The sequence below is a fragment of the Hypanus sabinus genome, unplaced genomic scaffold (assembly GCF_030144855.1).
Source record: "Hypanus sabinus isolate sHypSab1 unplaced genomic scaffold, sHypSab1.hap1 scaffold_526, whole genome shotgun sequence".
NCBI lineage: Eukaryota > Metazoa > Chordata > Chondrichthyes > Myliobatiformes > Dasyatidae > Hypanus > Hypanus sabinus.
The window spans coordinates 77907-222085 of NW_026781388.1; the positions used below are offsets into that span (position 1 = coordinate 77907).

At 53.8% G+C, this 144179-nt stretch overlaps 1 protein-coding gene across 1 annotated transcript; it reads left to right on the forward strand.

Moving 5' to 3' along the window:
• Positions 1-4754: 4754 nt before the first annotated feature.
• On the forward strand, positions 4755-119701 carry LOC132389288 (myeloid cell surface antigen CD33-like). The gene is made up of 7 exons (XM_059961790.1): positions 4755-4816; positions 22639-22732; positions 26338-26694; positions 35083-35247; positions 40494-40590; positions 41631-41703; positions 117492-119701. The coding sequence occupies exons 1-7, from the start codon at positions 4808-4810 to the stop codon at positions 117669-117671; spliced, it is 975 nt and encodes a 324-aa protein (XP_059817773.1). The 5' UTR covers positions 4755-4807; the 3' UTR covers positions 117672-119701.
• The last annotated feature ends 24478 nt before the right edge of the window (positions 119702-144179 follow it).

Below are 144179 nucleotides of genomic sequence, written 5' to 3' on the forward strand. Positions count from 1 at the left end.
ATCTAAGAGCCCACTCGTAGCAGGCCACGGCCTCAGTTCAGTGCAGAGGCAAGGCAACCTCGCCAGATAGTGAGTGGAACACCAGCTCGTCCCTCTCTCCTGCCCCCAATACCCTGACCTTTTCAATCTGGCTCGGTGCTTTAATTGGCCAAACATCAGGTCATGCCTTTCTCTCTTGCTCTGCTGTTTTGATAAACTCTGGGGCCTGGGACCCACCACCTTGATTTGGCCCATACCAACCTTATCAACTTGGCCAAGTTACTTTAATCTGTCAAACCGGCTTATTCCTCACCCTCGTGCCTGGGTCCCACCGCCTGGATTCAGCCCGTATGCTACAACGGTCTTGCACCTTTGAGAATTTAGTTTAACATAGGGAAAGTTGAAAGATCAGTACAACATCATGGACTGAAGGGCCTGTACTGTGTTCTGTGTTCGAGATTTAAGTTATACATTACATCACATCTTTGGATGATAAGGACCACCTTGATAATACTAATAATAATGCCAACATTAATTTTGAATTAGAAGAACATGCTCCTATGACTAACAAGATCCCACGGCAATGACGAAGCTCTGCTTGGACAGTTGAGCAGCCTTCAACGGTTCTGGATGCTGAGGCCACTGTATGAGGATGTACAAAGCCCCTACATGGGGAACCAATGCACAGCTTAATTCCCTCATCAAATGTCCAGCAGACATACCAGCTTATCAATTCTGTCAGCTTACCCAAGTTCTGTTCTTGTGCTGGTGTTCCACCGCGGGCAGCTGTCTGGTCATGGCTAATCCCATCCTTCCATGCTACGCTAAAGGTTATAAATCCAGTTACAGACTGATTTACTTATCATGTGTACATTGAAATGGACAATAAAATGTTTCATTTGCATTTTCAACAACATACACAAGGATGTGACAGGGCAGCCCACGTGCAACACCACACATTCCAGAGCCAACATAGCATGTTCTCAGCATTCAGCAAAACAACACAAGCAAAAACGACAGCAAAACAAACTCCATTCACACCCTCGCACACACACACACACATACTCTCTCACACACACCCACTCACACACAACCCCATTTGCACACACACACTCTCATACACACACACTCATACACACAAACACACACTCAACTCACACACACACAAGCACACACTCACCCACTCACACACTCTCCCGCACACACACATACAAACAGAAACACACACACAAACAAAAACAGACACACCATCTCACACACAGACAGATACACACACAAACATGCCTTCATAGAAACATAGAAAACCTACAGCACAATACAGGCCACAAAGTTGTGCCGAACATGTCCCTACCTTAGAAAGTACTAGGCTTACCTATAGTCCTCTATTTTTCTAAGCTCCGTGCACCTATCTAAAAGTCTCTTAAAAGACCCTATCGTATCTGCTTCCACCACCGTTGCCAGCAGCCCATTCCACACACTCACCATACCCTGAGTAAAAAACTTACCCCTGACATCTCCTCTGTACCTGCTCCCCAGCAACTGAAAGCTGCGTCCTCTTGTGGAAACCGTTTCAGCCCTGGGAAAAAGCCTCTGATTATCTACATGATCAATGCCTCTCAACATCTTATACACCTCAATCAGGTCACTTCTCATCCTCTGCACTAAATAAAACATCCGTAAATAAACTTGTGCTCGGAGTCCATGGTCTTCAGTCAACGATCCCCCGGAAGTCAAGTTGGCAGATGCTGAAGAGAACAGCGATCCCCAGGCCAGCTGGTCTCAGGTGCCCTGGTCAGGGATGGCAGGTCGTATGGGGTGGGAGTCACGAGGAATCAGACGTCTGTGTGAGGCCAGAAGCCCTTGATTGGAGGGAGAATCCTGGGGTTAATAATTCAAGTTCAATTTCAAGTTTATTATCATTCGTCAGGCCAAACAAGATAATGTTCCTCCAGACCAAGGTGCACAACACAGAACACAAAGCGTAGTACTACCACAAAGAAATTAACAAAGAGTAATGTGCATTTAGAATGTATAACTGGTCACTGGTAGTGGCAGGGAGTTCAGTGGTCTCACGGTCTGGGGGAAGAGACTGTTCCCTACCCTAACGGTCCTGGTTCGAATGCTACAGTACCACCTGTCTGATGGGCCGAAGAGGTCACAGGGATCAGGGACGATATGTGCAGTGCATATTTCTAATGGGGGGAAGAGACTGCTGAGGTCGGGAGGGAAGGGCCGAGTTCAGAGTTCAGTGAGTCTGGATTTAGCCGGTCGAAGACGGAAGCCCAAGGCTTGCGAGTCTGGTCCAGGGGCTGGACATTGGAGGCCTGATTTTTATGGGTCTGAGAGACTGGTGGTGAAGAGCAAGAGGATAAGATGTGAGAGAATAGGACCAATCAAGTGTGACAGTGGGCAAGTGTGTATGGAACCGGAGAAGATAGCAGAGGTACTTAATGAATACTTTACTTCATTGTTCACTGTGGAAAAGGATCTTGGTGATTGTAGTGCAGACTTGCAGCAGACTGAAAAGCTTGATCACATAGATATCAAGGAAAAGGATGTGCTGGAGCTTTCGGAAAGCATCAAGTTGGATAAGTCGCCGAGACCGGATGAGATGTACCCCAGGCTACTGTGGGAGGTGAGGGAGGAGATTGCTGAGCCTCTGGCAATGATCTTTGCATCATCGATGGGGACAGGAGAATTTCCGGAGGATTGGAGGGTTGCGGATGTTGTTCCTTTATTCAAGAAAGGGAGTAGAGATAGCCCAGGAAATTATAGACCAGTGAGTTTTACTTCAGTGGTTGGTAAGTTGATGGAGAAGATCCTGAGAGGCAGGATTTATGAATATTTGGAGAGGCATAATATGATTAGGAATAGTCAGCATGGCTTTGTCAAAGGCAGGTCGTGCATTACGAGCCTGATTGAATTTTTTGAGGATGTGACTAAACAAGTTGATGAAGGAAAAGTAGCAGATGTAATGTATATAGATTTCAGCAAGGCATTTGATAAGTGACCTGACTGAGGTGTATAAGATGATCAGAGGCATTGATCGTGTGGATAGGCAGAGGCTTTTTCCCAGGGCTGAAATGTTTGCCGCAAGAGGACACAGGTTTCAGGTGCTGGGAAGTAGCTACAGAGGAGATGTCAGGGGTAAGTTTTTTACTCAGGGTATGGTGAGTGTGTGGAATGGGCTGCTGGCAACGGTGGTGGAAGCAGATACGATAGGGCCTTTTAAGAGACTTTTAGATAGGTGCATGGAGCTTAGAAAAATAGAGGACTATGGGGAAGCCTAGTACTTTCTAAGGTAGGGACGTGTTTGGCACAACTTTGTGGGCTGAAGGGCCTGTATTGTGCTGTAATTTTTCTATGTTTCTAGTGCCCTTGTCCTCTAACTCTCTGTCCTCCCTGTCCCTAAACCCTGAAGCCTAACTTGATTGCTAACAGCCCACGCTGTCCCAAAAGGCATCACAATGAAAGTAAAAGTAACCAACTGAAGCTGAGCCATGACCAGGCCAGGCTCCACATGCACTGGTAAACTCCACACTGCCATTACTGTTTATCACAGAGCAACACAAAGTCAGTTTGCCCCATCAACTCATTTGTGTTTTCAGCTTTAACAAGCTGATAGTGGTAGGGACAAACCCATCGCTGTCTGATCTCCCACACAGATCTTACTCAAAGGCCAGAATGGAAGTTAGTCATTTAAATTTCAGCATTTCACAGACAAGCTGCCTATAAAGAAAGGATAAATATTGAGTTAAGACATCTGTTTCCATTTCCCCTACTCTACCTTCACATGTAGTGTAACCCACTCTGTTACGTTCCGTTCTTCAGCGGCCAACCTGATTTGGCCTCATTGATGCTCTCTTCTCAAGAGTCACAGATTCCTTCTGCAATGGGAGAGACAGAGAAGGACACACACACACACACACACACACACAGAGGCAAAGAGAGAGAGACACACACACGGGGATAGAGAAAGGCAATGAGACAGTATATATATATATGGGGGGGGGGGACAGAGACACATAGAGAGACAGAGAGAAGGTGAGAAGTAGAGACAGAGAGAGATTGAAGAGTTAACTAGATGAAAAGGAAAGATGGAGACCTGTTGAGGATAAGGTGAAGTGAGGACACGCTGACATTGTCACATCTGGTTTGTGTCAGTGTGAGGGAGGAGCCGGGCTCCGTCTGAACTGGAGTAGCTGGCCAGCCCTGAAGACTTTCCTGAGGAAAACAGATAAAGATGATCTGACGTGCACAAACATTTCCGGATACGTGTACCGGTAACTTAAACCGTGATAAGCATGACAGGGAGAAGCCGAGGAGGAGATGGATTGACCCCCGAATCAAAGCCGCGTGTGGAAGGGAGCAAGGGGCCTCCCTCCCGGGATGACTGACAGCTGCAGAACAGACCAGATCTTTCAGCTGAAGAAGTCAGCACGTCGCGTTCATCTCTGTGGGTAACAAGTGGCCGGATTTGGAGTAAAGAGTTGTGTAACTAAGTAAGTTAATGAGCCCTGTTTGAACCACGTAGTTGGTGAATAAAGTACAGTTAAGGAGGCAGACTTGTGGTTTCCCTGTGTGTTCATTTAATTGGCAGCGCTCCCAGATTCCCAAAAACCACCCCCAGATTCTGCCCCGAACCATGTATGGAGGGGGAGACACACCCTCGGCTGGGCAGTAACTGAATCGGCATAGGATTGAAAGGGTTAACGGTTTGATGGCAAAACGGACAAAGTGACGCTTCGTTATTCCATTTCCCTTTCCTCATTGACTCTCCGTGGCCCGGGGCAGTGTACAGAAACAGCTGCCGGGACACAGGGCGGACATGTCCCAGGTAAGCGGCGCCTTGCTGCGCGGGTGGGTCCACTCGGTGACCCAGTCAAAAGGACATTACGGTGCTACTTTATGTAAACCTGGCTACATTCCTTCAGCAAGTGGCGGGGAGGGGCGGTGAGCAGGGTGGGTCAAGATTAGGGGTAATCTGGACGGAGGAGAAGATTGGACACGAGTATGAGAAATGTAAACTGGAGATGTGCGAGCCAGTGTTGCTGACAGGCCTCCGGGTTTGTGGAGATGGACACGAGGATTGATGAATGCTGATGGGACAGGGAGAAACCCACAGCTAAGAAAGGACGTGTTTTATAATCTCATGAAATATAGAAACGTGTCGTTTGCATTGGCGATCTTCACAGCCCCAGGATAACAACAGGTATGGTGTGTGTGTGTGTGGGGGAGTCAGGGCGGCCAGGTCTGTGATACTGAGTCTGGCTCGGTGACTCTGAAAGAGCAGAGGCGAGCTGTGGTGACAGGGAATTCGTTAGTTAGGTGAACAGAAAGGAGGTTATGTGGACAAGGACGAGATTCCCGGATGGCGTGGTGCCTCCCAGGTGCCAGGGTCCAGCGCACCCAGGATGGAGTCCTCAGCTTTCTGAAGTGGGAGGGTGAACAGCCAGAAGCGGTGGTCCATACAAGTAACATGACGTAGGTAGGAAGAATAACCAGGTTTTGCAAGGTAAGTTGAGGGATAAGTTAAAGGACAGGGCTAATGAGGCCAGAAGTACAAAGATTGTGCAGTTTAACAAGTGGCTAAGGAGTTGGTATACGGGGGGGGGGGGGGGGGGGGGCGTCAGGCTCTCTTCCAGGGAAGGTGGAACCTGTATGGAAGGGGCGGTTTGAACCTGGGCGGGTGGGGGCTAATGTCCCAGCCGGAAGGCTTGCTAGTGCTGCTGGCGGTGGGGTGGGGTGGGGGCAGTTTAAACTAGAGCTGCAGGGGGATGGGAACCAGAGTGCAGGAGCAAATCGTGGAGAGATGTTGTTAAGACCTGAGACAAAGTCAGGGGTCAAAGGTTGAACACGGTGGAACTGATGTTCTGAGCTGCATTTTTCAACGCATGAAGTATCGCGGGACAGGCAGACGAGCTCGGGGTGCGGAATCATGATATTGTCGCCATTAGTGAGACTTGGCTGCGGGGGGGGGCAGGACTGGCAGCTCGGTGTTCTGGGTTCTGTTAACTTAGACATGACAGGGCAGGAGGGTTTAAAGGGGGAGGGGTGGTGTTATGAGTCAGGGAAAATGTCAAAGGAGTGCTGAGTCAGGACAGACTGGAGAACTCGTTCAGTGAGGCTTTATGGGTGGAGATGAGGAATAAGAAAGGTATGACCACATTAATGGGGCTATGTTACAGACCATCCATGCCATTTGGAGCAACAAACTTGTACGCAGATGGCTGGTTGTTGCAAGAAACATGAGGTTGTTATAGAGGGTGATTTTAACATTCCCCCTATTGACTGGGACTCCCATACTAGATGGGATAGATTCTGTCAAATGCCTTCCTTAATCCATGCCAGTGATGTCCAGTGTTATTTTCAATTAGTGAATGAGACCGGGTAGCTGGCAGGATTTTGTGTCGGTGAACTCTTTGCACTTAGTGATCATAAAGTAAATATGGAAAAAGACAGGTCTGGTCCACAGATTAAGAATCTAAATTGGAGAAAGGTCAATTTTGATGGTATCAGAAACTGATCTGGCAAGTGAGGATTGGGACAGGCTGTTTTCTGGCAAAGGTGTATGTAGTGGGAGGCCTTCAAAAGTGAAACTTTGAGAGTCCAGAGCTTGTCAGAATAAACGGTAAAGATAACAGATGTAGGGAACCATGAGTTTTGAGCGATAGTGAGGACTTGGTTAAGAAAGAAAAAGAGGTGCACAGAACTTATGGAGTATATGAAATGCCAGAGAACATTTAAGAAAGAAATCCGGAGGGCTAAAAGAAGGCAGGAGGTTGCCCCAGCAGACAAGATGAAGGAGAATCCCAAGGGATTCTACAGATATTTTAAGAACAAAAGGATCGCAAGGGATAAGATCAGACTGGTAATCTATGCATCTTTACATCTGTTTTCAGTCAGGAGACAGACAGAGAGTCGGTAGAAGTGAGGCAAAGCAGCAGCGAGGTCATGGACACTTTGCTGATCACAGAGGAGGAGGTGTCTGCAAGTTAGAGTGGATCAATCTTTAGGGCCTGACAAGTTGTTCCCTCAGACCGGTGGGAGGCAGATGCTGAAATTGCAGGAGCCCCGGCAGAGATAGTTAAATCATCTTTAGCAACAGGTGAGGTACCGGAGGATTGGAGGAGAGCTAGTGTGAGAAAGACTCTAAAAATGAACTTGGAGATTATAGGCCAGTGAGCCTGACATCAGTAGGTGAGAAGTTATTGGAAAGTATTTTAAGGGAATGAAGATATAAGTATTTGGATAGACATGGACTGATTAAGGACAGTCAATATTGCTTTGTGCATGGTAGGTATTGTCTACTTAATCTCATAGTTTTTTTTAAAAGAAGTTACCAGGAAAATGGATAAAGGCAAGGTATTGAACGTTGTCTACATGGACTTTAGCAAGGAATTTGACAAGATCTCCCATGGGAGTTTGGTCAAGAAAGTTCAGTTATTTGGCATTCAAGGTGAGGTAGTAAATTGGATTAGATATTGGAAAAGCCAGGGAGTGGTAGTAGATGGTTGCCTCTCTGACTGTAGGCCTGTGACTAGTGGTGCTCCGCAGGGATCAGTGCTGGGCTCATTAGTGTATGTCATTGATATCAATGATTGGGATGATAATGTGGTTGAGGATTAGCAAATTTGTGGATGACACCAAGATTGTGGGTGTAGTTGACAGCAAGAGAAACTATTAGAGCCTGCAGTGGCATCTGCACCAGCTGGAAAAGTAGGCTGAAATATGGCAGATGGAATTTAATGTGGACAAGTGCAACTTTGGTAGGACCAAACAGGTTTGGTAGGTCTTGCGTTGAATGGGAGAGATGTGTGGTAGAACAAGGAGATCTGGGAATACAGGTCCATAATTCATCGAAAGTGGTAAAACAAGTAGATAGGGTCATAAAGAGGCATATTGGCCTTCATAAATCAAATTATTGAGTACAGGAGATGGGATATTGTGTTGAACTTGTACAAGATATTGGTGAGGCCTAATTGGGAGTATTGTGAGCAGTTCTGGTCACCTACCTACAGGAAAAATGTAAATAAGATTGAAAGAGTATAGAGAAGATTTACAAGGATGTTGCCAGGACCGGAGGACATGAGTTACAAGGAAAAGATCGAATGGGTTAGGACTTCATTCCTTGGAACATAGAAGATTGAAGGGAGATTTGATGGGGGCATACACAACTATGAGGCATAAATGCAAGCAGGCTTTTTCCACTGAGGTTGGGTGGTACTACAATCAGACGTCAGGCGTTAAGATGGAAAGATTAAAAAATTTAGGGGGACCATGAGGGGAAACCTCTTTAGTTGGAGGGTCATGAGAGTGTGTGACGAGCTGCCAGAGCAATCGTGCGTGCAAACTCCATTTCAATGTCTTACACAAGTTTGGATGGATATATGGGTGGCAGAGTATGGAGGGCTGAGCTCTGGGTGCAGGTCAATGGGTGTATGCAGCTTAAATGGTTTGGCATGGTTGAGATGGGCCAAAGGGCCTGTTGCTTTGCTGCACTTTTCCATGACTCCAGGAAGTGCTGGGGCAATGTGTAAGTGTAGCCACGTTTCTGGTGCTAACGTAGCATGCCCACAGCTTACTGACCCCAGCCCACAGGTTTTTGGAATGAGAGAGGAAACCAGAGGGGACCAGCATGGTCATGGGAAGGATATATTAACTCCTTACAGATGGCGTTGGGAAAGGAACCCCGATCTTCTGATTACTGGTGCTGTGAAGCATAATGCTAACTGCTTCACTACCATATTGCTCTCTCTCACGATTGTGCACACTGCCTACACTAGTGGCAATTTACAACTGTGACTTTGCCTCCTGACCTGGGATGCAAGTGCCCAGGGGAAGCCCACACAGCCAGCTCCAGCTGACAGCGTCCGAACCGTTTCACTGGAACTGCGTGGCAGCTGTGCAATTGGGTACTGTTGCTGTCCTCTTCAAGTGATGCACCATTCCAGCCCATCACAGCCCAGTCTAAACCAGGCCCACAACCTTCCCCACACAATCAACGGGACGGTTCGCCACCAACTCCTTAGAGGAAGGTGATAAATGTTGATCGGTCTCGAAATGAAACACTTACTGAGGTTGTGAAACCCATTAAAACCACCATTTCCTTCTTCATCTAATCCATCTCTGAGTCTTTCGTGTTCTGGTTGGTTAGGGGAATTTGGCTGCCCAGATTAAGGAATTAAAAGCAGGGGCAAGCTTATAACATTATAAGAGATACAGACAATCAGTTCTGATGAAGGGTCTCAGACCGAAACATCAACTGTTTATCCTCTCCGTAGATGCGCTGAGTCCCTCCAGCGTGTTGGGTTTATAGCTCCAGATAATCAGTGTCCCACTCTCTAGGTGGAATTGTCAAATACAAGGGGGCAGAGGTTTAAGGTGAGAATGGGGAAGTTTAAAGGAGATTTATAAGACAAGTCATAAGCACAAAAGATTCTGCGGGTGCTGGAAATGCAATGCAACACACACAAACTGCTGGAGCTGAATTTTTGGGCCAAGAACCCAGTCCCAATGGAAGATCTTGGCCTGAAATGTTGCCTCTTTATTCCATCCATAGATGCTGTCTGATTGGCTGAGTGCTTCCAGCAGTTTCTATGTGTTTTATGCAAGGAAAATTTGCTTTTTTACACAGATTTGTAGGGGACTGGAACATGCTGCTGGAGAAGTAGTGAAATCAGCTTAGGTGACATTTAAGAGGCATTTAGACACATAAACAGGCTGAGAAAGAAGGGAACACGAGTGAATCCGCAGGTGCTGGAAATAAATAAAAAACACAAAATGCTGGCAGAACTCAGCAGGCCAGACAGCATCTATGGGAGGAGGTAGTGATGACGTTTCATCAGGAGAGAGAAGAGATATGGTTCATGAGCAGATGGTCAGCACAGGCAATGTGGGCTGAAGGGCCTGTTACTGTGTTGTATTAGAACACAGAACAGTACAGCACAGGAGCAGACCCTTCAGCCCACAATGTCTCTGCCAGTCCAAACTACTCCCATCTCCCTGCAGTATGTTCTTGCTTCAGCTGTGATCGGGCAGAGGCAGGGCCCTGATCGGCAAGGGAGACGGGGGATGTGGGTGATGACAGTGGTCATTGTAACCAAATGGGACCAATGCATGAGGTGCAATCTGTTAAGTCATAAGGGAGAGCGCAGGGAGTGAGTGAACAGGGGGGAAAGGTATTAGATGTCTGGTAGTACATGAAGAGTGTGAGCAGGGCTTTGAGTCCAAGTTCCGCAGTCGAATATGAGTGATCCAGGAGACTGGGTCAGCAGGTGCTGAGGTCCCCAGGTCAGTGAGTCTCAGGTCGGTGAGCTGTGGGTACGGTCGGGAGTCAGGACGGCTAGTGACACTCACTACCTCAGGCCCCTGAGGGACAGAGGTCCTTGTGAGTCCAGAAGTCAGGGTCTGAATGTCAAACCCATGATGGGGTCACTACCCAAACATTGGTGAAGTTCGGAGGGCAAAGTTTAGAGTGCCTGAAGGTCAAAGATATGGGGAAAGGCCCAAAGGAGTCACGAGGGCCTGGGTCAAAAAGATTGGAGGCCACGTGTCCAAAAGTCAAGGCCCGAAGGACAAATCTGTATTAGCAAGTTACGGGGTCGATACACAGGGGCTGGCAAAGTCTGGAGGGCAGTTCAAAGTCCAGAGGTTGATAACTGGAGGTCGAAGACTCTGGGTCACCTTGTCTGGAGATCAGAGGCCCAAAGTCTGTGAGTCTGCAGGTCTGAGCCAGGGACTGGGTGTTAATGCTCAAACAGCAAAGACAAGTTTTTCTTTCATTTAAGCAACTTTACTTTCAATGTCTCTGTTCAATACGTGACAGCCGCTACCTTTTATCCCCACAATCCTCCGGAGTGCATGCACGTAACAGGGAAAGTCTGTAAGCCCACTAAATACTTACTTAGAACTCAACAATCTCCCATCCTTTTTTATGAGTATATTTTAAAAAAAATAAAAAATTTAGAGCTAATTCAACTGTCCATTAGGATATGAGAATTAGCGCTCAGAAAGGATCTGCTGAAACTGCAGAGGGTTGAAAGGAGGTTCACAAAAATACTTGTATGAGAACCTGCACTAATCCTAGCCATGCCCTCAAAGCTCTCCCGGTTTCACTTACTACCCAGTGATTCCCTCTCCCCTACCCCCAGCTGTTAAATCTATTCATCAGCCATTTTTCTCCAGTCCTGCTGGTGTTTCGGCCTGAAACATTGCCTATACTTTTTTGCATCGATGCTACCTGACCTGTTGAGTTCCTCCAGCATTTGTGTGCGTTGCTTGGATTTCCAGCATCTGCAGATTTTCTCTTGTTTGATGGCTCTGGGCCTGTATTCACTAGAATTCAGAAGAACGTGCAGTGACCATGGTGACCAATCAAATGGTGAAAGGCCTTGATAGAGTGGTCGCGGAGAGGATGTTTCCTATGGTGGAAGAGTCTAACACCGGAGGGCACAGCCTCAGAATAGAGGGGTATCCTTTTAGAACTGAGATGAGGAGGAATTTCTTTATCCAGAGGGTGATGAATCTGAAATTCTTTGCCACAGGTGCCTGTGGAGGCCAAGTATTTCTGTATATTTAAGGCAGGGATTGATAAATTCTTGATTGGTCAGGGCATGAAGGGATGCAGGAAGAAGCCAGGAGATTGGGGCTGAGAGGAGAAATGATGAGCCAAGGTGAAAGAGCAGAGCAGACTCAATGGGCCAATTGGCCTAATGCTGCTTCTATATCTTATGGTCTAAACTTTGCTGTTCGTAAGGTACCAAATGCCTTCATTAAGGGCCTTTAGCAGCACGAGAGCTGGAGCTCCCTTCCTTGTGAGACAGTCAGCTCGTTGTTCCTTCGCAGTCCAGCACAGCATGTGATGAATTTCCTGTCCCTGGATGCTGCTCATTTCCAGACGAAGCCCCTTCTCTGTATCTCACTTGGTGGATTTGGTGGCACCAACCAGAGAGGAGTTGTCTGTGGCACAAGTTATCTGTAAACTGTCCATCTTTAGGTCACCATGGAAAAACTGGGAATAGAAAGTAGCCAGAAAAAACAGCATTGTCAATACCTTCAGACATTGCAAGGGTTTCTCCCGTCTGTGTACTCTGTACATCTCTTCTTGATTGCCAATAGAGAGGTGAAAATCTGACCTCTTCTCCCATCAGTGCAATAAAGTGTCCCCATTGAACACATCCATCAGGAAGATTTCCAAGAGAGGCATTGCTGAAGACAATGAGCTATCTTTTCCAAGCTGTTGAATCTTCAAGATTACTTTTTTCAGTTGAATCCTGTGCATTATCTTGTTTGCCTCATGTGAGGTTTGTTCTTTGGCATGTTTTTGTGCTGGGTGCCAAGTTGTAGGTGTCAAACATGATTTCAGGTCTGCTCTGCCTTGCCACCCATAGAATCTGACCCTAGCAACACACACAAAATGCTAGAGGAACTTGCCAAGCAGCATCTATGGAAAAGAGTACAGTTGATGTTTTGGGCCAAGACCACTCAACACGTCTGGAAAAAAGATGAGAAGTCAGAGGAAGAAAGTGAGGGAGGAGATAAAGAACCAGGCGGTGATAGGTGAAACCAGGGTAAAGAGCTGGGAAGTTGATGGTGAAAGAGATACAGGGCTGGAGAAGGGGGGAGTCTGATAGGAGAGGACAGAGGGCCATGGACGAAAGAAAAGGGGGAGGAGCACCACAAGGAACTGATAGGTAGGTAAGAGAGGGAAATGGGAATAGGGGATGGTAAGGGAGGGTTGGGTTCGAGAAATCGATGTTCATGCCATCAGGTTGGAGGCTACCCAGACGGAATATAAGGTGTTGATCCTCCAACCTGAGTGTGGCTTCATCGTGGCAATAGAGGAGGCTGTGGACTGTCATATCAGAATGGGAAGTGGAAATAAAATGGGTGGCCATTGGGAGATCCCACTTTTTCTGGTGGATGGACCATAGGTTCTCAGCAAAGTGATCTCCCAATCAGCGTCTGATCTCAGGAGGCCACACCAGGAGCACCGGACACAGTAGATGACCCCAACAGACTCGCAGGTGAAGTGTCACCTCACCCGGAAGGCCTGTTTGGAGCCCTGAATGGTAGTGAGGGAGCAGGTGTAGGGGCAAGTGTAGGAGCTGTTCCGCTTGCAAGGGTAAGTGCCAGGAGGGAGATCAGTGGGGAGGGACGAATGGACAAGGGAGTTACGTGGAGAGCAATCCCTGCGGAAGGTTAGGGGGAGGGAAGCATGTGGTTGGTGGTGGGGTCCCACTGGAGGTGGGGGAAGTTACAGACAATTATGTGCTGGATGTGGAGGCTGATGGGGTGGTGGATGAGGAGAAGAGGCACTCTAGCCCTGGTGGGGTGGCAGGAGGATGAGGTGAGGGCAAATGTGCATGAAATGGAAGAGATGTAGTTAAGGACTACGTTGATGGTGGAGGAAGGGAAGCCCCTTTCTCTTAAGGAGAACATCGCCTTCGTTCTGGAATGAAAAGCCTCATCCTGAGAGCAGACGCAGCGGAGCTGGAGGGATTGAGAGAAAAGGGTGGTGCTTTTACAAGTAACAGGGTGGGACGAGGTATAGTCCATGTTGTCTTTGCACGTGATGATTTCTGTTCAGACAAGTCTATTGAGTCCCCACTGCACTGTCTCTGCCACTGCTGAGCAACTCTCTGGGGCCCTTAGCTGCTTTTACCTCATCCCTGTCTGTGCATGTGACTGTGTACCGGTCAGTGCTTTTCACTTTTGTATCAATCACTATGGAGTTCTGATGGTCCTCAGCTGTGCTGTACAGAGTCTGGAATGATGCACCCTCACATCTGCCTCATGAATACCACAACTCCATCTTGACCAATGGCAACTCCAGGATCTTTCCATCTGTACAATCTGCTCCTTGTTCCCTCTAACATATTTGTCATCTGTAGGACGGACCTGTGCCCTCAGTGCTCTTCGAATTCTCTCCGAACACTCTGCCTCAGTGAGAGGCTTCCTTGATGGATGCAATCTGAAATACGTTTCCCATCCCAGTCACTCCTTGTAGTGCCCGCTAGAGCCGGTGGTCTGTCAACCAGTGCAGAGGGAAGGGTTGGATTCTGGACAAACCCCAACTGTAGGTGTGTACATTGTGCTTGCTATACTTCACCATAGGAACCCAGTCCAGGGCTGGTCCAACCACAGCCATTGCTTTTCTTTACCTTCAGCATTATTTCAGTAAGCATTTGATTGCGCTGATCCAGAAGTCCATGACTTCAAGGACTATATGCCACTGTTGTCTTTGTTTCGATGCTAAAGTTCTCTGCTTTATCTCTGAATTCATCATAGAAACATAGAAAATTTATTGTATCTGCCCCCACCACAGTTGCCAGCAGCCCATTCCACACACTCACCACTCTGCGTAAAAACAATAATTAAATTCACCATCATTGTCACTGAATACTTTCCTGTAAGTGTTGTGCACCCACATGAAGGTGGGGGTTTGGGGGAATCGATCAGTGGCTCACAATGTGTGAAGGTGCGACCGGTGGGGAAGTTCCATTTTGTATTTACACACGTGACTGTACTTCTGTTCAAAATCAATCATGTCAGCCACAGTTTTAGAATTGCCTCTAAGTTTTGTCAATGTCTGAATATGCCTCATAAGTCAGATCTTTTTCTTCCTACAAAAAGAGTCAAGTGTATTTATTGGGGTATTCTACCATCATCTTTGTTAAAGTTTACAACTGAAATTCCCATCCCGGTCTCTCTTGGTCTTCTCAAAAGCAGCAGCACAACTGTGAGAGTTTACACGTTCTTTTTGAGCACTGTAACATGAGTCCATGTTCCAATTCTATTTTTCCAGCTTTCGTGAGACTTGCTCTCCTCCAGTGCTGGCGGGATCTTATAACCAAATAACAATTACAGCACAGAAACAGGCCAACTCGGCCCTTCTAGTCCGTGCTGAACACTTACTCTCACCTAATCCCACAGACCTGCACTCAGCCCATAACCCTCCATTCCTTTCCTGTCCATATACCTATCCAATTTTATTTTAAATGACAATACCGAACCTGCCTCTACCACTTCTACTGGAAGCTCATTCCACACAGTTACCACTCTCTGAGTAAAGAAATTCCCCCTCATGTTACCCTTAAACTTTTGCCCCCAACTCTCAACTCATGTCCTCTTGTTTGAATCTCCCCTACTCTCAATGGAAAAAGCCTATCCACGTCAACTCTGTCTATCCCCCTCATAATTTTAAATACCTCTATCAAGTCCCCCCTCAACCTTCTACCCTCCAAAGAATAAAGACCTAACTTGTTCAATCTTTCCCTGTAACTTAGGTGCTGAAACCCAGGTAACATTCTAGTAAATCTCCTCTGTACTCTCTCTATTTTGTTCACATCTTTCCTTTAATTCGGTGAGCAGAACTGTACACAATATTCCAAATTCGGCCTTACCAATGCCTTGTACAACTTTAACATTACATCCCAACTCCTATACTCAATGCTCTGATTTATAAAGGCCAGCATACCAAAAGCTTTCTTCACCACCCTATCCACATGAGATTCCACCTTCAGGGAACTATGCACCATTATTCCTTGATCACTCTGTTCTACTGCATTCTTCAATGCCCTACCATTTACCATGTATGTCCTATTTGGATTATTCCTACCAAAATGTAGCACCTCTCATTTATCAGCATTAAACTCCATCTGCCATCGCTCTGCCCACTCTTCTGTCTGGCCTAAATCTCTCTGCAAACTTTGAAAACCTAATTCATTATCCACAACACTACTTACCTTAGTATCATCTGCATACTTACTAATCCAATTTACCACCCCATCATCCAGATCATTAATGTATATGACAAACAACATTGGACCCAGTACAGATCCCTGAGGCACACCACTAGTCACTGGCCTCCAACCTGACAAACAGTTATCCACTACTTCTCTCTGGCATCTCCCATCCAGACATTGTTGAATCCATTTTAATACTTCAATATTAATACCTAACTATTGAACCTTCCTAACTAACATTCCATGTGGAACCTTTTCAATGGCCTTACTGAAGTCCATATAGACAACATCCACTGCTTTACCCTCATCAACTTTCCTTGGAACCTCTTCAAAAAATTCAATAAGATTTGTCAAACATGACCTTCCACGCACAAATCCATGTTGACTGCTCCTAATCAGACCCTGTCTATCCAGATAATTATATAAACCATCTCTAAGAATAATTTACACACCACTGATGTCAAACTGACAGGCCTATAATTGCTAGGTTTACTCTTAGAACCCTTTTTAAACAATGGAACCACATGAGCAATACGCCAATCCTCCGGCACCATCCCCGTTTCTAATGACATTTGAAGTATTTCTGTCAGAGCCACTGCTATTTCCACACTAACCTCCCTCAAGGTCCTCGGGAATATCCTGTCAGGACCTGGAGATTTATCCACTTTTATATTCCTTAACAGCACCAGTACTTCCTCCTCTTTAATCGTCATAGTTTCCATAACTTCCCTACTTGTTTCCCTTACCTTACACAATTCAATATCCTTCTCCTTAGTGAATACTGAAGGAAAGAAATTGTCCATAATCTCCCCCATCTCTTTCGGCTCCACACATAGCTGTCCACTCTGATTCTCTAAGGGACCAATTTTATCCCTCACTATCCTTTTGCTATTAATATAACTGTAGAAACCCTTTGGATTTATTTTCACCTTACTTGCCGAAGCAACCTTGTATCTTCTTTTAGCTTTTCAAATTTCTAAAGATACTTTTTACATTCTTTATATTCCTCGAGCACCTCATTTACTCCATGCTGCCTATATTTATCGTAGATCTCTCTCTTTTTCCTAACCAAGTTTCCAATATCCCTTGAAAACCATGGCTCTCTCAAACTTTTAACCTTTCCTTTCAACCTAACAGAAACATAAAGGTTCTGTACCCTCAAAATTTCAAGTTCAAATGACCGCCATTTCTCTATTACATCCTTCCCATACAACAAATTGTCCCAATACACTCCTTTTGAATCCTTTCGCATCTCCTCAAAGTTAGCCTTTCTCCAATCAAAAATCTCATCCCTGGGTCCAGTCCTATCCTTCTCCATAATTATATTGAAACTAATGGCATTGTGATCACTGGACCCGAAGTGCTCCCCAACACATACCTCTGTCACCCGACCTATTTCATTCCCTAACAGGAGATCCAGCACGGCCCCTTCTAATTGGTACCTCTATGTATTGCTGCAAAAAACTATCCTGCACACATTTTACAAACTCCAAACCATTCATCCCTTTTACAGAATGGGCTTCCCAGTCTATGTGTGGAAAATTAAAATCTCCCACAATCACAACCCTGTGCTTACTACAGATATCTGCTATCTCCTTGCAAATTTGCTCCTCCAATTCTCGCTCCCCATTAGGTAGTCTAGAATACACCCCGATAAGTGTTACTACACCTTTCCCATTCCTCAATTCCACCCAAATAGTCTCCCTAGACGAGCCCTGTAATCTATCCTGCCAGAGCACCGCTGTAATATTTTCTCTGACAAGCAATGCAACACCTCCCCCTCTTGTCCCTCTGATTCTATCACACCTGAAGCAACGACATCCAGGAATATTTAGTTGCCAATCACACCCCTCCTGCAACCATGTTTCACTAATAGCTACAACATCATATTTCCAGGTATCAGTCCATGCTCTAAGCTCATCCACCTTTCTTACAATGCTCCTAGCATTAAAATAAATGCATTTAAGACATTCTTCACCTCTTCCTCTGTGTTTATCTCTAACAGTACAAAGAACTTTACTGTCTTCTTTTTCTTCCTTCTCCCATACATCAGTTCCTACACTCTGGTTCCCTTCCCCCCTCATATGTAGTTTAAATCCACTGGAGCCTCTCTAGCAAACCTATTTGCAAGAATATTTGTCCCCCTCCAGTTCAGATGTAAACCTTCCCACCGGAACAGGTCCCCCCTTCCCTGGAGAACTGCCAAATTATCTATAAATCTGAAGCCCTCCCTCCTGCACCATGTCTTCAGCCACGTGTTGATCTGCACTATCTTACTATTTCTATACCCACCTGCATGTGGCACTGGTAGCAATCCTGAGATTGCTATCCTGGAGGTCCTGTCCTTTAACTTGCTACCTAGCTCCCTAAACTCACCTTTCAGGACCTCCTCACTCTTCCTACCCATGTCATTGGTCCCTACATGGACCACGACATCCGGATGCTCACCCTCCCTCTTGAGAACCATCTCGAACCATCCACTGTTAACACTCAGACAATAAAGACAAGATTTCCTTTCATTTAAACAACTTTACTTTCAATGTCTCCATTCAATACAAGAGGGCTGCCATCTTTTCATCTCACAAACACTTTTTCCTCATGCGTGTAACAGGGAAGGTGCTCTTGCCTAGTAGATACTGTTGATTGAGTTGTCATCGACTCATGGCAGGTCTATGGAGAGTCCACAGGGTTATCGAGGCAAGATATGGAAGCTGATTGTCGGGCCTTTCTTCTGCACAGATACTGCTGCTGCCCAGGTTGGGACCTGACCAGAGGTGGCCTGTCCTGGACTTGGAGCCTGTCAGTCTGTGTTGTAGGGTAACATAATTGGGAGAAATGTACATAATTCAGAACTGCCAACATTGAGTTGGGGTCTCACTTTAAGAGGCTGGTCTGATGTGACGATGTTATTACATAAAGATTTTTAGTGCACTTATGTATTTGGGGTTTTGGAGTTCAATAAAATGCGTTATGAGCTTCATTAAACATAAAATGCCTCACTTTGCTTTATATCTGGAAACTTAAGTAGGTGACCCCGATACTCTCGGGCAATTCCAGAGTTATCGAACATGTCGGTTAATTCAGTCACTCTGAAATTGCCAGAGTTTTGGGAGCAAAATGCCGTTGCTTGGTTTGTGTGAGCTGAGGCCCAGTTTGCTTTGTCAGAAATTTCTACCAACGACACCAAATATGTGGTAGTGTCACTCAGCAATTCGAGTCTGCTCGAACAAGCCGCCTGAACACAGTAAATACTGATCACTGAAAACTCGCCTTTTACAGACTTTTGGACTTTAAGAGCCTGAGCGCACCAAACAGTTTCTCTTCTTACCCAGTCTCAGTGATGCTATGCCTTCAGAACTGGATCACACGCTGTTTTCACTGGAAAATCACCATCTTTGCTTTATTTCTGAAGAATTCTTTGTGCAGCAAATGCCTGATCCAGTTCGCATAGTCCTCGCTAATGCGTTTGTGCTGGACTATAGGGAGCTCGCTAAAACGGTTGATAGTCTACAGCAGTGCATCATTCCTCCTCCTTCCTCTGCGCCAGTAAGCTCTCAATATAAGCACCCCTGCAGCTGTGAAACCGATGATGTGGCACCTGTGTTTTTACCACACTTACTTTGGTACGAATGCCAGGAAGTGCCAACTGGCTTGAAGCTTTGACGGTGTCAAGGCATCGGGTCATCAGAGGTCTGTGAACACCAAGGCCATCCACTGTTCATTATTGATACACTCTCAGGGTGATGCTTCCTGGGCGTCAATAGCACTGTCTACTGATGAGAAGGCAAAGAGCGATGAAACCTCGCTGGAGGCCGCCAACTGCAACAGGATCCAGACTTACGGGACACGATGGGTAACGCTCTGCTTCAGCGGGCAACGTTACACATCCTGGCTGAAGTGGCCAGACCTCTGCTTGGTCCAGACTTCCTGTGTGCCCAAGGACTTGTCAATCTTCCGACTTGTGGATGTCAAGGACTTTGAGTCGCTACCCTGCTTCCCCAGTAAGCTCCCCACAACAGCTCTGTCAGGTACATGCTCCACTGCGTGTGTGGTTATTCGGCTGCTGGGTGAATTCCCAAACCTCTCCAAGCCCACATTCTCCACCACAGTCACAAAACACGGGGCTGGGCACCACGTTTCCGCAACGGACCCTCCAGTCCATGCCCACGTGTGTAGACAAGCTGGCAACCGCGAAGGCTGAGTTTGCCACAGGGAAAGACTTGGCACTGTCCGCAGTGATATAGCTTCACCCCTCCATATGGTCCCTAAGTGGTTGCCAGCAATAGAGTGATTACCAACGCCTTTACAACTACTATAAAACCATAGGAGTAGAATTAGGCCATTCAACCCATTGTGTCTGCTCTGCCATTCCATCATGGGTGATCCCAGATCCCACCCAACCCCATACACCTGCCTTCTCACCATATCCTGACCAATCAGGAAACGATCAGCTATATCCACAGACTTGGCCTCCACCACCGTCTGTGGCAGAGCATTCCACATATTCACCACTCTCTGGCTAAAAAAAAATCCTCCTTACCTCTGTTCTAAAGGGTCGCCCCACCATGTGCCCTCTAGTTCTGGATGCCCTTACCATAGGCTGAATATGGAGAGGATGTTTCTTTTTTGTCCCGCTGCGATTGCATTGCTTCCTCCACCTATCTTCATATCATCCACAAACTTTGCCAGAAAGCCATCAATTCCATTATCTAAGCCACTGACAAACACTGTGAAAATCAGCGGTCCCAACACTGACCCCTAAGAAACACCGCTAGTCACTGGCAGCCAACCAGAAAAGACCACCAGCCCTGATCGTTACCTGGTCCACACATCCAAGACTTCTCCGCTTGTTGAGCCGGAAAGATAATTTTTTCCAAAGTCGATCTAGTTAGTGTGCTCTGAGGACATTCCCAAAACAGCTGTGATAATCCTGCTTGGCCTTTTTGAGTTTCTGCTCATGCTACTTGGACTGAAAAATGCTGCACAGACTTTCCAACAGCTGATGGACTCTGTAATGAAAGGCTGAGATTTTCCTTCTGTTTTGATGGATGACGTACTTGTCACCAGTGAGTCAAACTCTGAACACCTATCTCATCTCCGCACACTTTTCCAGCGCTTAAGCCAACACAAGTTGACTCTTAACACTACAAGATGCTGTTTGGGTTGTCAGCTCCCTCAGCCATTGCATCTGGTCTGATGGGATGACGTGGTTACATAAGCATTTTTAGCACACTTTTTGGTTTGGGTTGTAGAGTTCAATGAAGTGTGTTACAGGTTTCATTAAACATAAAAGGCCTCACTTCATTTTATTCATGGAAACTTACAGTGTGAGTGGATGGGTGTGTGGGTGAGAAAGGGACTTTTTTTGCTTTTGAAGAACAGAGGGCTATGTGGGAGGGAAGTTGATCATAGAGTTGGACAACAAGATTGGCACAACCTGGTGGGCTGAAGGGCCTGTACTGTACCGTTCTATGTTATACTGAAAATTGTCAGTATAACATAGAACCAGCTGAGTGTGATATCCACTTCCAGCCACCACACTTTTGAAAGGATGTTTACATTCTGAAGAGAGTGGAACTTCCTGGAATAGTTCCAGGGCTAAGGAATTTCAACTCCAGTGGGATCATTCTTCTTGGGAGGAATGGAGTTGGAGACAAGATGATCAAAGTAGAAGACCATGGCTGTTTGAAATTGGGCGCTGGAAGGGAAGTGTTCCGATCAGTGGATGCTTCACGCGTTAATGTTGAGCACCTTTGCTCCATCTGCAACAGAACGCGGCTTTTCCAGTGATTACCCATATTAACTCTGCTTCCTATTCCCATTTCCACATCTGTCCATGGCCTCTTCCACTGCTGTGATGAAGCCACTTTCAGGATGGAAGAACAACACCTCAAATTCCGTTAGGGAGGTCTCCAACCTGATGGCATGAATATTGATTTCTCTAACTGCTGGTAATTTCTCTCCCTACCCCTTTCCCTTCTTTCCTTTCTTATTCTGCATTCTGGCTTCCCTCTTACCCACTTTCCTTCTCACCTGCACATCACCTCCCTCTGGTGCCCCCTCTTCCTTCCCTCTCCTCCATGGTCTACTCTCCTCTCCAATCAGATTCCTCCTTCTTTAGCCCTTTACGTCTTCCACCTATCACCTCCCAGCTTCTTACTTCATTCCTCACCTCACCTGGTCTCACCTATAACTTTTAGCTGGACCCCTCCACCTCTCCCTACCTTCATGTTCTGCCTCCTACCTCCATCCTTTCCAGTCCCGATGGAGAGTCTTGGCCTGAAATGTCAACTGTTTCTTCCTTTCCATAGATGTTGCCTGACCTGCTGAGTTCCTCCAGCATTTTGTTTATGTTGATAAGGGACACAAGTATCAACTGCTGGGCAGAAGAGACAAGAGAATGTGAGAGAGACTTTACTAGGCACAGTAGTGATGGTGTGTGACTGTCTGTCTGGAGGGAGAGGAGGAGAGAACAGATTAGTCCGAGCCTTTATACACCATTTGCACAGACAGCTAGGAGAGAGTACAAAACAGAGGAATGGAGAGAATTGCTATGCTTGGAATGGCCAGGATTTGAGGGAGCTTTAGCAGCATAACAATTCTAATATAATAACCATTTCCAAAAATACTTGGAATTACATTTCCAGTTCTATGAATGCCAGAGAGATTCACAGAATGACTGTGGGAAGGGCGTCAGCAGCTGTCAAAGCCGTTCTGTGAATGCAGTAAGACTCTGAACTGTGGGAGAGGCCCCGGGCTGGGATCATACACAGGTCCACTCCGGAAGGGAGAGAAGTACTCCAATGCAGCTGCGACAGCGAGGGATCAGCCTCACTGCCGAATAGCAGTTTGAGCCTCTGAGGAATTGCTGGGCAGGCAGGGAGGTCTGATTATCGATTCTCTCTTTCAGACTCCGAGAGTGCGAAACTGCCAGGCGATCTTGGATTGGATGATGATCAGGGAATTATACTTCCTCCTGTCACTCCTCCAAGATACATCAGCAGGTCAGACATGTTAACAGCTGAGAGTCGGTGTGCAAAAGCGTTTTCTCTCAGCTGTGATGGGTCTGTGATTTGATCAGAGGCCAAGTGAACTACCAGCACCCCTTCTCTATATAGATCTGTAACACCTCTGTGTTAGTAACATTACAATTGTCATCTGGGGTTTCAAATTTTTCACACTCTGCCCCCCCCAAAAAAACTCAGTGACCCCTACACCCTTCCCGTCTCAGATCCCCAAGCCCTGCACCCCTCCTGTGTACAGTGTCCCCAGCCCCTACACCCTTCTCGTCTCAGTGACCCCCCCAAGACCCTGCAACCCTCCTGTGTACAGTGTGTACCCAGCCCCTACACCCCGTCTCATTGACCCCCCCCAGACCGTGCACCCCTTCTGTGTACAGTATACCCAGCCCCTACACCCTTCCATTCTCAGTGACCCCCCCCACAGACCCTGCACCCCTCCTGTGTACAGTATCCCCAGCCCCTACACCCTTCCCGTCTCAGTGACCCCCCCAGACCCTGCACCCCTCCTGTGTACAGTATCCCCAGCCCCTACCCCCCTCCTGTCTCAGTGACCCCCCCCAGACCCTGCACCCCTCCTGTGTACAGTGTACCCAGCCCCTACACCCTTCCCATCTCATTGACCCCCCCCAGACCCTGCACCCCTCCTGTGTACAGTATCCCCAGCCCCTACACCCTTCCCGTCTCAGTGACCCCCCCCAGACCCTGCACCCCTCCTGTGTACAGTATCCCCAGCCCCTACACCCTTCCCGTCTCAGTGACACCCCCCCCAGACCCTGCACCCCTCCTGTGTACAGTGTATACCCAGCCCCTACACCCTTCCCTTCTCAGTGACCCCCCCCCACAGACCCTGCACCCCTCCTGTGTACAGTATCCCCAGCCCCTACCCCCCTCCTGTCTCAGTGACCCCCCAGACCCTGCACCCCTCCTGTGTACAGTGTATACCCAGCCCCTACACCCTTCCCGTCTCAGTGACCCCCCCAGACCCTGCACCCCTCCTGTGTACAGTGTATACCCAGACCCTACACCCTTCCCGTCTCAGTGACCCCCCCAGACCCTGCACCCCTCCTGTGTACAGTATCCCCAGCCCCTACCCCCCTCCTGTCTCAGTGACCCCCCAGACCCTGCACCCCTCCTGTGTACAGTGTATACCCAGCCCCTACCCCCCTCCTCTCAGTGACCCCCCCCAGACCCTGCACCCCTCCTGTGTACAGTATCCCCAGCCCCTACCCCCCTCCTGTCTCAGTGACCCCCCAGACCCTGCACCCCTCCTGTGTACAGTGTATCCCCAGCCCCTACACCCCTCCCGTCTCAGTGACCCCCCCCAGACCCTGCACCCCTCCTGTGTACAGTGTATCCCCAGCCCCTACACCCTTCCCGTCTCAGTGACCCGCCCAGACCCTGCACCCCTCCTGTGTACAGTATCCCCAGCCCCTAAACCCTTCCCGTCTCAGTGACCCCCCCAGACCCTGCACCCCTCCTGTGTACAGTATCCCCAGCCCCTACCCCCCTCCTGTCTCAGTGACCCCCCAGACCCTGCACCCCTCCTGTGTACAGTGTATACCCAGACCCTACACCCTTCCCGTCTCAGTGACCCCCCCAGACCCTGCACCCCTCCTGTGTACAGTATCCCCAGCCCCTACCCCCTTCCCGTCTCAGTGACCCCCCAGACCCTGCACCCCTCCTGTGTACAGTATCCCCAGCCCCTACACCCTTCCCGTCTCAGTGACCCCCCCAGACCCTGCACCCCTCCTGTGTACAGTGTATACCCAGACCCTACACCCTTCCCGTCTCAGTGACCCCCCCCCAGACCCTGCACCCCTCCTGTGTACAGTGTATACCCAGCCCCTACACCCTTCCCGTCTCATTGACCCCCCCAGACCCTGCACCCCTCCTGTGCACAGTGAGTATACCCAGCACTTACCCCCTTTCCGTCTCAGTAACCCTCGCCCCACAGACCCTGCACCGCTCCTGTGCACAGTGACTCCCCCAATCCTGTACACCCCTTCCCATCGCTTCCCCCCTCCAGATTTCTGTCTGATAGCCTCATAATTCCCCTTACTCCAATTAAACACTTTTCTAACTTGTCTGTTTCTATCTCTCTCCAATGCTATTGTAAAGGAGATAGAATTATGATCACTCTCTCCAAAATGCTCTCCCCCTGAGAGATCTGACACCCGATCAGGTTCATTTCCCAATACCAAATCGTACTGTCTCTCCTCTTGTAGAATTACCTGCATGTTGTGTCAGAAACCTTCCTGAACACACCTAACAGACTCCACTCTATTTAAACCTCTTGCTCCAGGGAGATGCCAATCGATATCTGGGAAATTAATGACCATGACAATTCTGTTATTACTACACCGTTCCAGGATCTGTTTCCCTATCGGCTCCTCAATATCCCTGTTACTATTGGGTGGCCTATAAAGAACACCCAGTAGAGTTATTGAACCCTTCCTGTTCCTAGCCTCCACCCACAGAGACTCCTTAGACAATCCCTCCGTGGCGTCCACCTTTTCTGCAGCCATGACGCTATCTCTGATCAACAGTGCCGCGCCCCCACCTCTTTTGCCTCCCTCCCTGTCCTTTCTGAAACATCTAAAACCCGGCACTCGAAGTAACCATTCCTGTCCCTGAGCCATCCAAGTCTCTGTAATGGCCACCACATCATATCTCCAAGTACTGATCCATGCTCTAAGCTCATCTGCTTTATTCATGATACTCCCTGCATTAAAATAGACACACTTCAAACCACAGGTCTGAGCTCATCCCTTCTCTATCATCTGCCTATCCTCCCTCTCGCACTGTTGACAAGCTTTCTCCATTTGTGAGCCAACCCCCTCTTCCCCAGTCTCTTCAGTTTGGTTCCCACCCCTCGACAATTCTAGTTTAAACTCTCCCCAATGGCCTTAGCAAACCTCCCACCAGGATATTTGTCCCCTGGGGATTCAAGTGTAACCCGTCCTTTTTGTACGGGTCACACTTGCCCCAAAAGAGGTCCCAATGATCCAGAAATCTGAATCCCTGCCCCCTGCTCCAATCCCTCAGCCACACATTTATTCTCCACCTCACTCTATTCCTGTTCTCACTGTCGCGTGGCACAGGCAGTAATCCCGAGATTACTATCTTTGAGGTCTTGCTTCTCAAATTCCTTCCTAACTCTCTGTAGTCTTTTTTACAGGGCCTCCTCCCTTTTCCTACCAAGGTCGTTGGTACCAATATGTACCACGACCTCTAGCTGTTCTCCCTCCCACTACAGGATATCATCGATGTGATCTGAAACATCCCGGACGCTGGCACCTGGGAGGCAAACTACCATCCGTTTTTCTTTCTGGCGTCCACAGAATCGCCTGTCTGACCCCCTGACGTTAGAGTCCCTTATCACTTCCTTTCCCTGCCCTTCTGAGCCACAGGGCCAGACTCTGTGCCAGAGGCACGGCCACTGTCACTTCCCCCAGGTAGGCTGTCCCCCCCCCAACAGTACTCAAACAGGAGTCAGTGCACGAGGCATGGTGGGTCTAATCCTACACAATGGGGTCTGTTGCATGAATGAGCCACCCAGTGACAAACGTTGCTCCTTCTCTCCTCAGCTGCAGAGATGCAAGAGTGGAAAGTCATCGTTCCACAGACTGTGACCGCGCAGAGGGGTTTATGTGCACAGATCCCATGCCACTATACCCATCCGTTACGTGAGGCTGGTTCAACATGGACTGGAATCTGGATTAATGATGAGAAGCCTCAGAGCATCGTCTTCCACTCCAAGCAGCCCAAAAAAACTGCGGCAAGGTTTCGCCAGCGGACACAGCTGTCTGGAGACCTCAAAAATGGCAACTGTTCCCTGATTATAGAAAACATCATGCAGGAAGATGAAGGTTCTTACTTCTTCAAAGTCGAATTCAACAGCAGGGATTACTACACCTCTCCTGAAACACGGCTTCATGTTTCTAGTGAGTTCTCCACATAATCACTCAATAACTGACGTTCACTAGTCTGTGGGAAATAACATTAAATGTGCTAGTTGTCCATTCACGTAGCTCACAACTTAATGCAGGCAAGTGAATGAAAACCAAAACAGACTCCCTGTTTGTGAAAATCATCCCCATAATATGATGCTGCCACCGTCTCACTGTACAGGCTGATGCTCGGTGATGCACCACCAACAACTCTCGGAGACGGGAGGCGAACGATAGGTTTTTATTAGCAGCAACACGGGGCACGGCATCTCGGAGACTGAGGGGGGAGCAGTGCCTCCAATCGCCTTTATACAGGGGTCTGTGGGAGGGGCCACAGGAGCAGTCAGCGGGGAGGGGGAGGCGTGTCCAGACAGGTATATATAGTTTACCACACTCAGTATTAGATTTATGCCACACATACTGCTTAGAGTTGAGACAAAAAAGTTCACTTTAGTCTCTTCTAACCACACAACCTTCTTCCAGGTTTTGACATTATCTTCCAGGTGACATTTTGCAGGCAAGGATTTGCTTTCTTTTTAAATCGGGGCTTTTTCCTTGCCACTTTTCCATAAATGCCTTTTTGCACATGGCCTTAGAGATTGTGGAGTCATAAACTTCATCTCCAGTTGCTGTTTTCTGGTGTGCACTCAGAGTGACTGCTGGTTTCACAGTAGCCTCTCTGGAGTCTACGTTTAGAGGGGCGGTGTGACCTAGGCCATGTGGATGTGATTTCATAATGGACTGTGCTAAGCTTGAGGTATGTTCAATCCCTTTGAGATGGTCTTGTACCCCCTTCCCCAGATTTATGCTACTCTATTATAATTTCCCAGACTTGCCTTGAATGCTGTTTTATCTTCATTTTGGTTTGGTCTGTTGAAAATCTACCGTACTGTTGGACCTTACAGAGAGAGGGGGTACTTATTCTTCTGAATTAATTGAAAACAGATGATCTTCAATTTTCTATTGGGTGAGTTGGTCAGGTAACACGGTATATTACACCTGAGGAAAGATAGTGTAGTAATTACAAAGGCGATGAATACTTTTCCAGCATCGCAATTTTGGTTTTTAATTTTTAGTAAGTTTTTGACAGGATTTGCAATTTTTCTTTTGATTTGACATGGTGCACGATGTTTTGTCGGTTAGTTCAGAAGATCCTACTTCAGTATATTTTAAATTTAGAAAACCAGACAATAAAATGTGAAAATAGTTGTGAGGATATGGAATACTTTTTCAAGGCACTGTAAAATTCCAACTCCCGTACTCAATACGTTGATTTCCAAAAGCCAATGAGTCAAAAACTTTCTCTGTGACCCTATCTCCTTGTGATGCCACTTTTAGGAAATCATGTATGTGTAGGAATCATGTATGTAGGAATCATGTATGTGTAGGAATCATGTATGTGTAGGAATCATGTAGTGTAGGAACCATGTATGTAGGAATCATGTATGTGTAGGAATCATGTAGTGTAGGCCCAGATCCTCAGTGCAGCACTGCTCACTGTGTAAGATCTACCCTGGTTGTCCTGCAGAAGTGCAGCACCTCTCGCTGAGCACAAACTCCTACAATCTGGAATATGCCAGACTGCAGCGTTACCTGAATATATCAGGTTTTGCTGTTCTACAGCACTCCTAGAACCCAACAATTTATTGAGCAAGTCCTGCTCTGGTTTAACTCAGCAAAGAACCAGATCAGATCAGAGGCAACACGAGTGAATCTGCAGATGCTGGAAATAAATAAGAACACAAAATGCTGGCAGAACTCAGGAGGCCAGACAGCATCTATGGGAGGAGGTAGTGACGACGTTTCGGGCCGAAACCCTTCATCAGGAGTGAAGTAACATGGGGTGGTCGAGGGGGGATAAGAAGTGGGGGGAGGGATGAAGTAGAGAGCTGGGAAGTGATAGGCTGGAGGGAAATGGGCCGGGGGAAGGTGGAGAATTATGGGAAATAAAAGAGAAAGAAAGGTAGGGCTGGGGGGAGATTATAGTGAGGGGGGGGGGAAAGAGAGAGAAAGAGAACCAGACTAAAATAATAGATAGGGATGGGGGTAAGGGTGGAGGGCAGGGGTATCAACAGAGGTCAGTGAGTTGGATGTTCACGCTGGCATGTAGGAGGCTACCTCGGTGGGAGATAAGGTATTGCTCCATCGACCTGCGTGTGGCCTCATCTTGACGGTAGAGGAGGCCATGGACAGACATGTCGGAGTGGGAGGGGTCTGTGGAGTTGAAGTGTGTGGCCACAGGGAGATCCTGCCACTGCAGGAGGACTGAGTGCCGGTGTTCGGCGAAACGGTCTCCCAGTCTGCGGCGAGGGGATCAAATCAGATCAAGTTTAATTATCATTCAAACCATACATGGATACAGCTGAATGAGACAGTGTTCCTCTGGGGGCAAGGTGCAAAACATACTTTCAAGATAGCGAGCGAGAGAGAGAAGACGCAATTACATTTAAAAAAACTCATGTATAGTCCGGTCCCTGAGCGACATGCAAGCTGATGGTTCAGCTCCAGCCGGTCATTTAGCCAGTTGAACACTGGAGGGCAGCACTGATGGGAGAGGCCAGCTTAGCTTCACTCACCTCAACTCTGAACTCATTCCACAAGCTACAGACTCACTTTCAAAGGCTCTTCAACTCATGTTCTCAGTATGATTTACCTTCTTAACACTTGCACAGTCGTGCGTGTGTGTTGAATTTCTGATAATTTCTCGAACTTCTAGTAATTGACCCCTCTCCTTTACCACTCCCTATTCCCATTTCCCTCTGTCGCCTTATCTCCACCACTACCTCTCGGGTGCCTCTCCCCCACCCCTTTCTTCCATGGCCTTCTGAGCTCTCCTATCAGATTCCCCCCTTCTCTTTCAGCAACCAACTTCCCCCCACCACCGTTTCGCCTATCACCTACTACCTTGTACTTCTCCCTCCACTCACTTACTCTGACTTCTCATCTTTTTTCTCCAGTCCTGATGAAGCGTCTCGGCCTGAAACATTGACGTTGTGCTGGAGGCACAACTGTGCAGGAGTTTAAAAGGAGGACAGCTTTACGGAGCGGGCGTCAGTGTGCAGGTAGTCAGAGTAGGTGGGGTTTGGCTCAACGGGCTTCGGCGATAATGGGTCCAGGCAAAGTAAGTTCCTTGTGAGGAATAGAAACAGGAAGAATGTCTGTGAGGCCTGTGTTCTGAACTGGGTGTCGGATGTGGGATGTCCGGGAGACTCCCAGCCTCCCAGACGGCCACATCTGCGCCAGGAGCATCGAGCTGCAGCTCCTTGGGGACCGTGTTAGGGAACTGGAGCTGCAGCTCGATGACCTTCGTCTGGTCAGGGAGAGTGAGGAGTTACAGGCAGGTGGTCACACCAGGGCCTCGGGAGACAGATAAGTGGGTAACAGTCAGGAGAGGGAAGGGCAAGAGGCAGAGATTAGAAAGTACCCCTCTAGCTGTCCCTCTTAACAATAAGTACTCCTGTTTGAGTACTGATGGGGGAGACGGCATAACTGGGGGAAGCAACAGTGGCTGCGCCTCTGGCACAGAAGGGTAGGGAAAGGAAGAGGAAGGCAGTAGTGATAGGGGACTCTATAGTTAGGGGTCACACAGACGATTCTGTGGACGCAGGAAAGGAAAACGGATGGTAGTTTGCCTCCCAGGTGCCAGGGTCCGGGATGTTTCAGATCACGTCCACGATATCCTGCGGTGGGAGGGAGAACAGCCAGAGGTCGTGGTAATGACATAGGCAGGAAAGGGGAGAAGGTCCGGAAATCAGACTACAGGGAGTTAGGAAGGAAGTTGAGAAGCAGGATCTCAAAGGTAGTAATCTCAGGATTACTGTCAATGCAACACAACAGTGAGAGCAGGAATGGAATGAGGTGGAGGATAAATGCATGGCTGAGGGATTGGTGCAGGGGGCAGGGATTCAGATTTCTGGATCATTGGCACCTCTTTTGGGGCAGGCGTGACCTGTACGAAAAGGACAGGTAGCACCTGAATCCAAGGGGGACCAATATCCTGGTAGGGAGATTTGCTAAGGCTATTGGGGAGAGTTTAAACTATAATCCCTGGGGGGTGGGAACCGAACTGAAGAGACGGAGGAAAGGGCAGTTGGCTCACAAATAGAGAAAGCTTGGAGACAGTGCGAGAGGGAGGATAGGCAGGTGATAGAGAAGGGATGAGCTCAGACCGGTGGTTTGAGTTGTGTCTATTTTAATGCGAGGAGTATCATGAACAATGCATTTAGGGATGAGCTTAGAGCGTGGATCAGTACTTGGAGCTACGATGTTGTGGCCATTACAGAGACTTGAATGGCTCAGGGACAGGAATGGCTACTTCGAGTGCCAGGCTTTAGATGTTTCTGAAAGGACAGGGAGGAAGGCAAAAAAGGTGGGGGTGTGGCACTGCTGATCAGAGATAGTGTCACGGCTGCAGAGAAGAAGGAAGTTATGGAGGGATTGTCTACGGAGTCTCTGTGGGTGGAAGTTAGAAACAGGAAGGGGTCAATAACTCTACTGGGTGTTTTTTATAGACCACCCAATAGTAACAGGGACTTCGAGGAGCAGATAGGAAGACAGGTTCTAGAAAGGTGTAATAATAACAGGGTTGTCGAGGTGGGATGGTTTAATTTTCCAAATATCGATTGGCATCTCCCTAGATCAAGGGGTTTAGGTGATGTGGAGTTTGTTAGGTGTGTTCAGGAAGGGAAAGAGTGGTTGTAGATGGGTCATATTCTGCATGGAGGTTGGTCACCAGTGGAGTACCTCAGAGATCTGTTCTGAGACCTTTCGTGATTTTTATGAATGACCTGGACGAGGAAGTGGAGGGATGGGTTAGTAAGTTTGCTGATGACATAAAGGTTGGGGGTGTTGTGGATAGTGTGGAGGGATGTCAGAGGTTGATAGGATGCAAAACTGGGCAGAGAAGTGACAGATGGAGTTCAACCCAGATAAATGTGAAGTGGTTTATTTTGGTAGGTCAAATATGATGGCAGAATATAGTATTAATGGTAAGACTCTTGGCAGTGTGGAGGATCAGAGGGATCTTGGGGTCCGAGTCCATAGGACACTCAAAGCAGCTGCACAGGTTGACTCGGTGGTTAAGGAGTATGGTGCATTGACCTTCATCAATCGTAGGGTTGAGCTTAGGAGCCGAGAGGTAATGTTACAGCTATATAGGACCCTGGTCAGACCCCACTTGGAGTACTTGTGCTCAGTTCTGGTCACCTCACTACAGGAAGGATGTGGAAACCATAGAAAGGGTGGAGAGGAGATTTACAAGGATGTTGCCTGGATTGGGGAGCATGCCTTATGAGAATAGGTTGAGTGAATTCGGCCTTTTCTCCTTGGAGCGAAGGAAGATGAGAGGTGACCTGATAGAGGTGTACAAGATGATGGAGGCATTGATCATGTAGATAGTCGGAAGCTTTTTCCCAGGGCTGAAATGGTTGCCACAAGAGGGCACAGGTTTAAGGTACTGGGGAATAAGTACAGAGGAGATGTCAGGGGTAAGATTTTTACTCAGAGAGTGGTGAGTGTGTGGAATGGGCTGCCGACAACGGTGGTGGAGGCGGATACGATAGGGTCTTTTAGGAGACTTTTAGATAGGTACATGGAGTTTAGTAAAATAGAGGACTATGGGTGAGCCTTGTAACTTTTAAGGTAGGGACAGGTTCGGCATTCTTCGTGGGCCGAAGGGCCTGTAATGTGCTGTCGGTTTTCTATGTTTCTGTGTTTAAGCCTATAAGAGGAGAGGCTGGACTTGATCTGGTATTGGGAAATGAACCTGGTCAGGTGTCAGATCTCTCAGTGGGAGAGCATTTTGGAGATAGTGGTCACAATTCTATCTCTTTTACCATAGCATTGGAGAGGGATCAGAACAGACGTTAGAAAAGTGTTTAATTGGAGTAAGGGGAAATATGAAGCTATCAGACAGGGACTTGAAACATAAATTGGGAACAGATGTTCTCAGGGAAATGTACGGCTGAAATGGCTAGCAGGAGAGGGCACAGTTTTAAGGTGCTGGGGAGCAGGTACAGAGGAGATGTCAGGAGTAAGTTTTTTACACAGAGACTGGTGAGTGCGTGGAATGGGCTGCCAGCAACAGTGGAAGCGGATATGATAGGGTCTTTTAAGAGATTCCTGCATAGGTACATGGAGGTTAGAAAAATAGAGGGCTATGGGTAACCCTAGGTAATTTGTAAGGTAAGGACGTTTGGCATAGCATTGTGGGCTGAAGTGCCTGTATTGTGCTGTAGTTTTCCTATATTTTTGTATGTTTCTAACAGTTTACTCTTTTCCAAAGATGCTGTCTGGCCTGCTGAGTTCCTTCAGCATTTTGTGTGTGTGTGTCTGATGATGATGGCTGGGCAAAGATTTATTCAATCTAGTCTAGCAAAGGTGTGAAAGGTGTCAGGGTGGGCCATTTCTAATTTGTTAATCTTGGCATTAGGTACATTGAATGTTACGTTGACATCTCCTTTTGGTGGTATGTAAACTGCAGTCGGGAGTTTGCTTTCAAAAAATTGATGCCATCTCTGTCCTTTTCTGATGCCACCCTGATCTCTGCAGCATTTTCTCCTCTAGCTTCCCGCAATGACCGAGGACACACTCAATCAGGCCTTGTGGATTTATCTTTGATTATCTGCCTGGTTACCTTTTTGCTCTTAATACACTTGCTCAGATTCAGATTTATTCAGCACATACACAGTGAAACGTGCATTTTTTTTGGCAAATCACATCTGGGGACGTGCTGGGGGAAGCCTGCAAGCACGGCCACACGTTCCAGCAAGCGGACAATTTCCAGTCAGACCAAAGAGAGTCTTTCAGCAGGATGATGATCTTCCAGCGACGGTTGATGTCCACTTCAGTCTTGGTTCTTACAAACAGTTGATGGATTGGAGAGTCCTGTGCAGAAAGCAAGATCAGGGAATATACATCATAGATGTGAGACCACAGCTTGAATAGTTTGTGCAGTTCAGGTCACCACTTTATAAAAGATGTGACGATACACTCAGTGGCCACTTCATTAGGGACCTCCTGTACATGATAACCAAGTGGCCACTGAGTGTACGTTTGTGGTCTATATCCAGTTTAAGGTTTGATGTGCTGTGCATTCTGAGATGCTCTTCTGCAGACATGCTGTTGTAACGTGCGGTTGTTTGAGTTGCCGATGCCTTCCTGTCAGCTTCGGCCAGCCTGCCCATTCTCCCCCATGACAAGACCATTTTGCCCACAGAGCTGCAGCTCACTGGATGAATTTTGTTTCTCTCACCAGTCACTGTAAACTCTGGAGACTGTTATGTGTGGATGTCCCTGGGGATCATCGGTCTCTGAGATGCTCAAACATCCTGTCCGGCACCGACAGTCATTCCATAGTCAAAGTCGCCGAACAGCAGCCGAGCCTCTTCAGCACGTCGGCAAACTTGGAGCTTCTGCTGTGTGATTTGATGTGCATTTGTGAGCAGGGGTGTCCAGTACACTGCCACTGAGAGAGTGCAGGGCTTCACGAGGATGTTGTTCGGTGGGGAGCTGTGAGGAATGATTTGCAAAGCTTATTTTCTTTACAGTGGATGTGCTGAAATGATGTGCATTAGGAGAGGCTGAGACAGAGTAAACAGGAAGAACCGTTTATCTTTGTAGAGGAGTCAAAGCCAAAGGCTATGGATTGGTAGTGGGATTAGAGGACAGAAGTTTGGAACTCACTGCTCGACGGCCAGGTACTCTCACCCATTGAAAAGTGCATGGGCTGCTATTTGATAGCGGTGTCCTGCGGGTCTATGGGGAGCACGCTGAACGGTGGCAGCCAGTACAACACAAATGGCCTGCTGCAATGTAGTTCTGCTGACTGGATGACTCGAGGACTCGGGCTGAACTGTTCAGCCTATCAGAGCGTTAAAGCACAGTGACCGTCTCCACCAAACACAAAAGTGCCTGAAAGAGAGAAGCCAGCCATTCGGCTTCTCGATTCCATGCCTGTGTTCCTGCCCCATACGAGACTTTTCCTTCCCCTTTCCATTGCCACCAGCCCCCCCCACCACCTCCCATACCCACGTCCTTCCACTCATCTGCTCTTCCCATAAACTGGTCCTGTGTGCTCCCTCATGAATCTGGCAAATCCCTCCCTCCCTCTGCACCCCTGGAAAATAAATTCTCCTGAAATCCCTATCAGATTATCAAGGATTGTCTGAGGTTGGCAGACTAGGACTTTGCCAGAAACATCAATCCCAAGTTTCAGCTCTCCCTTTCCGAGCAATCAGTCTGTACAAGCTTCCGTGACCATCATACGCTCCATCATTGAGGGAACATCCCGAAATATCCTTTCTCTTGAATGACTGGAATTTCTATCTGGAATGATGCATTTGGTGACACTGACCTAAAAGGATGCATTTCTCTGTGCATTAGATTTCACAGATAAACCCTCGATACTCGCTGCTGAAATGGTTCCAGGAAAGCCTATGAAAATAAAGTGCACCTTCAACACCATGTGTAAAGGAACAACACCTACCTTAACCTGGATCACACCTGCAGAAGTACCAACGTCAAACAGGAGCAGCGTAACCCAAAAGGGTAACACTCTGATATATAACTCATTCCTGACTCTGACCCCGGAGCTCAAACACCTCGGGCAGAAAATCACATGCAGAGTCAGCTACCCATCGGTTTCCTCGGAACAGACCCTCACACTAACCGTACGGAGTAAGTATGGAGGTGATTCATTCTACACAACAAGGTCCCACAGACAACACTCGGACGTCCCACTGTGCAAGGCTCAGCCGGTTTTGTAAAGCCAACAGATCAGTGTGTCATCAGTGCTGCCCTCCGCATGCCACACCCCCACGCCGTTGTTTCTCCACTGATGCTCCACAGTCCTGTCTCACCGGTAACACTTTGCTCTGACAGTCCAGTCCTGTCTCACCGGTAACACTTTGCTCTGACAGTCCAGTCCAGACCTGTCTCACCGGTAACACTTTGCTCTGACAGTCCAGTCCAGTCCTGTCTCACCGGTAACACTTTGCTCTGACAGTCCAGTCCTGTCTCACCGGTAACACTTTGCTCTGACAGTCCAGTCCAGTCCTGTCTCACCGGTAACACTTTGCTCTGACAGTCCAGTCCAGTCCTGTCTCACCGGTAACACTTCGCTCTGACAGTCCAGTCCAGTCCTGTCTCACCGGTAACACTTTGCTCTGACAGTCCAGTCCTGTCTCACCGGTAACACTTTGCTCTGACAGTCCAGTCCAGTCCTGTCTCACCGTTAACACTTTGCTCTGACCGTCCAGTCCAGTCCTGCCTCACCGGTAACACTTTGCTCTGACAGTCCAGTCCAGTCCTGCCTCACTGGTAACACTTTGCTCTGACAGTCCAGTCCTGCCTCACCGGTAACACTTTGCTCTGACAGTCCAGTCCTGTCTCACCGGTAACACTTTGCTCTGACAGTCCAGTCCAGTCCTGCCTCACCGGTAACACTTTGCTCTGACAGTCCAGTCCTGTCTCACCGGTAACACTTTGCTCTGACAGTCCAGTCCAGTCCTGTCTCACCGGTAACACTTTGCTCTGACAGTCCAGTCCTGTCTCACCGGTAACACTTTGCTCTGACAGTCCAGTCCTGTCCTGTCTCACCGGTAACACTTTGCTCTGACAGTCCAGTCCAGTCCTGTCTCACCGGTAACACTTTGCTCTGACAGTCCAGTCCTGTCCTGTCTCACCAGTAACACTTTGCTCTGACAGTCCAGTCCAGTCCTGTCTCACCGGTAACACTTTGCTCTGACAGTCCAGTCCTGTCCTGTCTCACCAGTAACACTTTGCTCTGGCAGTCCAGTCCTGTCCTGTCTCACCAGTAACACTTTGCTCTGACAGTCCAGTCCAGTCCTGTCTCACCGGTAACACTTTGCTCTGACAGTCCAGTCCAGTCCTGTCTCACCGGTAACACTTTGCTCTGACAGTCCAGTCCTGTCTCACCGGTAACACTTTGCTCTGACAGTCCAGTCCTGTCTCACCGGTAACACTTTGCTCTGACAGTCCAGTCCTGTCCTGTCTCACCGGTAACACTTTGCTCTGACAGTCCAGTCCAGTCCTGTCTCACCGGTAACACTTTGCTCTGACAGTCCAGTCCTGTCCTGTCTCACCAGTAACACTTTGCTCTGACAGTCCAGTCCAGTCCTGTCTCACCGGTAACACTTTGCTCTGACAGTCCAGTCCTGTCCTGTCTCACCAGTAACACTTTGCTCTGGCAGTCCAGTCCTGTCCTGTCTCACCAGTAACACTTTGCTCTGACAGTCCAGTCCAGTCCTGTCTCACCGGTAACACTTTGCTCTGACAGTCCAGTCCAGTCCTGTCTCACCGGTAACACTTTGCTCTGACAGTCCAGTCCTGTCTCACCGGTAACACTTTGCTCTGACAGTCCAGTCCTGTCTCACCGGTAACACTTTGCTCTGACAGTCCAGTCCTGTCCTGTCTCACCGGTAACACTTTGCTCTGACAGTCCAGTCCTGTCTCACCGGTGACACTTTGCTCTGACAGTCCAGTCCTGTAATTACTCCATGCTGAGTGCTGGGCACAGATGGTGAACACCCCCCCCCCCCCGCCCAAGACAATGTGACACCCGCACCTTGCAGCTTTCACTTAGTATCCTCCCCAGCCATTAATGAATGTATTTATCGAGATGCCTGGGAGAGTCGGCACCTCTGGCCCTCAATCTGTGCTGCCCAGCATCCCCTGATTTAACCCTCGGCCAACCACAATTACCAATTAACCCACCAACCGTTGGATATAGCTTTGGACTGTAGGAGGGAACTGATGGACCTCGTGGCCCTGGGGAGGGTGTACAAACTCCTTACAGGGAATTGAACCCTGGTCACTGGAACTGTAAAGCATTGAGATACCGTACTGCCCCTAATAATGTTCTGCATTTACTTATTGTCATTTCTGGTATCTGTTTCATAATTTCATTACAAGTCCCCTGAACATACAGTACATTCTCATTACAAATCATTCTCTTGTGCATGTTACCTTCATTCCATTTGGGAGAGCAAATTACCTTCATTACAGGCCATCCTTGTGTGTAGTCCTATTTCATTATAGGGTATCCTAGTGTGTCGTCCTCCTTCATTACAGACCATCCTCATGTGTAGTCCTTCATTACAAGCCAGCTTAGTGTGTAGTCCTTCATCATGGCCAACTTAGTCCTCATTCATTATAGGCCACCCTGGTGTCCGGTTTTAGTCCTCCATTACAGACCATCCTTGTGTGCAGTCTTTCTTTTCTAGCTATCTTAGTATGTAGTACCCCTTCATTATAGACTATCCTATTGTGCAGTCTTTCATTACAGGCCAACCGAGTGTGCAGTACTTCATTACAACCATCCTAGTGTGTAGTCCTCCATTACAACACAGCCTAGAGTATAATACTCCTTCATTGCAGTCCATTCTACTGTGTAGTCCTCCATCATTACAGGCCTTTGTCACATGTAGTCCCTCATTACAAGTTCGCCTTGTGTGTAGTCCTTAATTACATGCCAACCTAGTGAGTATTCCTTTATTACAGGCCATCCTAGTGTGTAGTCCTCCTTCATTACAGGCCATTGTAATATGTTGTCCTTCATTTCAAGCCATCCTAGTGTGCAGTCCTCTATTATGGGCCAACCTAGTTTGTAGTCCTTCATTACAGACCAACCTTGTATGTAGTCCTTCATTACAGTCTGTACTACTGTGTAGTTGTCTATTAGAGGACAGACTAGTGTATAGTATTGGTTCATTACAGGTCATCCTAGTCCTCCTTCATTATAGGACATTATCATGTGTAGTCCTTCATTACAGTCCATCTTCATGTGCAGACCTCCATTACAGATCATTCTGGTGCGTAGCATTGCTTCATTCAGGCCAGCCAGGTATGTAGTCCTCATTCATTACAGGCCATCTTAATATGTAGTGCTTCATTACAGACCAGCCTAGTGGGTAGTATTACTTCATTATAGGTCATCCTATTTTGTACTCCTCCTTCATTACAGGTCATCCTAGTGTGTAGAACTCCTTCATTACAGGCCATTATAGTGTGTAGTTCTTCATTACAGACTAGCCGAGCGTGTTGTCCACCTTCATTACAGGTTATCCTAGTTTGTAATGCACCTTCATTACAGGCCATCATAATATGTAGTCCTTCATTACAAGCCAGTCTAGTGTGCAGTCCTCCACTGCAGGCCATCCTTGTGGATAGACCTCCTTCATTACAGTCCATCCTAGTGCGTATTCCTCCAGTACAGGTCTATTCCTCCAGTACAGGCCATATTAGTGTGTAGTCCTCCATTACAGACTATCCTCATGTGTAGTCTTTCATTACAGGCCACCCTCTTGTCAATTATAAGTCCTTCTACTGTGTAGTATTCCTTCATTACAGGCCATCCAAGTATGTAGTCCTTCATAGAACATAGAATAGTACAGCACATTACAGGCCCTTCAGCCCACAATGTTGTGCTGACCCTCAAACCCTGCCTCCCATATAACCCCCACCTTAAATTCCTCCTGTCTAGTAGTCTCTTAAACTTCACTAGTGTATCTGCCTCCACCACTGACTCAGGCAGTGCATTCCACACACCAACCACTCTCTGAGTGAAAAACCTTCCTCTAATATCCCCCTTGAACTTCCCTCCCCTTACCTTAAAGCCATGTCCTCTTGTACTGAGCAGTGGTGCCCTGGGGAAGAGGCGCTGGCTGTCCACTCTATCTATTCCTCTTAATATCTTGTACACCTCTATCATGTCTCCTCTCATCCTCCTTCTCTCCAAAGAGTAAAGCCCTAGCTCCTTTAATCTCTGATCATAATCCATACTCTCTAAACCAGGCAGCATCCTGGTAAATCTCCTCTGTACCCTTTCCAATGCTTCCACATCCTTCCTATAGTGAGGCAACCAGAACTGGACACAGTACTCCAAGTGTGGCCTAACCAGAGTTTTATAGAGCTGCATCATTACATCGCGTCTCTTAAACTCTATCCCTCGACTTATGAAAGCTAACACCCCATAAGCTTTCTTAATTACCCTATCTACCTGTGAGGTGACTTTGATGGATCTGTGGACATGTACCCCCAGATCATCCTCATGTATAATCCTCCATTGCAGGTCATCCTAGTGTGTAGTCTTCCTTCATTACAGGCATTCCTAATGTGTGGTCCTCCATTACAGGACACCCTAGTGTGTAGTAATCCTTCAGTACAGGCTATCCTAGGGTGGTCCAGCCTAGTGTGTATTCCTCTTTCACTACAGACCATCCTGGTGTGTAATCCATTACAGGACAGCCAAGTGGGTAGTATTGCTTCATTACTGGCCATCCTCGTGTGTAGTCTTTCATTACAGGCTATACAAGTATGTAGTCCTCTCTGATTACAGGTCAGCCCGTTGTGTAGTCCTCCATTACAGCCCACCTTAGTGGGCAGTCCTTCATTACTGGCCATCCAGTGTGTAGTCCTCCTTCATTACAGGCCATCCTAGTGTGTAGTACTTCATTACAGGCCATTCTAGTTTGAGGTGGTACCACACAAAGGGTGGGTGATGGCATGGCATGGTTAACCGTGGCTAAGAGTTTGTAAGTGACACTGATATGCCATCAGGAAAGTTGGCTTGCTGGTCTTGCCCAGTCTGGCCAACAAGTGATCTCAACCTCACTCCAACATTGTTTGTTCTTCATTGCTCTGTGAAATAGCCACTCAGCTTGAGAAATGGTGATGTCCTTGTTACCCCATGTTGGTAGACATTGACCCTTGGTTTGTTCTGGGGGATGCTCAGCGACACCACACTGAAGCTGGTCTGCTGGCTGTTTTTACAGATGAGAGTGCTACTATCTGGAAAAAAGTGTTGATCACAACAGGGATCGTTTTCTGCATTGCACTGGCTGGATTTTTCATCTACAGGTACATCCAAAAGTGAGTGTGAATCAACTTATTTAAAATAATCCTTATTCACAACTGCTTCTACTGAGCCAGCTCCTGTTCAGTATTCCCACTAAGTAGCGTAAAGCCTCCATTGCTCACGTTGAGGTGAAAGATGCGGGTAAGCCAGAGTTTCAACTCGGATGCTGCCTGGAATGTTGAACACGGAAAGGCTCAATGAGTTCGGGCTTTCTTCTTTGGAGTGAAGGAGGGTGGGAGGTAACTTGATAGAGGTGTAAAGAATGATAAAGGGTGTAAATAGAGAGGACAAGATGGACTTGGCTAATATGAGGGTCCATAATTTTAAGGTGATTGGAGAAAAGTGTAAGGGGATGTCACAGGGAGTGTGGGTGCATGGAAAGCACTGCTAGGGATGGTAGGAGAGGCAGATACCTTGAGAAACTTTCAGGTACATGAATGAAAAATTGGAGGGCTAAGTGGGAGGAAAGGATTAGATTGATCTTGGAGTAGGTTAAAAGGTTGGCACAACATTGAGGATGAAAGAATTTGAACTATGTCCTAAGCTGGCACTCACTGGTGACCCTGTGATTTCACACCCGCTGCCTGGATAAGCAGGTCTTCACTGCAGATGTCAGAAAGTAACCAGACATCTTTCTCTTTGACTTAACTTCACAACATTGATACTGGGAATGAGAAGCTACAGTTTTCAGGACAATTCGGGCTGGTTCCCATTCTCTCGGTAACTAGACTGAGGATTTCAAGACGATGAAGGATTTGACGCGAAGATGTTTTGCTGTGGGGAAACTAGAACCAGGGGCCTCTGAGGCATTGGGGGGAAACATCACCACTCACAGCAGCAGGGAAGTTGTTGAGGAAAAGAAAAACAAAGAGAAGCTGAATAACCACACAAGGAAGAAGAAAGGGGAGAGAGGGACAGAAGGCTCATACTGTGCCATGTGGACAGAAGACGTGAGCAGGCAATCTGGCAATCATGATCTTAGGCTTGAGTCTGTGTATGGGCAGTCCCAATGCTCTGATGTGTACTAAACTCAGTGTGATCTCTGTTATTCCAGGAGAAAAGAAAAGAGGGCGCCAGAGATCAAGGAGTCCACAGTCATCTATAGTCCTCCCTTTGAGATCCATCAGGTACCGGAACTCTCCTACTTAACCGGGAGCATTCCTCTGTATACTTTGTATTCCCAGATGGAAACCCACCTACCCGCAGCATGGCATTTCCACCTTTCACTTCTTTATGACCTGGGAGACCATTCAGTCCATTGAATCGGTGACAGCTCACTCCATCCCATCCCCTTACTAATTCTCCTTGCAACCTCTTCTCCATGGTTTTCCATCAACTCCCTCCAGATTATACTACTCACCCACAAGCTAGGGGCAGATTAACTCACTGACCCTCACATCATGGGGATGTGGAAGGAAACCGGACACCTAGGGGGGCGGGCAGGGAGAATGTCAACAGCAAATTGTACGGATATGGCCAGAGGTTTGGCACTGTCCTCGCAGCACCACTGTGCCTTGACCTGCAGTTTCATGGATTTTCCTCTCTGTCTCCCATAGCAAGAGAGAGGAATGTGCCATTGTTACCATTTGCTGACATTCCCATCCCTATTGCATGGGAGTACTGCACCTCAGGAGGGAAGGGATGGAGGGGGTTGCCCACGTTGAACCAGCAAATCCTCTGCCCTGTCAAGGAGGAGCAGGGACCTTCTCTGCAGAGTCCTGAGTCTAAAATTTGTCCCTCACAATCATTCCTGAAATTATAGAAGTCACCATTACCATGCTGCCTGGGAACATTGGCAGTGTCAAAGCTGGCTGCTGTGAGGAATCCTCAGCACATAAACAGCCTGATTTGCAGAGTGCGGCTGGAACCCACAAACCACAGTATCAGAGACGGGGTGGGGAGAGAGAAAGGAAGCAAGCACTAAGAGGGGTGTGGGATGAGGGGAGAAGCAGTGAGTGAAAGAGTAACTGGTGACAGGTAGAAATCTATATAGTCCTCAAAGAAAGAGAGAAAAGAGATGGAATGAGACAAAGTGAGATTGATGCACCATCAATAACTCACTCTGAGACGTGAAGGCGAGATATCGGCTTTTATTGACTGGAAGAAGGAACAAGCAGTGAGTGACCACTATACTACATCCTGGAGACTGAGAGGCCGGGCTCAGGCCTCGATCACCTTTATACAGGGGTCTGTGGGAGGAGCCACAGGAGCAGTCAGCGGGGGGGGGTGGGGGGAGGGAATGTCCAGACAGGCACACGTCATTCACCACAGTCACCAGGGGGGTGTCCAGACAGGCACACGTCGTTCACCACAGTCAGCAGGGGGGTGTCCAGACAGGCACACGTCGTTCACCACAGTCAGCAGGGGGGTGTCCAGACAGGCACACGTCGTTCACCACAGTCAGCAGAGGGCTTGTCCAGACAGGCACACGTCGTTCACCACAGTCAGCAGGGGGGTGTCCAGACAGGCACACGTCGTTCACCACAGTCAGCAGGGGGGTGTCCAGTCAGGCACACGTCGTTCACCACAGTCAGCAGGGGGGTGTCCAGACAGGCACACGTCGTTCACCACAGTCAGCAGGGGGGTGTCCAGACAGGCGCACGTCGTTCACCACAGTCAGCAGGGGGTGTGTCCAGACAGGTACACGTCGTTCACCACAGTCAGCAGGGGGGTGTCCAGACAGGCACAGGTCGTTCACCACAGTCAGCAGGGGGGTGTCCAGACAGGCACACGTCGTTCACCACAGTCAGCAGGGGGGTGTCCAGACAGGCACAGGTCGTTCACCACAGTCAGCAGGGGGGTGTCCAGTCAGGCACACGTCGTTCACCACAGTCAGCAGGGGGGTGTCCAGACAGGCACACGTCGTTCACCAAAGTCAGCAGGGGGTGTGTCCAGACAGGTACACGTCGTTCACCACAGTCAGCAGAGGGGGTGTGTCCAGACAGGAACACGTCGTTCACCACAGTCAGCAAGGGGGTGTCCAGACAGGAACACGTCGTTCACCACAGTCAGCAGGGGTGTGTCCAGACAGGAACACGTCGTTCACCACAGTCAGCAGAGGGGGTGTGTCCAGACAGGAACACGTCGTTCACCACAGTCAGCAAGGGGGTGTCCAGACAGGAACACGTCGTTCACCACAGTCAGCAGGGGTGTGTCCAGACAGGAACACGTCGTTCACCACAGTCAGCAGGGGTGTGTCCAGACAGGAACACGTCGTTCACCACAGTCAGCGGGGGGGGGGGGTGTCTAGACAGGTACACGTCGTTCACCACAGTCAGCAGAGGGGTGTCCAGACAGGCACACGTCGTTCAACACAGTCAGCAGGGGGGGGGGGGTGTCTAGACAGGTACACGTCGTTCACCACAGTCAGCAGGGGGGTGTCCAGACAGGCACACGTCGTTCAACACAGTCAGCAGGGGGGTGTCCAGACAGGCACACGTCGTTCAACACAGTCAGCAGGGGTGTGTCCAAACAGGCACACGTCGTTCACCATAGTCAGCAGAGGGGGGTGTCCAGACAGGCACACGTCGTTCACCACAGGCAGCAGAGGTGTGTCCAGACAGGCACACGTCGTTCACCACAGTCAGCAGGGGGTGTGTCCAGACAGGCACACGTCGTTCACCACAGTCAGCAGGGGGGTGTCCAGACAGGTACACGTCGTTCACCACAGTCAGCAGAGGGGTGTGTCCAGACAGGTACACGTCGTTCACCACAGTCAGCAGGGGGGTGTCCAGACAGGCACACGTCGTTCACCACAGTCAGCAGAGGGGTGTGTCCAGACAGGCACACGTCGTTCACCACAGTCAGCGGGGGGTGTCCAGACAGGCACACGTCGTTCACCACAGTCAGCAGGGGGGTGTCCAGACAGGCACACGTCGTTCACCACAGTCAGCAGGGGGGTGTCCAGACAGGCACACGTCGTTCACCACAGTCAGCAGGGTGTGTGTCCAGACAGGCACACGTCGCTCACCACAGTCAGCAGGGTGTGTGTCCAGACAGGCACACGTCGTTCACCACAGTCAGCAGGGGGGTGTCCAGACAGGCACACGTCGTTCACCACAGTCAGCAGGGGGCCTGTCCAGACAGGCACACGTCGTTCACCACAGTCAGCAGGGGGGTGTCCAGACAGGCACACGTCGTTCACCACAGTCAGCAGGAGGTGTGTCCAGACAGGCACACGTCGTTCACCACAGTCAGCAGGGTGTGTGTCCAGACAGGCACACGTCGTTCACCACAGTCAGCAGGGTGTGTGTCCAGACAGGCACACGTCGTTCACCACAGTCAGCAGGGTGTGTGTCCAGACAGGCACACGTCGTTCACCACAGTCAGCAGGGGGGTGTCCAGACAGGCACACGTCGTTCACCACAGTCAGCAGGGGGCCTGTCCAGACAGGCACACGTCGTTCACCACAGTCAGCAGGGGGGTGTCCAGACAGGCACACGTCGTTCACCACAGTCAGCAGGAGGTGTGTCCAGACAGGCACACGTCGTTCACCACAGTCAGCAGAGGGGTGTCCAGCAGGCACACGTCGTTCACCACAGTCAGCAGGGGGGTGTCCAGACAGGCACACGTCGTTCAACACAGTCAGCAGAGGGGTGTCCAGACAGGCACACGTCGTTCACCACAGTCAGCAGGGGGGTGTCCAGACAGGCACACGTCGTTCACCACAGTCAGCAGGGGGGTGTCCAGACAGGCACACGTCGTTCACCACAGTCAGCAGGGGGGTGTCCAGACAGGCACACGTCGTTCACCACAGTCAGCAGGAGGTGTGTCCAGACAGGCACACGTCGTTCACCACAGTCAGCAGGGTGGTGTCCAGACAGGCACACGTCGTTCACCACAGTCAGCAGAGGGGTGTCCAGACAGGCACACGTCGTTCACCACAGTCAGCAGAGGGCGTGTCCAGACAGGCACACGTCGTTCACCACAGTCAGCAGGAGGGTGTCCACACAGGCACACGTCGTTCAACACAGTCAGCAAGGAGGTGTCCAGACAGGCACACGTCGTTCACCACAGTCAGCAGGGGGGTGTCCAGACAGGCACACGTCGTTCAACACAGTCAGCAGAGGGGTGTCCAGACAGGCACACGTCGTTCACCACAGTCAGCAGGGGGGTGTCCAGACAGGCACACGTCGTTCACCACAGTCAGCAGGGGGGTGTCCAGACAGGCACACGTCGTTCACCACAGTCAGCAAGGGGGTGTCCAGACAGGCACACGTCGTTCACCACAGTCAGCAGGGGGGTGTCCAGACAGGCACACGTCGTTCACCACAGTCAGCAGGAGGTGTGTCCAGACAGGCACACGTCGTTCACCACAGTCAGTAGGGGGGTGTCCAGACAGGCACACGTCGTTCACCACAGTCAGCGGGGGGCGTGTCCAGACAGGCACACGTCGTTCACCACAGTCAGCAGGAGGTGTGTCCAGACAGGCACACGTCGTTCACCACAGTCAGCAGGAGGTGTGTCCAGACAGGCACACGTCGTTCACCACAGTCAGCAGGAGGGTGTCCACACAGGCACACGTCGTTCAACACAGTCAGCAGGGGGGTGTCCAGACAGGCACACGTCGTTCACCACAGTCAGCAGGGGGGTGTCCAGACAGGCACACGTCGTTCAACACAGTCAGCAGAGGGGTGTCCAGACAGGCACACGTCGTTCACCACAGTCAGCAGGGGGGTGTCCAGACAGGCACACGTCGTTCACCACAGTCAGCAGGGGGGTGTCCAGACAGGCACACGTCGTTCACCACAGTCAGCAAGGGGGTGTCCAGACAGGCACACGTCGTTCACCACAGTCAGCAGGGGGGTGTCCAGACAGGCACACGTCGTTCACCACAGTCAGCAGGAGGTGTGTCCAGACAGGCACACGTCGTTCACCACAGTCAGCAGGGGGGTGTCCAGACAGGCACACGTCGTTCACCACAGTCAGCAGGGGGCGTGTCCAGACAGGCACACGTCGTTCACCACAGTCAGCAAGGGTGTGTCCAGTCAGGCACACGTCGTTCAACACAGTCAGCAGGGGGGTGTCCAGACAGGCACACGTCGTTCACCACAGTCAGCAGAGGGGTGTCCAGACAGGCACACGTCGTTCACCACAGTCAGCAGGGGGGTGTCCAGACAGGCACACGTCGTTCACCACAGTCAGCAGGAGGTGTGTCCAGACAGGCACACGTCGTTCACCACAGTCAGCAGGGGGGTGTCCAGACAGGCACACGTCGTTCACCACAGTCAGCACGGGGGTGTCCAGACAGGCACACGTCGTTCACCACAGTCAGCAGGGGGCGTGTCCAGACAGGCACACGTCGTTCAACACAGTCAGCAGGGGGGTGTCCAGACAGGCTCACGTTGTTCACCACAGTCAGCAGAGGGGTGTCCAGTCAGGCACACGTCGTTCACCACTGTCAGCAAGGGTGTGTCCAGTCAGGCACACGTCGTTCACCACAGTCAGCAGAGGGGTGTCCAGACAGGCACACGTCGTTCACCACAGTCAGCAGAGGGGTGTCCAGTCAGGCACACGTCGTTCACCACAGTCAGCAAGGGTGTGTCCAGACAGGCACACGTCGTTCACCACAGTCAGCAAGGGGGTGTCCATTCAGGCACAAGTCGTTCACCACAGTCAGCAAGGGGGTGTCCAGACAGGCACACGTCGTTCACCACAGTCAGCAGAGGGGGGTGTCCAGTCAGGCACACGTCGTTCAACACAGTCAGCAGAGGGGGGTGTCCAGACAGGCAGACGTCGTTCACCACTGTCAGCAGAGGGGTGTGTCCAGACAGGCACACGTCGTTCAACACAGTCAGCAGAGGGGGGTGTCCAGACAGGCAGACGTCGTTCACCACAGTCAGCAGAGGGGTGTCCAGACAGGCACACGTCGTTCACCACAGTAAGCGGGGGGTGTCCAGACAGGCACACGTCGTTCAACACAGTCAGCAGGGGGGTGTGTCCAGACAGGCACACGTCGTTCAACACAGTCAGCAGGGGGGTGTGTCCAGACAGGCACACGTCGTTCACCACAGTCAGCAGGGGGGTGTCCAGACAGGCACACGTCGTTCACCACAGTCAGCAGGAGGTGTGTCCAGACAGGCACACGTCGTTCACCACAGTCAGCAGGAGGTGTGTCCAGACAGGCACACGTCGTTCACCACAGTCAGCAGGGGGGTGTCCAGTCAGGCACACGTCGTTCACCACAGTCAGCAGGGGGGTGTCCAGACAGGAACACGTCGTTCACCACAGTCAGCAGAGGGGGTGTGTCCAGACAGGAACACGTCGTTCACCACAGTCAGCAAGGGGGTGTCCAGACAGGCACACGTCGTTCACCACAGTCAGCAAGGGGGTGTCCATTCAGGCACACGTCGTTCACCACAGTCAGCAAGGGGGTGTCCAGACAGGCACACGTCGTTCACCACAGTCAGCAGAGGGGGGTGTCCAGTCAGGCACACGTCGTTCAACACAGTCAGCAGAGGGGGGTGTCCAGACAGGCAGACGTCGTTCACCACTGTCAGCAGAGGGGTGTGTCCAGACAGGCACACGTCGTTCAACACAGTCAGCAGAGGGGGGTGTCCAGACAGGCAGACGTCGTTCACCACAGTCAGCAGAGGGGTGTCCAGACAGGCACACGTCGTTCACCACAGTCAGCGGGGGGTGTCCAGACAGGCACACGTCGTTCAACACAGTCAGCAGGGGGGTGTGTCCAGACAGGCACACGTCGTTCAACAGAGTCAGCAGGGCTGTGTGTCCAGACAGGCACACGTCGTTCACCACAGTCAGCAGGGGGGTGTCCAGACAGGCACACGTCGTTCAACACAGTCAGAAGGGGGGTGTCCAGACAGGCACACGTCGTTCACCACAGTCAGCAGGGGGGTGTCCAGACAGGCACACGTCGTTCACCACAGTCACCAGGGGGGTGTCCAGACAGGCACACGTCGTTCACCACAGTCAGCAGGGGGGTGTCCAGACAGGCACACGTCGTTCACCACAGTCAGCAGGGGGGTGTCCAGACAGGTACACGTCGTTCACCACAGTCAGCAGGGGGGTGTCCAGACAGGCACACGTCGTTCAACACAGTCAGCAGGGGGGTGTCCAGACAGGTACACGTCGTTCACCACAGTCAACAGGGGGGTGTCCAGACAGGCACACGTCGTTCAACACAGTCAGCAGGGGGGTGTCCAGAGAGGCACACGTTGTTCACCACAGTCAGCAGGGGGGTGTGTCCAGACAGGCACACCTCGTTCACCACAGTCAGCAGGGGGGTGTGTCCAGACAGGCACACGTCGTTCACCACAGTCAGCAGGGGGGTGTGTCCAGACAGGCACACGTCGTTCACCACATTCAGCAGAGGGGTGTGTCCAGACAGGCACACGTCGTTCAACACAGTCAGCAGGGGTGTGTCCAGACAGGCACACGTCATTCACCACAGTCAGCAGGAGGGTGTCCAGACAGGCACACGTCGTTCACCACAGTCAGCAGGAGGGTGTCCAGACAGGCACACGTCGTTCACCATAGTCAGCAGAGGGGGGTGTCCAGACAGGCACACGTCGTTCACTACAGTCAGCAGAGGTGTGTCCAGACAGGCACACGTCGTTCACCACAGTCAGCAGGGGGTGTGTCCAGACAGGCACACGTCGTTCACCACAGTCAGCAGGGGGGTGTCCAGACAGGTACACGTCGTTCACCACAGTCAGCAGAGGGGTGTGTCCAAACAGGTACACGTCGTTCACCACAGTCAGCAGGGGGGTGTCCAGACAGGCGCACGTCGTTCACCACAGTCAGCAGAGGGGTGTGTCCAGACAGGCACACGTCGTTCACCACAGTCAGCAGGGGGGTGTCCAGACAGGCACACGTCGTTCACCACAGTCAGCAGGGGGGTGTCCAGACAGGCACACGTCGTTCACCACAGTCAGCAGGGGGGTGTCCAGACCGGCACACGTCGTTCACCACAGTCAGCAGGGTGTGTGTCCAGACAGGCACACGTCGTTCACCACAGTCAGCAGGGTGTGTGTCCAGACAGGCACACGTCGTTCACCACAGTCAGCAGGGGGGTGTCCAGACAGGCACGCGTCGTTCACCACAGTCAGCAGGGGGGTGTCCAGACAGGCACACGTCGTTCACCACAGTGAGCAGGAGGTGTGTCCAGACAGGCACACGTCGTTCACCACAGTCAGCAGGGTGTGTGTCCAGACAGGCACACGTCGTTCACCACAGTCAGCAGGGTGTGTGTCCAGACAGGCACACGTCGTTCAGCACAGTCAGCAGGGGGGTGTCCAGACAGGCACACGTCGTTCACCACAGTCAGCAAGGGGGTGTCCAGACAGGTACACGTCGTTCACCACAGTCAGCAGGGGGGTGTCCAGACAGGCACACGTCGTTCACCACAGTCAGCAGGAGGTGTGTCCAGACAGGCACACGTCGTTCACCACAGTCAGCAGGGGGGTGTCCAGACAGGCACACGTCGTTCACCACAGTCAGCAGGGGGGTGTCCAGACAGGCACACGTCGTTCACCACAGTCAGCAGGGGGGTGTCCAGACAGGCACACGTCGTTCACCACAGTCAGCAGGGGGGTGTCCAGACAGGCACACGTCGTTCACCACAGTCAGCAGGAGGGTGTCCAGACAGGCACACGTCGTTCACCATAGTCAGCAGAGGGGGGTGTCCAGACAGGCACACGTCGTTCACTACAGTCAGCAGAGGTGTGTCCAGACAGGCACACGTCGTTCACCACAGTCAGCAGGGGGTGTGTCCAGACAGGCACACGTCGTTCACCACAGTCAGCAGGGGGGTGTCCAGACAGGTACACGTCGTTCACCACAGTCAGCAGAGGGGTGTGTCCAAACAGGTACACGTCGTTCACCACAGTCAGCAGGGGGGTGTCCAGACAGGCGCACGTCGTTCACCACAGTCAGCAGAGGGGTGTGTCCAGACAGGCACACGTCGTTCACCACAGTCAGCAGGGGGGTGTCCAGACAGGCACACGTCGTTCACCACAGTCAGCAGGGGGGTGTCCAGACAGGCACACGTCGTTCACCACAGTCAGCAGGGGGGTGTCCAGACCGGCACACGTCGTTCACCACAGTCAGCAGGGTGTGTGTCCAGACAGGCACACGTCGTTCACCACAGTCAGCAGGGTGTGTGTCCAGACAGGCACACGTCGTTCACCACAGTCAGCAGGGGGGTGTCCAGACAGGCACGCGTCGTTCACCACAGTCAGCAGGGGGGTGTCCAGACAGGCACACGTCGTTCACCACAGTGAGCAGGAGGTGTGTCCAGACAGGCACACGTCGTTCACCACAGTCAGCAGGGTGTGTGTCCAGACAGGCACACGTCGTTCACCACAGTCAGCAGGGTGTGTGTCCAGACAGGCACACGTCGTTCAGCACAGTCAGCAGGGGGGTGTCCAGACAGGCACACGTCGTTCACCACAGTCAGCAAGGGGGTGTCCAGACAGGTACACGTCGTTCACCACAGTCAGCAGGGGGGTGTCCAGACAGGCACACGTCGTTCACCACAGTCAGCAGGAGGTGTGTCCAGACAGGCACACGTCGTTCACCACAGTCAGCAGGGGGGTGTCCAGACAGGCACACGTCGTTCACCACAGTCAGCAGGGGGGTGTCCAGACAGGCACACGTCGTTCACCACAGTCAGCAGGGGGGTGTCCAGACAGGCACACGTCGTTCACCACAGTCAGCAGGGGGGTGTCCAGACCGGCACACGTCGTTCACCACAGTCAGCAGGGTGTGTGTCCAGACAGGCACACGTCGTTCACCACAGTCAGCAGGGTGTGTGTCCAGACAGGCACACGTCGTTCACCACAGTCAGCAGGGGGGTGTCCAGACAGGCACACGTCGTTCACCACAGTCAGCAGGGGGCCTGTCCAGACAGGCACACGTCGTTCACCACAGTCAGCAGGGGGGTGTCCAGACAGGCACACGTCGTTCACCACAGTGAGCAGGAGGTGTGTCCAGACAGGCACACGTCGTTCACCACAGTCAGCAGGGTGTGTGTCCAGACAGGCACACGTCGTTCACCACAGTCAGCAGGGTGTGTGTCCAGACAGGCACACGTCGTTCACCACAGTCAGCAGGGTGTGTGTCCAGACAGGCACACGTCGTTCAGCACAGTCAGCAGGGGGGTGTCCAGACAGGCACACGTCGTTCACCACAGTCAGCAGGGGGCCTGTCCAGACAGGCACACGTCGTTCACCACAGTCAGCAGAGGGGTGTCCAGACAGGCACACGTCGTTCACCACAGTCAGCAGGGGGGGGTGTCCAGACAGGCACACGTTGTTCAACACAGTCAGCAGAGGGGTGTCCAGACAGGCACACGTCGTTCACCACAGTCAGCAGGGGGGTGTCCAGACAGGCACACGTCGTTCACCACAGTCAGCAGGGGGGTGTCCAGACAGGCACACGTCGTTCACCACAGTCAGCAAGGGGGTGTCCAGACAGGTACACGTCGTTCACCACAGTCAGCAGGGGGGTGTCCAGACAGGCACACGTCGTTCACCACAGTCAGCAGGAGGTGTGTCCAGACAGGCACACGTCGTTCACCACAGTCAGCAGGGGGGTGTCCAGACAGGCACACGTCGTTCACCACAGTCAGCAGGAGGTGTGTCCAGACAGGCACACGTCGTTCACCACAGTCAGCAGGGGGGTGTCCAGTCAGGCACACGTCGTTCAACTCAGTCAGCAGGGGTGTGTCCAGACAGGCACACGTCGTTCACCACAGTTAGCAAGGGGGTGTCCAGACAGGCACACGTCGTTCACCACAGTCAGCAAGGGGGTGTCCAGACAGGCACACGTCGTTCACCACAGTCAGCAAGGGTGTGTCCAGTCAGGCACACGTCGTTCACCACAGTCAGCAAGGGTGTGTCCAGACAGGCACACGTCGTTCACCACAGTCAGCAAGGGTGTGTCCAGACAGGCACACGTCTTTCACCACAGTCAGCAGAGGGGTGTCCAGTCAGGCACACGTCGTTTACCACAGTCAGCAAGGGTGTGTCCAGACAGGCACACGTCGTTCACCACAGTCAGCAATAGTGTGTCCAGACAGGCAGACGTCGTTCACCACAGTCAGCAAGGGTGTGTCCAGAGAGGCACACGTCGTTCACCACAGTCAGCAGAGGGGTGTCCAGTCAGGCACACGTCGTTCACCACAGTCAGCAAGGGTGTGTCCAGTCAGGCACACGTCGTTCACCACAGTCAGCAGAGGGGTGTCCAGACAGGCACACGTCGTTCACCACAGTCAGCAGAGGGGTGTCCAGTCAGGCACACGTCGTTCACCACAGTCAGCAAGGGTGTGTCTAGACAGGCACACGTCGTTCACCACAGTCAGCAAGGGGGTGTCCATTCAGGCACACGTCGTTCACCACAGTCAGCAAGAGGGTGTCCAGACAGGCACACGTCGTTCACCACAGTCAGCAGAGGGGGGTGTCCAGTCAGGCACACGTCGTTCAACACAGTCAGAAGAGGGGGGTGTCCAGACAGGCAGACGTCGTTCACCACTGTCAGCAGAGGGGTGTGTCCAGACAGGCACACGTCGTTCAACACAGTCAGCAGAGGGGGGTGTCCAGACAGGCAGACGTCGTTCACCACAGTCAGCAGAGGGGTGTCCAGACAGGCACACGTCGTTCACCACAGTCAGCGGGGGGTGTCCAGACAGGCACACGTCGTTCAACACAGTCAGCAGGGGGGTGTGTCCAGACAGGCACACGTCGTTCACCACAGTCAGCAGGGGGGTGTCCAGACAGGCACACGTCGTTCACCACAGTCAGCAGGGGGGTGTCCAGACAGGCAGACGTCGTTCACCACAGTCAGCAGAGGGGTGTCCAGTCAGGCACACGTCGTTCACCACAGTCAGCAGAGGGGTGTCCAGACAGGCACACGTCGTTCAACACAGTCAGCAGGGGGGTGTCCAGTCAGACACACGTCGTTCACCACAGTCAGCAGAGGGGTGTCCAGTCAGGCACACGTCGTTCACCACAGTCAGCAGAGGGGTGTCCAGACAGGCACACGTCGTTCACCACAGTCAGCAGAGGGGTGTCCAGTCAGGCATACGTCGTTCACCACAGTCAGCAGGGGGGTGTGTCCAGACAGGCACACGTCGTTCACCACAGTCAGCAGGGGGGTGTCCAGACAGGCACACGTCGTTCACCACAGTCAGCAGGGGGGTGTCCAGACAGGCACACGTCGTTCACCACAGTCAGCAGGAGGTGTGTCCAGACAGGCACACGTCGTTCACCACAGTCAGCAGGGGGGTGTCCAGACAGGCACACGTCGTTCACCACAGTCAGCAGGAGGTGTGTCCAGACAGGCACACGTCGTTCACCACAGTCAGCAGAGGGGTGTCCAGACAGGCACACGTCGTTCACCACAGTCAGCAGGGGGGTGTCCAGACAGGCACACGTCGTTCAACACAGTCAGCAGAGGGGTGTCCAGACAGGCACACGTCGTTCACCACAGTCAGCAGGGGGGTGTCCAGCAGGCACACGTCGTTCACCACAGTCAGCAGAGGGGTGTCCAGACAGGCACACGTCGTTCACCACAGTCAGCAGAGGGGTGTCCAGTCAGGCACACGTCGTTCACCACAGTCAGCAAGGGTGTGTCCAGACAGGCACACGTCGTTCACCACAGTCAGCAAGGGGGTGTCCATTCAGGCACACGTCGTTCACCACAGTCAGCAAGGGGGTGTCCAGACAGGCACACGTCGTTCACCACAGTCAGCAGAGGGGGGTGTCCTGTCAGGCACACGTCGTTCAACACAGTCAGCAGAGGGGGGTGTCCAGACAGGCAGACGTCGTTCACCACTGTCAGCAGAGGGGTGTGTCCAGACAGGCACACGTCGTTCAACACAGTCAGCAGAGGGGGGTGTCCAGACAGGCAGACGTCGTTCACCACAGTCAGCAGAGGGGTGTCCAGACAGGCACACGTCGTTCACCACAGTCAGCGGGGGGTGTCCAGACAGGCACACGTCGTTCAACACAGTCAGCAGGGGGGTGTGTCCAGACAGGCACACGTCGTTCACCACAGTCAGCAGGGGGGTGTCCAGACAGGAACACGTCGTTCACCACAGTCAGCAGGGGGGTGTCCAGACAGGCACACGTCGTTCACCACAGTCAGCAAGGGGGTGTCCAGACAGGTACACGTCGTTCACCACAGTCAGCAGGGGGTGTCCAGACAGGCACACGTCGTTCACCACAGTCAGCAGGAGGTGTGTCCAGACAGGCACACGTCGTTCACCACAGTCAGCAGGGGGGTGTCCAGACAGGCACACGTCGTTCACCACAGTCAGCAGGGGGCGTGTCCAGACAGGCACACGTCGTTCACCACAGTCAGCAAGGGTTTGTCCAGTCAGGCACACGTCGTTCAACTCAGTCAGCAGGGGTGTGTCCAGACAGGCACACGTCGTTCACCACAGTCAGCAAGGGGGTGTCCAGACAGGCACACGTCGTTCACCACAGTCAGCAAGGGCGTGTCCAGACAGGCACACGTCGTTCACCACAGTCAGCAAGGGTGTGTCCAGTCAGGCACACGTCGTTCACCACAGTCAGCAAGGGTGTGTCCAGACAGGCACACGTCGTTCAACACAGTCAGCAAGGGTGTGTCCAGACAGGCACACGTCTTTCACCACAGTCAGCAGAGGGGTGTCCAGTCAGGCACACGTCGTTTACCACAGTCAGCAAGGGTGTGTCCAGACAGGCACACGTCGTTCACCACAGTCAGCAATAGTGTGTCCAGACAGGCAGACGTCGTTCACCACAGTCAGCAAGGGTGTGTCCAGACAGGCACACGTCGTTCACCACAGTCAGCAAGGGTGTGTCCAGTCAGGCACACGTCGTTCACCACAGTCAGCAGAGGGGTGTCCAGACAGGCACACGTCGTTCACCACAGTCAGCAGAGGGGTGTCCAGTCAGGCACACGTCGTTCACCACAGTCAGCAAGGGTGTGTCTAGACAGGCACACGTCGTTCACCACAGCCAGCAAGGGGGTGTCCATTCAGGCACACGTCGTTTACCACAGTCAGCAAGAGGGTGTCCAGACAGGCACACGTCGTTCACCACAGTCAGCAGAGGGGGGTGTCCAGTCAGGCACACGTCGTTCAACACAGTCAGAAGAGGGGGGTGTCCAGACAGGCAGACGTCGTTCACCACTGTCAGCAGAGGGGTGTGTCCAGACAGGCACACGTCGTTCAACACAGTCAGCAGAGGGGGGTGTCCAGACAGGCAGACGTCGTTCACCACAGTCAGCAGAGGGGTGTCCAGACAGGCACACGTCGTTCACCACAGTCAGCGGGGGGTGTCCAGACAGGCACACGTCGTTCAACACAGTCAGCAGCGGGGTGTGTCCAGACAGGCACACGTCGTTCACCACAGTCAGCAGGGGGGTGTCCAGACAGGCACACGTCGTTCACCACAGTCAGCAGGGGGGTGTCCAGACAGGCAGACGTCGTTCACCACAGTCAGCAGAGGGGTGTCCAGTCAGGCACACGTCGTTCACCACAGTCAGCAGAGGGGTGTCCAGACAGGCACACGTCGTTCAACACAGTCAGCAGGGGGGTGTCCAGTCAGGCACACGTCGTTCACCACAGTCAGCAGAGGGGTGTCCAGTCAGGCACACGTCGTTCACCACAGTCAGCAGAGGGGTGTCCAGACAGGCACACGTCGTTCACCACAGTCAGCAGAGGGGTGTCCAGTCAGGCACACGTCGTTCACCACAGTCAGCAGGGGGGTGTGTCCAGACAGGCACACGTCGTTCACCACAGTCAGCAAGGGGGTGTCCAGACAGGCACACGTCGTTCACCACAGTCAGCAGGGGGGTGTCCAGACAGGCACACGTCGTTCACCACAGTCAGCAGGAGGTGTGTCCAGACAGGCACATGTCGTTCACCACAGTCAGCAGGGGGGTGTCCAGACAGGCACACGTCGTTCACCACAGTCAGCAGGAGGTGTGTCCAGACAGGCACACGTCGTTCACCACAGTCAGCAGAGGGGTGTCCAGACAGGCACACGTCGTTCACCACAGTCAGCAGGGGGGTGTCCAGACAGGCACGCGTCGTTCACCACAGTCAGCAGGAGGGTGTCCAGACAGGCACACGTCGTTCAACACAGTCAGCAGAGGGGTGTCCAGACAGGCACACGTCGTTCACCACAGTCAGCAGGGGGGTGTCCAGCAGGCACACGTCGTTCACCACAGTCAGCAGAGGGGTGTCCAGACAGGCACACGTCGTTCACCACAGTCAGCAGAGGGGTGTCCAGTCAGGCACACGTCGTTCACCACAGTCAGCAAGGGTGTGTCCAGACAGGCACACGTCGTTCACCACAGTCAGCAAGGGGGTGTCCATTCAGGCACACGTCGTTCACCACAGTCAGCAAGGGGGTGTCCAGACAGGCACACGTCGTTCACCACAGTCAGCAGAGGGGGGTGTCCAGTCAGGCACACGTCGTTCAACACAGTCAGCAGAGGGGGGTGTCCAGACAGGCAGACGTCGTTCAACACAGTCAGCAGAGGGGGGTGTCCAGACAGGCAGACGTCGTTCACCACAGTCAGCAGAGGGGTGTCCAGACAGGCACACGTCGTTCACCACAGTCAGCGGGGGGTGTCCAGACAGGCACACGTCGTTCAACACAGTCAGCAGGGGGGTGTCCAGACAGGCACACGTCGTTCAACACAGTCAGCAAGGGTGTGTCCAGACAGGCACACGTCTTTCACCACAGTCAGCAGAGGGGTGTCCAGTCAGGCACACGTCGTTTACCACAGTCAGCAAGGGTGTGTCCAGACAGGCACACGTCGTTCACCACAGTCAGCAATAGTGTGTCCAGACAGGCAGACGTCGTTCACCACAGTCAGCAAGGGTGTGTCCAGACAGGCACACGTCGTTCACCACAGTCAGCAAGGGTGTGTCCAGTCAGGCACACGTCGTTCACCACAGTCAGCAGAGGGGTGTCCAGACAGGCACACGTCGTTCACCACAGTCAGCAGAGGGGTGTCCAGTCAGGCACACGTCGTTCACCACAGTCAGCAAGGGTGTGTCTAGACAGGCACACGTCGTTCACCACAGCCAGCAAGGGGGTGTCCATTCAGGCACACGTCGTTTACCACAGTCAGCAAGAGGGTGTCCAGACAGGCACACGTCGTTCACCACAGTCAGCAGAGGGGGGTGTCCAGTCAGGCACACGTCGTTCAACACAGTCAGAAGAGGGGGGTGTCCAGACAGGCAGACGTCGTTCACCACTGTCAGCAGAGGGGTGTGTCCAGACAGGCACACGTCGTTCAACACAGTCAGCAGAGGGGGGTGTCCAGACAGGCAGACGTCGTTCACCACAGTCAGCAGAGGGGTGTCCAGACAGGCACACGTCGTTCACCACAGTCAGCGGGGGGTGTCCAGACAGGCACACGTCGTTCAACACAGTCAGCAGCGGGGTGTGTCCAGACAGGCACACGTCGTTCACCACAGTCAGCAGGGGGGTGTCCAGACAGGCACACGTCGTTCACCACAGTCAGCAGGGGGGTGTCCAGACAGGCAGACGTCGTTCACCACAGTCAGCAGAGGGGTGTCCAGTCAGGCACACGTCGTTCACCACAGTCAGCAGAGGGGTGTCCAGACAGGCACACGTCGTTCAACACAGTCAGCAGGGGGGTGTCCAGTCAGGCACACGTCGTTCACCACAGTCAGCAGAGGGGTGTCCAGTCAGGCACACGTCGTTCACCACAGTCAGCAGAGGGGTGTCCAGACAGGCACACGTCGTTCACCACAGTCAGCAGAGGGGTGTCCAGTCAGGCACACGTCGTTCACCACAGTCAGCAGGGGGGTGTGTCCAGACAGGCACACGTCGTTCACCACAGTCAGCAAGGGGGTGTCCAGACAGGCACACGTCGTTCACCACAGTCAGCAGGGGGGTGTCCAGACAGGCACACGTCGTTCACCACAGTCAGCAGGAGGTGTGTCCAGACAGGCACATGTCGTTCACCACAGTCAGCAGGGGGGTGTCCAGACAGGCACACGTCGTTCACCACAGTCAGCAGGAGGTGTGTCCAGACAGGCACACGTCGTTCACCACAGTCAGCAGAGGGGTGTCCAGACAGGCACACGTCGTTCACCACAGTCAGCAGGGGGGTGTCCAGACAGGCACGCGTCGTTCACCACAGTCAGCAGGAGGGTGTCCAGACAGGCACACGTCGTTCAACACAGTCAGCAGAGGGGTGTCCAGACAGGCACACGTCGTTCACCACAGTCAGCAGGGGGGTGTCCAGCAGGCACACGTCGTTCACCACAGTCAGCAGAGGGGTGTCCAGACAGGCACACGTCGTTCACCACAGTCAGCAGAGGGGTGTCCAGTCAGGCACACGTCGTTCACCACAGTCAGCAAGGGTGTGTCCAGACAGGCACACGTCGTTCACCACAGTCAGCAAGGGGGTGTCCATTCAGGCACACGTCGTTCACCACAGTCAGCAAGGGGGTGTCCAGACAGGCACACGTCGTTCACCACAGTCAGCAGAGGGGGGTGTCCAGTCAGGCACACGTCGTTCAACACAGTCAGCAGAGGGGGGTGTCCAGACAGGCAGACGTCGTTCAACACAGTCAGCAGAGGGGGGTGTCCAGACAGGCAGACGTCGTTCACCACAGTCAGCAGAGGGGTGTCCAGACAGGCACACGTCGTTCACCACAGTCAGCGGGGGGTGTCCAGACAGGCACACGTCGTTCAACACAGTCAGCAGGGGGGTGTGTCCAGACAGGCACACGTCGTTCACCACAGTCAGCAGGGGGGTGTCCAGACAGGAACACGTCGTTCACCACAGTCAGCAGGGGGGTGTCCAGACAGGCAGACGTCGTTCACCACAGTCAGCAGAGGGGTGTCCAGTCAGGCACACGTCGTTCACCACAGTCAGCAGAGGGGTGTCCAGTCAGACACACATCGTTCACCACAGTCAGCAGAGGGGTGTCCAGACAGGCACACGTCGTTCACCACAGTCAGCAGAGGGGTGTCCAGACAGGCACACGTCGTTCACCACAGTCAGCAGAGGGGTGTCCAGACAGGCACACGTCGTTCAACACAGTCAGCAGGGGGGTGTGTCCAGACAGGCACACGTCGTTCACCACAGTCAGCAGGGGGGTGTCCAGACAGGCACACGTCGTTCACCACAGTCAGCAGGAGGTGTGCCCAGACAGGCACACGTCGTTCACCACAGTCAGCAGAGGGGTGTCCAGACAGGCACACGTCGTTCACCACAGTCAGCAGGGTGGTGTCCAGACAGGCACACGTCGTTCAACAAAGTCAGCAGAGGGGTGTCCAGACAGGCACACGTCGTTCACCACAGTCAGCAGGGGGGTGTCCAGACAGGCACACGTCGTTCACCACAGTCAGCAGGGGGGTGTCCAGACAGGCACACGTCGTTCACCACAGTCAGCAGGAGGTGTGTCCAGACAGGCACACGTCGTTCACCACAGTCAGCAGGAGGTGTGTCCAGACAGGCACACGTCGTTCACCACAGTCAGCAGGAGGGTGTCCACACAGGCACACGTCGTTCAACACAGTCAGCAGGGGGGTGTCCAGACAGGCACACGTCGTTCACCACAGTCAGCAGGGGGGTGTCCAGACAGGCACACGTCGTTCAACACAGTCAGCAGAGGGGTGTCCAGACAGGCACACGTCCTTCACCACAGTCAGCAGGGGGGTGTCCAGTCAGGCACACGTCGTTCACCACAGTCAGCAGGGGGGTGTCCAGACAGGCACACGTCGTTCACCACAGTCAGCAAGGGGGTGTCCAGACAGGCACACGTCGTTCACCACAGTCAGCAGGGGGGTGTCCAGACAGGCACACGTTGTTCACCACAGTCAGCAGAGGGGTGTCCAGTCAGGCACACGTCGTTCACCACTGTCAGCAAGGGTGTGTCCAGTCAGGCACACGTCGTTCACCACAGTCAGCAGAGGGGTGTCCAGACAGGCACACGTCATTCACCACAGTCAGCAGAGGGGTGTCCAGTCAGGCACACGTCGTTCACCACAGTCAGCAAGGGTGTGTCCAGACAGGCACACGTCGTTCACCACAGTCAGCAAGGGGGTGTCCATTCAGGCACAAGTCGTTCACCACAGTCAGCAAGGGGGTGTCCAGACAGGCACACGTCGTTCACCACAGTCAGCAGAGGGGGGTGTCCAGTCAGGCACACGTCGTTCAACACAGTCAGCAGAGGGGGGTGTCCAGACAGGCAGACGTCGTTCACCACTGTCAGCAGAGGGGTGTGTCCAGACAGGCACACGTCGTTCAACACAGTCAGCAGAGGGGGGTGTCCAGACAGGCAGACGTCGTTCACCACAGTCAGCAGAGGGGTGTCCAGACAGGCACACGTCGTTCACCACAGTCAGCAGGGGGTGTCCAGACAGGCACACGTCGTTCAACACAGTCAGCAGGGGGGTGTGTCCAGACAGGCACACGTCGTTCAACACAGTCAGCAGGGGGGTGTGTCCAGACAGGCACACGTCGTTCACCACAGTCAGCAGGGGGGTGTCCAGACAGGCACACGTCGTTCACCACAGTCAGCAGGGGGGTGTGTCCAGACAGGCACACGTCGTTCACCACAGTCAGCAGGGGGGTGTCCAGACAGGCACACGTCGTTCACCACAGTCAGCAAGGGTGTGTCCAGACAGGCACACGTCGTTCACCACAGTCAGCAGAGGGGTGTCCAGTCAGGCACACGTCGTTTACCACAGTCAGCAAGGGTGTGTCCAGACAGGCACACGTCGTTCACCACAGTCAGCAATAGTGTGTCCAGACAGGCAGACGTCGTTCACCACAGTCAGCAAGGGTGTGTCCAGACAGGCACACGTCGTTCACCACAGTCAGCAGAGGGGTGTCCAGTCAGGCACACGTCGTTCACCACAGTCAGCAAGGGTGTGTCCAGTCAGGCACACGTCGTTCACCACAGTCAGCAGAGGGGTGTCCAGACAGGCACACGTCGTTCACCACAGTCAGCAGAGGGGTGTCCAGTCAGGCACACGTCGTTCACCACAGTCAGCAAGGGTGTGTCCAGACAGGCACACGTCGTTCACCACAGTCAGCAAAGGGGTGTCCATTCAGGCACACGTCGTTCACCACAGTCAGCAAGGGGGTGTCCAGACAGGCACACGTCGTTCACCACAGTCAGCAGAGGGGGGTGTCCAGTCAGGCACACGTCGTTCAACACAGTCAGCAGAGGGGGGTGTCCAGACAGGCAGACGTCGTTCACCACTGTCAGCAGAGGGGTGTGTCCAGACAGGCACACGTCGTTCAACACAGTCAGCAGAGGGGGGTGTCCAGACAGGCAGACGTCGTTCACCACAGTCAGCAGAGGGGTGTCCAGACAGGCACACGTCGTTCACCACAGTCAGCGGGGGGTGTCCAGACAGGCACACGTCGTTCAACACAGTCAGCAGGGGGGTGTGTCCAGACAGGCACACGTCGTTCAACAGAGTCAGCAGGGCTGTGTGTCCAGACAGGCACACGTCGTTCACCACAGTCAGCAGGGGGGTGTCCAGACAGGCACACGTCGTTCAACACAGTCAGCAGGGGGGTGTCCAGACAGGCACACGTCGTTCACCACAGTCAGCAGGGGGGTGTCCAGACAGGCACACGTCGTTCACCACAGTCACCAGGGGGGTGTCCAGACAGGCACACGTCGTTCACCACAGTCAGCAGGGGGGTGTCCAGACAGGCACACGTCGTTCACCACAGTCAGCAGGTGGGTGTCCAGACAGGTACACGTCGTTCACCACAGTCAGCAGGGGGGTGTCCAGACAGGCACACGTCGTTCAACACAGTCAGCAGGGGGGTGTCCAGACAGGTACACGTCGTTCACCACAGTCAACAGGGGGGTGTCCAGACAGGCACACGTCGTTCAACACAGTCAGCAGGGGGGTGTCCAGAGAGGTACAGGTCGTTCACCACAGTCAGCAGGGGGGTGTCCAGTCAGGCACACGTCGTTCACCACAGTCAGCAGGGGGTGTGTCCAGACAGGTACACGTCGTTCACCACAGTCAGCAGGGGGGTGTCCAGACAGGTACACGTCGTTCACCACAGTCAGGAGGGGGGTGTCCAGACAGGCACACGTCGTTCAACACAGTCAGCAGGGGGGTGTCCAGAGAGGCACACGTTGTTCACCACAGTCGGCAGGGGGGTGTGTCCAGACAGGCACACCTCGTTCACCACAGTCAGCAGGGGGGTGTGTCCAGACAGGCACACGTCGTTCACCACAGTCAGCAGGGGGGTGTGTCCAGACAGGCACACGTCGTTCACCACATTCAGCAGAGGGGTGTGTCCAGACAGGCACACGTCGTTCAACACAGTCAGCAGGGGTGTGTCCAGACAGGCACACGTCATTCACCACAGTCAGCAGGAGGGTGTCCAGACAGGCACACGTCGTTCACCACAGTCAGCAGGAGGGTGTCCAGACAGGCACACGTCGTTCACCATAGTCAGCAGAGGGGGGTGTCCAGACAGGCACACGTCGTTCACAACAGTCAGCAGAGGTGTGTCCAGACAGGCACACGTCGTTCACCACAGTCAGCAGGGGGTGTGTCCAGACAGGCACACGTCGTTCACCACAGTCAGCAGGGGGGTGTCCAGACAGGTACACGTCGTTCACCACAGTCAGCAGAGGGGTGTGTCCAAACAGGTACACGTCGTTCACCACAGTCAGCAGGGGGGTGTCCAGACAGGCACACGTCGTTCACCACAGTCAGCAGAGGGGTGTGTCCAGACAGGCACACGTCGTTCACCACAGTCAGCAGGGGGGTGTCCAGACAGGCACACGTCGTTCACCACAGTCAGCAGGGGGGTGTCCAGACAGGCACACGTCGTTCACCACAGTCAGCAGGGGGGTGTCCAGACCGGCACACGTCGTTCACCACAGTCAGCAGGGTGTGTGTCCAGACAGGCACACGTCGTTCACCACAGTCAGCAGGGTGTGTGTCCAGACAGGCACACGTCGTTCACCACAGTCAGCAGGGGGGTGTCCAGACAGGCACACGTCGTTCACCACAGTCAGCAGGGGGCCTGTCCAGACAGGCACACGTCGTTCACCACAGTCAGCAGGGGGGTGTCCAGACAGGCACACGTCGTTCACCACAGTGAGCAGGAGGTGTGTCCAGACAGGCACACGTCGTTCACCACAGTCAGCAGGGGGCCTGTCCAGACAGGCACACGTCGTTCACCACAGTCAGCAGAGGGGTGTCCAGACAGGCACACGTCGTTCACCACAGTCAGCAGGGGGGGTGTCCAGACAGGCACACGCTGTTCAACACAGTCAGCAGAGGGGTGTCCAGACAGGCACACGTCGTTCACCACAGTCAGCAATAGTGTGTCCAGACAGGCAGACGTCGTTCACCACAGTCAGCAAGGGTGTGTCCAGACAGGCACACGTCGTTCACCACAGTCAGCAGAGGGGTGTCCAGTCAGGCACACGTCGTTCACCACAGTCAGCAAGGGTGTGTCCAGTCAGGCACACGTCGTTCACCACAGTCAGCAGAGGGGTGTCCAGACAGGCACACGTCGTTCACCACAGTCAGCAGAGGGGTGTCCAGTCAGGCACACGTCGTTCACCACAGTCAGCAAGGGTGTGTCCAGACAGGCACACGTCGTTCACCACAGTCAGCAAGGGGGTGTCCATTCAGGCACACGTCGTTCACCACAGTCAGCAAGGGGGTGTCCAGACAGGCACACGTCGTTCACCACAGTCAGCAGAGGGGGGTGTCCAGTCAGGCACACGTCGTTCAACACAGTCAGCAGAGGGGGGTGTCCAGACAGGCAGACGTCGTTCACCACTGTCAGCAGAGGGGTGTGTCCAGACAGGCACACGTCGTTCAACACAGTCAGCAGAGGGGGGTGTCCAGACAGGCACACGTCGTTCACCACAGTCAGCAGAGGGGTGTCCAGACAGGCACACGTCGTTCACCACAGTCAGCGGGGGGTGTCCAGACAGGCACACGTCGTTCAACACAGTCAGCAGGGGGGTGTGTCCAGACAGGCACACGTCGTTCAACAGAGTCAGCAGGGCTGTGTGTCCAGACAGGCACACGTCGTTCACCACAGTCAGCAGGGGGGTGTCCAGACAGGCACACGTCGTTCAACACAGTCAGCAGGGGGGTGTCCAGACAGGCACACGTCGTTCACCACAGTCAGCAGGGGGGTGTCCAGACAGGCACACGTCGTTCACCACAGTCACCAGGGGGGTGTCCAGACAGGCACACGTCGTTCACCACAGTCAGCAGGGGGGTGTCCAGACAGGCACACGTCGTTCACCACAGTCAGCAGGTGGGTGTCCAGACAGGTACACGTCGTTCACCACAGTCAGCAGGGGGGTGTCCAGACAGGCACATGTCGTTCAACACAGTCAGCAGGGGGGTGTCCAGACAGGTACACGTCGTTCACCACAGTCAACAGGGGGGTGTCCAGACAGGCACACGTCGTTCAACACAGTCAGCAGGGGGGTGTCCAGAGAGGTACACGTCGTTCACCACAGTCAGCAGGGGGGTGTCCAGTCAGGCACACGTCGTTCACCACAGTCAGCAGGGGGTGTGTCCAGACAGGTACACGTCGTTCACCACAGTCAGCAGGGGGGTGTCCAGACAGGTACACGTCGTTCACCACAGTCAGGAGGGGGGTGTCCAGACAGGCACACGTCGTTGAACACAGTCAGCAGGGGGGTGTCCAGAGAGGCACACGTTGTTCACCACAGTCAGCAGGGGGGTGTGTCCAGACAGGCACACCTCGTTCACCACAGTCAGCAGGGGGGTGTGTCCAGACAGGCACACGTCGTTCACCACAGTCAGCAGGGGGGTGTGTCCAGACAGGCACACGTCGTTCACCACATTCAGCAGAGGGGTGTGTCCAGACAGGCACACGTCGTTCAACACAGTCAGCAGGGGTGTGTCCAGACAGGCACACGTCATTCACCACAGTCAGCAGGAGGGTGTCCAGACAGGCACACGTCGTTCACCACAGTCAGCAGGAGGGTGTCCAGACAGGCACACGTCGTTCACCATAGTCAGCAGAGGGGGGTGTCCAGACAGGCACACGTCGTTCACCACAGTCAGCAGAGGTGTGTCCAGACAGGCACACGTCGTTCACCACAGTCAGCAGGGGGTGTGTCCAGACAGGCACACGTCGTTCACCACAGTCAGCAGGGGGGTGTCCAGACAGGTACACGTCGTTCACCACAGTCAGCAGAGGGGTGTGTCCAAACAGGTACACGTCGTTCACCACAGTCAGCAGGGGGGTGTCCAGACAGGCACACGTCGTTCACCACAGTCAGCAGAGGGGTGTGTCCAGACAGGCACACGTCGTTCACCACAGTCAGCAGGGGGGTGTCCAGACAGGCACACGTCGTTCACCACAGTCAGCAGGGGGGTGTCCAGACAGGCACACGTCGTTCACCACAGTCAGCAGGGGGGTGTCCAGACCGGCACACGTCGTTCACCACAGTCAGCAGGGTGTGTGTCCAGACAGGCACACGTCGTTCACCACAGTCAGCAGGGTGTGTGTCCAGACAGGCACACGTCGTTCACCACAGTCAGCAGGGGGGTGTCCAGACAGGCACACGTCGTTCACCACAGTCAGCAGGGGGCCTGTCCAGACAGGCACACGTCGTTCACCACAGTCAGCAGGGGGCCTGTCCAGACAGGCACACGTCGTTCACCACAGTCAGCAGGGGGGTGTCCAGACAGGCACACGTCGTTCACCACAGTCAGCAGAGGGGTGTGTCCAGACAGGCACACGTCGTTCACCACAGTCAGCAGGGGGGTGTCCAGACAGGCAGACGTCGTTCACCACAGTCAGCAAGGGTGTGTCCAGACAGGCACACGTCGTTCACCACAGTCAGCAGATGGGTGTCCAGTCAGGCACACGTCGTTTACCACAGTCAGCAAGGGTGTGTCCAGACAGGCACACGTCGTTCACCACAGTCAGCAATAGTGTGTCCAGACAGGCAGACGTCGTTCACCACAGTCAGCAAGGGTGTGTCCAGACAGGCACACGTCGTTCACCACAGTCAGCAGAGGGGTGTCCAGTCAGGCATACGTCGTTCACCACAGTCAGCAGAGGGGTGTCCAGACAGGCACACGTCGTTCACCACAGTCAGCAAGGGGGTGTCCATTCAGGCACACGTCGTTCACCACAGTCAGCAAGGGCGTGTCCAGACAGGCACACGTCGTTCACCAAAGTCAGCAGAGGGGGGTGTCCAGTCAGGCACACGTCGTTCAACACAGTCAGCAGAGGGGGGTGTCCAGACAGGCAGACGTCGTTCACCACTGTCAGCAGAGGGGTGTGTCCAGACAGGCACACGTCGTTCAACACAGTCAGCGGAGGGGGGTGTCCAGACAGGCAGACGTCGTTCACCACAGTCAGCAGAGGGGTGTCCAGACAGGCACACGTCGTTCACCACAGTCAGCGGGGGGTGTCCAGACAGGCACACGTCGTTCAACACAGTCAGCAGGGGGGTGTGTCCAGACAGGCACACGTCGTTCAACACAGTCAGCAGGGGGGTGTGTCCAGACAGGCACACGTCGTTCACCACAGTCAGCAGGGGGGTGTCCAGACAGGCACACGTCGTTCACCACAGTCAGCAGGGGGGTGTCCAGACAGGCACACGTCGTTCACCACAGTCAGCAGGGGGCGTGTCCAGACAGGCACACGTCGTTCACCACAGTCAGCAAGGGTGTGTCCAGTCAGGCACACGTCGTTCAACACAGTCAGCAGGGGGGTGTCCAGACAGGCACACGTCGTTCACCACAGTCAGCAGAGGGGTGTCCAGACAGGCACACGTCGTTCACCACAGTCAGCAGGGGGGTGTCCAGACAGGCACACGTCGTTCACCACAGTCAGCAGGGGTGTGTCCAGACAGGCACACGTCGTTCACCACAGTCAGCAAGGGTGTGTCCAGACAGGCACACGTCGTTCACCACAGTCAGCAGAGTGGTGTCCAGTCAGGCACACGTCGTTTACCACAGTCAGCAAGGGTGTGTCCAGAGAGGCGCACGTCGTTCACCACAGTCAGCAGGGGGGTGTCCAGACAGGCAGACGTCGTTCACCACAGTCAGCAAGGGTGTGTCCAGACATGCACACGTCATTCACCACAGTCAGCAGAGGGGTGTCCAGTCAGGCACACGTCGTTCACCACAGTCAGCAAGGGTGTGTCCAGTCAGGCACACGTCGTTCACCACAGTCAGCAGAGGGGTGTCCAGACAGGCACACGTCGTTCACCACAGTCAGCAGTGGGGTGTCCAGTCAGGCACACGTCGTTCACCACAGTCAGCAAGGGTGTGTCCAGACAGGCACACGTCGTTCACCACAGTCAGCAAGGGGGTGTCCATTCAGGCACACGTCTTTCACCACAGTCAGCAAGGGGGTGTCCAGACAGGCACACGTCGTTAACCACAGTCAGCAGAGGGGGGTGTCCAGTCAGGCACACGTCGTTCAACACAGTCAGCAGAGGGGGGTGTTCAGACAGGCAGACGTCGTTCACCACTGTCAGCAGAGGGGTGTGTCCAGACATGCACACGTCGTTCAACACAGTCAGCAGAGGGGGGTGTCCAGACAGGCAGACGTCGTTCACCACAGTCAGCTGAGGGGGGTGTCCAGACAGGCACACGTCGTTCACCACTGTCAGCAGAGGGGTGTCCAGTCAGGCACACGTCGTTCACCACAGTCAGCAAGGGTGTGTCCAGACAGGCACACGTCGTTCACCACAGTCAGCAAGGGGGTGTCCTTTCAGGCACACGTCGTTCACCACAGTCAGCAGAGGGGTGTCCAGACAGGCACACGTCGTTCACCACAGTCAGCGGGGGGTGTCCAGACAGGCACACGTCGTTCAACACAGTCAGCAGGGGGGGGTGTCCAGACAGGCAGACGTCGTTCACCACAGTCAGCAGAGGGGGGTGTCCAGACAGGCACACGTCGTTCACCACAGTCAGCAGAGGGGGGTGTCCAGACAGGCAGACGTCGTTCACCACAGTCAGCAGAGGGGGGTGTCCAGACCGGCAGACGTCGTTCACCACAGTCAGCAGAGGGGTGTCCAGACAGGCACACGTCGTTCACCACAGTCAGCGGGGGGTGTCCAGACAGGCACACGTCGTTCAACACAGTCAGCAGAGGGGGGTGTCCAGACAGGCAGACGTCGTTCACCACAGTCAGCAGAGGGGGGTGTCCAGACAGGCACAAGTCGTTCAACACAGTCAGCAGAGGGGGGTGTCCAGACAGGCAGACGTCGTTCACCACAGTCAGCAGAGGGGTGTCCAGACAGGCACACGTCGTTCACCACAGTCAGCGGGGGGTGTCCAGACAGGCACACGTCGTTCAACACAGTCAGCTGAGGGGGGTGTCCAGACAGGCACACGTCGTTCACCACTGTCAGCAGAGGGGTGTCCAGTCAGGCACACGTCGTTCACCACAGTCAGCAAGGGTGTGTCCAGACAGGCACACGTCGTTCACCACAGTCAGCAAGGGGGTGTCCATTCAGGCACACGTCGTTCACCACAGTCAGCAGAGGGGTGTCCAGACAGGCACACGTCGTTCACCACAGTCAGCGGGGGGTGTCCAGACAGGCACACGTCGTTCAACACAGTCAGCGGGGGGGGTGTCCAGACAGGCAGACGTCGTTCACCACAGTCAGCAGAGGGGGGTGTCCAGACAGGCACACGTCGTTCACCACAGTCAGCAGAGGGGGGTGTCCAGACAGGCAGACGTCGTTCACCACAGTCAGCAGAGGGGGGTGTCCAGACCGGCAGACGTCGTTCACCACAGTCAGCAGAGGGGTGTCCAGACAGGCACACGTCGTTCACCACAGTCAGCGGGGGGTGTCCAGACAGGCACACGTCGTTCAACACAGTCAGCAGAGGGGGGTGTCCAGACAGGCAGACGTCGTTCACCACAGTCAGCAGAGGGGGGTGTCCAGACAGGCACAAGTCGTTCAACACAGTCAGCAGAGGGGGGTGTCCAGACAGGCAGACGTCGTTCACCACAGTCAGCAGAGGGGTGTCCAGACAGGCACACGTCGTTCACCACAGTCAGCGGGGGGTGTCCAGACAGGCACACGTCGTTCAACACAGTCAGCAGGGGGGTGTGTCCAGACAGGCACACGTCGTTCAACACAGTCAGCAGGGGGGTGTGTCCAGACAGGCACACGTCGTTCACCACAGTCAGCAGGGGGGTGTCCAGACAGGCACACGTCGTTCACCACAGTCAGCAGGGGGGTGTCCAGACAGGCACACGTCGTTCACCACAGTCAGCAGGGGGGTGTCCAGACAGGCACACGTCGTTCACCACAGTCAGCAGGGGGGTGTCCAGACAGGCACACGTCTTTCACCACAGTCAGCAGAGGGGTGTGTCCAGACAGGCACACGTCGTTCACCACAGTCAGCAGGGGGGTGTCCAGACAGGCACACGTCGTTCACCACAGTCAGCAGAGGGGTGTGTCCAGACAGGCACACGTCGTTCACCACAGTCAGCAGGGGGGTGTCCAGACAGGCACACGTCGTTCACCACAGTCAGCAAGGGTGTGTCCAGACAGGCACACGTCGTTCACCACAGTCAGCAGATGGGTGTCCAGTCAGGCACACGTCGTTTACCACAGTCAGCAAGGGTGTGTCCAGACAGGCACACGTCGTTCACCACAGTCAGCAATAGTGTGTCCAGACAGGCAGACGTCGTTCACCACAGTCAGCAAGGTTGTGTCCAGACAGGCACACGTCGTTCACCACAGTCAGCAGAGGGGTGTCCAGTCAGGCATACGTCGTTCACCACAGTCAGCAGAGGGGTGTCCAGACAGGCACACGTCGTTCACCACAGTCAGCAAGGGGGTGTCCATTCAGGCACACGTCGTTCACCACAGTCAGCAAGGGCGTGTCCAGACAGGCACACGTCGTTCACCAAAGTCAGCAGAGGGGGGTGTCCAGTCAGGCACACGTCGTTCAACACAGTCAGCAGAGGGGGGTGTCCAGACAGGCAGACGTCGTTCACCACTGTCAGCAGAGGGGTGTGTCCAGACAGGCACACGTCGTTCAACACAGTCAGCGGAGGGGGGTGTCCAGACAGGCAGACGTCGTTCACCACAGTCAGCAGAGGGGTGTCCAGACAGGCACACGTCGTTCACCACAGTCAGCGGGGGGTGTCCAGACAGGCACACGTCGTTCAACACAGTCAGCAGGGGGGTGTGTCCAGACAGGCACACGTCGTTCAACACAGTCAGCAGGGGGGTGTGTCCAGACAGGCACACGTCGTTCACCACAGTCAGCAGGGGGGTGTCCAGACAGGCACACGTCGTTCACCACAGTCAGCAGGGGGGTGTCCAGACAGGCACACGTCGTTCACCACAGTCAGCAGGGGGCGTGTCCAGACAGGCACACGTCGTTCACCACAGTCAGCAAGGGTGTGTCCAGTCAGGCACACGTCGTTCAACACAGTCAGCAGGGGGGTGTCCAGACAGGCACACGTCGTTCACCACAGTCAGCAGAGGGGTGTCCAGACAGGCACACGTCGTTCACCACAGTCAGCAGGGGGGTGTCCAGACAGGCACACGTCGTTCACCACAGTCAGCAGGGGTGTGTCCAGACAGGCACACGTCGTTCACCACAGTCAGCAAGGGTGTGTCCAGACAGGCACACGTCGTTCACCACAGTCAGCAGAGGGGTGTCCAGTCAGGCACACGTCGTTTACCACAGTCAGCAAGGGTGTGTCCAGAGAGGCACACGTCGTTCACCACAGTCAGCAGGGGGGTGTCCAGACAGGCAGACGTCGTTCACCACAGTCAGCAAGGGTGTGTCCAGACATGCACACGTCATTCACCACAGTCAGCAGAGGGGTGTCCAGTCAGGCACACGTCGTTCACCACAGTCAGCAAGGGTGTGTCCAGTCAGGCACACGTCGTTCACCACAGTCAGCAGAGGGGTGTCCAGACAGGCACACGTCATTCACCACAGTCAGCAGTGGGGTGTCCAGTCAGGCACACGTCGTTCACCACAGTCAGCAAGGGTGTGTCCAGACAGGCACACGTCGTTCACCACAGTCAGCAAGGGGGTGTCCATTCAGGCACACGTCGTTCACCACAGTCAGCAAGGGGGTGTCCAGACAGGCACACGTCGTTCACCACAGTCAGCAGAGGGGGGTCTCCAGTCAGGCACACGTCGTTCAACACAGTCAGCAAGGGGGGTGTTCAGACAGGCAGACGTCGTTCACCACTGTCAGCAGAGGGGTGTGTCCAGACATGCACACGTCGTTCAACACAGTCAGCAGAGGGGGGTGTCCAGACAGGCAGACGTCGTTCACCACAGTCAGCTGAGGGGGGTGTCCAGACAGGCAGATGTCGTTCACCACAGTCAGCAGAGGGGTGTCCAGACAGGCACACGTCGTTCACCACAGTCAGCAGGGGGGTGTCCAGACAGGCACACGTCTTTCACCACAGTCAGCAGAGGGGTGTGTCCAGACAGGCACACGTCGTTCACCACAGTCAGCAGGGGGGTGTCCAGACAGGCACACGTCGTTCACCACAGTCAGCAGAGGGGTGTGTCCAGACAGGCACACGTCGTTCACCACAGTCAGCAGGGGGGTGTCCAGACAGGCACACGTCGTTCACCACAGTCAGCAAGGGTGTGTCCAGACAGGCACACGTCGTTCACCACAGTCAGCAGATGGGTGTCCAGTCAGGCACACGTCGTTTACCACAGTCAGCAAGGGTGTGTCCAGACAGGCACACGTCGTTCACCACAGTCAGCAATAGTGTGTCCAGACAGGCAGACGTCGTTCACCAAAGTCAGCAAGGGTGTGTCCAGACAGGCACACGTCGTTCACCATAGTCAGCAGAGGGGTGTCCAGTCAGGCATACGTCGTTCACCACAGTCAGCAGAGGGGTGTCCAGACAGGCACACGTCGTTCACCACAGTCAGCAAGGGGGTGTCCATTCAGGCACACGTCGTTCACCACAGTCAGCAAGGGCGTGTCCAGACAGGCACACGTCGTTCACCAAAGTCAGCAGAGGGGGGTGTCCAGTCAGGCACACGTCGTTCAACACAGTCAGCAGAGGGGGGTGTCCAGACAGGCAGACGTCGTTCACCAATGTCAGCAGAGGGGTGTGTACAGACAGGCACACGTCGTTCAAAACAGTCAGCGGAGGGGGGTGTCCAGACAGGCAGACGTCGTTCACCTCAGTCAGCAGAGGGGTGTCCAGACAGGCACACGTCGTTCACCACAGTCAGCGGGGGGTGTCCAGACAGGCACACGTCGTTCAACACAGTCAGCAGGGGGGTGTGTCCAGACAGGCACACGTCGTTAAACACAGTCAGCAGGGGGGTGTGTCCAGACAGGCACACGTCGTTCACCACAGTCAGCAGGGGGGTGTCCAGACAGGCACACGTCGTTCACCACAGTCAGCAGGGGGGTGTCCAGACAGGCACACGTCGTTCACCACAGTCAGCAGGGGGGTGTCCAGACAGGCACACGTCGTTCACCACAGTCAGCAGAGGGGTGTGTCCAGACAGGCACACGTCGTTCACCACAGTCAGCAGGGGGGTGTCCAGACAGGCACACGTCGTTCACCACAGTCAGCAGAGGGGTGTCCAGTCAGGCACACGTCGTTCACCACAGTCAGCAGAGGGGTGTCCAGACAGGCACACGTCGTTCACCACAGTCAGCGGGGGGTGGGGGGTGTGTGTCCAGACAGGCACACGTCGTTCACCACAGTCAGCAGGGGGGTGTGTCCAGACAGGCACACGTCGTTCACCACAGTCAGCAGGGGGGTGTCCAGACAGGCACACGTCGTTCACCACAGTCAGCAGGGGCGTGTCCAGTCAGGCACACGTCGTTCACCACAGTCAGCAGAGGGGTGTCCAGACAGGCACACGTCGTTCACCACAGTCAGCAGAGGGGTGTCCAGACAGGCACACGTCGTTCACCACAGTCAGCGGGGGGTGGGGGTGTGTGTCCACACAGGCACACGTCGTTCACCACAGTCAGCAGGGGGCGTGTCCAGACAGGCACACGTCGTTCACCACAGTCAGCAGGGGGGTGTCCAGACAGGCACACGTCGTTCAACACAGTCAGCAGGGGGGTGTCCAGACAGGCACACGTCGTTCAACACAGTCAACAGGGGTGTGTCCAGACAGGCACACGTCGTTCACCACAGTCAGCAGAGGGGTGTCCAGACAGGCACACGTCGTTCACCACAGTCAGCAGAGGGGCGTGTCCAGACAGGCACACGTCGTTCACCACAGTCAGCAGGGGGCGTGTCCAGACAGGCACACGTCGTTCACCACAGTCAGCAGGGGGGTGTCCAGACAGGCACACGTCGTTCAACACAGTCAGCAGGGGGGTGTCCAGACAGGCACACGTCGTTCAACACAGTCAGCAGGGGGGTGTCCAGACAGGCACACGTCGTTCACCACAGTCAGCAGGGGGTGTCCAGACAGGCACACGTCGTTCACCACAGTCAGCAGGGGGGTGTCCAGACAGGCACACGTCATTCACCACAGTCAGCAGAGGGGTGTGTCCAGACAGGCACACGTCGTTCACCACAGTCAGCAGAGGGGTGTGTCCAGACAGGCAGACGTCGTTCACCACAGTCAGCAGGGGGGTGTCCAGACAGGCACACGTCGTTCAACACAGTCAGCAGGGGGGTGTCCAGACAGGCACACGTCGTTCAACACAGTCAACAGGGGTGTGTCCAGACAGGCACACGTCGTTCACCACAGTCAGCAGAGGGGTGTCCAGACAGGCACACGTCGTTCACCACAGTCAGCAGAGGGGCGTGTCCAGACAGGCACACGTCGTTCACCACAGTCAGCAGGGGGCGTGTCCAGACAGGCACACGTCGTTCACCACAGTCAGCAGGGGGGTGTCCAGACAGGCACACGTCGTTCAACACAGTCAGCAGGGTGGTGTCCAGATAGGCACACGTCGTTCAACACAGTCAGCAGGGGGGTGTCCAGACAGGCACACGTCGTTCACCACAGTCAGCAGGGGGTGTCCAGACAGGCACACGTCGTTCACCACAGTCAGCAGGGGGGTGTCCAGACAGGCACACGTCATTCACCACAGTCAGCAGAGGGGTGTGTCCAGACAGGCACACGTCGTTCACCACAGTCAGCAGAGGGGTGTGTCCAGACAGGCAGACGTCGTTCACCACAGTCAGCAGGGGGGTGTCCAGAGAGGCACACGTCGTTCAACACAGTCAGCAGGGGGGTGTCCAGACAGGCACACGTCGTTCACCACAGTCAGCAGGAGGGTGTCCAGACAGGCACACGTCGTTCACCACAGTCAGCAGAGGGGTGTGTCCAGACAGGCACACGTCGTTCACCACAGTCAGCAGGGTGTGTGTCCAGACAGGCACACGTCGTTCACCACAGTCAGCAGGGTGTGTGTCCAGACAGGCACACGTCGTTCACCACAGTCAGCAGGGGGCTGTCCAGTCAGGCACACGTCGTTCACTACAGTCAGCAGGGGGGTGTCCAGACAGGCACATGTCGTTCACCACAGTCAGCAGGGGGGGGTGTCAGACAGGCACACGTCATTCACCACAGTCACCGGGGGGTGTCCAGACAGGCACACGTCATTCACCACAGTCACCAGGGGGGTGTCCAGACAGGGACACGTCGTTCACCACAGTCACCAGGGGGGTGTCCAGACAGGCACACGTCATTCACCACAGTCACCATGGGTGTGTCCAGACAGGTACACGTCGTTCACCACAGTCAGCAGAGGGGGGTGTCCAGCCAGGCACACGTCGTTCACCACAGTCACCAGCGGGGTGTCCAGACAGGCACACGTCGTTCAACACAGTCACCAGGGGGGTGTCCAGACAGGCTGACATCGTTCACCACAGTCAGCAGAGGTGTGTCCAGACAGGTACACGTCGTTCACCACAGTCAGCAGGGGGTGTGTCCAGACAGGCACACGTCGTTCACCACAGTCAGCAGGGGGGTGTCCAGACAGGCACACGTCGTTCACCATAGTCAGCAGGGGGCGTGTCCAGACAGGCAGATGTCGTTCACCACAGTCAGCAGAGGTGTGTCCAGACAGGCAGACGTCGTTCACCACAGTCAGCAGAGGTGTGTCCAGACAGGCACACGTCGTTCACCACAGTCAGCAGAGGGGTGTCCAGACAGGCACACGTCGTTCACCACAGTCAGCAGAGGGGCGTGTCCAGACAGGCACACATCGTTCACCACAGTCAGCAGGGGGCGTGTCCAGACAGGCACACGTCGTTCACCACAGTCAGCAGGGGGGTGTCCAGACAGGCACACGTCGTTCACCACAGTCAGCAGGGGGGTGTCCAGACAGGCACACGTCGTTCAACACAGTCAGCAGGGGGGTGTCCAGACAGGCACACGTCGTTCAACACAGTCAGTAGGGGGGTGTCCAGACAGGCACACGTCGTTCACCACAGTCAGCAGGGGGTGTCCAGACAGGCACATGTCGTTCACCACAGTCAGCAGGGGGGTGTCCAGACAGGCACACGTCATTCATCACAGTCAGCAGAGGGATGTGTCCAGACAGGCAGACGTCGTTCACCACAGTCAGCAGAGGGGTGTGTCCAGACAGGCAGACGTCGTTCACCACAGTCAGCAGGGGGGTGTCCAGACAGGCACACGTCGTTCAACACAGTCAGCAGGGGGGTGTCCAGACAGGCACACGTCGTTCAACACAGTCAACAGGGGTGTGTCCAGACAGGCACACGTCGTTCACCACAGTCAGCAGAGGGGTGTCCAGACAGGCACACGTCGTTCACCACAGTCAGCAGGGGGCGTGTCCAGACAGGCACACGTCGTTCACCACAGTCAGCAGGGGGGTGTCCAGACAGGCACACGTCGTTCAACACAGTCAGCAGGGTGTTGTCCAGACAGGCACACGTCGTTCAACACAGTCAGCAGGGGGGTGTCCAGACAGGCACACGTCGTTCACCACAGTCAACAGGGGGTGTCCAGACAGGCAGACGTCGTTCACCACAGTCAGCAGGGGGGTGTCCAGACAGGCACACGTCATTCACCACAGTCAGCAGAGGGGTGTGACCAGACATGCACACGTCGTTCACCACAGTCAGCAGAGGGGTGTGTCCAGACAGGCAGACGTCGTTCACCACAGTCAGCACGGGGGTGTCCAGACAGGCACACGTCGTTCAACACAGTCAGCAGGGGGGTGTCCAGACAGGCACACGTTATTCACCACAGTCAGCAGGAGGGTGTCCAGACAGGCACACGTCGTTCACCACAGTCAGCAGGGGTGTGTCCAGTCAGGCACACGTCGTTCACCACAGTCAGCAGGGGGGGGTGTCAGACAGGCACACGTCATTCACCACAGTCACCAGGGGGGTGTCCAGACAGGGCACGTCGTTCACCACAGTCAGTAGAGGGGGGTGTCCAGACAGGCACACGTCATTCACCACAGTCAGCAGGGGGGTGTCCAGACAGGCACACGTCATTCACCACAGTCAGCAGGGGGGTGTCCAGACAGGCACACGTCATTCACCACAGTCACCAGGGGGGTGTCCAGACAGGCACACGTCATTCACCACAGTCAACAGGGGTGTGTCCAGACAGGCACACGTCGTTCACCACAGTCAGCAGAGGGGTGTCCAGACAGGCACACGTCGTTCACCATAGTCAGCAGAGGGGCGTGTCCAGACAGGCACACGTCGTTCACCACAGTCAGCAGGGGGCGTGTCCAGACAGGCACACGTCGTTCACCACAGTCAGCAGGGGGGTCTCCAGACAGGCACACGTCGTTCAACACAGTCAGCAGGGGGGTGTCCAGACAGGCACACGTCGTTCAACACAGTCAGCAGGGGGGTGTCCAGACAGGCACACGTCGTTCACCACAGTCAGCAGGGGGTGTCCAGACAGGCACACGTCGTTCACCACAGTCAGCAGGGGGGTGTCCAGACAGGCACACGTCATTCACCACAGTCAGCAGAGGGGTGTGTCCAGACAGGCACACGTCGTTCACCACAGTCAGCAGAGGGGTGTGTCCAGACAGGCAGACGTCGTTCACCACAGTCAGCAGGGGGGTGTCCAGACAGGCACACGTCGTTCAACACAGTCAGCAGGGGGGTGTCCAGACAGGCACACGTCGTTCAACACAGTCAACAGGGGTGTGTCCAGACAGGCACACGTCGTTCACCACAGTCAGCAGAGGGGTGTCCAGACAGGCACACGTCGTTCACCACAGTCAGCAGAGGGGCGTGTCCAGACAGGCACACGTCGTTCACCACAGTCAGCAGGAGGCGTGTCCAGACAGGCACACGTCGTTCACCACAGTCAGCAGGGGGGTGTCCAGACAGGCACACGTCATTCACCACAGTCAGCAGGGGGGTGTCCAGACAGGCACACGTCATTCACCACAGTCAGCAGGGGGGTGTCCAGACAGGCACACGTCGTTCACCACAGTCAGCAGGGGGGCTCCAGACAGGCACACGTCATTCAACACAGTCAGCAGGGGGGTGTCCAGACAGGCACACGTCGTTCAACACAGTCAGCAGGGGGGTGTCCAGACAGGCACACGTCGTTCACCACAGTCAGCAGGGGGTGTCCAGACAGGCACACGTCGTTCACCACAGTCAGCAGGGGGATGTCCAGACAGGCACACGTCATTCACCACAGTCAGCAGAGGGGTGCGTCCAGACAGGCACACGTCGTTCACCACAGTCAGCAGAGGGGTGTGTCCAGACAGGCAGACGTCGTTCACCACAGTCAGCAGGGGGGTGTCCATACAGGCACACGTCGTTCAACACAGTCAGCAGGGGGGTGTCCAGACAGGCACACGTCGTTCAACACAGTCAACAGGGGTGTGTCCAGACAGGCACACGTCGTTCACCACAGTCAGCAGAGGGGTGTCCAGACAGGCACACGTCGTTCACCACAGTCAGCAGAGGGGCGTGTCCAGACAGGCACACGTCGTTCACCACAGTCAGCAGGAGGCGTGTCCAGACAGGCACACGTCGTTCACCACAGTCAGCAGGGGGGTGTCCAGACAGGCACTCGTCGTTCAACACAGTCAGCAGGGTGGTGTCCAGACAGGCACACGTCGTTCAACACAGTCAGCAGGGGGGTGTCCAGACAGGCACACTTCGTTCACCACAGTCAGCAGGGGGTGTCCAGACAGGCACACGTCGTTCACCACAGTCAGCAGGGGGGTGTCCAGACAGGCACACGTCATTCACCACAGTCAGCAGAGGGGTGTGTCCAGACAGGCACACGTCGTTCACCACAGTCAGCAGAGGGGTGTGTCCGGACAGGCAGACGTCGTTCACCACAGTCAGCACGGGGGTGTCCAGACAGGCACACGTCGTTCAACACAGTCAGCAGGGGGGTGTCCAGACAGGCACACGTCGTTCACCACAGTCAGCAGGAGGGTGTCCAGACAGGCACACGTCGTTCACCACAGTCAGCAGAGGGGTGTGTCCAGACAGGCACACGTCGTTCACCACAGTCAGCAGGGTGTGTGTCCAGACAGGCACACGTCGTTCACCACAGTCAGCAGGGTGTGTGACCAGACAGGCACACGTCGTTCACCACAGTCAGCAGGGTGTGTGTCCAGACAGGCACACGTCGTTCACCACAGTCAACAGGGGGGTGTCCAGTCAGGCACACGTCGTTCACTACAGTCAGCAGGGGGGTGTCCAGACAGGCACATGTCGTTCACCACAGTCAGCAGGGGGGTGTCCAGTCAGGCACACGTCGTTCACCACAGTCAGCAGGGGGGTGTCCAGACAGGCACACCTCGTTCACCACAGTCAGCAGGGGGGTGTCCAGTCAGGCACACGTCGTTCACCACAGTCAGCAGGGGTGTGTCCAGTCAGGCACACGTCGTTCACCACAGTCAGCAGGGGGGGGTGTCAGACAGGCACACGTCATTCACCACAGTCACCAGGGGGGTGTCCAGACAGGGCACGTCGTTCACCACATTCAGTAGAGGGGGGTGTCCAGACAGGCACACGTCATTCACCACAGTCAGCAGGGGGGTGTCCAGACAGGCACACGTCATTCACCACAGTCAGCAGGGGGGTGTCCAGACAGGCACACGTCATTCACCACAGTCACCAGGGGGGTGTCCAGACAGGCACACGTCATTCACCACAGTCACCAGGGGGGTGTCCAGACAGGGACACGTCGTTCACCACAGTCACCAGGGGGGTGTCCAGACAGGCACACGTCATTCACCACAGTCACCATGGGTGTGTCCAGACAGGTACACGTCGTTCACCACAGTCAGCAGAGGGGGGTGTCCAGCCAGGCACACGTCGTTCACCACAGTCACCAGGGGGGTGTCCAGACAGGCACACGTCGTTCAACACAGTCACCAGGGGGGTGTCCAGACAGGCTGACATCGTTCACCACAGTCAGCAGAGGTGTGTCCAGACAGGTACACGTCGTTCACCATAGTCAGCAGGGGGTGTGTCCAGACAGGCACACGTCGTTCACCACAGTCAGCAGGGGGGTGTCCAGACAGGCACACGTCGTTCACCATAGTCAGCAGGGGGCGTGTCCAGACAGGCAGATGTCGTTCACCACAGTCAGCAGAGCGGGGTGTCCAGTCAGGCACACGTCGTTCACCACAGCCAACAGGGGGGTGTCCAGACAGGCACACGTCGTTCAACACAGTCACCAGGTGGGTGTCCAGACAGGCAGACGTCGTTCACCACTGTCAGCAGAGGGGTGTGTCCAGACAGGCACACGTCGTTCAACACAATCAGGAGGGGGGGGTGTCCAGACAGGCAGACGTCGTTCACCACAGTCAGCAGAGGGGTGTCCAGACAGGCACACGTCGTTCACCACAGTCAGCGGGGGGTGTCCAGACAGGCACACGTCGTTCAACACAGTCAGCAGGGGGGTGTGTCCAGACAGGCACACGTCGTTCAACACAGTCAGCAGGGGGGTGTGTCCAGACAGGCACACGTCGTTCACCACAGTCAGCAGGGGGGTGTCCAGACAGGCACACGTCGTTCACCGCAGTCAGCAGGGGGGTGTCCAGACAGGCACACGTCGTTCACCGCAGTCAGCAGGGGGGTGTCCAGACAGGCACACGTCGTTCACCACAGTCAGCAGAGGGGTGTGTCCAGACAGGCACACGTCGTTCAACACAGTCAGCAGGGGGGTGTGTCCAGACAGGCACACGTCGTTCACCACAGTCAGCAGGGGGGTGTCCAGACAGGCACACGTCGTTCACCACAGTCAGCAGGGGGGTGTCCAGTCAGGCACACGTCGTTCACCACAGTCAGCAGAGGGGTGTCCAGACAGGCACACGTCGTTCACCACAGTCAGCGGGGGGTGGGGGGTGTGTGTCCAGACAGGCACACGTCGTTCACCACAGTCAGCAGGGGGGTGTGTCCAGACAGGCACACGTCGTTCACCACAGTCAGCAGGGGGGTGTCCAGACAGGCACACGTCGTTCACCACAGTCAGCAGGGGGGTGTCCAGTCAGGCACACGTCGTTCACCACAGTCAGCAGAGGGGTGTCCAGACTGGCACACGTCCTTCTCCACAGTCAGCAGAGGGGTGTCCAGACAGGCACACGTCGTTCACCACAGTCAGCGGGGGGTGGGGGGTGTGTGTCCACACAGGCACATGTCGTTCACCACCGTCAGCAGGGGGCGTGTCCAGACAGGCACACGTCGTTCACCACAGTCAGCAGGGGGGTGTCCAGACAGGCACACGTCATTCAACACAGTCTGCAGGGGGGTGTCCAGACAGGCACACGTCGTTCAACACAGTCAGCAGGGGTGTGTCCAGACAGGCAGACGTCGTTCACCACAGTCAGCAGAGGGGTGTCCAGACAGGCACACGTCGTTCACCACAGTCAGCAGAGGGGCGTGTCCAGACAGGCACACGTCTTTCACCACAGTCAGCAGGGGCCGTGTCCAGACAGGCACACGTCGTTCAACACAGTCAGCAGGGGGGTGTCCAGACAGGCACACGTCGTTCAACACAGTCAGTAGGGGGGTGTCCAGACAGGCACACGTCGTTCACCACAGTCAGCAGGGGGTGTCCAGACAGGCACACGTCGTTCACCACAGTCAGCAGGGGGGTGTCCAGACAGGCACACGTCATTCACCACAGTCAGCAGAGGGGTGTGTCCAGACAGGCACACGTCGTTCACCACAGTCAGAAGAGGGGGGTGTCCAGACAGGCAGACGTCGTTCACCACAGTCAGCAGGGGGGTGTCCAGACAGGCACACGTCGTTCTACACAGTCAGCAGGGGGGTGTCCAGACAGGCACACCTCGTTCACCACAGTCAGCAGGAGGGTGTCCAAACAGGCACACGTCGTTCACCACAGTCAGCAGGGGGGTGTCCAGACAGGCAGACGTCGTTCAACACAGTCAGCAGAGGGCGGTGTCCAGACAGGCAGACGTCGTTCACCACAGTCAGCAGAGGGGTGTCCAGACAGGCACACGTCCTTCACCACAGTCAGTGGGGGGTGTCCAGACAGGCACACGTCGTTCAACACAGTCTTCAGGGGGGTGTGTCCAGACAGGCACACGTCGTTCAACACAGTCAGCAGGGGGGTGTGTCCAGACAGGCACACGTCGTTCACCACAGTCAACAGGGGGGTGTCCAGACAGGCACACGTCGTTCACCACAGTCAGCAGGGGGGTGTCCAGACAGGCACACGTCGTTCACCCCAGTCAGCAGCGGGGTGTCCAGACAGGCACACGTCGTTCACCACAGTCAGCAGAGGGGTGTGTCCAGACAGGCACACGTCGTTCACCACAGTCAGCAGGGGGGTGTCCAGACAGGCACACGTCGTTCACCACAGTCAGCAGGGGGGTGTCCAGTCAGGCACACGTCGTTCACCACAGTCAGCAGAGGGGTGTCCAGACAGGCACACGTCGTTCACCACAGTCAGCGGGGGGTGGTGGGTGTGTGTCCAGACAGGCACACGTCGTTCACCACAGTCAGCAGGGGGGTGTCCAGACAGGCACACGTCGTTCACTACAGTCAGCAGGGGGGTGTCCAGTCAGGCACACGTCGTTCACCCCAGTCAGCAGAGGGGTGTCCAGACAGGCACACGTCGTTCACCACAGTCAGCAGAGGGGTGTCCAGACAGGCACACGTCGTTCACCACAGTCAGCGGGGGGTGGGATGTGTGTGTCCACACAGGCACATGTCGTTCACCACAGTCAGCTGGGGGCGTGTCCAGACAGGCACACGTCGTTCACCACAGTCAGCAGGGGGTGTCCAGACAGGCACACGTCGTTCAACACAGTCTGCAGGGGGGTGTCCAGACAGGCACACGTCGTTCAACACAGTCAGCAGGGGTGTGTCCAGACAGGCAGACGTCGTTCACCACAGTCAGCAGAGGGGTGTCCAGACAGGCACACGTCGTTCACCACAGTCAGCAGAGGGGCGTGTCCAGACAGGCACACGTCGTTCACCACAGTCAGCAGGGGGCGTGTCCAGACAGGCACACGTCGTTCACCACAGTCAGCAGGGGGGGTGTCCAGACAGGCACACGTCGTTCAACACAGTCAGCAGGGGGGTGTCCAGACAGGCACACGTCGTTCAACACAGTCAGCAGGGGGGTGTCCAGACAGGCACACGTCGTTCACCACAGTCAGCAGGGGGTGTCCAGACAGGCACACGTCGTTCACCACAGTCAGCAGGGGGGTGTCCAGACAGGCACACGTCATTCACCACAGTCAGCAGAGGGGTGTGTCCAGACAGGCACACGTCATTCACCACAGTCAGAAGAGGGGGGTGTCCAGACAGGCAGACGTCGTTCACCACCGTCAGCAGTGGGGTGTCCAGACAGGCACACGTCGTTCAACACACTCAGCAGGGGGGTGTCCACACAGGCACACGTCGTTCACCACAGTCAGCAGGAGGGTGTCCAGACAGGCACACGTCGTTCACCACAGTCAGCAGAGGGGTGTGTCCAGACAGGCACACGTCGTTCACCACAGTCAGCAGGGTGTGTGTCCAGACAGGCACACGTCGTTCACCACAGTCAGCAGGGTGTGTGTCCAGACAGGCACACGTCGTTCACCACAGTCAGCAGGGTGTGTGTCCAGTCAGGCACACGTCGTTCACCACAGTCAGCAGGGGGGTGTCCAGACAGTCACATGTCGTTCACCACAGTCAGCAGGGGGGTGTCCAGTCAGGCATACGTCGTTCACCACAGTCAGCAGGGGGGTGTCCAGACAGGCACACGTCGTTCACCACAGTCAGCAGGAGGGTGTCCAGACAGGCACACGTCGTTCACCACAGTCAGCAGAGGGGGGTGTCCAGACAGGCACACGTCATTCACCACAGTCACCAGGGGGGTGTCCAGACAGGGGCACGTCGTTCACCACAGTCAGCAGAGGGGGGTGTCCAGACAGGCACACGTAATTCACCACAGTCAGCAGGGGGGTGTCCAGACAGGCACACGTCATTCACCACAGTCAGCAGGGGGGTGTCCAGACAGGCACACGTCGTTCACCACAGTCACCAGGGGGGTGTCCAGACAGGCACACGTCATTCACCACAGTCACCAGGGGGGTGTCCAGACAGGCACACTTCATTCACCACAGTCACCAGGGGGGTGTCCAGACAGACACACGTCGTTCACCACAGTCACCAGCGGGGTGTCCAGACAGGCACACGTCATTCACCACAGTCACCATGGGTGTGTCCAGACAGGTACACGTCGTTCACCACAGTCACCAGGGGGGTGTCCAGACAGGCACACGTCGTTCAACACAGTCACCAGGGGGGTGTCCAGACAGGCTGACGTCGTTCACCACAGTCAGCAGAGGTGTGTCCAGACAGGTACACGTCGTTCACCACAGTCAGCAGGGGGTGTGTCCAGACAGGCACACGTCGTTCACCACAGTCAGCAGGGGGGTGTCCAGACAGGCACACGTCGTTCAACACAGTCTGCAGGGGGGTGTCCAGACAGGCACACGTCGTTCAACACAGTCAGCAGGGGTGTGTCCAGACAGGCAGACGTCGTTCACCACAGTCAGCAGAGGGGTGTCCAGACAGGCACTCGTCGTTCACCGCAGTCAGCAGAGGGGCGTGTCCAGACAGGCACACGTCGTTCACCACAGTCAGCAGGGGGCGTGTCCAGACAGGCACACGTCGTTCACCACAGTCAGCAGGGGGGTGTCCAGACAGGCACACGTCGTTCAACACAGTCAGCAGGGGGGTGTCCAGACAGGCACACGTCGTTCAACACAGTCAGCAGGGGGGTGTCCAGACAGGCACACGTCGTTCACCACAGTCAGCAGGGGTGTCCAGACAGGTACACGTCGTTCACCACAGTCAGCAGGGGGGTGTCCAGACAGGCACACGTCATTCACCACAGTCAGCAGAGGGGTGTGTCCAGACAGGCACACGTCGTTCACTACAGTCAGAAGAGGGGGGTGTCCAGACAGGCAGACGTCGTTCACCACAGTCAGCAGGGGGGTGTCCAGACAGGCACACGTCGTTCAACACAGTCAGCAGGGGGGTGTCCAGACAGGCACACGTCGTTCACCACAGTCAGCAGGAGGGTGTCCAGACAGGCACACGTCGTTCTCCACAGTCAGCAGGGGGGTGTCCAGACAGGCAGACGTCGTTCAACACAGTCAGCAGAGGGGGGTGTCCAGACAGGCAGACGTCGTTCACCACAGTCAGCAGAGGGGTGTCCAGACAGGCACACGTCCTTCACCACAGTTAGTGGGGGGTGTCCAGACAGTCACACGTCGTTCAACACAGTCAGCAGGGGGGTGTGTCCAGACAGGCACACGTCGTTCAACACAGTCAGCAGGTGGGTGTGTACAGACAGGCACACGTCGTTCACCACAGTCAGCAGCGGGGTGTCCAGACAGGCACACGTCGTTCACCACAGTCAGCAGGGGGGTGTCCAGACAGGCACACGTCGTTCACCACAGTCAGGGGGGTGTCCAGACAGGCACACGTCGTTCACCACAGTCAGCAGGGGGGTGTCCAGACAGGCACACGTCGTTCACCACAGTCAGCAGAGGGGTGTGTCCAGACAGGCACACGTCGTTCACCACAGTCAGCAGGGGGGTGTCCAGACAGGCACACGTCGTTCACCACAGTCAGCAGGGGGGTGTCCAGTCAGGCACACGTCATTCACCACAGTCAGCAGAGGGGTGTCCAGACAGGCACACTTCGTTCACCACAGTCAGCAGGGGGGTGTCCAGACAGGCACACTTCATTCACCACAGTCAGAAGAGGGGGGTGTCCAGACAGGCAGACGTCGTTCACCACAGTCAGCAGGGGGGTGTCCAGACAGGCACACGTCGTTCAACACAGTCAGCAGGGGGGTGTCCAGACAGGCACACGTCGTTCACCACAGTCAGCAGGAGGGTGTCCAGACAGGCACACGTCGTTCACCACAGTCAGCAGGGGGGTGTCCAGACAGGCAGACGTCGTTCACCACTGTCAGCAGAGGGGTGTGTCCAGACAGGCACACGTCGTTCAACACAGTCAGCAGAGGGGGGTGTCCAGACAGGCAGACGTCGTTCACGACAGTCAGCAGAGGGGTGTCCAGGCAGGCACACGTCGTTCACCACAGTCAGCGGGGGGTGTCCAGACAGGCACACGTCGTTCAACACAGTCAGCAGGGGGGTGTGTCCAGACAGGCACACGTCGTTCAACACAGTCAGCAGGGGGGTGTGTCCAGACAGGCACACGTCGTTCACCACAGTCAGCAGGGGGGTGTCCAGACAGGCACACGTCATTCACCACAGTCAGCAGGGGGGTGTCCAGACAGGCACACGTCATTCACCAGAGTCAGCAGAGGGGTGTGTCCAGACAGGCAGACGTCGTTCACCACAGTCAGCAGGGGGGTGTCCAGACAGGCAGACGTCGTTCACCACAGTCAGCAGGGGGGTGTCCAGACTGGCAGACGTCGTTCACCACAGTCAGCAGGGGGGTGTCCAGACAGGCACACGTCGGTCACCACAGTCAGCAGGGTGTGTGTCCAGACAGGCACACGTCGTTCACCACAGTCAGCAGGGTGTGTGTCCAGACAGGCACACGTCGTTCACCACAGTCAGCAGGGTGTGTGTCCAGACAGGCACACGTCGTTCACCACAGTCAGCAGGGGGGTGTCCAGTCAGGCACACGTCGTTGACCACAGTCAGCAGGGGGGTGTCCAGACAGGCACATGTCGTTCACCACAGTCAGCAGGGGGGTGTCCAGTCAGGCACACGTCGTTCACCACAGTCAGCAGGGGGGTGTCCAGACAGGCACACGTCGTTCACCACAGTCAGCAGGGGGGTGTCCAGACAGGCACACGTCGTTCAACACAGTCAGCAGGGGGGTGTCCAGACAGGCACACGTCGTTCACCACAGTCAGCAGGGGGGTGTCCAGACAGGCACACGTCGTTCACCACAGTCAGCAGGGGGTGTCCAGACAGGCACACGTCGTTCACCACAGTCAGCAGGGGGGTGTCCAGACAGGCACACGTCGTTCACCACAGTCAGCAGAGGGGTGTGTCCAGACAGGCACACGTCGTTCACCACAGTCAGAAGAGGGGGGTGTCCAGACAGGCACACGTCGTTCACCACAGTCAGCAGGGGGGTGTCCAGACAGGCACACGTCGTTCAACACAGTCAGCAGGGGGGTGTCCAGACAGGCACACGTCGTTCACCACAGTCAGCAGGAGTGTGTCCAGACAGGCACACGTCGTTCACCACAGTCAGCAGAGGGGTGTGTCCAGACAGGCACACGTCATTCACCACAGTCAGCAGGGTGTGTGTCCAGACAGGCACACGTCGTTCACCACAGTCAGCAGGGTGTGTGTCCAGACAGGCACACGTCGTTCACCACAGTCAGCAGGGGGGTGTCCAGTCAGGCACACGTCGTTCACCACAGTCAGCAGGGGGGTGTCCAGACAGCACATGTCGTTCACCACAGTCAGCAGGGGGGTGTCCAGTCAGGCACACGTCGTTCACCACAGTCAGCAGGGGGGTGTTCAGACAGGCACACGTCGTTCACCACAGTCAGCAGGGGGGTGTCCAGACAGGCACACGTCGTTCAACACAGTCAGCAGGGGGGTGTCCAGACAGGCACACGTCGTTCACCACAGTCAGCAGGGGGGTGTCCAGACAGGCACACGTCGTTCACCACAGTCAGCAGCGGGGTGTCCAGACAGGCACACGTCGTTCACCACAGTCAGCGGGGGGGGGGGGGAGTCCAGACAGGCACACGTCGTTCACCACAGTCAGCAGGGGGGTGTCCAGACAGGCACACGTCGTTCACCACAGTCTGCAGGGGGGTGTCCAGACAGGCACACGTCGTTCACCACAGTCAGCAGGGGGGTGTCCAGTCAGGCACACGTCGTTCACCACAGTCAGCAGGGGTGTGTCCAGTCAGGCACACGTCGTTCACCACAGTCAGCAGAGGGGGGTGTCCAGACAGGCACACGTCATTCACCACAGTCACCAGGGGGGTGTCCGGACAGGGACACGTCGTTCACCACAGTCAGCAGAGGGTGGTGTCCAGACAGGCACACGTCATTCACCACAGTCAGCAGGGGGGTGTCCAGGCAGGCACACTTCATTCACCACAGTCAGCAGGGGGGTTTCCAGACAGGCACACGTCGTTCACCACAGTCACCAGGGGGGTGTCCAGACAGGCACACGTCATTCACCACAGTCACCAGGGGGGTGTCCAGACAGGCACACGTCGTTCACCACAGTCACCAGGGGGGTGTCCAGACAGGCACACGTCATTCACCACAGTCAAAATGGGTGTGTCCAGACAGGTACACGTCGTTCACCACAGTCAGCAGAGGGGGGTGTCCAGTCAGGCACACGTCGTTCGCCACAGTCACCAGGGGGGTGTCCAGACAGGCACACGTCGTTCAACACAGTCACCAGGGGGGTGTCCAGACAGGCTGACGTCGTTCACCACAGTCAGCAGAGGTGTGTCCAGACAGGTACACGTCGTTCACCATAGTCAGCAGGGGGCGTGTCCAGACAGGCACACGTCGTTCACCACAGTCAGCAGAGGGGCGTGTCCAGACAGGCACACGTCGTTCACCACAGACCGCAGGGGGCGTGTCCAGACAGGCACACGTCGTTCACCACAGTCAGCAGGGAGGTGTCCAGACAGGCACACGTCGTTCAACACAGTCAGCAGGGGGGTGTCCAGACTGGCACACGTCGTTCAACACTGTCAGCAGGGGGGTGTCCAGACAGGCACACGTCGTTCACCACAGTCAGCAGGGAGGTCTCCAGACAGGCACACGTCGTTCACCACAGTCAGCAGGGGGTGTCCAGACAGGCACACGTCGTTCACCACAGTCAGCAGGGGGGTGTCCAGACAGGCACACTTCATTCACCACAGTCAGCAGAGGTGTGTCCAGACAGGCACACGTCTTTCACCACAGTCAGAAGAGGGGGGTGTGCAGACAGGCAGACGTCGTTCACCACAGTCAGCAGGGGGGTGTCCAGACAGGCACACGTCGTTCAACACAGTCAGCAGGGGGGTGTCCTGACAGGCACACGTCGTTCACCACAGTCAGCAGGAGGGTGTCCAGACAGGCACACGTCGTTCACCACAGTCAGCGGGTGGTGTCCAGACAGGCAGACGTCGTTCACCACTGTCAGCAGAGGGGTGTGTCCAGACAGGCACACGTCGTTCAACACAGTCAGCAGAGGGGGGTGTCCAGACAGGCAGACGTCGTTCGCCACAGTCAGCAGAGGGGTGTCCAGACAGGCACACGTCGTTCACCACAGTCAGCAGGGGGGTGTGTCCAGACAGGCACACGTCGTTCACCACAGTCAGCTGGGGGGTGTCCAGACAGGCACACGTCGTTCACCACAGTCAGCAGGGGGGTGTCTTGTCAGGCACACGTCGTTCACCACAGTCAGCAGGGGGGTGTCCAGACAGCACATGTCGTTCACCACAGTCAGCAGGGGGGTGTCCAGTCAGGCACACGTCGTTCACCACAGTCAGCAGGGGGGTGTCCAGACAGGCACACGTCGTTCACCACAGTCAGCAGGGGGTGTCCAGACAGGCACACGTCGTTCAACACAGTCAGCAGGGGGGTGTCCAGACAGGCACACGTCGTTCACCACAGTCAGCAGGGGGGTGTCCAGACAGGCACACGTCGTTCACCACAGTCAGCAGCGGGGTGTCCAGACAGGCACACGTCGTTCACCACAGTCAGCAGGGGGGGGGGGGAGTCCAGACAGGCACACGTCGTTCACCACAGTCAGCAGGGGGGTGTCCAGACAGGCACACGTCGTTCACCACATTCTGCAGGGGGGTGTCCAGACAGGCACACGTCGTTCACCACAGTCAGCAGAGGGGGGTGTCCAGACAGGCACACGTCATTCACCGCAGTCACCAGGGGGGTGTCCAGACAGGGACACGTCGTTCACCACAGTCAGCAGAGGGTGGTGTCCAGACAGGCACACGTCATTCACCACAGTCAGCGGGGGGGGGGGGAGTCCAGACAGGCACACGTCGTTCACCACAGTCAGCAGGGGGGTGTCCAGACAGGCACACGTCGTTCACCACAGTCTGCAGGGGGGTGTCCAGACAGGCACACGTCGTTCACCACAGTCAGCAGAGGGTGGTGTCCAGACAGGCACACGTCATTCACCACAGTCAGCAGGGGAGTGTCCAGGCAGGCACACTTCATTCACCACAGTCAGCAGGGGGGTTTCCAGACAGGCACACGTCGTTCACCACAGTCACCAGGGGGGTGTCCAGACAGGCACACGTCATTCACCACAGTCACCAGGGGGGTGTCCAGACAGGCACACGTCATTCACCACAGTCACCAGGGGGGTGTCCAGACAGGCACACGTCGTTCACCACAGTCACCAGGGGGGTGTCCAGACAGGCACACGTCATTCACCACAGTCAACATGGGTGTGTCCAGACAGGTACACGTCGTTCACCACAGTCAGCAGAGGGGGGTGTCCAGTCAGGCACACGTCGTTCACCACAGTCACCAGGGGGGTGTCCAGACAGGCACACGTCGTTCAACACAGTCACCAGGGGGGTGTCCAGACAGGCTGACGTCGTTCACCACAGTCAGCAGAGGGGCGTGTCCAGACAGGTACACGTCGTTCACCATAGTCAGCAGGGGGCGTGTCCAGACAGGCACACGTCGTTCACCACAGTCAGCAGAGGGGTGTCCAGACAGGCACACGTCGTTCAACACAGTCAGCAGGGGGGTGTCCAGAATGGCACACGTCGTTCACCACAGTCAGCAGGGGGGTGTCCAGACAGGCGCACGTCGTTCACCACAGTCAGCAGAGGGGTGTCCAGACAGGCACACGTCATTCACCACAGTCACCAGGGGGGTGTCCAGACAGGCACACGTCATTCACCACAGTCACCAGGGGGATGTCCAGACAGGCACACGTCATTCACCACAGTCACCAGGGGGGTGTCCAGACAGGCACACGTCGTTCACCACAGTCACCAGGGGGGTGTCCAGACAGGCACACGTCATTCACCACAGTCAACATGGGTGTGTCCAGACAGGTACACGTCGTTCACCACAGTCAGCAGAGGGGGGTGTCCAGTCAGGCACACGTCGTTCACCACAGTCACCAGGGGGGTGTCCAGACAGGCACACGTCGTTCAACACAGTCACCAGGGGGGTGTCCAGACAGGCTGACGTCGTTCACCACAGTCAGCAGAGGTGTGTCCAGACAGGTACACGTCGTTCACCATAGTCAGCAGGGGGCGTGTCCAGACAGGCACACGTCGTTCACCACAGTCAGCAGAGGGGCGTGTCCAGACAGGCACACGTCGTTCACCATAGACAGCAGGGGGCGTGTCCAGACAGGCACACGTCGTTCACCACAGTCAGCAGGGGGGTGTCCAGACAGGCACACGTCGTTCAACACAGTCAGCAGGGGGGTGTCCAGACTGGCACACGTCGTTCAACACTGTCAGCAGGCGGGTGTCCAGACAGGCACACGTCGTTCACCACAGTCAGCAGGGAGGTCTCCAGACAGGCACACGTCGTTCACCACAGTCAGCAGGGGGTGTCCAGACAGGCACACGTCGTTCACCACAGTCAGCAGGGGGTGTCCAGACAGGCACACTTCATTCACCACAGTCAGCAGAGGTGTGTCCAGACAGGCACACGTCGTTCACCACAGTCAGAAGAGGGGGGTGTGCAGACAGGCAGACGTCGTTCACCACAGTCAGCAGGGGGGTGTCCAGACAGGCACACGTCGTTCAACACAGTCAGCAGGGGGGTGTCCAGACAGGCACACGTTGTTCACCACAGTCAGCAGGAGGGTGTCCAGACAGGCACACGTCGTTCACCACAGTCAGCGGGTGGTGTCCAGACAGGCAGACGTCGTTCACCACTGTCAGCAGAGGGGTGTGTCCAGACAGGCACACGTCGTTCAACACAGTCAGCAGAGGGGGGTGTCCAGACAGGCAGACGTCGTTCACCACAGTCAGCAGAGGGGTGTCCAGACAGGCACACGTCGTTCACCACAGTCAGCAGAGGGGTGTGTCCAGACAGGCACACGTCGTTCACCACAGTCAGCAGGGGGGTGTCCAGACAGGCACACGTCGTTCACCACAGTCAGCAGAGGGGTGTCCAGACAGGCGCACGTCGTTCACCACAGTCAGCGGGGGGTGGGGGGTGTGTGTCCAGACAGGCACACGTCGTTCACCACAGTCAGCAGGGGGGTGTGTCCAGACAGGCAGACGTCGTTCACCACAGTCAGCAGGGGGGTGTCCAGACAGGCACACGTCGTTCACCACAGTCAGCAGGGGGGTGTCCAGTCAGGCACACGTCGTTCACCACAGTCAGCAGAGGAGTGTCCAGACAGGCACACATCGTTCACCACAGTCAGCAGAGGGGTGTCCAGACAGGCACACGTCGTTCACCACAGTCAGCGGGGGGTGGGGGGTGTGTGTCCGCACAGGCACATGTCGTTCACCACTGTCAGCTGGGGGCGTGTCCAGACAGGCACACGTCGTTCACCACAGTCAGCAGGGGGGTGTCCAGACAGGCACACGTCGTTCAACACAGTCTGCAGGGGGGTGTCCAGACAGGCACACGTCGTTCAACACAGTCACCAGGGGGGTGTCCAGACAGGCTGACGTCGTTCACCACAGTCAGCAGAGGGGCGTGTCCAGACAGGTACACGTCGTTCACCATAGTCAGCAGGGGGCGTGTCCAGACAGGCACACGTCGTTCACCACAGTCAGCAGAGGGGTGTCCAGACAGGCACACGTCGTTCAACACAGTCAGCAGGGGGGTGTCCAGAATGGCACACGTCGTTCACCACAGTCAGCAGGGGGGTGTCCAGACAGGCGCACGTCGTTCACCACAGTCAGCAGAGGGGTGTCCAGACAGGCACACGTCATTCACCACAGTCACCAGGGGGGTGTCCAGACAGGCACACGTCATTCACCACAGTCACCAGGGGGATGTCCAGACAGGCACACGTCATTCACCACAGTCACCAGGGGGGTGTCCAGACAGGCACACGTCGTTCACCACAGTCACCAGGGGGGTGTCCAGACAGGCACACGTCATTCACCACAGTCAACATGGGTGTGTCCAGACAGGTACACGTCGTTCACCACAGTCAGCAGAGGGGGGTGTCCAGTCAGGCACACGTCGTTCACCACAGTCACCAGGGGGGTGTCCAGACAGGCACACGTCGTTCAACACAGTCACCAGGGGGGTGTCCAGACAGGCTGACGTCGTTCACCACAGTCAGCAGAGGTGTGTCCAGACAGGTACACGTCGTTCACCATAGTCAGCAGGGGGCGTGTCCAGACAGGCACACGTCGTTCACCACAGTCAGCAGAGGGGCGTGTCCAGACAGGCACACGTCGTTCACCATAGACAGCAGGGGGCGTGTCCAGACAGGCACACGTCGTTCACCACAGTCAGCAGGGGGGTGTCCAGACAGGCACACGTCGTTCAACACAGTCAGCAGGGGGGTGTCCAGACTGGCACACGTCGTTCAACACTGTCAGCAGGCGGGTGTCCAGACAGGCACACGTCGTTCACCACAGTCAGCAGGGAGGTCTCCAGACAGGCACACGTCGTTCACCACAGTCAGCAGGGGGTGTCCAGACAGGCACACGTCGTTCACCACAGTCAGCAGGGGGTGTCCAGACAGGCACACTTCATTCACCACAGTCAGCAGAGGTGTGTCCAGACAGGCACACGTCGTTCACCACAGTCAGAAGAGGGGGGTGTGCAGACAGGCAGACGTCGTTCACCACAGTCAGCAGGGGGGTGTCCAGACAGGCACACGTCGTTCAACACAGTCAGCAGGGGGGTGTCCAGACAGGCACACGTCGTTCACCACAGTCAGCAGGAGGGTGTCCAGACAGGCACACGTCGTTCACCACAGTCAGCGGGTGGTGTCCAGACAGGCAGACGTCGTTCACCACTGTCAGCAGAGGGGTGTGTCCAGACAGGCACACGTCGTTCAACACAGTCAGCAGAGGGGGGTGTCCAGACAGGCAGACGTCGTTCACCACAGTCAGCAGAGGGGTGTCCAGACAGGCACACGTCGTTCACCACAGTCAGCAGAGGGGTGTGTCCAGACAGGCACACGTCGTTCACCACAGTCAGCAGGGGGGTGTCCAGACAGGCACACGTCGTTCACCACAGTCAGCAGAGGGGTGTCCAGACAGGCGCACGTCGTTCACCACAGTCAGCGGGGGGTGGGGGGTGTGTGTCCAGACAGGCACACGTCGTTCACCACAGTCAGCAGGGGGGTGTGTCCAGACAGGCAGACGTCGTTCACCACAGTCAGCAGGGGGGTGTCCAGACAGGCACACGTCGTTCACCACAGTCAGCAGGGGGGTGTCCAGTCAGGCACACGTCGTTCACCACAGTCAGCAGAGGAGTGTCCAGACAGGCACACATCGTTCACCACAGTCAGCAGAGGGGTGTCCAGACAGGCACACGTCGTTCACCACAGTCAGCGGGGGGTGGGGGGTGTGTGTCCGCACAGGCACATGTCGTTCACCACTGTCAGCTGGGGGCGTGTCCAGACAGGCACACGTCGTTCACCACAGTCAGCAGGGGGGTGTCCAGACAGGCACACGTCGTTCAACACAGTCTGCAGGGGGGTGTCCAGACAGGCACACGTCGTTCAACACAGTAAGCAGGGGTGTGTCCAGACAGGCAGACGTCGTTCACCACAGTCAGCAGAGGGGTGTCCAGACAGGCACACGTCGTTCACCACAGTCAGCAGAGGGGCGTGTCCAGACAGGCACACGTCGTTCACCACAGTCAGCAGGGGGCGTGTCCAGAGAGGCACACGTCGTTCACCACAGTCAGCAGGGGGGTGTCCAGACAGGCACACGTCGTTCAACACAGTCAGCAGGGGGGTGTCCAGACAGGCACACGTCGTTCAACACAGTCAGCAGGGGGGTGTCCAGACAGGCACACGTCGTTCACCACAGTCAGCAGGGGGTGTCCAGACAGGCACACGTCGTTCAACACAGTCAGCAGGGGGGTGTCCAGACAGGCACACGTCGTTCACCACAGTCAGCAGGGGGTGTCCAGACAGGCACACGTCGTTCACCACAGTCAGCAGGGGGGTGTCCAGACAGGCACACGTCATTCACCACAGTCAGCAGAGGGGTGTGTCCAGACAGGCACACGTCGTTCACCACAGTAAGAAGAGGGGGGTGTCCAGACAGGCAGACGTCGTTCACCACAGTTAGCAGGGGGGTGTCCAGACAGGCACACGTCGTTCAACACAGTCAGCAGGGGGGTGTCCAGACAGGCACACGTCGTTCACCACAGTCAGCAGGGGGGTGTCCAGACAGGCACACGTCGTTCAACACAGTCAGCAGGGGGGTGTCCAGACAGGCACACGTCGTTCACCACAGTCAGCAGGGGGTGTCCAGACAGGCACACGTCGTTCACCACAGTCAGCAGGGGGGTGTCCAGACAGGCACACGTCATTCACCACAGTCAGCAGAGGGGTGTGTCCAGACAGGCACACGTCGTTAACCACAGTAAGAAGAGGGGGGTGTCCAGACAGGCAGACGTCGTTCACCACAGTCAGCAGGGGGGTGTCCAGACAGGCACACGTCGTTCAACACAGTCAGCAGAGGGGTGTCCAGACAGGCACACGTCGTTCACCACAGTCAGCAGGAGGGTGTCCAGACAGGCACACGTCGTTCACCACAGTCAGCAGAGGGGTGTGTCCAGACAGGCACACGTCGTTCACCACAGTCAGCAGGGTGTGTGTCCAGACAGGCACACGTCGTTCACCACAGTCAGCAGGGTGTGTGTCCAGACAGGCACACGTCGTTCACCACAGTCAGCAGGGTGTGTGTCCAGACAGGCAGACGTCGTTCACCACAGTCAGCAGGGTGTGTGTCCAGACAGGCAGACGTCGTTCACCACAGTCAGCAGGGGGGTGTCCAGTCAGGCACACGTCGTTCACCACAGTCAGCAGGGGGGTGTCCAGACAGGCACATGTCGTTCACCACAGTCAGCAGGGGGGTGTCCTGTCAGGCACACGTCGTTCAGCACGGTCAGCAGGGGGGTGTCCAGACAGGCACACGTCGTTCACCACAGTCAGCAGGGGGGTGTCCAGACAGGCACACGTCGTTGACCACAGTCAGCAGGGGGGTGTCCAGACAGGCACACGTCGTTGACCACAGTCAGCAGGGGGGTGTCCAGACAGGCACACGTCGTTGACCACAGTCAGCAGCGGGGTGTCCAGACAGGCACACGTCGTTGACCACAGTCAGCAGGGGGGTGTCCAGACAGGCACACGTCGTTCACCACAGTCAGCAGGGGGGTGTCCAGGCAGGCACACGTCGTTCACCACAGTCAGCGGGGGGGGGGGGGAGTCCAGACAGGCACACGTCGTTCACCACAGTCAGGACGGGGGTGTCCAGACAGGCACACGTCGTTCACCACAGTCAGCAGGGGGGTGTCCAGACAGGCACACGTCATTCACCACAGTCAGCAGGGGGGTGTCCAGTCAGGCACACGTCGTTCACCACAGTCAGCAGGGGTGTGTCCAGTCAGGCACACGTCGTTCACCACAGTGAGCAGGGGGGTGTCCAGACAGGCACACGTCGTTCACCACAGTCAGCAGGGGGGTGTCCAGTCAGGCACACGTTGTTCACCACAGTCACCAGGGGGGTGTCCAGACAGGCACACGTCATTCACCACAGTCACCATGGGTGTGTCCAGACAGGTACACGTCGTTCACCACAGTCAGCAGAGGGGGGTGTCCAGTCAGGCACACGTCGTTCACCACAGTCACCAGGGGGGTGTCCAGACAGGCACACGTCGTTCAACACAGTCACCAGGGGGGTGTCCAGACAGGCTGACGTCGTTCACCACAGTCAGCAGAGGTGTGTCCAGACAGGTACACGTCGTTCACCATAGTCAGCAGGGGGTGTGTCCAGACAGGCACACGTCGTTCACCACAGTCAGCAGGGGGGTGTCCAGACAGGCACACGTCGTTCACCATAGTCAGCAGGGGGCGTGTCCAGACAGGCAGACGTCGTTCACCACAGTCAGCAGAGGTGTGTCCAGACAGGCAGACGTCGTTCACCACAGTCAGCAGAGGGGTGTCCAGACAGGCACACGTCGTTCACCACAGTCAGCCGGGGGCGTGTCCAGACAGGCACACGTCGTTCAACACAGTCAGCAGAGGTGTGTGTCCAGACAGGCACACGTCGTTCACCACAGTCAGCAGAGGGGGGTGTCCAGACAGGTACACGTCGTTCACCACAGTCAGCACGGGGGTGTCCAGACAGGCACACGTCGTTCACCACAGTCAGCAGGGGGGGTGTCCAGACAGGCACACGTCGTTCACCACAGTCAGCAGGGGGGTGTCCAGACAGGTACACGTCGTTCACCACAGTCAGCAGGGGGGTGTCCAGACAGGCACACGTTGTTCACCACAGTCAGCAGGGGGGTGTCCAGACAGGTACACGTCGTTCACCACAGTCAGCAGGGGGGTGTCCAGACAGGCACACGTCGTTCACCACAGTCAGCAGGAGGGTGTCCAGACAGGCAGACGTCGTTCACCACAGTCAGCAGGGGGGTGTGTGTCCAGACAGGCACACGTCATTCACCACAGTCAGCAGGGGGGTGTCCAGACAGGCAGACGTCGTTCACCACAGTCAGCAGGGGGGTGTGTGTCCAGACAGGCACACGTCGTTCACCACAGTCAGCAGAGGTGTGTGTCCAGACAGGCACACGTCGATCACCACAGTCAGCAGGAGGGTGTCCAGACAGGTACACGTCGTTCACCACAGTCAGCAGGGGGGTGTCCAGACAGGCACACGTCGTTCACCATAGTCAGCAGGGGGCGTGTCCAGACAGGCAGACGTCGTTCACCACAGTCAGCAGAGGGGTGTCCAGACAGGCACACGTCGTTCACCACAGTCAGCAGAGGGGCGTGTCCAGACAGGCACACGTCGTTCACCACAGTCAGCAGGGGGCGTGTCCAGACAGGCACACGTCGTTCACCACAGTCAGCAGGGGGGTGTCCAGACAGGCACACGTCGTTCAACACAGTCAGCAGGGGGGTGTCCAGACAGGCACACGTCGTTCAACACAGTCAGCAGGGGGGTGTCCAGACAGGCACACGTCGTTCACCACATTCAGCAGGGGGTGTCCAGACAGGCACACGTCGTTCACCACAGTCAGCAGGGGGTGTCCAGACAGGCACACGTCGTTCACCACAGTCAGCAGGGGGGTGTCCAGACAGGCACACGTCATTCACCACAGTCAGCAGAGGGGTGTGTCCAGACAGGCACACGTCGTTCACCACAGTAAGAAGAGGGGGGTGTCCAGACAGGCAGACGTCGTTCACCACAGTTAGCAGGGGGGTGTCCAGACAGGCACACGTCGTTCAACACAGTCAGCAGGGGGGTGTCCAGACAGGCACACGTCGTTCACCACAGTCAGCAGGGGGGTGTCCAGACAGGTACACGTCGTTCACCACAGTCAGCAGGGGGGTGTCCAGACAGGCACACGTTGTTCACCACAGTCAGCAGGGGGGTGTCCAGACAGGTACACGTCGTTCACCACAGTCAGCAGGGGGGTGTCCAGACAGGCACACGTCGTTCACCACAGTCAGCAGGAGGGTGTCCAGATAGGCAGACGTCGTTCACCACAGTCAGCAGGGGGGTGTGTGTCCAGACAGGCACACGTCATTCACCACAGTCAGCAGGGGGGTGTCCAGACAGGCAGACGTCGTTCACCACAGTCAGCAGGGGGGTGTGTGTCCAGACAGGCACACGTCGTTCACCACAGTCAGCAGAGGTGTGTGTCCAGACAGGCACACGTCGATCACCACAGTCAGCAGGAGGGTGTCCAGACAGGTACACGTCGTTCACCACAGTCAGCAGGTGGGTGTCCAGACAGGCACACGTCGTTCACCACAGTCAGCAAGGGGTGTGTCCAGACAGGCAGACGTCGTTCACCACAGTCACCAGGGGGGTGTCCAGACAGGCAGACGTCGTTCACCACAGTCAGCAGAGGTGTGTCCAGACAGGTACACGTCGTTCACCACAGTCAGCAGGGGGCGTGTCCAGACAGGCAGACGTCGTTCACCACAGTCAGCAGAGGTGTGTCCAGACAGGTACACGTCGTTCACCACAGTCAGCAGGGGGCGTGCCCAGACAGGCAGACGTCGTTCACCGCAGTCAGCAGAGGTGTGTCCAGACAGGCACACGTCGTTCACCACAGTCAGCAGGGGGGTGTGTGTCCAGACAGGCACACGTCGTTCAACACAGTCAGCAGGAGTGTGTCCAGACAGGCACACGTCGTTCAACACAGTCAGCAGGGGTGTGTCCAGACAGGTACACGTCGTTCAACACAGTCAGCAGGGGTGTGACCAGACAGGTACACATCGTTCAACACAGTCAGCAAGGGGGTGTCCAGACAGGCACACGTCGTTCAACACAGTCAGCAGGGGGGTGTGTGTCCAGACAGGCACACGTCGTTCAACACAGTCAGCAAGGGGCGTGTCTAGACAGGTACACGTCGTTCACCACAGTCAGCAAGGGGCGTGTCCAGACAGGCACACGTCGTTCACCACAGTCAGCAAGGGGGAGTCCAGACAGGCACACGTCGTTCACCACAGTCAGCAGGGGGGTGTCCAGACAGGTAGACGTCGTTCACCACAGTCAGCAGGGGGGTGTGTGTCCAGACAGGTACACGTCGTTCACCACAGTCAGCAGAGGTGTGTGTCCAGACAGGCACACGTCGTTCACCACAGTCAGCAGCGGGGTGTGTGTCCAGACAGGTACACGTCGTTCACCACAGTCAGCAGAGGTGTGTGTCCAGAGAGGCACACGTCATTCACCACAGTCAGCAGGGGGTGTGTCCAGACAGGTACACGTCGTTCACCACAGTCAGCGGGGGGGGGCGTGTCCAGACAGGCACACGTCGTTCACCACAGTCAGCAGGGGGCGTGTCCAGACAGGCACACGTCGTTCACCACAGTCAGCAGGGGGGTGTCCAGACAGGCACACGTCGTTCACCACAGTCACCAGGCGGGTGTCCAGACAGGCACACGTCATTCACCACAGTCACCAGGGGGGTGTCCAGACAGGCACACGTCGTTCACCACAGTCACCAGGGGGGTGTCCAGACAGGCACACGTCATTCACCACAGTCACCATGGGTGTGTCCAGACAGGCACACGTCATTCACCGCAGTCACCATGGGTGTGTCCAGTCAGGCACACGTCGTTCACCACAGTCACCAGGGGGGTGTCCAGACAGGCACACGTCGTTCAACACAGTCACCAGGGGGGTGTCCAGACAGGCTGACGTCGTTCACCACAGTCAGCAGAGGTGTGTCCAGATAGGTACACGTCGTTCACCATAGTCAGCAGGGGGTGTGTCCCGACAGGCACACGTCGTTCACCACAGTCAGCAGGGGGGTGTCCAGACAGGCACACGTCGTTCACCATAGTCAGCAGGGGGCGTGTCCAGACAGGCAGACGTCGTTCACCACAGTCAGCAGAGGTGTGTCCAGACAGGCAGACGTCGTTCACCACAGTCAGCAGAGGGGTGTCCAGACAGGCACACGTCGTTCACCACAGTCAGCAGGGGGCGTGTCCAGACAGGCACACATCGTTCAACACAGTCAGCAGAGGTGTGTGTCCAGACAGGCACACGTCGTTCACCACAGTCAGCAGAGGGGGGTGTCCAGACAGGTACACGTCGTTCACCACAGTCATCACGGGGGTGTCCAGACAGGCACACGTCGTTCACCACAGTCAGCAGGGGGGGTGTCCAGACAGGCACACGTCGTTCACCACAGTCAGCAGGGGGGTGTCCAGACAGGTACACGTCGTTCACCACAGTCAGCAGGGGGGTGTCCAGACAGGCACACGTTGTTCACCACAGTCAGCAGGGGGGTGTCCAGACAGGTACACGTCGTTCACCACAGTCAGCAGGGGGGTGTCCAGACAGGCACACGTCGTTCACCACAGTCAGCAGGAGGGTGTCCAGACAGGCAGACGTCGTTCACCACAGTCAGCAGGGGGGTGTGTGTCCAGACAGGCACACGTCATTCACCACAGTCAGCAGGGGGGTGTCCAGACAGGCAGACGTCGTTCACCACAGTCAGCAGGGGGGTGTGTGTCCAGACAGGCACACGTCGTTCACCACAGTCAGCAGAGGTGTGTGTCCAGACAGGCACACGTCGTTCACCACAGTCAGCAGGAGGGTGTCCAGACAGGTACACGTCGTTCACCACAGTCAGCAGGAGGGTGTCCAGACAGGCACACGTCGTTCACCACAGTCAGCAAGGGGTGTGTCCAGACAGGCAGACGTCGTTCACCACAGTCACCAGGGGGGTGTCCAGACAGGCAGACGTCGTTCACCACAGTCAGCAGAGGTGTGTCCAGACAGGTACACGTCGTTCACCACAGTCAGCAGGGGGCGTGTCCAGACAGGCAGACGTCGTTCACCACAGTCAGCAGAGGTGTGTCCAGACAGGTACACGTCGTTCACCACAGTCAGCAGGGGGCGTGCCCAGACAGGCAGACGTCGTTCACCGCAGTCAGCAGAGGTGTGTCCAGACAGGCACACGTCGTTCACCACAGTCAGCAGGGGGGTGTGTGTCCAGACAGGCACACGTCGTTCAACACAGTCAGCAGGAGTGTGTCCAGACAGGCACACGTCGTTCAACACAGTCAGCAGGGGTGTGTCCAGACAGGTACACGTCGTTCAACACAGTCAGCAGGGGTGTGTCCAGACAGGTACACGTCGTTCAACACAGTCAGCAAGGGGGTGTCCAGACAGGCACACGTCGTTCAACACAGTCAGCAGGGGGGTGTGTGTCCAGACAGGCACACGTCGTTCAACACAGTCAGCAAGGGGCGTGTCTAGACAGGTACACGTCGTTCACCACAGTCAGCAAGGGGCGTGTCCAGACAGGCACACGTCGTTCACCACAGTCAGCAAGGGGGAGTCCAGACAGGCACACGTCGTTCACCACAGTCAGCAGGGGGGTTTCCAGACAGGTACACGTCGTTCACCACATTCAGCAGGGGGTGTCCAGACAGGCAGACGTCGTTCACCACAGTCAGCAGGAGGGTGTCCAGACAGATACACGTCGTTCACCACAGTCAGCGGAGGGGGGGTGGTGTGTCCAGACAGGCACACGTCGTTCACCACAGTCAGCGGAGGGGGGGGTGTGTGTCCAGACAGGCACACGTCGTTCACCACAGTCAGCAGTGGTGTGTGTCCAGACAGGCACACGTCGTTCACCACAGTCAGCAGGAGGTGTGTCCAGACAGGCACACGTCGTTCACCACAGTCAGCAGGAGGGTGTCCAGACAGGTACACGTCGTTCACCACAGTCAGCAGGAGGGTGTCCAGACAGGTACACGTCGTTCACCACAGTCAGCAGGAGGTGTGTCCAGACAGGCACACGTCGTTCACCACAGTCAGCAGGAGGGTGTCCAGACAGGTACACGTCGTTCACCACAGTCAGCAGGAGGGTGTCCAGACAGGTACACGTCGTTCACCACAATCACCAGGGGGGTGTCCAGACAGGCACACGTCGTTCACCACAGTCAGCAGGGGGTGTGTCCAGACAGGCACACGTCATTCACCACAATCACCAGGGGGGTGTCCAGACAGGCAGACGTCGTTCACCACAGTCAGTAGAGGTGTGTCCAGACAGGTATACGTCGTTCACCACAGTCAGCAGGGGGCGTGTCCAGACAGGCAGACGTCATTCACCATAGTCAGCAGAGGGGTGTCCAGACAGGCACACGTCGTTCACCACAGTCAGCAGAGGGGTGTCCAGACAGGCACACGTCGTTCACCACAGTCAGCAGGGGGCGTGTCCAGACAGGCACACATCGTTCAACACAGTCAGCAGAGGTGTGTGTCCAGACAGGCACACGTCGTTCACCACAGTCAGCAGAGGGGGGTGTCCAGACAGGTACACGTCGTTCACCACAGTCATCACGGGGGTGTCCAGACAGGCACACGTCGTTCACCACAGTCAGCAGGGGGGGTGTCCAGACAGGCACACGTCGTTCACCACAGTCAGCAGGGGGGTGTCCAGACAGGTACACGTCGTTCACCACAGTCAGCAGGGGGGTGTCCAGACAGGCACACGTTGTTCACCACAGTCAGCAGGGGGGTGTCCAGACAGGTACACGTCGTTCACCACAGTCAGCAGGGGGGTGTCCAGACAGGCACACGTCGTTCACCACAGTCAGCAGGAGGGTGTCCAGACAGGCAGACGTCGTTCACCACAGTCAGCAGGGGGGTGTGTGTCCAGACAGGCACACGTCATTCACCACAGTCAGCAGGGGGGTGTCCAGACAGGCAGACGTCGTTCACCACAGTCAGCAGGGGGGTGTGTGTCCAGACAGGCACACGTCGTTCACCACAGTCAGCAGAGGTGTGTGTCCAGACAGGCACACGTCGTTCACCACAGTCAGCAGGAGGGTGTCCAGACAGGTACACGTCGTTCACCACAATCACCAGGGGGGTGTCCAGACAGGCACACGTCGTTCACCACAGTCAGCAGAGGGGTGTGTCCAGACAGGCACACGTCGTTCACCACAGTCAGCGGATGGCGGGGGGGTGTGTGTCCAGACAGGTACACGTCGTTCACCACAGTCACCAGGGGGTGTGTCCAGACAGGCACACGTCGTTCACCACAGTCAGCAGAGGTGTGTGTCCAGACAGGCACACGTCGTTCACCACAGTCAGCAGGAGCGTGTCCAGACAGGTACACGTCGTTCACCACAGTCAGCAGGAGGGTGTCCAGACAGGTACATGTCGTTCACCACAGTCACCAGGGGGTGTGTCCAGACAGGCACACGTCGTTCACCACAGTCAGCAGGGGGGTGTCCAGACAGGCAGACGTCATTCACCACAGTCACCAGGGGGGTGTCCAGACAGGCAGACGTCGTTCACCACAGTCAGCAGAGGTGTGTCCAGACAGGTACACGTCGTTCACCATAGTTAGCAGGGGGTGTGTCCAGACAGGCACACGTCGTTCACCACAGTCAGCAGGGGGGTGTCCAGACAGGCACAGGTCGTTCACCATAGTCAGCAGGGGGCGTGTGCAGACAGGCAGACGTCGTTCACCACAGTCAGCAGAGGTGTGTCCAGACAGGCAGACGTCGTTCACCACAGTCAGCAGAGGGGTGTCCAGACAGGCACACGTCGTTCACCACAGTCAGCAGGGGGCGTGTGCAGACAGGCAGACGTCGTTCACCACAGTCAGCAGAGGTGTGTGTCCAGACAGGCACACGTCGTTCACCACAGTCAGCAGGAGGGTGTCCAGACAGGCAGACGTCGTTCACCACAGTCAGCAGGGGGCTGTGTGTCCAGACAGGCACACGTCGTTCACCACAGTCAGCAGGGGGGTGTCCAGACAGGCAGACGTCGTTCACCACAGTCAGCAGGAGGGTGTCCAGACAGATACACGTCGTTCACCACAGTCAGCGGAGGGGGGGGGGTGTGTCCAGACAGGCACACGTCGTTCACCACAGTCAGCGGAGGGGGGGGTGTGTGTCCAGACAGGCACACGTCGTTCACCACAGTCAGCAGTGGTGTGTGTCCAGACAGGCACACGTCGTTCACCACAGTCAGCAGGAGGTGTGTCCAGACAGGCACACGTCGTTCACCACAGTCAGCAGGAGGGTGTCCAGACAGGTACACGTCGTTCACCACAGTCAGCAGGAGGGTGTCCAGACAGGTACACGTCGTTCACCACAGTCAGCAGGAGGTGTGTCCAGACAGGCACACGTCGTTCACCACAGTCAGCAGGAGGGTGTCCAGACAGGTACACGTCGTTCACCACAGTCAGCAGGAGGGTGTCCAGACAGGTACACGTCGTTCACCACAATCACCAGGGGGGTGTCCAGACAGGCACACGTCGTTCACCACAGTCAGCAGGGGGTGTGTCCAGACAGGCACACGTCATTCACCACAATCACCAGGGGGGTGTCCAGACAGGCAGACGTCGTTCACCACAGTCAGTAGAGGTGTGTCCAGACAGGTATACGTCGTTCACCACAGTCAGCAGGGGGCGTGTCCAGACAGGCAGACGTCGTTCACCACAGTCAGCAGAGGTGTGTCCAGACAGGCAGACGTCATTCACCATAGTCAGCAGAGGGGTGTCCAGACAGGCACACGTCGTTCACCACAGTCAGCAGAGGGGTGTCCAGACAGGCACACGTCGTTCACCACAGTCAGCAGGGGGCGTGTCCAGACAGGCACACATCGTTCAACACAGTCAGCAGAGGTGTGTGTCCAGACAGGCACACGTCGTTCACCACAGTCAGCAGAGGGGGGTGTCCAGACAGGTACACGTCGTTCACCACAGTCATCACGGGGGTGTCCAGACAGGCACACGTCGTTCACCACAGTCAGCAGGGGGGGTGTCCAGACAGGCACACGTCGTTCACCACAGTCAGCAGGGGGGTGTCCAGACAGGTACACGTCGTTCACCACAGTCAGCAGGGGGGTGTCCAGACAGGCACACGTTGTTCACCACAGTCAGCAGGGGGGTGTCCAGACAGGTACACGTCGTTCACCACAGTCAGCAGGGGGGTGTCCAGACAGGCACACGTCGTTCACCACAGTCAGCAGGAGGGTGTCCAGACAGGCAGACGTCGTTCACCACAGTCAGCAGGGGGGTGTGTGTCCAGACAGGCACACGTCATTCACCACAGTCAGCAGGGGGGTGTCCAGACAGGCAGACGTCGTTCACCACAGTCAGCAGGGGGGTGTGTGTCCAGACAGGCACACGTCGTTCACCACAGTCAGCAGAGGTGTGTGTCCAGACAGGCACACGTCGTTCACCACAGTCAGCAGGAGGGTGTCCAGACAGGTACACGTCGTTCACCACAATCACCAGGGGGGTGTCCAGACAGGCACACGTCGTTCACCACAGTCAGCAGGGGGTGTGTCCAGACAGGCACACGTCATTCACCACAATCACCAGGGGGGTGTCCAGACAGGCAGACGTCGTTCACCACAGTCAGTAGAGGTGTGTCCAGACAGGTATACGTCGTTCACCACAGTCAGCAGGGGGCGTGTCCAGACAGGCAGACGTCGTTCACCACAGTCAGCAGAGGTGTGTCCAGACAGGCAGACGTCATTCACCATAGTCAGCAGAGGGGTGTCCAGACAGGCAGACGTCGTTCACCACAGTCAGCAGAGGGGTGTCCAGACAGGCACACGTCGTTCACCACAGTCAGCAGGGGGCGAGTCCAGACAGGCACACATCGTTCAACACAGTCAGCAGAGGTGTGTGTCCAGACAGGCACACGTCGTTCACCACAGTCAGCAGAGGGGGGTGTCCAGACAGGTACACGTCGTTCACCACAGTCATCACGGGGGTGTCCAGACAGGCACACGTCGTTCACCACAGTCAGCAGGGGGGGTGTCCAGACAGGCACACGTCGTTCACCACAGTCAGCAGGGGGGTGTCCAGACAGGTACACGTCGTTCACCACAGTCAGCAGGGGGGTGTCCAGACAGGCACACGTTGTTCACCACAGTCAGCAGGGGGGTGTCCAGACAGGTACACGTCGTTCACCACAGTCAGCAGGGGGGTGTGCAGACAGGCACACGTCGTTCACCACAGTCAGCAGGAGGGTGTCCAGACAGGCAGACGTCGTTCACCACAGTCAGCAGGGGGGTGTGTGTCCAGACAGGCACACGTCATTCACCACAGTCAGCAGGGGGGTGTCCAGACAGGCAGACGTCGTTCACCACAGTCAGCAGGGGGGTGTGTGTCCAGACAGGCACACGTCGTTCACCACAGTCAGCAGAGGTGTGTGTCCAGACAGGCACACGTCGTTCACCACAGTCAGCAGGAGGGTGTCCAGACAGGTACACGTCGTTCACCACAGTCAGCAGGAGGGTGTCCAGACAGGCACACGTCGTTCACCACAGTCAGCAAGGGGTGTGTCCAGACAGGCAGACGTCGTTCACCACAGTCACCAGGGGGGTGTCCAGACAGGCAGACGTCGTTCACCACAGTCAGCAGAGGTGTGTCCAGACAGGTACACGTCGTTCACCACAGTCAGCAGGGGGCGTGTCCAGACAGGCAGACGTCGTTCACCACAGTCAGCAGAGGTGTGTCCAGACAGGTACACGTCGTTCACCACAGTCAGCAGGGGGCGTGCCCAGACAGGCAGACGTCGTTCACCGCAGTCAGCAGAGGTGTGTCCAGACAGGCACACGTCGTTCACCACAGTCAGCAGGGGGGTGTGTGTCCAGACAGGCACACGTCGTTCAACACAGTCAGCAGGAGTGTGTCCAGACAGGCACACGTCGTTCAACACAGTCAGCAGGGGTGTGTCCAGACAGGTACACGTCGTTCAACACAGTCAGCAGGGGTGTGTCCAGACAGGTACACGTCGTTCAACACAGTCAGCAAGGGGGTGTCCAGACAGGCACACGTCGTTCAACACAGTCAGCAGGGGGGTGTGTGTCCAGACAGGCACACGTCGTTCAACACAGTCAGCAAGGGGCGTGTCTAGACAGGTACACGTCGTTCACCACAGTCAGCAAGGGGCGTGTCCAGACAGGCACACGTCGTTCACCACAGTCAGCAAGGGGGAGTCCAGACAGGCACACGTCGTTCACCACAGTCAGCAGGGGGGTTTCCAGACAGGTACACGTCGTTCACCACAGTCAGCAGGGGGGTGTGTGTCCAGACAGGTACACGTCGTTCACCACAGTCAGCAGAGGTGTGTGTCCAGACAGGCACACGTCGTTCACCACAGTCAGCAGCGGGGTGTGTGTCCAGACAGGTACACGTCGTTCACCACAGTCAGCAGAGGTGTGTGTCCAGACAGGCACACGTCGTTCACCACAGTCAGCAGGGGGTGTGTCCAGACAGGTACACGTCGTTCACCACAGTCAGCGGGGGGGGGGGGTGTGTCCAGACAGGCACACGTCGTTCACCACAGTCAGCAGAGGTGTGTGTCCAGACAGGCACTCGTCGTTCACCACAGTCAGCAGGAGGGTGTCCAGACAGGTACACGTCATTCACCACAGTCAGCAGGAGGGTGTCCAGACAGGTACACGTCGTTCACCACAGTCAGCAGGAGGGTGTCCAGACAGATACACGTCGTTCACCACAGTCAGCGGAGGGGGGGGGGGTGTGTGTCCAGACAGGCACACGTCGTTCACCACAGTCAGCGGAGGGGGGGGGGGTGTGTGTCCAGACAGTCACACGTCGTTCACCACAGTCAGCAGAGGGGTGTCCAGACAGGCACACGTCGTTCACCACAGTCAGCAGGGGGCGTGTCCAGACAGGCACACATCGTTCAACACAGTCAGCAGAGGTGTGTGTCCAGACAGGCACACGTCGTTCACCACAGTCAGCAGAGGGGGGTGTCCAGACAGGTACACGTCGTTCACCACAGTCATCACGGGGGTGTCCAGACAGGCACACGTCGTTCACCACAGTCAGCAGGGGGGGTGTCCAGACAGGCACACGTCGTTCACCACAGTCAGCAGGGGGGTGTCCAGACAGGTACACGTCGTTCACCACAGTCAGCAGGGGGGTGTCCAGACAGGCACACGTTGTTCACCACAGTCAGCAGGGGGCGTGTCCAGACAGGCAGACGTCGTTCACCACAGTCAGCAGAGGTGTGTCCAGACAGGCAGACGTCATTCACCATAGTCAGCAGAGGGGTGTCCAGACAGGCAGACGTCGTTCACCACAGTCAGCAGAGGGGTGTCCAGACAGGCACACGTCGTTCACCACAGTCAGCAGGGGGCGTGTCCAGACAGGCACACATCGTTCAACACAGTCAGCAGAGGTGTGTGTCCAGACAGGCACACGTCGTTCACCACAGTCAGCAGAGGGGGGTGTCCAGACAGGTATACGTCGTTCACCACAGTCATCACGGGGGTGTCCAGACAGGCACACGTCGTTCACCACAGTCAGCAGGGGGGGTGTCCAGACAGGCACACGTCGTTCACCACAGTCAGCAGGGGGGTGTCCAGACAGGTACACGTCGTTCACCACAGTCAGCAGGGGGGTGTCCAGACAGGCACACGTCGTTCACCACAGTCAGCAGGGGGGGTGTCCAGACAGGCACACGTCGTTCACCACAATCACCAGGGGGGTGTCCAGACAGGCAGACGTCGTTCACCACAGTCAGTAGAGGTGTGTCCAGACAGGTATACGTCGTTCACCACAGTCAGCAGGGGGCGTGTCCAGACAGGCAGACGTCGTTCACCACAGTCAGCAGAGGTGTGTCCAGACAGGCAGACGTCATTCACCATAGTCAGCAGAGGGGTGTCCAGACAGGCACACGTCGTTCACCACAGTCAGCAGGGGGGTGTCCAGACAGGCACACGTCGTTCAACACAGTCAGCAGAGGTGTGTGTCCAGACAGGCACACGTCGTTCACCACAGTAAGCAGGGGGCTGTCCAGACAGGCACACGTCGTTCACCACAGTCAGCAGGGGGGGTGTCCAGACAGGCACACGTCGTTCACCACAGTCAGCAGGGGGGTGTCCAGACAGGTACACGTCGTTCACCACAGTCAGCAGGGGGGTGTCCAGACAGGCACACGTCGTTCACCACAGTCAGCAGGGGGGGTGTCCAGACAGGCACACGTCGTTCACCACAATCACCAGGGGGGTGTCCAGACAGGCAGACGTCGTTCACCACAGTCAGTAGAGGTGTGTCCAGACAGGTATACGTCGTTCACCACAGTCAGCAGGGGGCGTGTCCAGACAGGCAGACGTCGTTCACCACAGTCAGCAGAGGTGTGTCCAGACAGGCAGACGTCATTCACCATAGTCAGCAGAGGGGTGTCCAGACAGGCACACGTCGTTCACCACAGTCAGCAGGGGGGTGTCCAGACAGGCACACGTCGTTCAACACAGTCAGCAGAGGTGTGTGTCCAGACAGGCACACGTCGTTCACCACAGTAAGCAGGGGGCTGTCCAGACAGGCAGACGTCGTTCACCACAGTCAGCGGGGGGGGGGGGGGGTGTCTAGACAGGTACACGTCATTCACCACAGTCAGCGGTGGGGGCGGTGTCTAGACAGGCACACGTCGTTCACCACAGTCAGCAGGGGGGTGTGTGTCCAGACAGGTACACGTCGTTCAACACAGTCAGCAGGGGGGTGTCCAGACAGGCAGACGTCGTTCACCACAGTCAGCAAGGGGTGCGTCCAGACAGGCACACGTCGTTCACTACAGTCACCAGGGGGGGTGTCCAGACAGGCAGACGTCGTTCACCACAGTCAGCAGAGGTGTGTCCAGACAGGTACACGTCGTTCACCACAGTCAGCAGGGGGCGTGTCCAGACAGGCAGATGTCGTTCACCACAGTCAGCAGAGGTGTGTCCAGACAGGTACACGTCGTTCACCACAGTCAGCAGGGGGCGTGTCCAGACAGGCAGATGTCGTTCACCACAGTCAGCAGAGGTGTGTCCAGACAGGGCACACGTCGTTCACCACAGTCAGCAGGGGGGTTTGTGTCCAGACAGGCACACGTCGTTCAACACAGTCAGCAGGAGTGTGTCCAGACAGGTACACGTCGTTCACCACAGTCAGCAGGGGGGTGTCCAGACAGGCACACGTCGTTCAACACAGTCAGCAAGGGGCTTGTCTAGACAGGTACACGTCGTTCACCACAGTCAGCAAGGGGCGTGTCCAGACAGGCACACGTTGTTCACCACAGTCAGCAGGAGGGTGTCCAGACAGGTACACGTCGTTCACCACAGTCAGCAGGAGGGTGTCCAGACAGGTACACGTCGTTCACCACAGTCAGCGGGGGGGGGGGGGGTGTCCAGACAGGCACACGTCGTTCACCACAGTCAGCAGGGGGTGTGTCCAGACAGGCACACGTCATTCACCACAATCACCAGGGGGGTGTCCAGACAGGCAGACGTCGTTCACCACAGTCAGTAGAGGTGTGTCCAGACAGGTACACGTCGTTCACCACAGTCAGCAGGGGGCGTGTCCAGACAGGCAGACGTCGTTCACCACAGTCAGCAGAGGTGTGTCCAGACAGGCAGACGTCATTCACCACAGTCAGCAGAGGGGTGTCCAGACAGGCACACGTCGTTCACCACAGTCAGCAGGGGGGTGTCCAGACAGGCACACGTCGTTCAACACAGTCAGCAGAGGTGTGTATCCAGACAGGCACACGTCATTCACCACAGTCAGCAGGGGGCTGTCCAGACAGGCAGACGTCGTTCACCACAGTCAGCGGGGGGGGGGGGGTGTCTAGACAGGTACACGTCATTCACCACAGTCAGCGGTGGGGGGGGTGTCTAGACAGGCACACGTCGTTCACCACAGTCAGCAGGGGGTGTGTGTCCAGACAGGTACACGTCGTTCAACACAGTCAGCAGGGGGGTGTCCAGACAGGCAGACGTCGTTCACCACAGTCAGCAAGGGGTGCGTCCAGACAGGCACACGTCGTTCACTACAGTCACCAGGGGGGTGTCCAGACAGGCAGACGTCGTTCACCACAGTCAGCAGAGGTGTGTCCAGACAGGTACACGTCGTTCACCACAGTCAGCAGGGGGCGTGTCCAGACAGGCAGACGTCGTTCACCACAGTCAGCAGAGGTGTGTCCAGACAGGTACACGTCGTTCACCACTGTCAGCAGGGGGCGTGTCCAGACAGGCAGATGTCGTTCACCACAGTCAGCAGAGGTGTGTCCAGACAGGCACACGTCGTTCACCACAGTCAGCAGGGGGGTTTGTGTCCAGACAGGCACACGTCGTTCAACACAGTCAGCAGGAGTGTGTCCAGACAGGTACACGTCGTTCACCACAGTCAGCAGGGGGTGTCCAGACAGGCACACGTCGTTCAACACAGTCAGCAAGGGGCGTGTCCAGACAGGTACACGTCGTTCCCCACAGTCAGCTTGGGGGGGGTGTCTAGACAGGTACACGTCGTTCACCACAGTCAGCAGGGGGTGTCCAGACAGGTACACGTCGTTGACCACAGTCAGCAGGGGGGTGTGTGTCCAGACAGGTACACGTCGTTCACCACAGTCAGCAGAGGTGTGTGTCCAGACAGGTACACGTCGTTCACCACAGTCAGCAAGGGGGTGTCCAGACAGGCACACGTCTTTCACCAGAGTCAGCAAGGGGTTGTGCAGACAAGCACACGTCGTTCACCACAGTCAGCAGGTGGGTGTCCAGACAGGCACACGTCGTTCACCACAGTCAGCAGAGGTGTGTGTCCAGACAGGCACTCGTCGTTCACCACAGTCAGCAGGAGGGTGTCCAGACAGGTACAGTTCACCACAGTCAGCAGGAGGGTGTCCAGACAGGTACACGTCGTTCACCACAGTCAGCAGGAGGGTGTCCAGACAGGTACACGTCGTTCACCACAGTCAGCAGAGGGGTGTGTCCAGACAGGCACACGTCGTTCACCACAGTCAGCGGATGGCGGGGGGGTGTTTGTCCAGACAGGTACACGTCGTTCACCACAGTCACCAGGTGGTGTGTCCAGACAGGCACATGTCGTTCACCACAGTCAGCAGAGGTGTGTGTCCAGACAGGCACTCGTCGTTCACCACAGTCAGCGGGAGGGTGTCCAGACAGGCACACGTCGTTCACCACAGTCAGTGGAGGAGGGGGGGGTGTGTGTCCCGACAGGCACACGTCGTTCACCACAGTCAGCGGAGGTGTGTGTCCAGACAGGCACACGTCGTTCACCACAGTCAGCAGGAGGGTGTCCAGTCAGGTACACGTCGTTCACCACAGTCAGCAGGGGGTGTGTCCAGACAGGCACACGTCGTTCACCACAGCCACCAGGGGGGTGTCCAGACAGGCAGACGTCGTTCACCACAGTCAGCAGGGAGTGTGTCCAGACAGGCACATGTCATTCACCACAGTCAGCAGGGGGTGTGTCCAGACAGGCACACGTCGTTCACCACAGTCACCAGGGGGGTGTCCAGACAGGCAGACGTCGTTCACCACAGTCACCAGGGGGGTGTCCAGACAGGCAGACGTCGTTCATCACAGTCAGCAGAGGTGTGTCCAGAGAGGTACACGTCGTTCACCTCAGTCAGCAGGGGGTGTGTCCAGACAGGCACACGTCGTTCACCACAGTCACCAGGGGGGTGTCCAGACAGGCAGACGTCGTTCACCACAGTCAGCAGAGGTGTGTCCAGACAGGTACACGTCGTTCACCACAGTCAGCAGGGGGCGTGTCCAGACAGGCAGACGTCGTTCACCACAGTCAGCAGAGGTGTGTCCAGACAGGCAGACGTCGTTCACCACAGTCAGCAGAGTGGTGTCCAGACAGGCACACGTCGTTTACCACAGTCAGCAGGGGGCGTGTCCAGAGAGGCACACGTCGTTCACCACAGTCAGCAGGGGGGTGTCCAGACAGGCAGACGTCGTTCAACACTATCAGCAAGGGTGTGTCCAGACAGGCACACGTCGTTCACCACAGTCAGCAGAGGGGTGTCCAGACAGGCACACGTCGTTCAACACTGTCAGCAGGGGGGTGTCCAGACAGGCACACGTCGTTCAACACAGTCAGCGGGGGGGGGGGTGTCTAGACAGGTACACGTCGTTCACCACAGTCAGCGGGGTGGGGGGTTGTCTAGACAGGTACACGTCGTTCACCACAGTCAGCGGGGAGGGGGGGTGGTGTGTCCAGACAGGTACACGTCGTTCACCACAGTCAGCAGGGGGGTGTCCAGACAGGCACACGTCGTTCACCACAGTCAGCAGAGGGCGTGTCCAGACAGGCACACGTCGTTCACCACAGTCAGCAGAAGGGTGTCCAGACAGGCACATGTCGTTCACCACAGTCAGCAGGGGGGTGTCCAGACAGGTACACGTCGTTCACCACAGTCAGCAGGGGGGTGTCCAGACAGGCAGACGTCGTTCACCACAGTCAGCAGGGGGGGTGTCCAGACAGGCACACGTCGTTCAACACAGTCAGCAGGGGGGGTGTCCAGACAGGCACACGTCGTTCACCACAGTCAGCAGGAGGGTGTCCAGACAGGCACACGTCGTTCAACACAGTCAGCAAGGGTGTGTCCAGACAGGCACACGTCGTTCACCACAGTCAGCAGAGGGGTGTCCAGACAGGCACACGTCGTTCAACACTGTCAGCAGGGGGGTGTCCAGACAGGCAGACGTCGTTCACCACAGTCAGCAGGAGGGTGTCCAGACAGGCACACGTCGTTCAACACAGTCAGCAAGGGTGTGTCCAGACAGGCACACGTCGTTCACCACAGTCAGCAGAGGGGTGTCCAGACAGGCACACGTCGTTCACCACAGTCAGCAGAGGGCTGTGTCCAGAGAGGCACACGTCGTTCACCACAGTCAGCAGAAGGGTGTCCAGACAGGCACATGTCGTTCACCACAGTCAGCAGGGGGGTGTCCAGACAGGTACACGTCGTTCACCACAGTCAGCAGGGGGGTTGTCCAGACAGGCAGACGTCGTTCACCACAGTCAGCAGGGGGGTGTCCAGACAGGCACACGTCGTTCAACACAGTCAGCAGGGGGGGTGTCCAGACAGGCACACGTCGTTCACCACAGTCAGCAGGAGGGTGTCCAGACAGGCACACGTCGTTCAACACAGTCAGCAAGGGGTGTGTCCAGACAGCACACGTCGTTCACCACAGTCAGCAGAGGGGTGTCACAGACAGGCACACGTCGTTCAACACTGTCAGCAGGGGGGTGTCCAGACAGGCACACGTCGTTCAACACAGTCAGCAGGGGGGGTGTCCAGACAGGCAGACGTCGTTCACCACAGTCAGCAGGAGGGTGTCCAGACAGGCACACGTCGTTCAACACAGTCAGCAAGGGTGTGTCCAGACAGGCACACGTCGTTCACCACAGTCAGCAGAGGGGGTGTCCAGACAGGCACACGTCGTTCAACACAGTCAGCAGGGGGGTGTCCAGACAGGTACACGTCATTCCCCACAGTCAGCTTGGGGGGGGTGTCTAGCACAGGTACACGTCGTTCACCACAGTCAGCAGGGGGGGTGTCCAGACAGGCACACGTCGTTCACCACAGTCAGCAGGGGGGTGTCCAGACAGGTACACGTCGTTCACCACAGTCAGCAGGGGGGTGTCCAGACAGGCAGACGTCGTTCACCACAGTCAGCAGGGGGGGTGTCCAGACAGGCACACGTCGTTCAACACAGTCAGCAGGGGGGGTGTCCAGACAGGCACACGTCGTTCACCACAGTCAGCAGAGGGGGTGTCCAGACAGGCACACGTCGTTCAACACTGTCAGCAGGGGGGTGTCCAGACAGGCACACGTCGTTCAACACAGTCAGCAGGGGGGGTGTCCAGACAGGCAGACGTCGTTCACCACAGTCAGCAGGAGGGTGTCCAGACAGGCACACGTCGTTCAACACAGTCAGCAAGGGTGTGTCCAGACAGGCACACGTCGTTCACCACAGTCAGCAGAGGGGTGTCCAGACAGGCACACGTCGTTCAACACAGTCAGCAGGGGGGTGTCCAGACAGGTACACGTCGTTCACCACAGTCAGCAGGGGGGGTGTCCAGACAGGCAGACGTCGTTCACCACAGTCAGCAGGAGGGTGTCCAGACAGGCACACGTCGTTCAACACAGTCAGCAAGGGTGTGTCCAGACAGGCACACGTCGTTCACCACAGTCAGCAGAGGGGTGTCCAGACAGGCACACGTCGTTCAACACAGTCAGCAGGGGGGTGTCCAGACAGGTACACGTCGTTCCCACAGTCAGCTTGGGGGGGGTGTCTAGACAGGTACACGTCGTTCACCACAGTCAGCAGGGGGGTGTCCAGACAGGCACACGTCGTTCACCACAGTCAGCAGAGGGGCGTGTCCAGACAGGCACACGTCGTTCACCACAGTCAGCAGAAGGGTGTCCAGACAGGCACATGTCGTTCACCACAGTCAGCAGGGGGGTGTCCAGACAGGTACACGTCGTTCACCACAGTCAGCAGGGGGGTGTCCAGACAGGCAGACGTCGTTCACCACAGTCAGCAGGGGGGGTGTCCAGACAGGCACACGTCGTTCAACACAGTCAGCAGGGGGGGTGTCCAGACAGGCACACGTCGTTCACCACAGTCAGCAGAGGGGGTGTCCAGACAGGCACACGTCGTTCAACACTGTCAGCAGGGGGGTGTCCAGACAGGCACACGTCGTTCAACACAGTCAGCAGGGGGGGTGTCCAGACAGGCAGACGTCGTTCACCACAGTCAGCAGGAGGGTGTCCAGACAGGCACACGTCGTTCAACACAGTCAGCAAGGGTGTGTCCAGACAGGCACACGTCGTTCACCACAGTCAGCAGAGGGGTGTCCAGACAGGCACACGTCGTTCAACACAGTCAGCAGGGGGGTGTCCAGACAGGCACACGTCGTTCACCACAGTCAGCAGGGGGGTGTCCAGACAGGCACACGTCGTTCACCACAGTCAGCAGGAGGGTGTCCAGTCAGGCACACGAGTCGTTCACCACAGTCAGCAGGGGGGTGTCCAGACAGGCACACGTCGTTCACCACAGTCAGCAGGGGGGTGTCCAGACAGGCACACGTCGTTCACCACAGTCAGCAGAAGGGTGTCCAGACAGGCACATGTCGTTCACCACAGTCAGCAGGGGGGTGTCCAGACAGGTACACGTCGTTCACCACAGTCAGCAGAGGTGTGTCCAACAGGCACACGTCGTTCACCACAGTCACCAGGGGGTGTCCAGACAGGCAGACGTCGTTAACCACAGTCAGCAGAGGGGTGTCCAGACAGGTACACGTCGTTCACCACAGTCAGCAGAGGGGTGTCTCCAGACAGGCACACGTCGTTTACCACAGTCAGCAGAGGGGTGTGTCCAGACAGGCACACGTCGTTCACCACACAGTCAGCAGAGGGGTGTGTCCAGACAGCACACGTCGTTCACCAGAGTCAGCAGGGGGTGTGTCCAGACAGGCACACGTCGTTCAACACAGTCAGCAGGGGGTGTGTCCAGACAGGCACACGTCGTTCACCAGAGTCAGCAGGGGGTGTGTCCAGACAGGCACACGTCGTTCAACACAGTCAGCAGGGGTGTGTCCAGACAGGCACACGTCGTTCACCACAGTCAGCAGAGGGGTGTGTCCAGACAGGCACACGTCGTTCACCAGAGTCAGCAGGGGGTGTGTCCAGACAGGCACACGTCGTTCACCACAGTCAGCAGGGGGGTGTCCAGACAGGCACACGTCGTTCACCACAGTCAGCAGGGGGGTGTCCAGACAGGCACACGTCATTCACCACAGGGAGGGAATAAGTGAGAGTGACAGAAACCGAGAGGGAGATCAATGAAGCAGAGACCAAGTGGGAAGGAGCCTTGGCGAGATGGGGAGGGTCAGCAACCGAGAGGGAGATCAATGAAGGTGAGACCAAGTGGGAAGGAGCCTTGGCGAGATGGGGAGGGTCAGAAACAAAGTGGATGCTTTAGATGGAGTGGACGACTGATGCATATGATCACGGACGGCTTTATACAGTGTGTTGCACTTTCTGCCCCAGTGAATCATTTGGATTGTTTTCCATTTCCAGGACACGGAGAGCACGGCTGCACAGGGCTACCCTAAAGTACCAACAGGAAGGAATATTGGACAGGGAGAGCCCAGCAAACCTGAGGGCCCCCTCTATGCCCAGCTCCAAGATCTGCCCTGCAGAGATACCATGGTCCCCAAGGCTGAGGCTACAGAGTACGCCTCAATCAGATTCCAGTGAGGTGAGGGGTTGCCGAGGGGAAGACAAGTGGCATGCCAGTACCCATCGCAAAGAGGGGCAATAGGTCCAGAACAGAATGATTGACTGGCAAGCGGAGTGACAAGATGCGGTTTAATAGAGGGACGCCTGGCTTCGCCCTTTTCAAGCTGCCACCTGACCAGGTCGGCAGACTCACTGAGCTCGTGACTTTTTAGCGCCCATTTCCCCATCTGGGGCTTGGAGCCTCTGTTCTCAGCACTGGAGTATCACTGGTCCACGAGAGGGAGGGGAGTGTTGCATAGAGAAGTGGAGTTGCTAAGGTTCGAAGTTGGCAGGTAGTTGAAAAAGGATATGGGGTTGCTGCTGCCTGGCTGGGTCAGAGGGACTGCTCTACCACAGGCCTGGCAATTTAAATTACAGGGCAGGACACCCAACAATAAATGTCATTGTTAAAACCAATAAAGACTTCCAACTTGGAATTTCCTAACCCATTCACTTCTCAAGAGGATGAGATTGCAGGAAGTAGAGAAAAGAAGGCCATTCAGCCCTTCACTCCTGCTTCTCCATTCAATGGATCAGAGATGATTCAATGTTTCTTGTCCTTTCTATTGAATTGAGAGTGAGTCGAGAGTTGAAACCTGGATTAGATTCATTGTGATCATACTGATAGGCTTCAGTGGTCAGGTGAACTCGTCCTGCCCCTGTTCTGTCCCTGCAATCCTCGGCTTCGCTAACAGATTAGAAATCTCTCTCCAACTTCACACACAGATTCTCTCCCCACAGTTCTCTGTAGCACATGGTTCACCACCCCGAGAGTAGATCCTCCCCCTCCTTTCTGTGTGGTGGGTTTCTCTGCCTTTAGAAGTCATACCACTTGGTTCTGGGTTCTCCCATAAGAGGAGTCAACTCTTGGCATTGAAGAAGCTTGTACTTCAATAAGACTGCCTCTGCTTCTCTAACCTCCAATAAGTGGAGTTCCTTTCTTTGAAGGAACCCTCTAAACCCAGGACCATTTGAGAGAACCTTCTCTACTGAAAGGAAATCTTTTCAGGCTGGCTCTAAAATGAAGGTGAAATTTCCAGAGGACCTCTGTGGTGTACATCACCTCTCCATATGGAGAGAATGAGCAGGCGGTCAGACTCCTCTCAACCTCACCCAAAGCTTCTCGCAGCTAACAGGCTGCTGTACTCACTCTTCTGATGCGGCAAACAGAACATTATCACACCAAGCAGTCATCCCTTCCAGCTCGAGTATGGAAGCTGCAGCAGGGCAAGGGTTAAGATAATGTACAGGCAAGACAGCTCTTTGAAGAACTATCACTGAAGAGCAGGGCTACGCCTTGTGCAACAGGGGACTGGAGCCACTTGGCAGACGGAGATAAGAATGTAACAGAGGGATGCAGGAGACATGCATCAACAATTACTAGCTTCGAAATATCATTGTTTGGTAGCTTGTAGCTTCTATTGACCAGACATCCCACCTCTCCTGGAAGTTCTGGGAGTCTCCTGCGTATTGATCGCGGCTCCCTGATTCCCACAAATTATATACAAATCTCGGAAACTGATTTTTTTTGAGAGGGAGAGGGAGCATCCTGATTGGTCTCTCTTCGTGCTAAGTAGACCTATCAGTTTTCTCTGTGGGCGGGCTTTACAGTCGACCTCAAAAATAATGAGAGTGTTGCTGGCTGCACTGTTTGCAACAGTGACTTTTCTATTGCCCATGGTGGGTTAAAATGGAAAAGACATGTTGAGGTGAGTTTAACAGGTGTCATTTGTACATTAGCATCGCTAACGTTATTTAAACTGGCTGGCTGGCTGCTAAGGAGCTACTCTATTGAAGTCCTACGGGATGAAGCCAAACTTCCTGTAGACTTGCTTAAAGTTGTAATAGAATAAAAAAAAGACCATGATAATATAATATAAAATACTATAAGTACATACTTTAATGTCACATTTTCTGCATCTACCCAACTTGGTTTGCAGATTAGACAAAATCACTAATCAAAGTATTACATACACTCTTGGAGGTCGGCCGGGGGGTGGTGGGGTGCGGGGGACATGGGGTTGCTGGGGGCGGAGGTGCTACCTCCCTGAAACGAGTTTTTGCAGGGTGGGATGCCTGTATTGATTGTATTGCGAATGGCAATTGATCTTGTAAGTAAAGAACCCAAACATACGCAAGGTTACCAATTGGTCAAAATCTGTAGCTGCTAGTCTATTCTGTATAAAAATGTAATCTGTCTGGTCAAACTTCAGAACGGCGTAGGGCCACACTGTTCTGCTTGTACACAAGTAAATAAAGTGTGATTGAGGAAATGAGTGCAAGTTTTCAGAGTCCAGTTAATCAGTGACGACACTCACACCAGCCGTTGGAGGAACTGGGCACAAAACAAGACGGGAAAGTCGACCATACTCACTCAAGAAGCATCTTCAGAAAAGCAAAAAAAACTGCTGCAGGTCGGGCAGCAGCTTTAGAGAGAGAAACATAGTTCTAACGAAGCATCATTTATCTGAAATGTTTTCGCTCTCCAGATGCTGCCTGACCTGTTGAGTGTTTCCACTGTGCTGTTGCCTGATTAAGAGACTGTGCCACTGACAACTTTAACATAGGAGGGGCAGATCCCTGATGGAAAAACACGCACATGGGCTCATTTATTGAAGGCCTGCCTGAGCAGGATATCTCAATACCCACCATTCCAGCTACATATCAAAGCAATGGGTTCATGACCCATATGGCTGTCATGGCAAAACATTTCTCATTCTTCTTTCCAGTTTCTACAAACTTCTTTGCCTGTCCTCCAGCCACAAAACTCCTCACAACCTCTGTTGTCCCCTCTGACCCCCACACCCCCCTCTGGTCCCTCTCTCCCTCACACTCTCTGTTGTCCCCTCTGACCCCCACACCCCTCTCTGTCTCTCTGATATCCCCCTCTGGTCCCTCTCCCCCTCACACTCTCTGTTGTCCCCTCTGACCCCCACACCCCCCTCTGGTCCCTCTCCCCCTCACACTCTGTTGTCCCCTCTGACCCCCACACCCCTCTCTGTCTCTCTGATACCCCCCTCTGGTCCCTATCCCCACACTCTCTGTTGTCCCCTCTGACCCCCACACCCCCCTCTGGTCCCTCTCCCCCTCACACTCTGTTGTCCCCTCTGACCCCCACACCCCTCTCTGTCTCTCCGATATCCCCCTCTGGTCCCTCTCCCCCTCACACTCTCTGTTGTCCCCTCTGACCCCCACACCCCTCTCTGTCTCTCTGATACCCCCCTCTGGTCCCTATCCCCCTCACACTCTCTGTTGTCCTCTGACCCCCACACCACTCTCTGTCTCTCTGATATCCCCCTCTGGTCCCTATCCCCCTCACACTCTCTGTTGTCCCTTCTGACCCCCACACCCCTCTCTGTCTCTCTGATACCCCCCTCTGGTCCCTATCCCCCTCACACTCTGTTGTCCCCTCTGACCCTTGCACCCGCCCCATCTCTATGACACCCTATTGGCCCCGACACTCCTTTCCATCACTCCGGCCCCTACATCCCTTCCTAATTCTGTAAACTCCCCTCCAGCCCCTACACATCTCCCCATATCAGTAACCCATAATCAGCCCTGACATACCTCCCTATCAGTAACCCATATCAGTCTACACTGCCCCCATATCAGTAACCTATAATCAGCCCCGAAATACCTCCCTATCAGTAACCCATATCAGCCCCTACACTTCCCCCCATATCAGTACTATAATCAGCCCCGAAATACCTCCCTATCAGTAACCCATCAGTCTACACTGCCCCCATATCAGTAACCCATATCAGCCTACACTTCCCCCATATCAGTAACCTATATCAGCCCCTACACTTCTCCTATATCAGTACCCTTATCAGCCCCTACACTTCCCCTATATCAGTACCCATATCAGCCTACACTTCCCCCATATCAGTACCCATATCAGCCCCTACACTTCCCCCTATATCAGTAACCCATATCAGTCCCTACACTTCCCCCCCATATCAGTAACCCATATCAGTCCTTATACCTCCCCCCATATCAGTAACCCATATCAGTCCCTATACCCCTCCCTATATCAGTAACCCATATCAGTCCCTATACCTCCCCCTATATCAGTAACCCATATCAGCCCCTACACTCCCCCCCATATCAGTAACCCATATCAGTCCCTATACCTCCCCCTATATCAGTAACCCATATCAGTCCCTACACTTCCCCTATATTGGGAACCCATATCAGCCCCTACACTTCCCCTATATCAGTAACCCATATCAGTCCCTACACTTCCCCTATATTGGGAACCCATATCAGCCCCTACACTTCCCCTATATCAGTAACTCATATCAGTCCCTATACCTCCCCCTGTATTGGGAACCCATATCAGCCCCTACACTTCCCCTGTATTGGGAACCCATATCAGCCCCTACACTTCCCCTATATCAGTACCCATATCAGCCCCTATACTTCCCCTATATCAGTAACCCATATCAGTCCCTATACCTCCCCCTATATTGGGAACCCATATCAACCTCTAAAATCAGCCTGTACTCCCCTCAGTCCCTAATCTGTAGCCAACTCCAGTATCTTATTCTCATCCCTCCCACCAGCCTCTACATAGTTCATTTTAACCCCTCCACCATCTCTATCACTGCAAACCCCTTCTCGCCCCATTTCTGCAACCACCTCTCCTCCCCCCCCCCACACTCCTCCTTCTCAGTGTAACAGACTTCAGACTTTACACTCCTGCCCAATCTCTGTAACCCCTTCAGTCCGTACAGCCTCATCCTCATCTTCAGCCTCATCTGTCAATATACCTCAACTATCCCTCCTTCGCTAGCCGCAGCACCCCCATTCCATTTCTGCAACCTCCTCCGACTCTTACACCCCTCCCTTGCCCTCTCCCGATAGCCTACTCTTGCTCCAACAACTCAAGTGATCTCTGTAGCTGCCTCTAGTTAAACATTCCTCCAAATCTTTGTAAATTCACCGTAACTGCTCCCTCTAGATGCTGCCTGGCCTGCTGTGTTCCACCAGCACTTTGTGTGTGTTGCTTGATTTGGGTTCAGCGGCCTTTGAGAGGATATGGATCTCCCAAGAGCTCCCAATGCCCCAGATTCTCCCGCATAGAAGGTTTCTAATTAAGTGGAAGGAGCAGAGTTGTTATTACTTTTTAAATAACAACATGTCAGGAAATGTCATGTTGAATGTGAGTTTCAGGATGTATATTTTGCTGACAGTAAGTGTACCTATTGAACATAGGACCACAGCAGAGAAACAGGCCTTTCAGCCAATTTAATCTGTGCCAAGTTGTTATTCTGCTTCATCCCATTGTCCTGCACCTGGACTATAGCCTTCCATACCCCTCCTCGCAGCCATGTAAATATACAAAGTTAAAAACTGCAATTGAACCCATATCTAGCTGTTGTGCTGGCAGTTCATTGCACTCTGACACCATCCTCTGAGAGACCTTGACCCATGACCTTGGGTGTCAGTCTCAGTCTCCGTGCTTGCATTTCCTCTGTCTGTATCCCTCATAACCTCTATCAAATCGCTCTTCATTCTCCCACGTCCCAGGAATAAAGTCCTAATGTTCAAACTTTCCCAAGTCCCCAAGGTTCTGGCAAATTTCTCATGAATTTTCTCTCCACTCTATCTTTCCTGTAGGCAGGTGACCAGAACTGCATATCATGTTCCAAATTTGGCCTCACCAATATTGTACATAAAATCCCCAATCCTGCACTCGGTGCCCTGATTTACAAATCAGTGAAAGATAACATACAGGTAATAAGGAATATAAATAACATTGACATTATTTCACCGATGCCGAGACAGCGAGGAGTGTGAGGTGTGGAGTGCCATCAGTAACTGGGGATGTGGACAGTGACAATGTCCGGTCTGACCTCCCTCTGGCAGTAGGAGGAGGGGAGATCAATAAGGACTTGAAAAGGGGTGAGTAAAAGAGATTCTATTGTGAACAGATAGGCAACATAGAACTCTGTGAGTCCACTGTGTCACCTGCAATCATCTGCCATCCAGTGAACTGATCCTACGCATTCTCCTCAACACTCCTCAGATGCCGTGCACGCCACAGACAGCATACTGTGTCTATCAAACCACGTGTCTCTGGGATGTGTAGGAGTCATGTGGAAAATATGCAGACTCCACACACAGACAGTAGGATCGAACTGGGTCCCTCAAGCTGTGGGATGGAAAACTGCAAACTCTGTCATCGGATTGCTGATTGTCGGTTCACATTGCAATAGGGTAGGTTCATGGAGTCAAAAAGGAAGGAGGCAGGTATCAGAATCGTTATTAACCCCTCCTTCCACATCTAAACACTGTTTTCCCTTTCACATTCACACCCACTCCCCATCTTTTGTTGCCTGCCACCCATTTCCTATTTACTGCAGTGGATTAGCCCATCAGCCTGCCTTTCTCTGTGGTATGGTAGGAAACTCCACGTGCGGAGTGTTGAAGGTCAGGCTGGAGTCGAGCAGAGCTAACTGCTGCGCCACGGGGAATTTGAGGGGAAACATATTAATGAACCTGGCACGCCACCACAGAAATTCTTCTGTTAAAGAGCTCATTTCCTGCTCTGGTCCCCTGTGTCTTGAGTATGAAGTTTGGCTGAGCTGTTGTCTGCTGTTTGCTGTTGTGTTGCAGCAAGAGACCTGATTCTCCAGAATTCGAACACAGGTCAGACTACAGAGAAGCTCACCGCGCTCTGGCGTAGCTGGGGTCTTTCTGACTTCCTCTTCCCTGTGCACCTACCCCTGCAAGCATGTGCCCCGACACCATTCGAAGCTGCAAACTCCTTCTAGGTGAGGGGACACTTCACCTGTGAGTCTGTCAGGAACATCAATTATATCCAACACAGATTGACTGGCAGGGGGTGTGGGGGCTACTTCATCGAGCACCTTCACTCTGAGAGGATCTCCCAGTGGTCTCCCATTTCAATTCACCTTTCTTTTCCTTTCTGACATATTGGTCCATGGCCTTCTCCACGGCCAAGATGAGGCCAAGCTCAGCTTGCAGCAGCAATGCCTCATTTTCTGTCTGGGTATGAACATTGAATTGTCTAACCCCTTTCTTTTTTCCATTCCCCATTCTGGTTCCCCTCTCCTCACCCAGCCATCACTTCCCTCTGCTTCCTTTTCTCCTATGGTCCAGTCTACTCTGCTCACAGATTCCTTCTTCTTCAGCCCTTTATTCCTTTCACCTGTCACTTGCCAGCTTCTCACAGTCCTGACCAAGGGTCTCGGCCCGAAACGTTGACTGCTTCTTTCAACGGATGCTGCCCGGCCTGCTGAGTTCATCCAGCTGTTTTGTACGTCTCACTTTATCACCTGTCTCCCACCCACTCACCTGGTCTCACCTGTCACCTGCCAACTTCTTCCACTCCACCCTCCTTCTTATTCTGGCTTTTGCATCCTTCCTTTCCGGGTTTCACTTTCGGATGCTGTTCAGAGACTTCAGTTCAGCATTCAACACAATCATCCCTCAGAAACTGATTGGAAAGCTGAGCCTACTGGGCCTGAACACCTCCCTCTGCAACTGGATCCTAGACTTCCTGACTGGGAGACCTCAGTCCGTCCGGATCGGGAGCAGCTTCTCCTACACTGAGCACGGGGGCCCCAGGGCTGTGTGCTCAGTCCACTGCTGTTCACTCTGCTGACCCACGACTGTGCTGCAACACTCAGCTCGAACCATGTCATCAAGTTCACTGATGACACGACCGTGGTGGGTCTCATCAGCAAGAACGACGAATCAGCTTACAGAGAGGAGGTGTAGCGGCTAACGGACTGGTGCAGAGCCAACAACCTGTCTCTGAATGTGAACAAAACAAAAGAGATGGTTGTTGACTTCAGGAGGGCACTGAGTGACCACTCCCCACTGAACATTGACGGCTCCTCGGTAGAGATTGTTAACTGCACCAAATTTCTTGGTGTTCACCTGGCGGAGAATCTCACCTGGTCCCTCAACACCAGCTCCATAGCAAAGAAAGCCCAGCAGCGTCTCTTCTTTCTGCGAAGGCTGAGGAAAGTCCATCTCCCACCCCCACCCCCCCAATCCTCATCACATTCTACAGGGGTTGTATTGAGAGCATTGAGAGTGAATACAGGGTTTTGTGATTGCATTTTTAATACAATGTATTATTTTATTTTTTCTTTTGACTTATAATACATGTCTTCTTGTACTCTGTATTCCTTTATGCAGAAACTGATAGAAATATTGAAAGAGAGACAAGTCTTAGATGTCGGGGGACAAAGTTCCCAGGGAACAGCCCATCGTTTCCCCTGTCCCAATGGGCAGGAGTTCATCCAGAACCAGAGCTGTGTTCTGGTTTGTAAATCCAGGAACTAATCGAATGAGAAACATAGGAACAAGGATGTTTTGTTAACTTAGTTTTCCTTTAGTGGGGCACATCACCACACGAGGGCACGGAGCGACCACTCTCCACCGAACATCGGCGGCTCCTCGCTACAGATCGTAAAGACCACCAAATTTCTTGGTGTTCACCTGGCGGAGAATCTCACCTGGTCCCTCAAAACCAGCTCCATAGCAAAGAAAGCCCAGCAGCGTCTCTACTTTCTGTGAAGGCTGAGGAAAGTCCATCTCCCACCCCCCATCCTCATCACATTCTACAGGGGTTGTATTGAGAGCATCCTGAGCAGCTGCATCACCGCCTGGTTCGGAAATTGCACCGTCTCGGATCACAAACAGCATTATGAAGGACCCCACACACCCCTCATACAAACTCTTCTCCCTCCTGCTGTCTGGGAAAAGGCACCAAAGCATTCGGGCTCTCACAACCAGACTATGTAACAGTTTCTTCCCCCAAGCTATCAGACTCTCCTCAATACCCAGAGCCTGGACTGACACCAACTTACTGCCCTATTGCCTTGTTTATTATTTATTGTGATGCCTGCACTGTTTTGTGCACTTTATGCAGTCCTCGGTAGGTCTGTAGTCTAGTGAGGTGTTTTTTTACTTAGTTCAGTCTAGTTTTTGTACTGTGTCATGTAATAACATGGTCCTGAAAAACGCTGTCTCGTTTTTACTGTGTACTGTACTAGCAGTTCTGGTCGAAATGACAATAAAAAGTGACCTGACTTGGTTTGACTTCTTGACCCAAGTCGTTAACTGTTTATTCTCCATCTGGGGGTGGTGGGGGCAGAGTGATGTCAGAGATGGGTGTTTTTTACACAGAAAGTGGTGAGTGTGTGGAACACTGCCAAGAGTAGTGGTAGGTGCAGACACATTAGGGAGATTTAAGAGGCTCATAGACCCTCAGATACCAACTGCTGCCTCACAGTTGCAGTGACCTTGTTGGTTTTCGCAAATAAAACAAAGTGAGGCATTTTATGTTTAATGAAGCTCATAACACATTTTATTGAACTCCAAAACCTAAATGCAAAAGCGCACTAAAAGTCTTTAGATAATAATGTCGTCACATCAGATCAGCTTCTTAAAGTGAAACCCCAATTCAGTGCCGGTGGTTGTGGATTATGTATATTCCTCCCAATTACGTTACCCTACACAGCAACCCCCGCCCCCACCCTCAGAATTCACTGAAACCGGCCTTGTGAGCCTGTCTGCAGCTCTGATGAGCCACCCATCTTGGGTTCTGTGTTTTGTTGTTGAGTAAATGAGAAAAGTAGTGGTAGGCATGAAGTAGTTTTTTGCATTTGAGAAAACAGAGATACTTTCAGTAAAAAGGTGTGCCTTTTCCCAGCACCACATACATTTCATGTGCTAAAGATCAAAGAAAATTCAAAATGATTTAAACAAATTCATATTTACAATCATGCCGCCACCACACCCAAAATGAGTGTTAATCAATGTCGCATCTATGTAATGGAATGTTAATTGGACTCATTATGCAGACCATATAACCAGCAATTACAGCACGGAAACAGACCATCTCGGCCCTTCTAGTCCGTGCCGAACGCTTACTCTCATCTAGTCCCACTGGCCCACACTCAGCCCATAACCCTCCATTCCTTTCCTGTCCATATACCTATCCAATTTTACTTTAAATGACAATACCGAACCTGCCTCTACCACTTCTACTGGAAGCTCGTTCAGACAATCAGCTAAGTTCCTGTTTCCTGGTCAGCCTGGTCTGTGAACTTATTGTTCAGAGCTGCTTTAAAATTAAGTCCACAATCCATATTCAGATGTGAAAATTGGTGTCTGAAGTCACTTGCAAAATGTAAATATTCTAAGCCCAAAGCTCGCTCTAACAGTCCCTCCTCTTGGCCCTCCTGGACAAAAATACATTTCTATCAGGAAAAGACCAACCTAAGTAGGATCTGCTCTAACAGGGCAGCAGAAATGGCTTGCCTCGGAATTCCCTCCCCCCAATTATTTTATGTGCCTCTACATCTACACTATCATCCCTAATCACTATCAATAAAAGGCCAAGCAGAGAAATTTGAACAACAGTCTTTAGAAATGCAACTTTGTCTGTATGAACAAAAGGCCAAGCAGAGAAATTTGAACAACAGTCTTTAGAAATGCAACTTTGTCTGTATGAACAAAAGGCCAAGCAGAGAAATTTGAACAACAGTCTTTAGAAATGCAACTTTGTCACATTCCTCGTCTTCACCCCTTCATTCTCTGGCAGCTAAAACTCTCTTTCCCAGGCACCAGCAAGGTAGGTGCATCAGACTCGCATCCCTCTCATCAATGTAAAGGGAGGGGTTGAGGTTTCAATCAGTAGATACATTTAATATCAGAGAAATGTTTACAATATACATCGTGAAATTCTTTTTCTTTGCAAACATCCACGGAAACAGGGAGTGCCTCAAGGAATGAACGACAGTTAAATGTTAGAACCCCAAAGTACTCACAGCAACCCCCTCCCACGCAGTAACAAAGTGACGACCCCTCATCCCCCACCAGCAAAAAAGCATCGGCACCCCCCGTCCCCACCAAGGAATCAAACGTGCAGCAAAGCATCAATGAAGACACAGACTTGCATTACCCCGAAGACTGCTCGTTCACCTGGTAATTCGACATACGTTCTCCCTCACGAGGGAAAAAGAGGTGTCTTGTTTCACAGTGAGAGGGGAGACATAACAAAACAACTCACCGATTTATGGAGTTAAAAGTCTTGTTTTCTGTGCCCAAAGAACTCGTGTTTCTGCTGCGCTCTGTCTTCCATGAGCTGCCATGACTGACTGGTTTTATACGGCAGCCTGAAGGCTCACTAGTCTTCCTGGCTGTCCCTGGCATATCGAAAAGCAGCCAGTCACGAGGCCCTGAGAGCAGGTCCCATCTCCGCAAAGAACCAAGGTCAGCGTGTAACTCCAGGTCAGGGTCTTCAAAAGAACCCTGTAAAGAAAAAAAGAAGAGATACTCAAGGTAGAAATAGTGCAATTTTCAAAGATGCAGCACAGGCGCCATCACCCTAAGCTGTCTGATTGACTGATTGCAGGACCTCTCCTCAGTGGATACCCCTTTCCAAACTGTCCAGTTGATCTCTGGCCGGACTGATGAAAGGGCCCAGCTCTGTTGTGTTCAGGCTGGAGGCGCAGTCTTTCTCAGCCTGCCATGCTATCAACGTTGTGGAACTTGCTGTCTCTGCTTTAACCTAAACTCCTCCCCATCTACTTTCCCCAATATCAACGAATTCAACGAATCTACCTTCAGCAACCAGCTTTCATTACAGAGTACCATCACACTTTAGCATGCTATTCACGAGTTTCTGTCACCCTCTCGGCCTCTTCTGCCTTCGCGTTTGCTGGGGTACGTTTCCATCAGCTGTGGTCAGGTCTGGAGCGGTTGGCTGGTGTTCATTTCTTAGGTTCTTTGTAACTACACAGTTATTGGGTACACTTGATCCCCCGCTCTGTCTGTGGGAGTTTAACTGCTAGTGTTTTCCACAGTGAAGACTGATGCAGTTTGTCCCCCCATTACTACCTCTCCAGCATCATTTTTGAGAGGTCTGATATGCACTTTTGCCTCTCTTTTACACTTCAAGTATCTGAAGAAACTTTTGGTATCCTTTTAAATATTATTGGCTAACTTACTTTTGTATTGCAGTGTTACATTTTAATGACTTTTTAGTTGCCTTTTGTTGGTTTTTAAAAGCTTCCCAATCCTCTAACTTCCCACTGTCTTGCTCTATTATGTGCCCTCCCTTTGGCTTTCCTGTTGGCCTTGACTTCTCGTTAGCCACGGTTGTGTCATCTTGCCTTTAGAATACTTCTTCCTCTTTGAAATGTATATAGCCTATGCCTTCCAAATTGCTTCCAAAAATTCCAACCATCCTTGTAAGTGTTCTTTTCTAATTAATTAACTCTCCTCTCATGCCTCTGTAATTTCCTTTACTCTACTGACTTTAGCTTCTCCTCCCCAAATTTCAGGGTGCATTCGATAATATTATGATCACTTTTCTCTAAGGAATCCTTTACCTTAAGCTCCCTAATTAATTTCAGTTCATTGCACTGCACCCAATCCAGAATAGCTGATCTCCTAGTAGGTTCAACCTGGAGCTGCCTTCTTGTAGGCATTCTAGAAATTTCCCCTCTTGGAATCTTGCAGCACCCTGATTTTCCCAATCTGCCTTCATATTGAAATCCCCCCAACTACTGTAGCATTGCCCTTTTGGCATGCGGTTTCTATCTCCCATTGTAACTTGCAGACCACACCCGTACTGATGTTTGGAAGTCCCATCAGGATCTTTCTGCCCTTGCAGTTCCTCAGCTCTATCCACAATGATCCAACCCCTTCCAAGTATATGTCCCCTCTTTCTAATGATTTAATTTCATTTTTTACCAACAGAGCCATGACTTCTTTCATCTTGCCTTCTTTCCTGCCTATCCTTTCAATACAATGTTATCCTTGGACATTAAGATCCCAGCTACAATCTTCTTTCAGCCGTGATTCAGTGATGTTGCTTCAAGATCATTGACCTTATTCCTTATACATTCAAATATAACACCTTTAGTCTTGTATTCACCTTTTTTGATTTTGTCCACCTTTTATGTTGCAACTCATCCTGTTGCCTGCAATTTTGTCCTGTCATCAGCCTCTCCTTGCTGGGAGTCTCACTACACACTGCCTCTGTTTGTAAACCACCTACCTCATCTTCAGCACTGTCACTCCAGCTCCCATGCCCCTGCCAAATTAGTTTAAAACTTCCTGAACCTGCCCACAAGGATTTTGGACCCCCTTGGATTCAGGTGTAACCCGTCCTTTTTGTACAGGTCATACCTTCCCCAGAAAAAATCCCAATGATCCATAAATCTGAACCCCTGCCTCCTCCACCAGTTCCTCAGCCACACATTCACCTGCCAAATCATCCTTATTCTTACCCTTAATGGGTGTTGCACAGGCAGCAATCCAGAGATTACCACGCTGGCAGTTCTCAGCTTTCTCTCTTAAAGACCTCCTCACCTTGTCTACCTGCGTCATTGGTGCCAACATGTACCGAGACTTCTGGCTGCTCACCCTTGCCCTGGAGAGTGCCATGGACCTGACCCGAGACATCCTTGATCCTGTCACCAGCGAGGCAATGTACCATCTGGGTGTCTCTATCATGCCCACAGAACCCTGTCTCTGTTCCTCTGAGTGAAGAATCTGCTCTTCAGCTCTCTGCTCTTCTGAGCCACAACACCAGACCTGGTCACTGTGGCTCTCCTCAGTAGGTTGTCCCTCTCACCTGTATCTAAACCTGTATAATCATTACTGAGGGGAATGGCCAGCTGTACTCTGAACTGCCTGTGCATTTTGCCTCTTCTTCTGACAGTCGCCCGGTTATCAGTCTCCTGTAACCTATAAGTGACTACCTGTCTATCACCTCCCATTCAAAGGTCACCGAGCTACAGCCCCTGTTCTCTCAGGAGCTGCAGCTGTGTTTATCTGGGAGACTGGAGGTCTCCCGGGCTTCCCACGGAGCCATTCCCACAGTACTCGGCACTAGTAGATGAGGAGTGAACTCACCGACTGAGTAACTAACAAGACAACCCACCTCACCCGGGGCTGGCCTGATGATGAGCCAAAGCCTCTCTAAAGAGTGGCCGCCGCCGCGCTGGCACCCGTGCTTTTTTATTGGTCCTTTCCAGTGAATCCCTTTTGCTGATTGGCCGTTCCTCAACACAGAGAAACTGCCGTGAAGCTCTGCCCGTAACATCTCGATGGCCACCTGATTAAAAAGCAGTTCCTTTCACACACACCTGATGCCGATTGTCCAACTCGGGGAAAACTGGTCTGAAGCTCCGCTTTTTAAATCTTGAACTCGGACCTGACTGAAAGGCAGCTCTTTCTACGCAATGTGTCTTGCTGATTGGTCGCTCCTTAACTCCGAGAAACTGCCGTGAAACTCTGCCTTTTGAAAGCTCGATCACCGCCCTGATTAAAAGACACCATCTTATCCAGGGCATCTCATCTTCTTTCTGCTACTATCGGGCAGAAGCCGCAGGTCCCAGACCACGAGGCCCCTGAAGCAGCATGGATAACTTAACTCACCTCGACACTGAACCGATTCTCTGACCTACAGACCAAATTCCAATGTTTCTATTTAGCTCATGTTCTCAGTATTTCAGTTTGTCTCCTTTAGCACATTGGTTGTCTGTTAAACTGTGTCTGCTTTTGTATAGTTTGTCATAAATTATATTGTATTTTTTATTTCCTGTGGTAACATACATGGTGACTTTGATAATAAATTGAACTTTTGAGCACAGGTCAGCCATCTAAATCACCACGAGGACACTCAGGTTTAATAGTGAAGTAAGACTGTGATGTAGTGTATAACAGACGTCAGACACAAGAGACTTGCTGGAATCTGAAACGACGAAGATCTCCTCTCTCCATCGGTACTGCCCAACCCAGAGTCCTAACTCTCAAAGCACTGCTCCCAACTACAGAGCAAAGCCAGGGGATCTTCCCAGTGAGTTTGCAGAGACATGGCTGGTGGCATTTTTCCAGTGTCCTAGGAAGCTGTTTGGGGCAAGGAAGCAAAAAGGAAATTATAGACCTGTTAGCTTGACATCGGTGGTTGGGAAGTTGTTGGAGTCGATTGTCAAGGATGAGGTTACGGAGTACCTGGAGGCATATGACAAGATAGGCAGAATTCAGCATGGTTTCCTTAAAGGAAAATCCTGCCTGACAAACCTAGTGCAATTTTTTGAGGAAATTACAAGTAGGCTAGAAAAGGGAGATGCAGTGGATGTTGTGTGTTTGGATTTTCAGAAGACCTTTGACATGAGGCTGCTAAAGAAGATAAGAGCCCATGGAATTATGGGAAAGTTACAAAGGTGGATAGAGCGTTGGCTGATTTGCAGGAAACAGACAGTGGGAATAAGGAGATCCCATTCTGGTTGGCTGCCAGTTACCAGTGGTGTTCCACCGGGGTCCGTGTTGGGGCCGCTTCTTTTTACGTTGTATATCAACGATTTGGATTATGGAATAGATGGCTTTGTGGCTAAGTTTGCTGATGATACAAAGATAGGTGGAGGGGCCGGTTGTGCTGAGGAAACAGAGAGACTTGGATAGATTGGGGGAATGGGCAAAGAAGTGACAAGAGAATTACAATGTCGGAAAGTGTTCGGTCATGCACTTTGGTAGAAGAAATAAACGGTTAGACTATTATTTAAATGGGGAGAGAATTCAAAGTTCAGAGATGCAACGGGACTTTGGAGTCCTCATGCAGGATACCCTTCAGGTGAACCTCCAGGTTGAATTGGTGGTGAAGAAGGCGAATGCAATGTTGACATTTGTTTCTAGAGGAATAGAATATAGGGATGTGATGTTGAGGCTCTATAAGGCACTGGTAAGACCTCACCTGGAGTACTGTGTGCAGTTTTGGGCTCCTTATTTAAGAAAGGATGTGCTGACATTGGAGAGGGTGCAGAGAAGATTCAGTAGACTGATTCCGGGAAAGAGGAACTCTTGACCGCTCTTGGACTGACTCTAGCGGCAGGGGCAAGGAGATTGAGAAAGGGGAGGGAGGTGTCAGAAAGGTAAATTTGAGGCCAAGGAGGCAAAGGTGTTGAAGTGGATGAGCCCCGCACGTGTGCAGAAACCAGCACCAACGCAGTCGTCGATGCGTAAGTAGAAGTTTGATTTCATCAACTAAATCAGCTGAAATAAGCTTTGCTGATTCATAAACATAATGCAGGAACATTTAAAGCTGAAACCATCATTGATTGGAGAAGACTTTAGCTTTCATAAGTGGAATCACAAGGAAGAGGAGTCCATTTCAGTGCACGTTGAAGAAGTTGCCTGAGCATTGTCTGTTCAGTGACGGGCTTATTGATGCACTGAGAAATCATTTAATTTCTGGAATCTCACAAAAAAAATTCAAAATGTCTCTCATACTTAAAGGAGCAGTTGAAATCGACGTATCAATGGAAGCAGCAGTCAGAGACACAATTGATTTTCTGCCAGGAATGAAAGTGAAGCATGAATAAAATTGTGAGGTCTAAACAGAAACCTGAGTAACTGTGTTGCTGTTGTGGCTGGGGGTGACATACGCCAGGCCGATGCAGCTGCGAATTCTTTAAACCAAGCAAGCATCACTTAATGTGGTCACACCCGTGTGCTGAGAGAATTCAAGCAGTGCTGGATGCTCCAACCGCAGAACATGTCACAATGTCAAAGCAGTGTGAGGCGACTTTCCAAAAGGTGAAGGAAATGGTGACGTCAGACACTGTATTACACCCACGCTTTATGATCTACACTATCCAGGGAAGCTTACCTATGAGTAGGGCTGCAGTCATGTTATATGTGATGAGTGGTGGACATGAACACTCCATAACCTTTGCATCACGCAGAGAAGAAGGATGCACAGATTGTCAGGGAGTCTGGCTTGAGGTGTACAACATTTTAACCAGTACTTGTTTGGGAGAGACTAGTGTCCATTTTGAATCCACAGAAGGGTGTTCACTAGCTGCACGAATGCAGAGATGGGTCTGTTACTTAGAGAACACAATTACAAGATCAAACGCGAGGGCAGCTAATCATGGACATGCTGACCAGTTGTCCTGTTTACCGCTGGACAAGGAAATAGCTGTAAAAATTACAAAAGAGGACATTTCTCTTGACGTATTCTCCGTAATGCAAATTGGAAGTCTGTGTAGTTTGGCAGAGAAGATTCAAGGGAACCAGAGAAGACTCCACACTGTCTCAGGTCTACACGGCAACCCAAATGTGCACCAGAAGCTCCAGTTTCCCCATTTTTAGCAGTGTGAGGATGTGTTTGCCTTATGTGGGGATTACCAGCTGCTTCACCATGAAAACTGAGAGCGAAAGTATTGGAAGGACCACATGCCAGTCATCCAGGCTTGGTCACAATGAAAGCACCGGCTCAAAACTTTGTCTGGTGGTCTCGGTTAGACTTGCTTGCCATGCACTGTGCGGGATGCCAACATGTCCAGAAGATGCCAGAGCTGTGTCTCTGGGAAAGGCCTGCATTGCAGTGGCTGTGAATTCATGTGGGTTTTGCTGGGCCATTCATAGGCCCTTGGTAGTAGTGGATGTACCAGAGGTGTTTCCAATAGACTCCACTGCAGCCTCACACACAGCTGAGTGTTCCAGAACACTCCGTCAGTGGTAATGGACCACAGTTTGTTGTGGAACACTTTCAGTCATTCTGAAAATGAATGGATTAAGACACTTTACATCTGCCCTACTACCCAGCGACAAATGGTTCAGAGGAGAGATTTGTCCTAAAGAATGCCAGCGGAACACACCGCACGGGCACTGAATCAGAAACTCGCCAAGCTCTTCCTTGCCTAACGCAACTCCACCACCAACAACTCATCAGCTATGCTGTTCGCGGATCTTCCCTTCTGCTTATGCTTGAACCTCCTCAAACCCAGTCTCAGAAGGAGCAGGCAGGACGACCAGCTGAGGCAAATTGAGGGCTCCTCAAACAAGGAGTTTCGAAGTTTCACTCCTGGACAAGAAGTCCTGGTGAAGGGCTGCAGAGGTGATCAGAAGTGGGGACTTGTAGAGATCATGACGGAAGTGGACCACTCTCCTGCACAGTGGGGATTGTGCCTGATATCATTTGCGGTGATAACAGTCCTGATTCTGATCAGTTGTTAGAGAAGAAACTGTCAGAGCCACTTCCTGCAGCCCCAGCGTCAACTCCGACACCCACCACGGAGAAGAGCCCAGAACCTGAGATCGTTTCACAGCCACGGGTCTCACCTGCCAAGATTGTCCCACCCCCCGGACAGGGTAGATGTTATCCCACCAGAGTACAAAATCCTCCACAGTATTTGTATTATATTGTACACTGGATGTTAAAGATGACTAGCGAGCAATTCATTATATTACATACTTCATTTGAGATGTATTCTACATTGAGTTAGAGTTTACAACTAAGCAGAGAGGAGTGTAGTGTACTCAATATTTAAATAATATTGTAAATGTATTGTTTGATTAATCATCCTTTGTTTGTATAATTCAATCTGTAAGAAGTACGTGAAAGGCAGATGTCATCACGTCAAGTCGAGTCACTTTTCATTGTCAATTCAACCATAACTGCCGGTACAGGACACAGTAAAAACGAGACACCGACTTTCGCGACCCTGGTGCTACTTGAAACAGTACAAAAACTACACTGAACTATGTAACGACAACACAGAAAAAAACTACACTAGACTACAGACCTACCCTGGACTGCATAAAGTGCACAAAAACAGTGCAGGCATCACAATAAATAATAAACAAGACAATAGGCACAGTAGAGGGCAGTAAGTTGGTGTCAGTCCAGACTCTGGGTATTGAGGAGAGTCTGATGGCTTGGGGGAAGAAACTGTTACATAGTCTGGTTGTGAGAGCCCGAATGCTTTGGAGCCTTTTCCCAGACGGCAGGAGGGAGAAGAGATTGTATGAGGGGTGCGTGGGGCCCTTCCTAATGCCGTTTGCTTTGCGGATGCAGCATGTAGTGTAAATGTCCGTGATGGCGGGAAGAGAGACCCCGATGATCTTCTCAGCTGACCTCACTATCCGCTGCAGGGTCTTGCGATCCAAGACGGTGCAATTTCCGAACCAGGCAGTGATGCAGCTGCTCAGGATGCTCTCAATACAACCCCTGTAGAATGTGATGAGGATGGGGGGGAAGGGGGAGATGGACTTTCCTCAGCCTTCGCAGAAAGTAGAGACGCTGCTGGGCTTTCCTTGTTATGGAGCTGGTGTTGAGGGACCAGGTGAGATTCTCCGCCAGGTGAACACCAAGAAATTTGGTGGTCTTTACGATCTGTAGCGAGGAGCCGCCGATGTTCGGTGGAGAGTGGTCGCTCCGTGCCCTCGTGTGGTGATGTGCCCCACTAAAGGAAAACTAAGTTAACAAAACATCCTTGTTCCTATGTTTCTCATTCGATTAGTTCCTGGATTTACAAACCAGAACACAGCTCTGGTTCTGGATGAACTCCTGCCCATTGGGACAGGGGAAACGATGGGCTGTTCCCTGGGAACTTTGTCCCCCGACATCTAAGACTTGGCTCTCTTTCAATATTTCTATCAGTTTCTGCATAAAGGAATACAGCGTACAAGAAGATATGTATTATAAGTCAAAAGAAAAAATAAAATAATACATTGTATTAAAAATACAATCGCAAAACCCTGTATTCCCAAAAATTAAATTAAATTGTAATACTGAAATATAATAATTTTGTTATACATAAAAAAATCTAAACCCACTACCAAAGTCAAAGCTGTTAGGAAAAGCAAGAAAAAAGAGAAAATACCCTTATCATATAATAAAGTGTATTATTAGCCACCATCTGTACTTTTACAATGAATCAAAGGTTTTGAAAATTACTCAAAAATGGTCCCAACAATCTATAAAAGTCTTGGCTAGATCTAATTTTCTTGACACTATGACAAAATGCACTTTAGTATTAGACACTACTTTATGTTGGACAAAGGGAACTGTATTATCCATAAAAATCAAAACTCCTCTAGATGTAGCCTGGAAAGAGCAGTAAAAATGCAATCCTTTCCATCTACTGAAAAGATGTAAGTTGTCACAATTGTGTACATATGTTTCTTGTTAAAAAATAATTGGGGCCTTAAGTTTTTTATTATAGCCAAAAATCTTATTCCGCTTCACAGGGTGATTTAATCCTTTTACTTTAAGACTGAGTCAGTTAATAGTATGACCCATTATTAATATTATTTAATAGAGAAATTAAAGTAATAACCAGTAAAGTGAACATTAAAACCAAGCAATAAGCCTTGAAAAAGTGTAACCAAGCAACAGATTTAGCTAACATCCTGAAACAGCTCCCAGAAAAAGACACCCCCGCTGCCCCCTCCCAATGTCAGAAGGCCAACCGAAAGAAGGCTGGCAGCTTCAGCTCCCAAAACAACCTGCTGATTTGACTCCTAATTAATTCCAAGGTCAACTGCATTCCAGACTATAGACAGTAGCTGCAGGAGTCGGCCATTTGGCCCTTCGAGCCAGCACCACCATTCAATGTGATCATGGCTGATCATCCACAATCAGTAACCCGTTCCTGCCTTCTCCCCATGTCCCTTGACTCTGCTATCTTTAAGAGCTCTATCTAACTCTTTCTTGAAAGCATCCGGAGAATTGGCCTCCACTGCCTTCTGAGGCAGAGCATTCCATAGATCCACAAATCTCTGGGTGAAAAAGTTTTTCCTGAATCTGTTCTAAATGGCCTACCCCTTATTCTTAAACTGTGGCCTCTGGTTCTGGACTCCCCAACATCGGGAACATGTTTCCTGCCTCTAGTGTGTCCAATCCCTTAATAATCTTATATGTTTCAATCAGATCCCGTCTCATCCTTCTAAATTCCAGTGTATACAAGCCCAGTCGCTCCAATCTTTCAACATATGACAGTCCCTCCATTCCGGGAATTAACCTCGTGAACCTACGCTGCACTCCCTCAATAGCAAGAATGTCCTTCCTCAAATTTGGAGACCAAAACTGAACACAATACTCCAAGTGTGGTCTCACCAGGGCCCTGTACAACTGCAGAAGGACCTCTTTGCTCCTGTACTAAACTCCCCTTGTTATGAAGCATAGAAACATAGAAAATAGGTGCAGGAGTAGGTCATTCAGCCCTTCGAGCCTGCACTGCCATTCAGTATGATCATGGCTGATCATCCAACTCAGAACCCTGTACCTGCTTTCTCTCCATAACCCCTGATCCCTTTAGCCACAAGGGCCATATCTAACTTCCTCCTAAATATAGCCAATGAACTGGCCTCAACTGTTTCCTGTGGCAGAGAATTCCACAGATTCACCACTCTCTGTGTGAAGAAGTTTTTCCTCATCTCGGTCCTAAAAGCCTTCCCCTTTATCCTTAAACTGTGACCCCTCGTTCTGGACTTCCCCAACATTGGAAACAATCTTCCTGCATCTATCCTGTCCAATCCCTTTAGAATTTTATACATTTCAATAAGATCCCCCCTCAATCTTCTAAATTCCAGTGAGTATAAGCCTAGTCGATCCAGTCTTTCTTCATATGAAAGTCCTGCCATCCCAGGAATCAATCTGGTGAACCTTCTTTGTACTCCCCCTATGGCAAGAATGTCTTTCCTCAGATTAGGGGACCAAAACTGCACACAATACTCTAGGTGCGGTCTCACCAAGGCTTTGTACAACTGCAGTAGAACCTCCCTGCTCCTGTACTCAAATCCTTTTGCTATGAATGCCAACATACCATTTGCCTTTTTCACCGCCTGCTGTACCTGCATGCCCACCTTCAATGTCTGGTGTACAGTGACACCCAGGTCTCGTTGCTCCTCCTCTTTTCCTAATAGGCCACCGTTCAGATAATAATCTGTTTTCCTGTTCTTGCAACCAAAGGCCAACATGCCATTAGCTTTCTTCACTGCCTGCTATACTTGCATGCTTACTTTCAGTGACTGATGTACAAGAATACCTAGATCTCATTGTACTTCCCCTTTTCCTAACTTGACACCATTCAGATAGTAATCTGCCTTCCTGTTTTTGCCACCAAAAACTTCTTGTTTTTGCTAGACTAAATAATGGCCAAAAAAGAAAACTTAGCCCTTATAACAAGGACACAAATAGATTAATTATTACAGTTTCCAAACAATAGAATGAAAAATACCCAAACTAAGCCATACTGATAAAAAACCTCAAGAAAAGTGTATGAAATAATAAAAATGATCAAAATTCATAACATATCTGGGCTCTGAGTTGATTTCCAACCTGTGAGGTGATTGAGCCTGTATTTCCATTGAGTTATTGTATTTATAACCAAATATCTGTAAGATATAATGAGTAGTTACTCCAACACCACTGATATTGACCTTAATGCAGTATGAGAAATCAATTGGCATGGTTTTCTGCACAGGAAGTGTCAGATTTGACAAATCCAATGAAATTTTAGAAAAATGTAACTTGTAGTGTTCTAAAGACAAACTCTGGTCTCCGTTATAACCATATAACCATATAACAATTACAGCATGGAAACAGGCCATCTCAGCCCTTCTAGTCCGTGCTGAACGCTTACTCTCACCTAGTCCCACAGGCCCGCACTCAGCCCATAACCCTCCATTCCTTTCCTGTCCATATACCTATCCAATTTTACTTTAAATGACAGTATCAAACCTGCCATTCAATCCTGGAATCATTTTCATGAACTTTCTTTGAACCCTCTCCAGTTTCAGCATGACCTTTCTAAGATAATTGGCCCAAAACTGCTCTCAATACTCCAAGTGAGGACTCACCAGTGCTTTATAAAGTTTCAGCTTTACATCCTTGCTTTTACATTCTAGTCTTGAAATGAAAGCTAGCAATGCATTTGCCTTCCTCACCGCAGTCTCAACCTGCAAATTAACCCTTAGGGAATCGTGTACAAGGGCTCCAAAGTATCGTTATGTTTCAATTCTTTGTATTTTCTCTCTATTTAGAAAATAGTCATCCCTTTTATTTCTTCTACCAAGGTGCATGACCATACACTTCCTGTCACTGTTCCATCTGCCACTTCTATGCCCATTCTCCTAATCTGTCTAAGTCTAGGTCCTATGTTTACAGTGTCAGCAATGCAGATTCCATTCCCGCTGCCATCTGTAAAGAGTGCAACCATATAACCATATAACAATTACAGCACGGAAACAGGACATCTCGGCCCTCCTAGTCCTTGCCGAACGCTTACTCTCACCTAGTCCCACTGACCTGCACTCAGCCCATAACCCTCCATTCTTTTCCTGTCCATATACCTATCCAATTTGAGTAAATTCCCCCTTGTATTACCCTTAAACTTTTGCCCCATAAGTCTCAACTCATGTCCTCTTTCTTGAATCTCCCCTACTCTCAATGGAAGAAAAAGAAGACAGTAAAGTTCTTTGTACTGTTAGAGATAAGCAGAGAGGAAGAGGTGGAGAATTTCTTAAATGTATTTATTTTAATGCTCGGAGCATTGTAAGAAAGGTGGATGAACTTAGAGCATGGATTGGTACCTGGAAATATGATGTTAGTGAAACATGGTTGCAGGAGGGGTGTGATTGGCAACTAAATATTCCTGGATGTCGTTGCTTCAGGTGTGATAGAATCAGAGGGACAAGAGGGGGAGGTGTTGCATTGCTTGTCCGAGAAAATATTACAGCAGTGCTCTGGCAGGATAGATTAGAAGGCTCATCTAGGAAGGATATTTGGGTGGAATTGAGGAATGGGAAAGGTGTAGTAACACTTATATGGGTGTATTCTAGACCACCTAATGGGGAGTGAGAATTGGAGGAGCAAATTTGCAAGGAGATAGCAGATATTTGTAGTCAGCACAGGGTTGTGATTGTGGGAGATTTTAATTTTCCACACATAGACTGGGAGGCCCATTCTGTAAAAGGGCTGGATGGTTTGGAGTTTGTAAAATGTGTGCAGGATAGATTTTTTGCAGCAATTGATAGAGATACTGACTAGAGAAGGGGCAGTGTTGGATTTCCTGTTAGGGGATAAGATAGGTCAGGTGATGGAAGTATGTGTTGGGGAGCACTTCGGGTCCAGTGATCACAATACCATTAGTTCCAATATAATTATGGAGAAGGATAGGACTGGACCCAGGGTTGAGATTTTTGATTGGAGAAAGGCTAACTTTGAGGAGATGCAAAAGGATTTAGAAGGAGTGGATTGGGACAACTTGTTTTATGGGAAGGATGTAATAGAGAACTGGAGATCATTTAAAGGTGAGATTTTGAAGGTACAGAATCTTTATGTTCCTGTTAGGTTGTAAAGAAAGGTTAAAATTTTGAGAGAGCCATGGTTTTCAAGGGATATTGGAAACTTGGTTCAGAAAAAGAGAGAGATCTACGATAAATATAGGCAGCATGGAGTAAATGAGGTACTTGAGGAATATAAGGAATGTAAAAAGAAATTTGAAAAGCTAAAAGAAGATACAAGGTTGCTTTGGCAAGTAAGGTGAAAATAAATCCAAAGGGTTTCTACAGTTATATTAATAGCAAATGGATAGCAAGGGATAAAATTGGTCCCTTAGAGAATCAGAGTGGACAGTTATGTATGGAGCCAAAAGAGATGGGGGAGATTTTGAACAATTTCTTTTCTTCAGTATTCACTAAGGAGAAGGATATTGAATTGTGTAAGGTAAGGAAAACAAGTAGGGAAGTTATGGAAACTATGACGATTAAAGAGGAGGAAGTACTGGCACTTTTAAGGAATATAAAAGTGGATAAATCTCCAGGTCCTGACAGGATATTCCCTAGGACCTTGAGAAAAGTTGGTGTAGAAATAGCAGGGGCTCTGACAGAAATATTTCCAATGTCATTAGAAACGTGGATGGTGCTGGAGGATTGGCGTATTGCTCATGTGGTTCCATTGTTTAAAAAGGGTTCTAAGAGTAAACCTAGCAATTATCGGCCTGTCAGTTTGACATCAGTAGTGGGTAAATTAATGGAAAGTATTCTTAGAGATGGTATATATAATTATCTGGATAGACAGGGTCTGATTAGGAACAGTCAACATGGATTTGTGCGTGGAAGGTCATGTTTGACAAATGTTATTGAATTATTTGAAGATGTTACAAGGAAAGTTGACGAGGGTAAAGCAGTGGATGTTGTCTATATGGACTTCAGTAAGGCCTTTGACAAGGTTCGGCATGGAAGGTTAGTTAGGAAGGTTCAATCGTTCGGCATTAATATTGAAGTAGTAAAATGGATTCAACAGTGGCTGGATGGGAGATGCCAGAGAGTAGTGGTGGATAACTGTTTGTCAGGTTGGAGGCCGGTGACTAGTGGTGTGCCTCAGGGATCTGTATTGGGTCCATTGTTGTTTGTCATATACATTAATGATCTGGATGATGGGGTGGTAAATTGGATTAGTAAGTATGCAGATGATACTAAGGTAGGTGGTGTTGAGGATAATGAAGTAGGTTTTCAAAGTTTGCAGAGAGATTTAGGACAGTTAGAAGAGTGGGCTGAACAATGGCAGATGGAGTTTAATACTGATAAGTGTGAGGTGCTACATTTTGGTAGGAATAATCCAAACAGGACATACATGGTAAATGGTAGGGCATTGAAGAATGCAGTAGAACGGAGTGATCTAGGAATAATGGTGCATAGTTCCCAGAAGGTGGAATCTCATGTGGATAGAGTGGTGAAGAAGGCTTTTGGTATGCTGGCCTTTATAAATCAGAACATTGAGCATAGGAGTTGGGATGTAATGTTAAATGTACAAGGCATTGGTAAGGCCAAATTTGGAGTATTGTGTACAGTTCTGGTCACCGAATTAAAGGAAAGATGTCAACAAAATACAGAGAGTACAGAGGAGATTTACTATAATGTCACCTGGTTTTCAGCACCTAAGTTACAGGGAAAGGTTGAACAAGTTAGGTCTTTATTCTTTGGAGTGTAGAAGGTTGAGGGGGGACTTGATAGAGGTATTTAAAATAATGAGGGGGATAGATCGAGTTGACATGGATAGGCTTTTTCCATTGAGAGTAGGGGAGATTCAAACAGGACATGAGTTGAGAGTTAGGGGGTAAAAGTTTAAGGGTAACACGAGGGGGAACTTCTTTACTCAGAGAGTGGTAGCTGTGTGGAACGAGCTTCCAGTAGAAGTGGTAGAGGCAGGTTCGGTATTGTCATTTAAAGTAAAATTGGATAGGTATATGGACAGAAAAGGAATGGAGGGTTATGTGCTGAGTGCGGGTCAGTGGGACTAGGTGAGAGTAAGCGTTCGGCACGGACTAGAAGGGCCGAGATGGCCTGTTTCTGTGCTGTAATTGTTATATGGTTATATTATTTGATAAGGTTAAAGTCCTCAATCATGTCTTTCTGCAGCCATTACTGAGAAAGAGCCTCAGGTACTTTAATCATTCTTGTTGTTGTGATAGCAGAGTTTGTTAACTCTGGTTTTGTTGCTGTGCACAATCCAGAGTGAGGGCAAGATTGTCTATCATATTTCACTGCTGTTCGTCTAGAAATGCATGAATGAATGGACACGAACTAACCTTTTCTACATATAGAAACATAGAGAGCATACAGCTCAATACAGGCCCTTCAGCCCACAAAGCCGTGCCAGACATGTCCCTACATTAGAACTACCTAGGCTTTACCCAT

Bases quoted from the DNA above. Each gene is read 5' to 3' on its own strand.
- LOC132389288 (XM_059961790.1), top strand. The intron at 26,695-35,082 runs GTGAGTTCTCCA...TCTGTGCATTAG, and splicing joins AACACGGCTTCATGTTTCTA to ATTTCACAGATAAACCCTCG. The intron at 35,248-40,493 runs GTAACACTCTGA...CTGTTTTTACAG, and splicing joins GAGCAGCGTAACCCAAAAGG to ATGAGAGTGCTACTATCTGG.